At 41.8% G+C, this 125,334-nt stretch overlaps 3 protein-coding genes, 1 long non-coding RNA gene and 2 pseudogenes across 17 annotated transcripts; 2 read left to right on the top strand and 4 right to left on the bottom strand.

Annotated features, from left to right (window-relative positions):
- Positions 1-5,476: 5,476 nt before the first annotated feature.
- ZNF140 (zinc finger protein 140) lies at positions 5,477-27,884 on the bottom strand. Of its 3 annotated transcripts, none has more exons than XM_054444916.2 (5): positions 27,330-27,884; positions 27,073-27,129; positions 25,183-25,309; positions 24,863-24,958; positions 5,477-7,398 (listed from the first exon to the last, which is right to left on the bottom strand). In XM_054444916.2, the coding sequence occupies exons 2-5, from the start codon at positions 27,079-27,081 to the stop codon at positions 6,257-6,259; spliced, it is 1,374 nt and encodes a 457-aa protein (XP_054300891.1). In that variant the 5' UTR covers positions 27,082-27,129; positions 27,330-27,884; the 3' UTR covers positions 5,477-6,256. The 3 variants fall into 3 exon arrangements, with proteins under 3 accessions (XP_054300891.1, XP_054300890.1, XP_054300892.1); XM_054444915.2 differs by having other exon boundaries at positions 24,863-24,961; positions 27,330-27,507; XM_054444917.2 differs by lacking the exon at positions 27,073-27,129 and having other exon boundaries at positions 24,863-24,961; positions 27,330-27,463.
- Positions 27,885-49,392: 21,508 nt separating this feature from the next.
- Positions 49,393-51,606, top strand: LOC134737631 (uncharacterized). Its single transcript, XR_010122721.1, has 2 exons — positions 49,393-49,609; positions 49,811-51,606. It is a non-coding gene; the product is annotated as an uncharacterized LOC134737631 (long non-coding RNA).
- Positions 51,607-53,651: 2,045 nt separating this feature from the next.
- Positions 53,652-75,011, bottom strand: ZNF84 (zinc finger protein 84). 3 transcript variants are annotated; one of them, XM_054444910.2, is made up of 5 exons: positions 74,745-75,011; positions 70,831-71,035; positions 64,339-64,465; positions 63,541-63,636; positions 53,652-56,295 (listed from the first exon to the last, which is right to left on the bottom strand). In XM_054444910.2, the coding sequence occupies exons 2-5, from the start codon at positions 70,843-70,845 to the stop codon at positions 54,317-54,319; spliced, it is 2,217 nt and encodes a 738-aa protein (XP_054300885.1). In that variant the 5' UTR covers positions 70,846-71,035; positions 74,745-75,011; the 3' UTR covers positions 53,652-54,316. The 3 variants fall into 3 exon arrangements, with proteins under 3 accessions (XP_054300885.1, XP_054300887.1, XP_054300886.1); XM_054444912.2 differs by having other exon boundaries at positions 70,831-71,211; positions 74,349-74,760; XM_054444911.2 differs by having other exon boundaries at positions 74,349-74,760.
- A 3,326-nt stretch (positions 75,012-78,337) lies between these two features.
- Positions 78,338-78,845, bottom strand: LOC129010785 (protein tyrosine phosphatase type IVA 2-like; annotated as a pseudogene).
- A 19,676-nt stretch (positions 78,846-98,521) lies between these two features.
- Positions 98,522-124,604, bottom strand: ZNF26 (zinc finger protein 26). 10 transcript variants are annotated; one of them, XM_063646885.1, is made up of 9 exons: positions 124,087-124,103; positions 123,192-123,295; positions 116,044-116,162; positions 109,907-110,088; positions 109,446-109,544; positions 103,928-104,054; positions 103,564-103,659; positions 99,589-100,953; positions 98,522-98,884 (listed from the first exon to the last, which is right to left on the bottom strand). In XM_063646885.1, the coding sequence occupies exons 4-8, from the start codon at positions 109,955-109,957 to the stop codon at positions 99,608-99,610; spliced, it is 1,719 nt and encodes a 572-aa protein (XP_063502955.1). In that variant the 5' UTR covers positions 109,958-110,088; positions 116,044-116,162; positions 123,192-123,295; positions 124,087-124,103; the 3' UTR covers positions 98,522-98,884; positions 99,589-99,607. The 10 variants fall into 10 exon arrangements, with proteins under 10 accessions (XP_063502955.1, XP_063502956.1, XP_063502957.1 ...); XM_063646886.1 differs by lacking the exons at positions 109,446-109,544; positions 109,907-110,088 and having other exon boundaries at positions 98,522-100,953; positions 103,928-107,701; positions 124,087-124,102; XM_063646887.1 differs by lacking the exons at positions 109,446-109,544; positions 109,907-110,088 and having other exon boundaries at positions 98,522-100,953; positions 103,928-104,980; positions 124,087-124,102.
- Positions 115,654-115,766, top strand: LOC129011082 (U4atac minor spliceosomal RNA; annotated as a pseudogene).
- Positions 124,605-125,334: the final 730 nt, after the last annotated feature.

Below are 125,334 nucleotides of genomic sequence, written 5' to 3'. Positions count from 1 at the left end.
AGGCAAACTTTTTGAAAGTGTTCATAAAGGGTGTGGATATTTTTTAGACTTCCTCTTACTCTAGGCAAAATTCAAAATATGACGAATACAAATAAGTTTCTCTGATAAGAACAGGGAATTGTGTTAGAAAAAGCAGTCAGGGCTAGGCGCGGTGGTGCATGCCTGTAATCCCAGCGTTTTGGGAGGCAAAGGTGGGTGGATTGCCTGAGCTCAAGAGTTCAAGACCAGCCTGGGCAACATGGTGAAACCCCATGTCTACTAAAAATACAAAAAATAGCTGGGCGTAGTGGCGCACGCCTGTAGTCCCAGCTACTGGGAGGCTGAGGCAGAAGAATCACTTGAACTCAGGAGGCGGAGGTTGCAGTGAGCCAAGATAGTGCCACTGCACTCCAGCCTGGGTGACAAAGCAACACTGTGTCTCAAAAAAAAGAAAAAAAGAAAAAAAAAGCAGTCAGGAAAGGTCTCCATGAGAAAATATCATTTAACTTGAAATACGAAGGTAAAGAAGGAGTAGGGAGCTCCTTCTTCTGGCTCCATGGGCAGAGGTGGAGGGACAGAGGAAGAGCTTTCTAAATAGAATAGCAAGAGCAAAAGGACTCATCAGGATTTGACATATTTGTGGAACAGAAAGTAAGTCCAGTAAATGGAAAACTGTTAGGCAAAGGGGTAAGGAGAAGAGTATATGAAACCAGATTGAAAGGAGGCAGGGGCCAGATAAAGACCTTGCTAGCTATGACATGAGTTTATACTTTATTTGAAGAGTTATGAGGAACTATTTAAGTTTTTCAGAGATTGAAATTATTTGTTTTAAAAAGGTCACACTTTTGTATAAAAAAATCTTGAGAGACTAGGAAGCTATTTGCAATAGTTCATGTGTGAAATTTGAATGCCAAAAACTAATTTCCTTAGCATTCACTTTTTTATTTATTTTTTATTTTTCTTTATTTTTTAATTTTCTGTAAGTTACTGGGTTTCCTTTTTAGTTTTTCCATAAGTTGCATTCACTTTTTAAAAGACAATGAGATTTGTTTTAGCATAAACAGGAAATTCATGGCTAATACATGTCATGACTTAAATTCACCTCTAACTTAAGAAATGCATGTCAAATACATAAAATTATATTTTCTACCTATGACCACAGTTTCATGGGAGTTTTGATTTTTCTAAAATATTTTTTAATGCAATACCCATTTTTTTCCATGCAATTTTGTCCTTTGTGATATTGAGGGTATTCATGATGCAGAATTTATTTTTAAAAATTATTTCTGTAATATTTATTTTTCCCTTTTTTTGAGACAGTGTCTCTTGCCCAGACTGGAGTGTAGTGGCACAATCTCAGCTCACTGCCACCTCAACCTTCTGGGCTCATGTGATCCTCCTACCTCAGGCTCCTCAGTTGTGGGGACCACAGGCATGTGCTATCACACCTGGATAATTTTTTTATTTGCATTTTTTGCAGAGATGGGGTCTCACTGCATTGTCCAGGCTGGTATCAAACTCCTGGGCTCAAGCAATCTTTCTGCCTTGGCCTCCCAAAGTGCTGGGTTACATAATTTTGTTTTGTTTTGTTTTCTTAAAAGAATTGTTAACATACCAGATAATTTTTTACACTTTTTGCCACTTTTTCTATGTCCTGCCTTTTAAAGGCAGACTTTTTGAACGAGTTGCTAAGGACTCAGACTCTTTCTTCCAAATCACTCATACCCAATATGCAGGTTTTGCTACCTCTCTTTGCTCTGAAATTTCTTGGATCTCTTCAGAGGGATTTAACAAATTTCCTGTCCTTTTTCTCTTTTCTTTTTCTTTTATTGGTTTTGTTTTGTTTTGTTTTGTTGAGATGGAATCTTGCTTTGTCGCCCAGGCTGGAGTACAGTAGTATGATCTCGGCTCACTGCAACCTCCACCTCCTGGGTTCAAGCAATTCTCCATGCCTCAGCCTCCACGAGTAGCTTGGATTACAGGCATGCACTGCCACACCCAATTAATTTTTTGTATTTTTAGTAGCGATGGGGTTTCACCATGTTGGCCAGGCTGATTTTTAAACTCTTGACCTCAAGTGATCTGCCTGCCTCAGCCTCCCAAAGTGCTGGGATTACAGGCATGAGTCACTTAGCCCCCTGCCTTACATACATTGATGTATGATAGAAAATTCTTTTGGGCACTCACAGCAACAAAAGTTAACCCAGCTTTACCTATTTGTGAGTATCTTAAGTCTCCCAAAGCGTTTGATTGTTGCTTTCCAAGAAAATACAGAATTGTGGTCATCCTCCCATGACTATTCTTTACTAATATTGATTGCATCTGTTGCTCTATCCCCTTTCTGCATTCATAGTAACTTCTTTTTCCAATGCTGAAGATTAGTTTTAATAACCTTCTGGGAGACTTCTTTTAAAAAACTTTTTTTTCCTGAAGCATAATACGTAAAGGTGTGCAGCTTTATGAATTTCCCCAAATAGAACACACTTAACCAGTCCCCAGATAATGAGAGCCAAATTAATACTTTTACTACTTTCACAATATTCCTAGACTCATCTTTTAACCGTCTCCCTCCTTTCTTGTGCTATTGTCATGCTATTTACTTTGGTGTATTTTATAATCCACCAGATATTGTTATGAAAGTCAATATTTATATCAGAGTTGACAGACTTTGTCTGAAGGTCCTGAGAATAAATAAATATTCTAGGCTTTTTTTTTTTTTTTTGAGACGGAGTCTCGCTGTGTCACCCAGGCTGGAGTACAGTGGCGCAATCTTGGCTCACTGCAAGCTCCGCCTCCCAGGTTCATGCCATTCTCTTGCTTCAGCCTCCCAAGTAGCTGGGACTACAGGCGTCCGCCACCAAGCCCGGCTAATTTTTTGTATTTTTAGTAGAGACAGGGTTTCACCATGTTAGCCAGGATGGTCTTGATCTCCTGACCTCGTGATCCATCCGTCTCAGCCTCCCAAAGTGCTGGGATTACAGGCGTGAGCCTCCACGCCCTGCCAATATTCTAGGTTTTGCAGGCCATATATGGTCACTGTTGCATATTCTTATTTTTCTAAGCAGCTTTTTAAAGATGTTAAAATCATTCTTAGCTCAAAGGCCTTAATTTGGTCCATAAACCATAATTTCCCAACACCTGACTTGTATTTATCCACATATTTACCCCTCCAGTGTTACTTATTTCTGCATTTCCAAGTTTCTAAGATCATTTCATACTGCCTGAAAAACTAATATTTCTTTTAGCATAAGAATGCTACCCTAAGTTTCCTCTATTTTTATTCTGAAACATCTTTATTTCTGAAGGATATTTTAGCTCAGTATGAAAACAGGTTAGCAGTTTTTCACAGTGTACATATGAGCCCCCTGTCCCCCACTGCAATAGTTTTTCTTAAAGGGACCTGCCTTTCCCTTAGTTGAGAATATTTAAGTGAACTGGGTTCAACCATATGTCAAGTAGTACGTTTGTGGGCTATCCATTTATTTCTAGGAACCCTATGATCATTTAGCCATTGCCACCTACATGGTTAAAATTCTCATTACCAGTGCATCCCTTGGACTCTTGTGCAGATTTTACCCAACCCCTCCCATGCCAAGATCCCATGATCTCTACTGAAATTGGGATCTTACTTTCATTATAGAAGTTCTGCATCATCTACAGCCTAGAGAGGGTGGGTACCACAGAGTTGTCCAAGGATGGTGGTACACTCCTCACCAATGTATTTCTTAATACCCTGATGGGAGTGTCTTTTGGCCTTTCTCTGGCTAAGGGAAAAAAATGAACATAATAATTCATTCTGATAGTTACATCTCCCTCTAAAGCAGAGGTGTCCAATCTTTTGGCTTCCCTGGGCTACACCAGAAGAAGAATTTTCTTGAGCCACAATAACTGATAGCTATCATTAGTATTCATGTATTTTATATGTGGCCCAAGACAATTCTTCCAATGTGGCCCAGGGATGCCAAAAGATTGGACACTGTATTCCATCCAGTATGACTTTTCAGATATCTAAGAAGATTTTACTACACTCATTACAATGGTAGTTTTCCCACAGTGTAATTCTCTGATATAGGTTTGAAATATTGCAGAAATTCACTCTACATTCATTTATACAGTTGCTTTTTCTCCTACAAGAGCATTAAAATTTAAGTATTGCATTGTAAATGAAGGCGTTCCTAAATCACTGTGTTTGTATCACTTTGGTTAATTGGAGATTGCTCCAAAGTAAACGTTCTCAGTGTTGGCTGCACTCAACAAAAACTAGAGGGCAAAGATTTGATGTAGTCAGGGGTTGGCCAAGTTTTTCTGTAAAGGGCTGGATAGTAAATGTTTAACCTTTATGGCTGTATATTAAACTCTTCAGTTGTAGACGTAAGTAGCCATAGACTATGTAAATGAATACCTGGCCCATGGGCTGTAGCTTGATAACCTCTGATATAGTTCATGAGGGTGCATCCCCACAGAGTAAACAGTAGGAAGGAAAGTGGATGTGGAGCAGATAATGGGAGAAAATCAGTATACCCTTAAATAAATAAATAATGAGTTTTTCATATCCTAATATTGCTGACAGGGTAACTTGATTTTTACCCTGATACAAGTTTCCATTGCTGCCTGAGAAAACCAAATCAGATGCTAGATACCCATACGTAATAAGGCATACTGCTTGAGGAAACCAAATCAGATATTAAATACCCATATGTAATAAGGCATGCTGCTTGAGAAAATCAAATCAGATATTAGACACCTCTGTGTAACAAGGCATGCTGCTTGTATTCGAGTCAGACTGTACACTATTGTAAGATAAATCAGCCCCTCCGAAACAACTCTTATGGAAACTTGAGAAGCTTCTAAATGTATGTACCAATATGGCATGCCAATGGCAGGTATGAGGGAATACACTTCTGATAATGTATTTAGAACTCTAGTACATGTAAATAAGGTGTTTTTGGGCTAAAACTTTTATAAATTTCACCTCTTACAAAATTACTTATATTTATCTAATAACATCTCCTACAAATGTGCCCTCGATGCAGCCATTACATTAATGCTCACTAATTTGTTCCTATTCATATTCTCTACCTCCCTTTCTACAAAATAAAATTGCTTACCTTCCTGATTAAGGCAAACTCACCCTGATGGTGTGAGCTTTGTTAGCTGGGCAGGTGGTAATGCCAGAACAGTTTTAAATACATGCTTACAAAAGAACGGTTTTCACTGTACATGGAACAAAACAGGAGGAGTACCCTGGTAATTTTCTGTGATGTATCTTATACTTATTTCACACTGAATAACAGATGTCTATAGTCAGATTCAAGGATAACTGTCAGCATTACCTTAAATCCAAACTCTGTCTGAAAGTTAAAACCATAAAACACCTAAAAACACTTCGTTAGGTTTGTATGTTTCAACAAAAAAAACTACTCTTTATTTTTTATGTCAATATTGTAGTTACATTTTCAGAATCACATGCTGTGGGAAAAAATCAGCAAGTAGAAGGTTTATAATAAACCAAAAAATTTATTTATAACATTTTCTGAATTCACTTAAAAAACAAAAAGGAATCCCCCTTCCCTCAAAATAGAACCCTTTCCTACAGAGTCCATCCAGTATGACTTTTCAGATATCTAAGGAGATTTTGCTACACTCTTTACAATGGTAGTTTTCCCACAGTGTAATTCTCTGATATAGGTTTGAAATATTGCAGAAAGTCACTCTACATTCATTTATACAGTTGCTTTTTCTCCCACAAGAGTATTAAAATTTAAGTATTGCATTATAAATGAAGGCATTCCCAAATCACTGTGTTTGTATCACTTTGCTTAAACATGAATTTTCTGATCTCCAAAGTGCATCTTTGTAAAGCTCATCCCTTGCCCATGCATTCTGTCCTGGTTGACAGATGCGGAATGAGAGCTAATCTCTGGCTTTCTCCAATCTATTGGATATGTATTCTTTCTTGGTAGGAATTTACACACATAAAGTAAGGGAATCCTACCAAATGAAGTCTTCTCAACATTACCAGATGGAAGAATCTTCTCAACAATATTGATTTCACCTTGTTATTGAAAAAAAAAAAAAAAGAGTGGTTATTAACAGCTTTTCCACATATTCCTGGGTTTTTTTTTCTCCAAGGTGCTGAATAAAGTGTGGGCCATATTACTTCACAGTCATCACTTTCACATAAGGCTTCTTTCCAAGAGTTCTCTGAAGTAAAAGTAAGGCATTATACTTCTTTTAAAAAAATTCCATACATTCAGCTTTTCTTTGCAGTGTAAATTCACTGGTGTTCAGTAAGGAATGAGTGGTAATTAAATGAATTTTCATATTCATAGGGGTTGTCAAGAGTGTGTGTCCGCTGATGTTTAGCAAGGTTTGAGCTCCAGCTGAAGGATTTGTTGCATACCTTACATACATATGGTTTCTCTCCAGTATGAGTTCTCTGATGTAGAATGAGGGAAAAGCTCCGGCTGAAGGCTTTATCACATTCAGCACATGCATAGGGTTTCTCTCCAGTATGAGTCTTCGTATGTTGAATAAGGGATGCATGCCAAGTGAAAACTTTACCACATTCATCACATTCATAGAGCTTTTCTCCAGCATGAATTCTCTGATGTTTAATAAGGAATGAGTGACAACGGAAAGCTTTCCTACATTCATTACATTCATAGGGGGTTTTGGTTGTATGGATGCTCTGATGTCGAGTAAGGTGTGAGAAACGGCGAAATGCCTTCCCACATTCAATACATTCATAAGGTTTCTCTCCAGTATGTGTAATCTGGTGGCGAATGAGTTCTGAGCCACTGCTAAATGCTTTCCCACATTTCCTGCATATATATTGTTTCTTTCCTATGTGAATTCTCTGATGTCGAGTGAGGTTGGAGGCACGGCTAAAGGCCTTTCCACACTCAGTACATTCATAAGGTTTCTCCCCAGTGTGCGTTCTCTGGTGTTCAATAAGAAATGAAAGGTAACTGAATGTTTTATTACAGTCCTTACACTCATGGGGTTTCTTTCCAGTATGTATCATTTGATGTTTCACAAGGTTTGAAATCTGGCTAAAGGTTTTGCCACATTCCTTACATGCATATGGTTTCTCTCCAGTATGAGTCCTCTGGTGTAACACCAGGGAAAAGCGTCGACCAAAAGTTTTTCCACATTCATGGCATCCATAGGGCCTCTCCACAGTACTGATATGCATATGTTGAGCCAGGGCTTCTTGATGAGAGACTGTTATTTTCCTAATACATCCCTGATTTTCTTGCAGCATCTCAGTATGATCTTTGCATTTCCAGCCTCCTTTAAAACTGGAATACACAGGGCCTTGACTTAGAATTCTTTCCATGATCAAATACTGGGATGAGTCATCATAAATGACATTTTTTGCTGAAAAGTCTTTGATCTCACCACTTGACTCTGAAACTGAAAGATACCAAAAAAAAAGTGAATGTTTCTTTTTCCTGTATTGAATAAAATAAGGCCATTTCTCCCTTCTTTAGCAACAGAATGAAGTTTTAAAAAATCTTATCAATAGCAGCTTTCACAGCTGTCTGTGACTGAAATCCGAGTAGTATGCCCAGAACTTCAGAAAAGATCAAATAGAGATAGACATATAGGTAAATAAGGAGAAAGAGTAAATATAAGTAATTGAAAGAGCAGGGAAAACAGAGCTGTCAGGAAGTATTTGTGAAGAATAGGTTGCTAGTCTCCTTCACCACCATTTAAACGATATTTACTGCCAGAATTATCTAAAAATGGCAATTTCATAATGCTGCTACTAAACGCTGTAAGTGTTCGTCAGATTGCACAAAGACATTAGATTCTGTTCATTTAGTGCCTTTGGAACATCTTATAATAACTTACTCTAAATGAAAAAAAAAGCGGTTTCTCTGAAAACTTGCCTATGATCCTCCAACTCTACCTTCTGAACTATTATGAAGCTCATATTTGGTACAATTATGTCTTTTCTGAGACCTATTTCAGGATGTAATGTGGGAGGAGGGTAAGGATTAAAAACCTGACTTGGGCATTATGCTGATTATCTGGGTGACAAAATTATCTGTACACCAAACCCCCATGACACACAATTTACTCATGTAACATGAGTAACCTTTAACCTAAAATGAAAGTTGGACAGAAAAATAAAGTGTCTTAATAGCAAATGTGTTTGACAAACATAAGCCCTAATTTTCTCCATGCTGAATTTTAACGATGGACTTCATCATTTTTAAATTGGAACAGAATTTTGAAATAATATGAAGTGTCTCCTTAAAAATACATTCATACTCTTGGCCGGGTGCAGTGGCTCACGCCTGTAATCTCAGCACTTTGGGAGGCCAAGGCGGGCGGATCATGAAGTCAGGAGATGAAGACCAGCCTGGCTAACACGGTGAAACTCTGTCTCTACTAAGAATACAAAAAATTAGCCAGGTGTGGTGGCATGCACCTGTAGTCCCAGGTACTCAGGAGGCTGAGGCAGGAGAATCGCTTGAACCTGGGAGGCAGAGGTTGCAGTGAACTGAGATTGCGCCAGTGCACTCCAACCTGGGTGACAGAGCGAGACTCTGTTTCAAAAAAAAAAAAAATTCATTATCTTCAGGAAATTCTTATTAGGAAATCTACACTTAAGTGTATAGAGGTAAAAGGCCATAATATATAGAACTTATTCTCAAATGTTTCAGAAGAAAAATCATATGCCAAATGATAAGGCAAATGTGTATAAGCAAAGGTGAATGTGGACATTCTTTGTACTATTCTTATAACTTTCACATAAGCTTAAAATTCCCAATAACATCTAAAAATGCATTTTTCATTTCAGTCAAACGTACGTTGGCACTTTGGGAAAAATGTTATCTGTTATTGCTCTCACTGTAAGCTTTTAAGGAAAGGTAAACAGACTGTTTCTTTGATGAAATATTTAATTCATATCTCAATAATGGATCAAGATCTGTACACCTATATAGTAGGTATACAGAATACATGAAAGATCAAGATGGGGAGGCAGTGAAACAGCTGTTAAAATAATTGTGTCAATGCAGATAAAACTTTAAATTTCTTTCTTGCCTCTTCTTTAAACCAATTCTGTATCTACTGAGTATCTCAATAAGAGCTCTGTAGATGTAAACTGAGTAATTCTTTTCAGGAACTGAGAATATACACAGGGAAAGAGAACACAGAAGAAAATATTGATGTAAGACACAAGAGCAAGTTCATTATACTTAGGGTAAAAATTGTATAAAAGACCAGAGATAAGATTTAAAAATCCACTGCAATAAATAAAGGCTTCATCTAGAAATGCTTCAAGGAAACTTGTTGGGAACTGAAATATACCAAGTGAACCTGGACATTAAAAAAAAAATAGAAAGCTGTTGGGGCCAGGTGTGGTGGCTCATGCCTGTAATCCAAACACTTTGGGAGGCTGAGGCTGGAGGATCACTTGAGTCCTAGAGTTTGAGACCAGCCTAAACAACATAGTGACAAAGTGAGACCCCTTTTTTCTTTACCAAAAAAAAAAAAAAAAAAAAAAATTAAAACTTAGGCATGGTACTGTGCATCTGTACTTCTAGCTACTTGACAGAGTGACCTGGAAGGACTACTTGAACCCAGGAATTCAGGCAACAGAATGTCACCCTGTCTTAAAAAAAAGGGGGGGGGTGTTGGACAGGTACGATGTTATTGTTAGATATGAAGAATAAGCTCAGGTGTTCTCTTGCATGGTAGGGTGATTATAGCTAATAACAATGTATCTTTCAAAATAGAAGTTTTGAATGCTCTTGTCACATAGAAATGATACACATTTGAGATAATGGATTTGCTAATTAACTTTATATGATCATTATACAATGTATACATGTATTGAAACATCACATTGTACTTCATAAACATGCACAGTCATTGTGTCAATTAAAAAGAAAAAAAAATGGGGTTAATTGCACAGATTTAGTGTATTCTTTGCCATATTTCTCACAACAGTGAGTAAAAAACACAATCAAGAAAACAATGTTCAAGATATAAAAATAGAATGCTAATTACATATCCCTTCACACACTTCCCTTCCTCAATCACCTCACCTCTTCCCATCTCCTACTATACCTCCATGCTCTTTTTAGTAGATGCCAAATGGATTTGAGGAAACTCAGTACTTATTAAAAGCCTATAGATAGAAGGTCTCTTTTCTTTTTTTTTTTTTTCTGTAAGAAACGGAGTCTCGCTCTCTCACCCAGGCTGGGGTCCAGTGGCATGATCTTGGCTCACTGCAACCGCCGCCTCCCAGGTTCGAGCAATTCTCCTGCCTCAGCCTCCCGAGTAGCTGGGACTACAGGCACACGCTGACACGCCTGGCTAATGGTTTATTTATTTATTTATTTATGTATCTTAGTAGATATGGGGTTTCACCGTGTTCCCCAGGCTGGTCTCAAAGTCCTGAGCTCAGGCAATCTGCCCACCTCGGCCTCCCAAAATGCTAGGATTACAGGCATGAGCCACCAAGGTTTCATTCTTGATGTAATAAAGGATTCCTTTGATAAACCAGCAACTAATATACTCCAAGGAAATTTTTTAGATGTATTCACTCTTTTCTTGGGAAAACAGCCTAATATCTTCTATCGCCAATGTTATTTAAGATCAATACAGGAAGAAGGAAATTACGGAAAATTATGACAGGGAGACTTGCAGTTTCCAGTCTGACTTACAAGGATCTTAGAAGTCACTACTCTGTCCTAACAACAAGTAAAAAGTTGAACAAACTAAACTCTTGTAAGATCCCTCAGAGAAGTGCAGTTAACAGGGCAAACAACTGCCCCCAAAATGAGACAGGAAGATACGGTGACAACTCACCAGAAAAGAAACCCGCAAGCAGAAACCTCTGCAGGAACCAGTAACTGATGAATAGCTGGAAGCTCAATGTGGACAAGTCTGGTTCAAAACTCTAGTCATGGGTGTCCCTAGGGTTCTGTGTTTTACCTCCAGGAGCTCTGTCCGGTGTTCAGAGTGAATATTGGAGAAAAATTCCCTTGTGTTTTTGGAAGGGCTAAGATAAAAATAGCCATTTTTTAAAAGAGACCAGAGTATTCCATTCTTAACAAGGCCTGCCCTCCAAGAAAATATTTTACCAGAGCCTAACCTGCCCTGGGAAAGGAAATACCAAACTCTAGCCAGCTCTAGCCTTCCACCAAGGGAAAGGGAAATATCCTATACTCCAGCCCCTTCTAGCCATCCTATCCCACATAAGGTGGAAAAAAAATTAAGAACTAATTAAGTTCTTAGTCCAGAAGCACAGGCTTACCATAATTTTAAGATTACAAAATGCTTCTCTTCCCCCAACACCTTACCACTACATTACGAAAGGCAGTTCCTTTTACTCAGTACATCATGTCCATCCTTCAACATAAAATTATGAGGTATACTAAATGGCAAAAAAAAAAAAGTTTGAACAGACTGAACAAGCATCAGAATCTGAGACAGATATGGTAGGAATGTTGGAATTATCAGTCCAGGAATTTAAGAAGCTATGATTAATATGCTAACAGTTTTGCTGGGAAAAAGTATACAAGATGCAAGATGAGATGGATAATATAAGGAGAGATGAAAATTTTAAGAAAGAATCAAAAGGAAATACTAGAAATAAAAATTCCTGTAATGGGCTGGGCGCAGTGGCTCACGTCTGTAATCCCAGCACTTTAGGAGGTGGAGGCTGGCAGATCACAAGGTCAGGGGATCAAGACCGTCCTGGCTAACACAGTGAAACCCCATCTCTACTAAAAATACAAAAAACTAGCCGGGTGTGGTGGTGGGCGCCTGTAGTCCCAGCTACTCGGGAGGCTGAGGCAGGAGAATGGCATGAACCCAGGAGGTGGAGCTTGCAGTAAGCTGAGATTGCGCCACTGCACTCCAGCCTGGGTGACAGAGCAAGACTCCATCTCAAAAAAAAAGAATTCCTGTAATGAAAATAAAGAATGCCTTCAATGGGCTCATGAGTATTCTGTGTAGGTATCTCAATAGAAACGTCCAAAACTGAAAAACAGATAAAATATTGAGGGGAAAAAAAAGGAACAGATTATCCAAGAACTGTGGGACAACTACAAATGAGGTAATATAAGCATAACAGAAATACTAATAAAAGAGAAGGAAGAACAGAAGCAGTCTTTGAGGAAATAATGACGGAGAATTTCCCCAAATTAATGTCATAAACCAAAACAAGATCCAGGAAACACAGAGAACACCAAGCAAGGTAAGTGCCCTCTCGCCCCCTACAAAAACCCCTACAATTAGGTATATCATATTCCAATTTCAGAAAATCAAATACAAAAAAAAAAAAGAAGTCAAAGGAAAAAACCTTACCTATAAAGGAACAAGGCTGGGAATTACAGTAGTCCTCTCATCTGTAGTTTTTCACCATTTCAGTTACCTTTGTTCAATATTTAAAAGTATTAAATAGAAAATTCCAGAAATAATTCATGTTTAAACTGTACACCGTTCTGAGTAGTGTGACGTCTCGCACCATCCTGCTCCATCCCACCCTGAATGTGAATCATCCTGGCATATCTATGCTGCGAATGCTACCCACCTGTTAGTCACTTAGGAGCTGTCAAATCACCTGTCAGATACCTGAGCAGTATCATAGTGCTTGTGTTCAACTGACCCTTATTTTACTTAATCATGGCCCCAAAGCACAAGAGTAGTGATGCTGGCAATTCAGATATGCCAAACAAGCTACAAAGTGCTTCCTTAACGGGAAAATGTGAAATTTCTTCTCCACTCAATAAGGAAAAACTCTCATATGCTGAGGTTGCTAAGATTACAGCAGAATGAGTCTTCTATTCATATGAAGAAGAAAAAAAGCAACTCAGCTAGTTTTGCTGTTGCACCTCAAACTGCAAAAGTTATAACCACAAGTGCATAAGTGCTTAGTTAAGGTGTAAAAGGGCCAGGCAAGGTGGCTCATGCCTGTCATCCCAGAATTTTGGGAGGCCAAGACAAGGGGATTGCCTAAGTGCTTGAGGCCAGAAGTTTGCAACCAGCTGGGCAAGATATGGAGCACCCGTCTCTAAAAAAATTTTTTTAAATTAGCCAAGTGTGGTGGCATGCACCTGTGGTCCCAACTACTCAGGAGGTTGAGGTGAAAGGATCGCTTGAGCCCAGGAGCTCGAGGCTGCAGTGAGCTATGATAACACCACTGCACTCCAGCCTGGGTGACAAAATGAGACCCTGCCAACAAAAAACAAAAAATGGAAAAGGCATTAAATTTTTGGATGGAAGACATGAACAGAAACATATTCTAACCAATGGCAATGAGGTTCAATACTATCTGCATTTTCAGGCATCCATCGGAGGTTTTGGAAAATATCCCCTGAAGATAGGGGAGGATTACCATACATCAGATCTTCTCAGAAACCATGAAAAAAAACAAGGAGAGTGGAGTGAAATATTTAAAGTGCTGACAGAAAAGAAAAAAAAAAACTCTCAAGCCCACAATTCTGTAGCCTGTGAGATTATCCTTTAAAAGTGAAGGAGAAATTACTCTCTTAGAAAAATAAAAGTTTTTTTAAGGAATTTGTTGCCAGTACACCTGCCCTGCAAGAAATGTTGAAAGAAGTTCTTCAGAGAGGTGGAAAATGATACAGGTCAGAAACTCAGACCTACGTGAAGAAAGGAATAGCATTTAAGAAGAAATAACTAAAAGTAAAATAAATATTTTATTTTTTAAAAAGACAGGGTCTTGCTTTATTGCCCAGGCTACAGAACAGTGTTGGGATTATATCTCACTAGAGCCTCAAATTCCTGGGCTCAAGCACCTCCCACCTAAGCCTCCCAAAGTACTGAGATTCCAAGTGTGAGCCACTGCACCCAGCCTTAGTTTTCTTATTCTTAATTAACCTCACAGATAATAGCTTGTTCAAAATAACAATGTATTGGCCGGGCACAGTGGCTCACGCCTGTAATCCCAGCACTTTGGGAGGCTAAGGCCGGCAGATCACCTGAGGTCAGGAGTTTGAGACCAGCCTGGCCAACACGGTGAAACCCCGTCTCTACTAAAAATACAAAAATTAGCCAGGCATGGTGGTGTGCACCTGTAATCCCAGTTACCCAGGAAGGAAGCTGAGGAAGGAGAATCTCTGGAACCCAGGAGGCAGAGGCTGCAGTGAGCCAAGATCATGCCATGGCACTCCAGCCTGGGTGACAGAGCAAGACTCCATCTCAAAAAATAAAATACAAGGCCAGGCACGTTGGCTCACACCTGTAATCCCAGCACTTTGGGAGGCCGAGGCGGGCAGATCACGAGGTCTAGGAGTTCGAGACGAGCCTGGCCAATATGGTGACACCCCGTCTCTACTAAAAATACAAAAGTTAGCTGAGCGTGGTGGCTCACGCCTGTAGTCCCAGCTACTCAGGAGGCTGAGGCAGAAGAATCGCTTAAACCCAGGAGGCGGATGAGCTGAGATAGTGCCACTGCACTCCAGCCTGGGTGACAGAGCAAGACTCCATCTCAAAAATAAATAAATAAAATACAAAAAATTAGCCAGGCATGGTGGCACACACCTATAGTCCCAGCTACTCAGGAGGCTGAGATAGGAGAATTGCTTGGACCCGGGAGGCAGAGGTTGCAGTGAGCCAAGATCGTGCCACTGCACTCCAGCCTGGGCAACAGAGCAAGACTCTGTCTCAAAAAAATAATAACAATGTATTTTATGATTATAGCTTACATATAAGTGAAATTAATGACAACAGTGATACTAAGGACTGGAGGAAATAATGAGAAATATTTTATTATAAGGTACTTGCACTACACATGAAGTGGCACAGTATTATTTGAAAGTAGGGTTAGATTATTTATAAATGTAGGCTGGGCATGGTGGCTCATGCCTGTAATCCCAGCACTTTGGGAGGCCAAGGCAGGTGGATTACTTGAGGTCAGGAGTTCGAGACCAGCCTGGCCAACATGGCAAAACCCTATCTCTACTAAAAATGCAGACCATTAGCCAGGCATGGTAGCACGCGTGGCTGTAATCCCAGCTACTATGGAGGTTGAGGCAGGAGGATCCGTTGAACTCGGGAGGTGGAGGCTGCAGTGAGGAGAGATCATGCCACTGCATTCCAGCCTGGGTGACAGAACAAGACTCCATCTCAAAAAAAAAAAAAAAAAAAAGTATATTGCAAACTTTAGGACAACCATGAGAAAAAGAAATATAATCAATATGCTAAGAAAGAAGAGAAAATGAAATCATATAAAATACTCAATAAAAAACACAAAAGGGGGCCGGGTGCATAGGCTCACGCCTGTAATCCCAGCACTTTGGGAGGCCGAGGTGGGCAGATCACCTGAGGTCAGGAGTTAGAGACCAGCCTGGCCAACATGGTGAAATCCCGTCTCTACTAAAAATACAAAAATTAGCCAGGTGTGGTGGCGGGGACCTGTAATCTCAGCTACACAGGAGGCTGAGGCAGAAGAATTGCTTGAACCCAAGAGTGGGAGGTTGCAGTGAGCCAAGATTGTGCCACTGCACTCCAGTCTGGGCTACAGAGTGACATTTCATCTCAAAAAAAAACACACACACACACACACGAGGTTAGATGTGGTGCCTCATGCGTATAATCCCAGCACATTGGGAGACTGAGGCAAAAGGATCTCCTGAGCCCAAGAATTTGAGACAGCAGTGAGCTCTGATTGTATCATTGCACTCTATCCTGGGAAACGGGGAGACCCTGTCTCTAAAGAAATAAATAATTTTTTTTTTTTGGAGACAGAGTCTCACGCTATTGCCCAGGCTGGAGTGCAGTGGTGTGATCTCGGCTCACTGCAACCTCTGCCTCCTGGGTTCACGCCATTCTCATGTCTCAGCCTCCCGAGTAGCTGGGACTATAGGTGCCCACCACCACACCTAGCTAATATTTTGTACTTTTAGTAGAGACGAGGTTTCATCATGTTAGCCAGGATGGTCTCAATCTCCTGACCTTGTGATCCACCCACCTTGGCCTCCCATAGTGCCAGGATTACAGGCGTGAGCCACCGCGCCCAGCCAAAAAATAAATAAATTTTAAAAGTAAAGGTCAACTGTCTAAATACACTAACTTAAGACATTGTCAGAGTGCATCACAAAACAAGACCCAACTATATGTTGTGTACAAGAAACCTAGTTTAAATATGAAGATGCATATAGATTTAGAATAAGTGAGTACAGAAAGGTATACCATACTAACACTTATCAAAAGAAAGAGGAGTAGCTAAATTAATTTCAGACACAGCAGACTTCAGAGCAAAGTTAAAGAAGAGCACTGCATAATGATAAAGGAGTCAATACTCCAAGAAAGAAATCATAAAAATCCTTAGTGTGCAAGTGCCTAACAACAAAGCATCAAAATACATTAGGCAAAGCCTGATAAAACAGCAAGGAGAAACAGATGAATGCACTATTACAGTTGGGGACTTCAACACCCCTCTTTCAGAACTGGACAGATCCAGCAGGCAGAAAATCGGTAAGAACATAGCTGAACTTAACAGCACCATCAATCAACTGATATCAGTAGACTACTTCATGCAACAGATTACACAGTCATCTCCAATTCCCAAGACATTCACCAAAATAGACCCTATTCTTAGTCATAACACACATCTTAACAAATTTCAAAGAATAGAAATCATATAATATGTGCTGTCAGACCACAATGGAATGAAACCAAAAATCAGTAACAGAAAGATTAAAAGGAAAATCTCAAAACACATAGATATTGAACAACACACTTCTAAGTAACACAAACCAGAAATCTAAAAAGAAATTCAAAAATATTTTGAACTAAATGAAAAGGAAAATACAACTTATTTCAGTGGGATAATTAGTGGGATGCAGTGAAAGCAGTGCTTAAAGGAAAATTTATAGCATTGAATTAATATATTGAAAAAATGTAAATTGTAGGGAAAAGAAAGAGAGATCAGACTGTCACTGTGTCTACGTAGAAAGGGAAGACATAAGAGACTCCATTTTGAAAAAGACCTGTACTTTAAACAATTGCTTCACTGAGATGTTGTTAATTTGTAGCTTTGCCCCAGCCACTCTGACCCAACCTGGAGCTCACAAAAACATGTGTTGTATAAAATCAAGGTTTAAGGGATCTAGGGCTGTGCAGGACATGCCTTGTTAACAAAATGTTTACAAGCAGTATACTTGGTAAAAGTCATCGCCATTCTCTAGTCTCAATAAACCAGGGGCACAATGCACTGCAGAAAGCCGCAGGGACCTCTGCCCTTGAAAGTTGGGTATTGTCCAAGGTTTCTCCCCATGTGATAGTCTGAAATATGGCCTCGTGGAATGAGAAAGACCTGACTGTCCCCCAGCCCGACACCCATAAAGGGTCTGTGCTGAGGTGGATTAGTAAAAGGGGAAAGCCTCTTGCAGTTGGGATAGAGGAAGGCCACTGTCTCCTGCCTGCCCCTGGGAACTGAATGTCTTGGTATAAAACCCGATTGCACATTTGTTCAATTCTGAGATAGTAGAAAAACCGCCCTATGGTGGGAGGCGAGATATGTTTGCAGTAATGCTGCCTTGTTATTCTTTACTCCACTGAGATGTTTGGGTGGAGAGAAACATAAATCTGGCTTATGTGCTCATCTAGGCATAGTACCTTCCCTTAAACCTAATTATGATATAGATTCTTTTGCTCACATGTTTTTTGCTGACCTCCTTATTATCACCCTGCTCTCCTACTACATTCCTTTTTGCTGAAATAATGAAAATAATAATCAATAAAAACTGAGGGAACTCAGAGGCCGGTGCCGGTGCAGGTCCTTGGTATGCTGTGCGCCGGTCCCCTGGGCCCACTGTTGTTTCTCTATACTTTGTGTCTTATTTCTTTTCTCAGTCTCTCGTCCCACCCGACTAGAAATACCCACAGGTGTGGAGGGGCAGGCCACCCCTTCATAAATCAATCATCTACCTTCTATGTTAGGAAATTTTAAAAAGAGCAAATTAAATTCAAAGGAAGAAGAAATAAAAATTAGAGCAAAGGGCGCAGGTGCAGCGGCTCACACCTGTAATCCCAGCACTTTGGGAGCCAAGGTGGGAAGATCATTTGAGGACAGGAGTTCAAGACCAGACTGGACAACATAGCAAGACTCTGTCTTTACAAATAAAAAATAAAATATTTAATCAGGAGTGTTAGCATGTGTCTGTACTCATAGCTACTTGGAAGCTAAGGCAGGAGGAAGGCTTGAGCCCAGGAAATTTAGGTTACAGTGAGCTACGATTGTGGCACTGCATTCCAGCCTAGGTGACAGAGCAAGATCCTGTCTCAAAAAAAATAGGCTGGGTGTGGTGGCTCACATCTATAATCCCAGCACTTTGGGAGGCTGAAGTGGGTGGATTACTGGAGGTCAGGCGTTCAAGACCAGCCTGGCCAACATGATGAGACCCCGTCTCTACTAAAAATACAAAATTAGCTGGGCATGGTGGCGTGCACCTGTAATCCCAGCTACTCAGGAGGCTGAGGCAGGAGAATCGCTTGAACCCGGGAGGCAGAGGCTGCAGTAAGTGAGATAGTGCCATTGCACTCCAGCCTGGGCAAAAGGATAGAAACTCTGTCTCAAAAAAAAAAAAAAGCACAAATATTGATGAAATTAAAAATAGGATATTAATAGAGAAAAGCAACCAAATCAACCTAGTTCTCTGAAAAGATAATTAAAATCAATAAGCCTCTAGCCAGGCTAATTAAGAAAAAAAGATGTCATACATTATTAATATCAGCAATGAAAGGGGGCCTCAGTATAAATTTCATGGGCATAAAAAGGATAATAAAGGAACACCATGAACAACTCTGCCCACAAATTTGATAACATAGATAAAATGGACCAATTCCTTGAAAGACATACATTGCCAAAGCTCACACAATAAGGAGGAAACTATCTGAATAGGCCTTTATCTAGCAAAGAAATCAAATGAGGCTGCGTGCGGTGGCTCACACTTACAATCCCAGCACTATGGGAGGCCAAGGTGGGCAGATTGCTTGAACCTAGGAATTCAAGACTAGCCTGGGCAACATGGTAAAACCCCGTCTCTGCAAAAAAATACAAAAATGAGCTGGGCATGGTGGAGTACACCTGTAGTCCCAGCTACTTGGGAGGCTGAGATGGGAGGATCACCTGGGCCAGGGGAAGTTGAGTCTGCAGTGAGCCATGATTGCACCACTGCACTCCAGCCTTGACAACAGAGTGAGACCCTGCCTCAAAAAAAAAAAAAAATCAAATGAATAATTAATAACTTTCAAAAATGAAAGCATCAGGATTCACTGGTAAATTCTACCCAACATTTAAGGAAGAAATTATACCAACCCCCTCAATCTCTTCCAGACGACAGAAGTGGAGGGAAAACTTCCCCACTCATTCGATGAGGCCAGCATTGACTTAGTATCAAAACCAAAGGAATTATAAGAAAAGAAAATGACAGGCCAGTATCTCTCATGAACATAAATGTAAAAATTCTCAACAAAATACTAGTAAATTTAATCCAACAATGTATAAAGGGAATTATACTCCATGCCCAAGTGGAATTTATCCCAGGTATACAGGGCTGGTTCAACATTTGAAAATCAATTAATGTAAAATATAATCACATCAACAGGCTAAAGAAGTAAAATCACATAATATCAATAGAAGCAATAAAAGCATTAGCAAAATCCAACAACCAATCGTGATAAAAAAATAAAATCACATGATAATATCAATCATTCATTGCTGATGGGAATGCAAAACGGTACAATCACTTTGGAAGACATTTTGGCAGTTACTTACAAAACTAAATATATTCTTACCATATGACCTAGCAGTCACACTCCTTGGTATTTACCCAAATGAAATGAAAACTTATGCCCATACAAAAACCTGCACACAGATGTGCTTTATTCAAAATTGTCAAAACTTTGGAAGCAACCACAATGTCCTTAAGTAGGTGAACAGATAAGTAAACTGCAGTACATGCAGACAATGGAATATTATTCAGTGCTAAAAAGAAAGAGCTATCAAGCCATGAAAAGACATGTAACTAAAATGCATATTACTATGTATTATTATGTGAAATAAGCCATTTTGAAAAGGTTAATTCCAACTCTCTGACATTCTGGAACAGGCAAAACTATGGAGACAGTAACAAAAATCAGTGGATGCCAAGGGTTAGGAATGGATGATTAGGCAGAACAGAGAGAATTTTCAGTGCAGTGAAACTATTCTATATACAACAATGGTATTTGCAGGAAAAAATCTAGAAAGATTTAGAGCCTTCCTTCCTTCCTCCCTTCCCTTCTTTCTTCCTTCCTTTTTTTTTTAGACAGAGTCTTGCTGTCGCCCAGGCTGGAGTGCAATGGCATGATCTCGACTTACTGCAACCTCCGCCTCCTGGGTTCCAGTGATTCTTCCACCTCAGCCTCCCGAGTAGCTGGGATTACAGGCACACACCACCACACCCGGCTAATTTTTGTATTTTTAGTAGAGATGGGTTTCACCATGTTGGCCAAGCTGGTCTTGAACTCCTGACCTCAGGTGATCTGCCCACCTTGGCCTCCCAAAGTGCTGGGATTACAGGCGTGAGCCAGCACACCCAGCCGTATTTTTATTTGTATAATAAAGATAAAGAGATATAAATATACAACTTGACTAGCATTCCTATAGAGAAGCAATATAGAAAAGAAACGGGGGAAAGTTGCTTAAGAAGAAACAACAGGTATGCAACAGTTTTACAAAGAAAATTCAAAATTTTAAGAAGCTGTACAGGTAACTCCTAAATGTCTACTTTAGTTCAGCATCAGCATCATCTGGTCATTTGTTAGAAAAGCAAATTCTGGCTGGTCTGAATGCAGTGGAGTTTATAAGTCATTGATAACAACTAGTTACAGATTTCTTTGTTTCTCCTCCACTCACACTGCTTTTTTTTTTTTTTTTTTTTTTGACTAGCCAAAAAAAAGAAAGAAATGCAAATTATTTGGTTCCACCCCAAACCTACCAATTTAGAGTTTCCAGGGTGGGGCCTAGGAATATGCATTTGAAACCTCTTGGCTATGATACTCAATTGCCTACTGGATTTATATATTCGTATCCCACAGAGACCCAAACTCAACAAGTCTCAATACAATCTTCCCTCCCCTACAAACTTGCTGATCCTTTTTTTTTTTACTAAGGAAACAATCATACCACCAAAAAGACTAATGTCAACCACAACTTCTCAGTCTTCTTCATGTCTGTCATCTAGCCAATCGCCAGGTCCTTTTGAGTCTACTTCTTCACTTTATTTCCAATCTGTCTACCTCCCTCAGCTCCCTGGATGCCTACATAGTTCAGGTAATGATTAGATCTACACTAGATTGCAGCAACAACTCTTAAATGGTAGCCCTGTTTACTTAAAATAATTCAGAGAAAAAAAGGGGCAGGAGTAAGACAAATACAATAAAATGTTAATCATTAAATCTGTAACTAAGGCTATATAGATTTGAGCAAAGAGAAAAATGAAAGAGAATTGAGAACCTAGAAACATACAAACACAAAAATTGACATTTAACTAATTTCAAAACAGTGAGGAAAATGGTTGATGTATCACAATAAATGATACTATGATAACTGGATCTCCATACAGAAGATAGCAAAGTTGACTACTAACTCACATGACAAAATAAAGTGAACGATGGATCGAAATGTGAATGGCAAAATAAGTAGGTTTTTTAAAAAGAAAATATAGGAAGATGTCTTCATCATAATCCCTTAGGAGGGAAAGATTCTTAAACAGGCTAAAAAAAATTAAACATAAAAGAAAAGATTGATAAATCTGACCACACTAAAATTGAGAATTTCTGTTCATCAAAAGAAGCTATAAAGGGTAAAAAAAAAAAAAAAAAAAAAAAGCCACATGTGAAAGATTTTGCAGTACATACAATTAGCAAAGGATTTCTATCTAAAATATATAACTTCTACAAATCAATAAAAGAATCCAATAGACACAAGAGCAAAAATCTTCCAGATTCACTTCACAGATGGGGATACCTACATGTTCAATAAACATACGAACATGTTCGTATGCAAGTTTAAACCACAAGCTACCACTGCACACCCTTCTGATAGGTGAAAATTACGATGCCCAACAGGCATTCACTTATTGGGTTTGTGGGAGTATAAGTCAGTCAAGGGTCTTTGGAAAACATTTTGGCATTATCTAATAACATAAAGAGATGCATTATCCTCCAACTTGGCAATTCTAGTCCTAGATATAAACCACAGAGAAACTTGTGCCAATATGTATCAGGATACAGGCACAGTAACAGCATTGCTTGCAGTATCTCTAAATGTGCAAAAAACTTAAGAAGCCCTCAATAGTAGAACGAATAAATTGTGGTATACTTACTTGTACAATGAAAAAAACTATTAGAGCAATTACGTTAAAAATTTTTTTAACTTTAAAAAAAATAGGATCTTGCTCTATTGCCCAGGCTGGAGTGCAGTGGCACAATCATAGTTCACTGCAGCCTGAAACTCCTCAGCTCAAGTGATTCTCTTACCTCAAACTCTCAAGTAGCTAGGACTATGGGCACATGCCACCATGCCTAGCTTTTAAAATTTTTTTGTGGAGACAGGGTCTCTCTATGTTGCCCAGGCTTGTCTTAAACTCCTGGCCTCAAGTGATTCTCCCAACTCAGCCTCCCAAAGTATTGGAATTATAGGCATGAGCCACTGTGCACAGCCAAAAACATTTTAAAAATAATTTTGAGAAGCAAATCAATAAATACATTATAAATCTTTCTATATAAAGTTCACAAACACACAAACCTATAGTGAACACAAATGCAAACAGCTGATGAAACGATAAAGAAAACCAAGGAAGCTACTTTACCATAAAAGCAAAGAGATGATTAGCTTTATTGGAGGGTTAGGATGAGCACACAGAAGGCTCTCAAGGAACCTAGCAGTGTTCTGTTTACTGACCTTGGTCACATGGGTGTTTGCCTTATAATAATTTATTAAGCTGTACATGTATGTTCATGCATTACTTCTGTCTGTGATATTTCACAATGAAAAAAATTTTCAAAACAAGATACTGGAAAGAACACATAAAAACTTCAAGAACTGTGTTAAAGTAGTAGAATTAGGCCAGGCACAGTGGCTCACGCCTGTAATCCCAGCACTTTGGGAGGCCTAGGCAGGCGGATGACTAGGTTAGGAGTTTGAGACCAGCCTGGCCAACATGGTGAAACCCCATCTCTACTAAAAATACAAAACTTAGCCAGGCATGGTGGCAGGTGCCTGTAGTCCCAGTTACTCAGGGGGCTGAGGCAGCAGAATCACTTGAACCCAGACAACGGAGGTTGCAGTAAGCTGAGATCGCACCATCGCACTCCAGCCTGGGGGGCAACAGCGAGACTTCGTCTCAAAAAAAAAATAGTAGAAGAATTAGAGGCAACTTCCATGTTTTCCTTTTTCCTCACTTCTTTTGTACATGCTTTTATCAGTTTTGTTATTTTTTAATTCAAAAAGGACATTTTTCCTCATTTGCTCCCACTAAACAAAGTTCCCCTGCACCTGTTCCATCTCACTGCTTCAGCCCACATTAGTACCTCCTTTGCAAATCCTTCTGGACATTCTCCTAAGGGACTCCACAGCATTTCATATTAACAACCACTACTCTTCCTTAAAGCTACAGCTCAGCTTTCATGGCATCTGTTTCATCAGTCCTAAGCTGCTGCCTCCTAAAAAGTACGCATTCCTCCTTTTCTTTCTAAAAATCAGTGTACCTCCATTAAACATGTGCTATAGAATCAACTATAGAATTTACAGAACTTACAAAATTCAGAACTTACAGAATTCATCACCTTTTCTCCAAAACTGACCCTTTTTCTGTCTTTTGTTTCTCTACTACTATCTGTATCCAAATTACCCAAGCCTAAAACACCAACTGGAAATTCCTTTTTTCACTGCTGTACTGCTAATTTGAGGATATCTAATGCAAGTTATTTAGACACATCACTAGGTCATGAATTCCTTGATAGTTATTACACTTTTGCACACCCTCTAGTCTCTGTAGCACTTAATAGAAAGTCTTGAGAAAGATTTGACAAGATTAAAATTTCTGTAAATATTAAGAGTGTATGTGAAGGAATAAATAAATATCAGTTAATCAAAGAGTAATGAGTTAATCTTTTCAAGGTGATTAAATAGAACAGCAAAATATGTACTTTTAATTTTTTTTTCTTTCTCAGGTTGAATTTAGGCAATAGAAATATATGTCCATTTGAAGAAAGAAAGGAAAGAAAAAACAAAAAGAAATGAAATTCAGAGACCAGACAGAACAAACAATGGGAACAAAAAAGACACCTGTGAGAAAGTAGAGAAAGTATAAGGTGAGAACTGGTCAAGTATGTCAGCTGTTAGGTAATATAGAAAAAACAGAATTGGGTATGAAGTAGTCTTTTATGGAGTTGTAAGTGAAACTTCAGTCTTTATACCTCTGGTATCTTTTTTTTTTTTTGAGATGGAGTCTTGCTCTGTCGCCCAGGCTGCAGTGCAGTGGCGCGATCTCGACTCACTGCAAGCTCTGCCTCCCGGGTTCATGCCATTCTCCTGCCTCAGCCTCCCAAGTAGCTGGGACTACAGGCACCCGCCACCATGGCCGGCAAATTTTTTTGTATTTTTAGTAGAGATGGGGTGTCACCGTGTTAGCCAGGACGGTCTTGATCTCCTGATGTCGTGATCCACCCACCTCGGCCTCCCAAAGTGCTGGGATTACAGGCGTGAGCCACCACGCCCGGCGTATCTCTGGTATCTTTAAGGGAAAATTTTCCAATCAACATATTAAAAAGTATTCCTTTCTCATTGACTAATTGAGTGGTTTTAAAAAATTTCCCCATCAGCTTCCAACTCACTCACCTGAAAACAGATCTCTTTTCACTTCCCTTTTCCCCAGCCAGGGTTCTTTCCCTTGCTCCAGTAAGGAAACCACATCTGGCTTAGAAATGGAAAGACCTGCTTGCAGAAAATGAAATAAATTCAAGATCAGTCATTGAATCCTAAAAGAAATGTCAGATGTAAGTTTTTAAAATGTCTAAAAATAAGGTGCAGTTACATCCCCATCTTAAAACTAATTTTAAGAAACCCCATACTTCTCTTGGGAATATTCAGCCAGATAATTATAACAGCCACTGTAACGGTCAAATTTTGACTTGAGGGAGATGAAGAAGAATACTTACCCAGTGAGACCAGATGGCCATAGTTCTCCAACATTACACATCTGTACAAATCTCTTTGAGCAGGCTGAAGCCATTTCCACTCCTCCTGGGAGAAGTCTATGGCCACATCTCTGAATGTCACTAACCCCTGAAATGACAGACAGATATTTGCATGACCAGCACACATGCCCACAAACTCCCTCATCAAGGAATAAAATGAGTCTCACTGTGGAGGTTAGGCAATGTGTCTAAGTAGTAACAGTGGGAGTTTTCAGAATTCTGAGTAATTATATAATGAAGAGCCTAGCTCTTGTGTTTTGTTGTATAACTGGAGAAAAGGAGAAAAAACATAAATTATCTGTCCTGAGATAATTTACAATTTTATTCAAAATAAAGGATTGTACACATGAACAATATGGATTTTTGGCATTGGTTGTAAAAATTCTTAAGATTTTACAGTATTCCTTTATGTTAATAAACAACGTATATTTTCCTTAATACCATCCTATTTTAATATAATTCAGCCAGAATTTCTTCAGGGTAATAATTGGCTACAGCAGATAACAGCACCACCCTTCAAATGGAGCATACAGTCTCAAGTTTGTCACAGTCATCCCTAATCCTAAAGAAATACCTGTGAAACTTAGTGGTAATTTTAGCAATGTCACAGAACAAGGAGGATAAGCAATAAAGAATCTTGATTCCGCAAGAAGAGAATGTAATACCTCCCAGGACAGAACCTAAAGCACTTTCCCTCTGAGTTAGGGGGAATAATATATAAGCCCTTGCTTTGCAGCCTGGTTTTGCACCACTTGAGTGATCCACATTGATCTATAAGGCATGAATAGGAATTTAAAAGGTCTCAAACTAGTAGCAGCCCCAGATGGATGGCAGTTATAATTTACAGTTTTGAAGTTTAATAAAAAAGTGATTAAAGACTGTTGACTAATAAAGCAGCTGTTTCCTACACAGCAAGATCTGCAGCAGAGGTGGAAATTGGATTCCCCAGCAAAACTCAGAGAGCCTCTAAATTTGGAGATAAGTATGACAAAAAGTAGGGTAAAGAAGTGGAACTGAAATGAGGGACTCATTTTGAATAGTTGACCCTGTTATCCCCACTGCTGTGAAGCACAATTACCAGCCAAGCCCTTAGCCAAAATCAAAATAAAAATGTGTTCCTTCTGTCATGTCTGAAAAATGAGCTCTGTGGATTCAGAGATTTTGTTTTGGTCACTTCTGCATCCTCAAGACATAGAATGAGTTGCGCATTAGGATCACTTGGACGGACCCTTAAACTGCTGGGCCAAATTCCCAGTTCCTGATTCAGAAGGCTGGGGTAGGACTCAAGAATATTCATTTCTAATAAGTTCTCAGATGATGCTGATACTGCTGGTCCAAGGATCACACTGTGGGAAGCACTGAAAGTAGAGGTTCAGTAAAAACATATTGAATAAACGAATGAACGGGCACTGGAGTAACGTAAAGCACTCCTCATTCTAATACTGTGGGAAAGAGGAGGCAATGTAACAGCTGGCACCCTAACCCTCTCACCCTAAAACACGCCAGCCAGGTCAGAAACCCCGCCCACATCTGGATAGCTTCCTGTCACTCTCTTCATGTATACTTAAGTATAAGCACCTGAAAAGGAGGAACAAGGGACAGGGTCCTGGGGTTCTGCCAGGCAGGTGGTTGTAGGAGAAAGAAAGCCACGTCCCAAGTCCTGAAAAACACGGCTGCACTTCACAAAGAAAAGTGGAAACAGGCTAAGTGGGTTGGCTCACTTTAGGCCAAGAGTTTGAGGTTACAGGATGCTATGATCGCTCCACTGCCTGGGCGACAGGAGGAGACCCTGTCTCTCTCTCTCTCTCTCAAAAAACAATATATATATATATATATATATCATTAGCTTACCTGAGACATAGCTCACAGAAGGGACGGAGGAGATCAGAAAAGTGTAAAATGGCAGACCTGGCAGACAGAAAAAGGAGCCCTGAGCGAACGGGCCAGCTAGGCCGCGCCCAAGTCACTAGATTCCCGCACTGGGGATTCCCGTGGCCCCCGCTCCGCGCCTCCCACGTAGAGAGCGGGGCGCCCTGAGAGATCGCGCTTGGACCACTGGCGCCGGCTTTCTCTTCCTGTCACGGCGCGCCTCCCCAGAACCCCCTCACCTAACAGTGGCCACAGGACGGCGCGTTTCCGTGGTGCTTTTCGCCAGGTGGGCGTAGCGTTCCGGGGCTCCGGACCGAGTCACCGCCAGGGGCCATCTGGCGCAGACCGGGCGGGCTCCTTTCCTTGCCTACAGCCAACACAGGCCAGACGCTCAGCGCCGCCCCCCAGGGCCCCACTGCGGGCGCCGCAGGAATTGCGTCTTCAGAAGCCTCGCGGACGTCACCCCAACCAGGCCGCGGGCCTCAAGAAACTACAATTCCCAGAAACCAATGCGGCCCTTCGCGCAAGGGCTTTTTGTTCCTATTGGAACTCCCAGAGCGCCTCGCTGCCGTGCCCAGAACGCCAGGAGACAAAGAACGAGGACCTGGGACAACTACAATTCCCAGACGCCATCGCGGCCCGGTGCGCCAGAGCATAGGGCTATATCCTCCCACGCCCAGAGCCGAGAAACAGAGAACTCGGGTCCTAGGCAACTACATTTCCCAGAAACAACCGCGACCACCCCCCCCCCCCCCTCCCCGCGGAAGAGTACACAGGGCTTTGCGTTCCTACAACTGCCAGAGTGCCTCGCGGCCACGCGCACAACCACCCGAGAAAGGAAGAACGCGGGACTCAGGTAACCACACTTCCCAGAAACAACCGCGACCCCGCGAGAGAGCATATGGCTTTCCCCGCCTCACTACAACTCCCAGGGTGCTTTGAAGCCACGCGCACATCATCGAAAGACAAAGAACACGAGCTTCAGGCAACTACACTTCCCAGAACCTCTAGCGACCCTGTGCAAAAAAGCGGAGGACTTTCTTCCCCTACTACGACTCCCAGAGTGCATCGTGGCCGCCCCCAAAGCCAGAAGACCAGGCAGGGCTCTAGCGACTACATTCCCTCAAACTCGTGCGCCGCACGCGAGAGGGTATAGGGTTTTCCTCCCCTACTATGACTCCCACAGTGCCTCGCTGGCGTGCACACACCGCCCAGAGACAAGGAACTGGGGACTCAGGTGACTACACTTCCCAGAACACACCGCGGCCCAGCAAGAGCCCAAGACCGCCTCTGTTAAACAGCTAGGATTCTTAACGACTGTTGAGTCAGTACTTCAGTTTAAGACCTTTTGCTACTGGAAAGGAGTCCGGATCTCAGACTCTAAGAGAGGGTTCTTGGATCTTGCACAAGAAAGAATTTGAGGTGAATCCATAAAATGAAAGTTTCACTTTATGGTGGGCAGTGAGGACAATCAGAGGTCCCTCTCATTGCTATCTCGGTTTTGATGGGTTTTAGTTGGCTTCTTTACTGCAACCTGTTTTATCAGCAAGGTCTTTATGACCTGCATCTTGTGCCAACCTCATGTCTCATCCTGTGACTAAGAATGCCTTAACCTCCTGGGAATGCCGCCCAGCAGATCTCAGCCTTATTTTAACCAGCCCCTACTCAAGATAGAGTTGCCCTGGTTCAACCGCCTCTGACAGTGGAAGATGTAGCAGTGAGGACAGCCAGAAGTCACTCTCATTGCCATCTTGGTTTTGGTGGGTTTTAGCCGGCTTTTTTACTGTAAACTTTTATCAGCAAGGTCTTTATGACCTGTGTCTCATGCTGACCTGCTGTCTCATACTGTGAGTTAGAATGCCTAACGGTCTTGGAACGCAGCCCAGTATGCCTCAGCCTTATTTTACCCAGTTCTTATTTAAGATGGAGTTGCCAGGCGCAGTGGCTCACGCCTGTAATCCCAGCACTTTGGGAGGCTAAGGCGGGCAGATCACCTGAGGTCAGGAGTTTGCGATCAGCCTGGCCAACATGGTGAAACCTCCTCTCTACTAAAAATACAAAAATTACCTGGGCATGGTGGTGGGCGCCTGTAATCCCAGCTACTTGGGAAGCTGTGGCAGGAGAATCACTTGAACCTGGGAGGTGGAGCTTGCAGTGAGCCGAGTTGGCGCCACTGCACTCCAGCCTGGGCGACAGAGCAAGACTCCGTCTCAAAAAAAAAATTAAAAAAAAATACAAGGCCGGGCGTGGTGGCTCATGCCTGTAATCCCAGCACTTTGGGAGGCTGTGGCCAGCGAATCACAAGGTCAGAAGTTTGAGACCAGCCTGACAAACATGGTGAAACCCCATCTCTACTAAAAATACAAAAATTAGCTGGGCCTGGTGGTGCATGCCTGTAATCCCAGCTACTCCGGAGGCTGAGACAGGAGAATTGCTTGAACCTGGGAGACGAAGGTTGTAGTGAGCTGCGATCGCGCCATTGCACTCCAGCCTGGGCGAAAGAGCGAGACTGTGTCAAAAAAAAAAAAAAGCCCAAAACAACAACAACAAATAATAATAATAAACAAGATGGAGTTGCTCTGGTTCAAGGACCTCTGACGCTTTGGCTTCATATAACTGTAATAACCAGAATCCTTGCAATGCTCCCAGGTCGCCTTGAAACAGTGGTCTCAGAGGATGTGACTCCGGGTCCCTCGTGGCCTTATGGAGCGACCCAGTCTCTACCTGGTACCGGCACAGCCACAGCTTCTCCCTTTGGGATCCCCCCGCCCCTCGAGCATTCTCATGTTACCTGAGAAGGAACGCTGCAGCGGCCCTGGTTTTTCATGTGCTCCAGCTCGAGCCCTCCCCCAGAAGCCTTCTGGAAAGAGGCACTGGATTGCATCTACAGGGGCTGGACACCCAGTGACCTGGGGGCGCCTGTACTCCCAGCGTTGTGTGGGGCACTGTCCTGGGCACATAGGAGAGGTTTTGGGGAAGCAAGCCAGTCACATTCCTGTCCTTGAAGAGCACCAACTTTATGCTGAAATATGAGGTTACAGAAGAGTCAACCCACTGAATCAAAGAAGTATTGTTCCGGGTCGAGAGAACAGTTAATGAAAAAGAGAGACAAAAAAGAAAAACAGCCCATTATACAAAATGGAAGAGGGCAAAAAAAGAGGAAATTCACTGGCCTGGTGAAAAGACATGAGACTGAAAAAAAAGTCCTTGTGAAGCAGCTTGGATGTCGCTCATTAAGCTGGGAAGACACATTAAAATTCGAAGGAGGATGTGCGTAATCATATTTGCATTCTACAGCCTGTGTTCATGGTGAACTGAAGGGAAGAAGGCCACTAGGGGCAATAGTTAAATGTTCTGGAAACTAATCTGAACTGTTGCAGAGAATGGATTGAAGGGATTGAGTTAAGAAACAATTTAAGGCCAGGTGTGGTGGCTCACGCTTGTGATCCCAGCACTTTGGGAGGCTGAGGTGGGTGGATCACAAGATCAGGAGTTGGAGACCAGCTTGGCCAACACAGTGAAACCCAATCTCTACTAAAAATACAAAAATTAGCTGGGCATAGTGGTGCGTGCCTGTAATCCCAGCTACTCAGGAGGCTGAGGCAGGAGAATTGCTTTAACTGAGGAGGCAGAGGTTGCAGTGAGCCGAGATCGTGCCATTGCACTACAGCCTGGGTGACAGAGCTAGACTCCGTCTCAAAAAAAAAAAAAAAAATTTAAACGGAGAATCTAAAGGACTGGGTGAGGAATTGGATATCATCCAATTAGATGGAAGGGAAGGAAGAGCTAAGTTTCTTGTTTGGGTGATATGTTCACAGAATTTCCTTCTTTAAAGACATACCACAGCCTGTCCATTCCTATGGTTTCAGCTTCCAGTTAGGCTACAGATGACTCACCCAGATCTGATAGCTATTTTGTTTCACTGAGATGATGAACCCAGGAAAAGAAACAAGTTCAGAAGAGAAGAAAATTAATTTGGGGACATGTAGAGAATGATGTGTGTATGTTTAAAACTGTATTAATATTGTCCAAATTATCCTTTCTAACCTGGAATCTTGCCAAAGATTTCACTTCATTTCCCCACATCTTTTCTTCACACCAAAGTCAGCCTGATTTTTATAAAGCAATTCTGCTCATATTCTTCTGCTTAACATAACTTGATGACTTTTCATTGTTCTTAAGTAAAGGCAAAAGTCCTTAACATGGTCCACTGGCTGCAGGATCTTACTCCCATCTTTTCAAGCTTTTCTTACATGACTTTCCTCCTCTCTAACTGCACTTTCTTTCCTCAAATGTCACGTGCCTAAGGATCTTTGAGCACGTTAATTCCATCTGAAAAAAAGGTGACTATCCCTTCACACCATAACCTCATTAGTTCATTTCAGGTCCTCTTTTAGATTTCAGCCCAAGCAAGTCTTGCTCAAAGAAATGTTCTTTGATCCCATTGTAATCAGTAAGGTCCCAGTGATTACACCCTAGACTTACTCTCGTTAGCATTTACTTAATTTGCAATTATGTTTATAATTATGTACTTACATTAGTGTGATTATTATGTTAGTGATTACATCACTAGACTGTAAGCACTATGAGTCTAGACACCATTTTGTTCATCACTGTACCCATAATGACTACTGTGCTACTTGGTGCTCAGTGAATATTTATTGACTGAAGGAATGACACATATTATCAAATTGTAAATTTTATCATATTGTAAGGTAAAGTGAAATCATGTTTTAATTTACTTTTTATGATAATATGAAACTGATTATTGACTAGTGTCTATCTTCTGTGAAATAATGGTTCATAGCCTTTGCTATGAACCATTATTTTGCTATGAATCACTTTTCTGTTAGGAGTCCTATGTTTTTATTATTAATTTGTAGAAGCTCTTTGCATAGTGGGATTTTATGCCTTTTGTATATATGTTGCAAATACAGTATATTCTCACAAGTCATTACTTATATTTTCCCTTGTATGTAGTGAGGTTCTGTGCTATAAGCTTTTTTTAAAAATTTTGTTTCTCTAGACAGAGTCTCATTCCATCACTCAGGCTGGAGCGCAGTGGTGCGATCTCAGTTCACTGCAACTTCCACCTTCCTAGGTTCAAGTGATTCACATGCCTCAGACTCCCAAGTAGCTGAGACTACCGGCACATGCCACTGCACCTGACTAATTTTTTTTTCTTTTTTTAGACCTAGTTTCGCTCTTGTTGCCCAGGCTAGAGTGCAATGATGCACCTCGGCTCACTGCAACCTCCTCCTCCTGGGTTTCAGTGATTCTCCTGCCTCAGCCTCCCAAGTAGCTAAGATTACAGGCACCTGCCACCACACCCAGCTAATTTTTTGCATTTACAGTAGCGAAGGGGTTTCACCATGTTGGCCAGGCTGGTCTTGAACTCCTGACCTAAGCTGATCTGCCCACCTTGACCTCTCAAAGTACTGGGATTACAGGTGTGAGCCACCGTGCCCAGCCTGTGCTATAAGTTTTTACGTAGTCAAATCTAAAAGTATTTTCCTTTCTGGCTTTTGAATTTCTCTGGTTTAAAAAGGATATTCATATACCAATTTTTTAAATATTTCCTACACTCTTAATTTTCTTTATATTTGGGTCTCTTTCTGGATCTTCTGTTTTGTTACATGGATCTCATTGCCTATTTCTGTGCCAATATTATATGGTCTTAATTACGGTAGCTTTCTGGTAAGGCACATTGTTGCGGGAGTCAAGGACCCCAAACGGAGGGACCGGCTGAAGCCATGGCAGAAGAACGTGGATTGTGAAGATTTCATGGACACTTATCACTTCCCCAGTCAATACCCTTGTGATTTCCTATGCCTGTCTTTACTTTAATCTTTTAATCCTGTCAGCCGAGAAGGATGTATATCGTCTCAGGACCCTGTAATAATTGTGTTAAGTACACAAATTGTACAGCATGTGTGTTTGAGCAATATGAAATGTGGGCATCCTGAAAAAAGAACAGGATAACAGCAGTTGTTCAGGGAATAAGAGAGATAATCTTAAACTCTGACGGCCGGTGAGCCGGGCAGAACAGAGCCATATTTCTCTTCTTTCAAAAGCAAATGGGAGAAATATCGCTGAATTCTTTTTCTCAGCATGGAACGTCCCTGAGAAAGAGAATGCGCACCTAGGGGTAGGTCTCTGAACTGGCCCCCCCGGGGCGTACCTGTCTCTTATGGTTGAGACTGCAGAGGTGAGATAAACTCCAGTCTCCCATAGCGCTCCCAGGCTTATTAGGAAGAGGAAATTCCCACCTAATAAATTTTGGTCAGACCGGTTGATCTCAAAACCCTGTCTCCTGATAAGATGTTATCAATGACAATGGTGCCCGAAACTTCATTAGCAATTTTAATTTCACCCCGGTCCTGTGGTCCTGTGATCTTGCCTGCCTCCACTTGCCTTGTGATATTCTGTTACCCTGTTAAGTACTTGATGTCTGTCACCCACACCTATTCGCACACTCCCTCTGCTTTTGAAAATCCCTAATAAAAACTTGCTGGTTTTTGTGGCTTGTGGGGCATCACGGATCGTACCAATGTGTGATGTCTCCCCCAGATGCCCAGCTTTAAAATTTCTCTCTTTTGTACTCTGTCCTTTTATTTCTCAAGCCAGCTCATGCTTAGGAAGATAGAAAAGAACCTACATGATTATCGGGGCAGGTCCCCCGATAGCACATCCTCTCTTACTCTTTCTTTTCTAATTTTCTAGACTATCTTATGTGTTTTCCCCTGTAGATAAATTTTATTTTTTATTATTTATTTATTGAGACAGAGTCTCACTCTGTCGCCAGGCTGGAGTGCAGTGGCACGATCTTGGCTCACTGCAATCTCTGCCTCCTGGGTTCAAGCGATTCTCCTGCCTCAGCCTCCTGAGCAGCTGGGACTACAAGCGCCCACCACCACACCCAGCTAATGTTTGTATTTTCAGTAGAGACAGGGTTTCACCATGTTGGCCAGGATGGTCTCAATCTCCTGAAATTTTTATTTATTTATTTATTTATTTTGAGACCAGGCCTCACTCCATCACCTAGGCTGGAGTATAGTGGTGCAATCATGGCTCACTGCAACCTCTACCTCCTGGGCTCAAGCAATCCTCCAGCCTCGGCTTCCCAAAGTGCTGGGATTACTGGCATGAGCTATCACACCTGGCTGTAGATAAATTTTTAAATAATCTTGCCAAACTCCTTTTGCAAAATTTATTAGAAATTCCATTGTGATTATACTCAGTGTTAAGAGAGAAACAATACATTCCCTATGGGGTAACAACAATTTGAATGACAGTAGCTTTGTCATCGGAAACCATGGAGGCCAGAGGGAGGTGGCACATTTTCCAAGTGCTTGAAAGATTTGTCAACCTCTAATTCTATATCTACCAAAAATACCTTTCAGGAATTAAGAAGAAATAAAAGCATTTCAGATGAAGGAAAATAATAATTGGTTGACTGCCCTTCAAGACTGACTCACAGAGCATCTCTGACTGGAAAGGTAACAGGCTGGAACTTCGAAAAGACAGAAAAAACTGTGCAGTGGGTTAAAATTGGGGTAAATGTAACAGACTACCTTTCTCGTGAGTTTTTAAAATCATGCTCAATGGTTGAAGCAAAAATTGTAACATCATCTGATGTGAGACTTCAATGTATATAGAGGAAAGGCTTAAGACAATTATAGTAGAGAGTGAAAGGGCCAGGTGCAGTGGCTCACACCTGCAATCCCAGCACTTTGGGAGGCTGAGGTGGGGAGGATTGCTTGGGGCCAGGAGTTTGAGACCAGCCTGGGCAATATAGTGAGACCCTGTCTCTAACAGCAAGAAGAAGAGTAAAGGGACCTAAATGGAAGAGAGGTTTTTACACTTTAGTCAAAGTAGTAACATATCAATACCTGTAGATTGTGAGGCATATATGTCATACTACCTATTGAAACCACAAAGCTATATTCAAAAATACTTTCAATAGCTAAAAACTGAAATTCTAAAATAAGTTCAAGTAGCCCACAGGAAAGCAAGAAAATGGAAAAAGAGTAATAAGAAGCAGAAGGAAGAAACAGAAAATAAAAAATAGAAGTCCCACATAATGCTTATGTATAAAAAATAAAAGTTCCACATAATGCTTATGTATAAAAATAGGAAACACACAGACACACAAGTGTATATCACTGTGAGTATACTGTAAATTCTTGTTTTTTCTTCTTTCTGTTTCTTAAATATACTAAGATAATTCTCACAAGTTACTCCTCTCTGCTAGAACACCGTAGGATTTCCACTCAAATTCACCTTCTCAAAAAGGCCTATTAAACTACCAGTTATATGTTCACTATTTCGGTAATGGCTATGCTAGAAGCCCAATCTCCACCAGAATGCAATATACCCAGGTAACAAACATGCACCAAGTACTCCCTGAATCTAAAATAAAATTAAATTTAAAATTTAAAAATTAAGGCCGGGCACGGTGGCTCACGCCTGTAATCCCAGCACTTTGGGAGGCTGAGACGGGCGGATCACTTGAACTCAGGAGTTGGAGAGCAGTCTGGCCAATGTGATGAAACCCCGTCTCTACTAAAAATACAAAAATTAGCCGGGTGTGGTGGTGCACACATGTAGTCCCAGCTACTCGGGAGGCTGAGGTGGGAGAACTGCTTGAACCTGGGAGGCGGAGATTGCTGTGAGCTAAGATCATGCCATTGCACTCCAGCCTGGGTGACAGAGCAAGACTTTGTCTCAAAAAAAAAATAAAAATTAAATAAGCTTGAATAAGATTTTTAAAAAACTACCAATTGCAGTTTTCCTCACATTTAAATCAATCTGTATCATATTACCCTGTTTTGTTTTTATCATAGCATTTAATCAAATATTAAAATGTGTATGTGTATATAATTAAAAAGTGTATGTATGTATATACATACATTTTTATATACATATACGTACATATATACATATATATATGTCTCTTCTTGTTAAAATATAAACTCTGTGAGAGAAGAAATCTTTTCTTACTCAGACTTTTACCCTATTGCCTAGAACATTATAGGTAGTACATGGTAGGTAAAGGTTCATAAAATATGTTTTGAATTAGTATATTCAATTTTTTTTGTAAACGTCTGTGCACAGTTTCATTGTATACATTTTTCATAAAGTAGCCAATAAAGACTTACAGGAGACAGTTTTACTTTCTATAACCTTAAGTTTTATGCAAGTGAAATCTATGTTTTATAGTTATTCTCTTTAGTGTATGTTTTAACATTTTTTTCACCCACATTATAGATATTAATATAATTATATATAATGTTTCTACTTTTTTTGAGACAGGGTCTCACTCTGTCACCTAGGTTGGAGTGCAGTGGTGCAATCATGGCTAGCTGCTGCCTCAACCTCCCAGACTCAAGTAATCCTCCTACCTCAGCCTCCCAAGTAGCTGGGACTACAGGCCTATGCCACCTTGCCCAGCTAATTTTTATTTTTTGTAGGGACAGGGACTCCCTATGTTGCCCAGGCTGCTATCAGTTCCTGGGCTCAAGCAATCCTCCCACCTTAGCGTCCTCAAGTGCTGGGACTCAGGTGTGAGCCACTGTGCTGTTTCTTATGTGCCAATTGTAGAATTATCCTTTCTGGCATTTGTCTTTTTTAGTGTGATACAGGGATGCAACATTATTATTTTGTACAAACTGCTTGATTGTAGGTCCAAACAACATGTATTGGATAAAACATGCTTTGGGCTGGACATAGTGTCTCATTCCTGTAATCCCAGCAGTTTGAGAGGCCAAGGCAGGAGAATCACTTGAGGCCAGGAGTTCAAGACCAACCTGGGCAACATAGTGAGATCCCCATCTCTACAAAAAATAATTAGCCAGACATGGTAGTGTGCACCTGTAGTTCTAACTACTTGGGAGGCTGAGCCAGCAGGATCACTTCAACACAGGCGTTGAAGGCTGCAGTGAGCTATGATCGTGCCACTGCATTCCAGCCTGGGTGACAGAGTGAGACCCTATCTCTAATAATTAAATTGGCTGGGTGCGGTGGCTCACGCCTGTAATCCCAGCACTTTGGGAGTTCAGGTGGGCGGATCACCAGAGGTTGGGAGTTTGAGACCAGCCTGGCTAACATGAAGAAACCCTGTCTCTACTAAAAATACAAAATTAGCCGGACGTGGTAGTGCATGCCTGTAATCCCAGCTACTCAGGAGGCTGAGGCAGGAGAATCACTTGAAACCAGGAGGTGGAGGTTGTGGTGAGCCGAGATCGTGCCACTGCACTCCAGTCTGGGCGACAAAAGTGAAACTCCATGCCCCCCCCAAAAAAATTAAATTAAACTAAATTTTAAAATCAAATTGTTTTCAGTAGCCTAGAGAACACATACAGGATGCTTCTCTTCAATAGGGCTCTGCCACATGAAGTCATCTCTGGATGTATTTTTAAGAATAAGGATATATATATATGATCTCTCTATATTATATATATAAGATCTGTATATAGAGAGATATAGATATAAGAATAAGTATATATATATCCCCCTCAGGGTTCTTTTAATGACTCATTTTTTCCTTTTCTCTGATCCTCAGTTTATAGCTTCAGCAGCAGAGATCAGAAGAGATCAGCCTAAACATTTCTTAAAATGATATTGTGAACACTAGTGTATAAGTCTTTGGAGACATATGTTTTCATTTTCCTTGGTAAATACAGAACAGTAGGATTGCTGAATCATATGGCCAGCATATATTTAACTTTTAAGAAACTGCCAAACTGTTTTCCAAAGTGGTTTTATTTTTTTAATTCCCACTAGCAACATCTGAGAGTTCTGGTTCCTCCACATTATTGCCAGCACTTCGTATTGGCAGTGTTTTGTTTAGCCATTATGATGGGTGTAATGTGGTATCTCAGCTTTATTCTTCATAGCCAAAAATCTGAAACAACCCAAATGTCCACCAACAGGTGCATAGACAGACAACTGGATATATTCATACAAAAGAATAATCAGCAATAAAAAGAAACAAACCACTGATGCCCACACAACATGCACAAATCCCAAAAACATCAGAGTGGAAGTAGCCACACAAAAACAAATACATTTTGCATAATTTCCATTTATATAAAATTATAGAAAAGATAAAAATAATCTGTAGTGTTAGAAGGGAGATTCATGGTTACCTGGGGTCAGTGATGGGAGTGAGATTTGACCGGGAAGAGAAACAAGGGAATATTTTGGAGTAATGGAAATGTTCTACATCTTGACAGGAGCTGTGGTTGCCCAGCCACAGACATTTTTCAAAGCTCATAGAACTTGAATTATACATTAGAAATATGTACACTTAGCCAGATGTGGTGATGTGCACCTTAGTTCCAACTACTAGGCAGGCTGAGGCAGGACAATCACTTCAGCATAGGAGTTCAAGTCCAACCTAGGAAACATAGCGAGACCCAATCTCTAAAGAAAAAAAAGAAAAGTAAGTATACTTATTTGTATGCAATTTTTTTTGAGACAGAGTCTCGCTCTGTCACCCAGGCTGGAGTGCAGTCGCACAATCTCGGCTCACTGCAACCTCCACTTCCTGGGTTCAAGTGATTCTCCTGCCTCAGCCTCCTGAGTAGCTGGAATTACAGGCACCTGCCACATGCCCAGCTAATTTTTTGTATTTATAGTAGAGACATGGTTTCACCATGTTGGCCAGGCTGGTCTTGAATTCCTGGCCTCAAGTGATCCATCTGCCTCAGCCTTGCAAAGTGCTGGGATTACAGGCATGAGCCACCATGCCTGGCTCTATGCAAATTATATCAATAAAAATTCTAAATGTTTTGAAGAAATAATAAGAATTGATAGCAGTGGCTCAAGCCTGTAATCCCAGCACTTTGGGAAGCCAAGGCAGGCAGATTGCTTGCACCCAAGACTTAGAGACCAGCCTGGGAAACATGGTGAAACTCATCTACTAAAAGTTATTCGGGCATGGTGGTGAGCACCTGTAACCCAGCTATTTGGGAGGCTGAGGTGGGAGGATCACCTGAGCCCAGGAGGTCGAGGCTGCAGTGAACCAGAGCTCCACTGCACTCCAGCCTGGATGACAGAGTGAGACCCTATTTGAGAAGAAAAAAAAAAGCAAAGCAAATAAACAGACTAAAATTTGTTAAAGAAATATTTAAAACATAGCGTGTCTGACCCCACAGAAAGCAACAGTTGAACCAGAGATGGTGCCTGGGCCCTGTGGAGAACAGATCTGTAATTTTTTTTTTTTTTTTTGAGGCAGAGTCTCGCTGTCGCCCAGGCTGGAGTGCAGTGGCATGATCTCAGCTCACTGCAAGCTCTGCCTCCCAGGTTCACGCCATTCTCCTGCCTCAGCCTCCCAAGTAGCTGGGACTACAGGCACCCGCCACCATGCCCGGCTAATTTTTTGTATTTTTTTTTTAGTAGAGATGGGATTTCACCGTGTTAGCCAGGATGGTCTCAATCTCCTGACCTCATGATCCACCACCTCAGCCTCCAAAAGTACTGGGATTACAGGCATGAGCCACCGCGCCCGGCCCAGATCTGTAATTTTTATGTAAGAAGTAGCAAGTACTGAAAGTGGCCTAATAATACATATATGTGCTCGAAGATTTAAGGGCCCGACATTTATGAAGTTTTTAGTTCAGTGAATGGAGGAATGCTAAGACATCCCTTTAAGGCAAAAGGCAAGTTATTGCTATTTGTACCCCACATATGCAGAGGTAAAATGCTTGGTAGACCTCGTTGGATTTGGAAAGCAGCATAGAACACACTTGGAAATTCTATTCTAACAAATAGGCCTCTTGATGGATCCCAAGTTGCACAGCGTGTGCTTGTGATGCAACTGCAAGGTCCATTTTCAAAGATACCTCGTTTCTTCTATATTTTGGGTTCTCAAAATAAGGTAAGACCTTCACAAGTTGTTCATCTATTTTGGCCTTTAAGATCCCTGATCAGTTAACCACTTCCAAAGGTTTACGTACGTTTAACAATTCTCATCACCATTATGACCATGAACCTCCTGCACTAACCATGCCTGTCTTGCTCCTTGTGAGTAAATTCTGCTGAGAACTGTTCCCTTCCAGAACGTACCATCCCCTTTGACATCAGGAATCTCATTTTAATGACAGTATCTATAACACACAACTATACCCACATTTTTACATGAGGCTGGTTCTCCCTTCACCAAGTAATTTCTCATGGTGAAAGAGCTGTCCTCTGGCCCCTGTTGGGGGTCAAAATCGGAGGAATGAGTAAGTGGATTACTTATGACAAATCTATATTAACAATATTTCCTTAAATCCTTAGATTTATGCCAAGAAATTTTTGACATCGCTACTTTACCTTAATATTGGCCTCTGTCAAGTCCAGCTTTCAGCTAATCAGCTAAGTAGAAACAAAGATACAAATAGATCAATAAAACCAAAGTCTTGTTTATTGTAAAAGCTAATAAATAAATAAATTTTGCCAAGATATAACAAGAATAAAAGTAAAAAGTAAATATTATTAATGAAAAAAGCAATATAACTACAAATACAGAAGAGATTCCAAATTTGGGGGTTTTTTTGAGATGGGGTCTCACTCTGTCACCCAACTAAGGTTCAGTGGTGTGTTCATGGCTCACTGCAACCTCAAACTCTCAGGCTGAAGCAATCCTCCCACCTCAGCCTCCCAAGTAGCTGGGACTACAGGCAAGCACAACCACGCCCGGCTAATTTTTTAAATTTTTTGTAGAGATGGAGTCTCACTTGTTTTTTTGCCCAGGCTGGTCTCAAACTCCTGGACTCAAGCGATCCACCCACCTTGGCCTCCCAAAGTGCTAGAATTACAGGCATAAGCCAGCACGCCCAGCTGAGATTTTAAAATCAGTAGGAACATATCTGTAATTTCATGTCAATAAATATATATAATTAGTAGGAAAAAATCTACAAAAACTTCCTCAAGAATTGATAAAGCAGTGTGGAAAAACTGTGACTTATATGCTATCTTTTGTGGTAACTTGCTGGATTTTTATACGGTTTGTCTCCAGTCCTCTAGAATGCATGTGGTGTCTCCAACCTACTGGCCACTTCCTACCTATCCTGCCTGACTGACATGACTTTGCTGCCATATGTATTACTGTGATGTTCTGTAAAACATTCAGTCTATTCAGATTATATTATGATGGCTGGCAGCCCTGGGTAAACCTGTGAATGCACAGTATTGTCTGTCCCATGTTAACGCTACATTTTCTGATTCTTTTTCCTGAATTTAATAAAAAGAATTGGTTTTCCAAATCAAAGGCCACTGCCACATACCCAAGGCCACGTAAATCTGCTTTAGAAACAATGTCATGTCTGCAAGTGGGACATGGACTTGGCTGAGCTCACCTGTAGTCATTTCCTAGGATTTGTCAAGCCACTATGAGGTCTGTGTTATCGAGTTAAATAATGGTATCCCAGGAGCACTACTACCACATTCTTTAGGTCTTTACGAGTCACACTCATCTCTGCCACCCCCTCCAACTCTTCTCCCCAAAATGCAATATTGTTTTTAATTTATGATCTTACCTTTGGGGTGGGATTCAGAGGTTTTCATCTCACCTTCCCCACTATGGTTGCTTTTAACCAAAGACCAATAGTCCAATGTAGAAAGTACTCCAACTGCCAAGAATATCAATCCCAATTATACATTCAAAGACCAAGCAAATGAGTAATGCATGGGTCAGAGTCACTGGGACCATTGGCCCCACAGTGAATGGGTCAGGGTCACTGGGACCATTGACCCCACAGTAAGCCTAAATGTATGACCAGAGCTAAATACGCTGTCAGGCTAACGGAGGCATGATAATGCTATGAAAGTCTGGTATCAGTATCAACTCAGACTTTGTGTATAATAGTCTTTAAAATCTCTGGATATTACCCTTTACCCAGTGTATAGTCAACCAAATAAGTGCCCATCAGTCTTTGATGAAGGACTGGAGGTGTCATCACAGTATATATTTGCCGTGGTGTCATAGGGTCTTTCCCCTTGGGGACCCACCTACCTCTTTATTGTCTTTCTGATCTGAATATTAGCTCAAGTTCAAGGATCATGGCATTTTACTGAGGCAACTGCCCTTAGCCTCTTACTCACCCATTCTCATCTTCTTGGATTATGTTTACTAACAAATTTCCTGGTTGCCTGTCTATCTAGTTTATCCTTAGGGAAGTTAAGTTTTACTAACCATCTTCACAAGTTCCTGTGAATCAAAGCCTCTTGGCTGTCACACTGACCTTACTATTTATTATAATAAATGTGAATCCCTGGCTTCTGCCAATTAAGACTCACCACCCGGCCTTTCTTCCTTCAATTGTGGGATCCTTACAGGTGCAATACTCCAAATACTTTTCAAGAAAATACTTCCCATTCTCCTGGAGGGATTCAATGCTTTTGGGAGTTACCACAGTATTTGAGACTGTGACCTTTTCAGGCAGCTCCCAGCCAGTGCGTGAGCAGCATGGGGGATAGGATGGCCTGGCATCATTTCTGCTCAATGTGGAACTCCTCTGTGGTAAATATTTGTGCTTGCATTTTACTTTGAGCTGACAAGAACTATCCCATTCCAGAGAGACTCTGGCAAAGATGGCAGCCCAGCTGCTACATATTTCACTGGCAGTTACCTGGGAAAATGTCCAAATGGAGAAAAACACCCTGGTTGGTGTGATGACGCAGGCACTTAAAAGGTACGGAAGGGGGCAGGTGCGGTGGCTCACGCCTGTAATCCCAGCACTTTGGGAGGCTGAGGTGGACGGATCACAAGGTCAGGAGATTGAGACCAACCTGGCTAACACGGTGAAACACCGTCTCTACTAAAAATACAAAAAAAATTAGCTGGGCGTGGTGGCAGGCGCCTGTAATCCCAGCTACTCGGTAGGCTGAGGCAAGAGAATCACTTGAACCCGAGAGGCAGAAGTTTCAGTGAGCCGAGATCACGCCACTGCACTCCAGCCTGGGTGACAGAGCGAGACTCCATCTCAAAAATAAATTAATAAATAAGTAAATAAATAAATAGTATGGAAGGAAGGGGTTAGTAATATAGAGAAAGATGATGACATTGGTCAGTTATTGCTAAGTTGCGTTAATGTCACAATTTTAATTTCTTTTCCTTTGATTTTCCAAATTTAAATGACTTTTCTGGGTGTCAAACTAACTCTTTCAGGGTTTTAATAATGGATGTGACAAGCCTGATTTTTCTAGTGGCCCAAGTCGCATGAAGTATCTTTCAAAACTCCAACTTTTACTGCTTGAAGTTGAGAAGCAGTTGTTTCTTCCAAACAACAATCCTCTGAATTATGGGATCTTACTATTTCCTTTCTTTTGGGCTGGCAAATGGTTAAATTCTAGCCTGAGGTAATTTCTTCCTAAAACCTTGCTAAACACAGTCAGTATCAATCAATACATGCTACTAACATTCTAACACTAGTTATTACTCAGAACAGCATGTCCTGTGTGCTTGGCAGTCTAAGTATTCACTGCTTTCATCCTGACAACAATCTTAATAGGTAGATACTGTTATCATTCAGTTTTCACATGAGCAAACACAGTCGTAACTTTCCCAATTTTTTGAAGGTAGTAAAAGGCAGTACCAAGATTCAAACCCAGGTAGTCTTGCCCCAGAATATGTGGTCTTAATTATTACACTCAAATGCTTCTGTTACAGATTATCATAGTACACTAGAGATGAGGAATAATAGTAGTGGAAGTGGGATGGTCTTGATCTCCTGACCTCGTCATCTGCCTGCTTCGGCCTCCCAAAGTGCTGGGATTACAGGCATGAGCCACCAAGCCCGGCCTATTTATTTTTAAAAAATTTTATTGTAAGATATCATCAGAAAGGTAAATCTCCAATTATAACTGTTTCCCTCTCTGCACCAGATGGAAAGGGGATGATTCTAAATCACTAGAGATTTAATCAATGGGGGAGAGCATCCACTTAGGTCTGCATACCAATCCTGACCGTTGTTTCATGGTTATCAGGGCCCTGACCCACAGCCTTCTTTATTTGTTTCAGAGAAGTATAGTGGTTAAGCCTGAAGTCTAAGACAACTCTTTGAGATCTACTCTAGAGATCTACTCATTTCTCTGTATTATTGCTCATGTATACAGGAGGTATATATGTTATTAAACTTCTGTTTTTCTCTTGTTTGACTTTTGTTACAGAGAGCCCCAGCTAAGAATTATGGAGGATAGAGAGAAAATTGTTTTCTTTTCCTACAATAACTTCTTAATATGCTGTGTGCCATTTTCTTTTTCTCCTTTTTTTTTTTTGTTGAAATTTATGCTCTTAGTATCCTGGAGCTATAATTAGACTGCTCCTCTAAGGATTATCAAAATCCAAGTGAATGCATGCTTTTCCTAACCTTGTGAGAAAATTAGCTGTACAGAAGCTGCATAATTAGGTGATCTTAAATTTGAATTTTTGGTGCTCCTGGATCATAATGTGTTAGAGATTAAGAGATTTCTGAGAAAGTGTGGGTGAGCATACAACTGGAAAAAGTTGGCCACAGACAACGTAAAAGATTGTTCCCGATGAAGGTGTCACCAGGGCGGCTCCACTTTTCAGTTTCTCTTTAGTCTCTTTATCTATAGACACAGCTGCTTGAGGAAACCAGATGGTCTGGATGTCACAGGTAACCTCCTGACCCCTGTTGGAAATCAGGAGTCCAGATCCACGCAAAACTGGTGCAGACCAGAAAAGGTGACCGTTCCTTTTAAGTCATTAACGTATCGTTATAGTACTAAAAACCCCCTGTAAGAGAAGTTTGCTGCCACTTTATGTACATGTGATGCGTGAAGAAGCATGTTCATGAACTATGCCTGCACATCACAACTGCTGCTCGTACATACCTAAATACCTCTCCTGCCCTGCACCTAACTCTCAGTGGCCAGGTACAGTGGCTCACACCTGTCATCCCAGCAGCTTGGGAGGCCAAGGTGGGAGGATCACTTGAGCCCAGGAATTTGAGACCAGCCTGGGCAACATGGTGAAACCCCATCTCTGCAAAACATACAAAAATTAGCTGGGCATAGTAGCACATGCCTGTGGTCCCAGCTACTCAGCTCTCATGCCTGAGCCTGAGGGATCAAGGCTGCAGTGAGCCAAGATCATGCCACTGAACTACAATCTGGGTGACAGAGTAAGACCCTGTTTCAAAGAGAAAAAACAACTCCCACACCTCCCATTGCCCAGGGAGAAGGTGCCTTTAGACTGTGAGCTCCCATTCTCCATTCTTTGGCCACTGAATAAAACTTGATTGTCGGCCAGGCACGGTAGCTCACGCCTATAATCCCAGCACTTTGGGAGGCCGCGGCGGGCAGATCACGAGGTCAGGAGATGGAGACCGTCTCCACTAAAAATACAAAAAATTAGCCATGCATGGTGGCGGGCACCTGTAGTCCCAGCTACTCGGGAGGCTGAGGCAGGAGAATGGCGTGAACCCGGGAGACGGAGCTTGCAGTGAGCCGAGATCATGCCACTGCACTCCAGCATGGGCGACAGAGCAAGACTCCATCTCAAAAATAAATAAATAAATAAATAACTTGATTGCCTCTCCAATTGGGTGTTCTTTCTTTGTAGCCAATGTAATGTAGGGAAAGAACACAGTTTAATGTGACAAAAGGACTCACTAAATGAATAAGCTCATTAAGCTTCATATCAGTGCATTAGTTTATCAGTGTTATGACAAGTTACAACACATAGCTGAAAACCACACAAATCTGTTATCTTACAGTTCCGAAGGTTGGAATTTTGACATCAGTTTCATTAGGCCAAAACCAGGGTGTAAGCACGGGTGCATTCCTTCTGTAGGCATCCGTAGGAGACAATCTGTTTCCTTGCCTTTTCCAGCTTCTACAGGCCACCTTGATTGGTTGGCTTGTGGTTTCTCCCTCCAGCTTCAAAACCAGCAATGATTGGCCAAGTCTTTCTCATACTGAGTCACTCTGACACCTCTGTAGCCAAATATTCCTTTGCCTTCCTCTTACAAAGACACTGGTGATTACATCTAGTCCACCCAGATTATCTAGAATAATCTCTCAATTTAATAATTATTAACTTAATCACATCTGCAAAGTCCCTTTTACTATGTAAGGTAACATATTTATAGGTTCCAGGAATTCATATGCCAACATCCTGAGGGAGCCATTCAGCCTACTAGTTAGTATAGAGATTTAGAAAAACCCAAACAGCAGTACTGAATGTTCAGCTACTTGTGTATTAGGACAGTGTCCCTGGTAACTCTCAAGCCAAAGGATATAAACTGGGCTATAAAAATGGATATCGCAGCTTACATGTTTCTCCTCACATTGAGAAGCCTTATAAACCATCTCAGACACCAAATGCAGCCATCCTGGTTTGTGAAGTTCAGGTGATCCCGAAGTTTTATACATCATCATTTGAAATATCCTCCTGCATGCAAGTCACATCAGTAACTTCAGAGAATGCCTTTATATATTTTTTAAAATATACAATTTTATGCCATGTAATTTTGCCCTTATTCCCATAATGTGGCCACTCCTTTCACACAGACCTATCCTACTCTGGACAGTTATTGTAGGAGTCCTTGGTTCAGTGATCTTTTCATCTGAATTTCCTCTAGAGAGAATTTAGAGGTTAGCCTTTATTTTTAAAACTGTTGACTTAGTCAATGAAATAAGATTTTCCAGTGTAAGGGAAGGTTTTATTTGACAGCATCAAATTTGGGGCTGTGTGCCTTAGCAGGCATGGGGATGTGCTGTTTCAATCTCCCTTCAAGGAAAAGCTTGTAGTACAAGTGTGGGGAGTTCAGTTAGCAGACAGCCCTCACCTGTCAAGCCCTTCATGGTCAGCCTTTGCAGCAGAAGAGCTTCATCCAAAGTCACCTCCCTTCCCAGGTCAGGCTGTATTCAGTGACTGAAAGAGGTGTGAACATAGACTAGACCATGCTTGCCTGACACATGAGCCCTGTCAGGCAACACTCACTACAGAGATCCATTCTGAGTTGGGAGCAGTTTTGTAGGATCTGCATTGCAATTTAACCTTTTCTTTTGCTTAATCCTACTTCCTTCTCTTTCCTTTCACAGATACTGATCTACAGTGAATACCTCCAAAATATATCTCAGAGTCGACTTTCAGAAAACCCAACAGATTGCAGCTTGTACTATTATTGAGGTGCTCCAAAATAGCAAAGGATGGGCCAAAGTTTTGGAACTGGATTACTCATTATCCAGCTGACATACAAACCCCACCACTGTGGCAGGTGGAGCACAAAGAGGCCCCGGCATAAGGAGGTGGTTCAACCATTAAATAGTTCACCAATAGTAAATTAAGAGGCAGCACCTGTGTTATGTAACAGATGTTTGAACTTAGGAGCTAGATTATTATGAAATAACAGGTTTCTGTGGCTGATATGTTTTGGCTGTGTCCCCACCCAAACCTCATCTTGAGTTGTAGCTCCCATCATCCCCCCATGTCGTGGGAAGGACCCGGGGGAAGGTAATTGTATCATGGAGGTGGGTTTTTCCCATGCTGTTCTTGTGGTAGCGAATAAATCTCATGAGGTCTGATGGTTTTATAAAGGGCAGTTCTTCTGTAAACGCTGTCCTGCCTGTCACCATGTAAGACGTGTCTTTGCTCCTCCTTCATTGTGAGGACTTCCTAGCCATGTGAAACTGTGAGTTCATTAAACCTCTTTTTCTTTATAAATTACCCAGTCTGTGGTATTTTTTTTATACCAGTATGAGAATGGACTACTACAGTGGCTACTGCTAAAAGCCACTGATACTCTACAGAAAGATAACAAGCAATTGAGGACAAGTAATAGACAATTGATTACAGCTGTGAAAGTTAGCGGGCCTTTGGCTGCACAAAAAGCAGCTCACATCCACTGTATCACAAGTGGTATTAGGTCCTTGGCTTGCAGGAAAAAAAACTATTGCGTGAGGAAAGGCCACGTGGAAGCCTCAAACTACAATCCACCCAAGATAGTAAATAAGAACAATCTCTGGGGGGATAGTAGAGATTAGAGTCACCCTTCAGGATATAAAAGATTTAGGAGTGATGGTTCCCATCGTATCTCTAGTAAAAACTACTCATAACTGCAGTTCAACTTCAAGTTCAACTAAGTATTAGTCCTGATCACAGCCATTAGGCCAGATGTGATATTTTCACTAGAAGAGATTAATACAGCCTCAGATACATGGTATATGACCACTGATCCAGTAAATGCATTTTAATATCCCGATTCAGAAAAAAGCATAAATGTTTGCATTCATATCAAGTGAAATGATGTGGGCAATGAAGTGAACAACATACACGGCTGGGCGCAGTGGCTCATTCCTGTAATCCCAGCACTTTGGGAGGCCGAGGCAGGCGGATCACGAGGTCAGGAGATCGAGACCATCCTGGCTAACGTGGTAAAACCCCATCTCTACTAAAAATACAAAAAATTAGCTGGGGATGGTGGCGGGTGCCTGTAGTCCCAGCTAATCAGGAGGCTGAGGCAGGAGAATGGCGTGAACCTGGGAAGCAGAGCTTGCAGTGAGCCGAGATCGTGCCACTGCACTCCAGCCTGGGCAACAGAGTGAGACTCTGCCTCAAAAAAAAAAAAAAAAAAAAAATGTACACGAAATGGACAATGATATAACTACAGTTTTGCTCCCAGGGCAATATTAACTCTCTCAACCTCAGAGCTGTGGTTACGGGAAGCACAAGGTCCCCCCAGAGGATCATCTGTGATCTTCCTGCTTCCACACTGTGGTACCAAAACCCATGTGTTCTCTTTGAAAACACAGCACCGTATAAAAGTCAAACATCAAGGATTAGCCCCCAAGGGGGCACTTTCCACCAGAGGACAGTGTTCTAAACTACAGATACAGCATAGAACTTTGTACCCTTGTGTCCAAGGACCAGCATGCCAGAAAAGCCACTCTTTTCTGGGGCATTGACACTGATCATCAGCAGGTATGGCTGCTGTTACACAACAGGGCAGGAGAAAAAAGGAGTGAAACTCAGGTGGCCCACCTAGGTGCCTCTTTGAACTTCCTTGCCCCATTGTGATGTAAGTGGACAAATACAGCAACTTGGATCTGAAAAGGACAGGTGCCCAGGGCTCTGACCCCCTCAGGAATAAGGGTCTGGGACAAGCTACCACATAAGCCACTTATGTCCACAGAGGTGCTAACGGAATGTGATGAGAATCTACAGTGAACAATACAGAAAGCAACTGCAACATTAGGGGCTGTGGTTTGTCCTACGAATCTTCCTTTTCTTAGTCTCTCTTCAGAGAGAGCCCCACCAGAATCCTAGAGCAGCAGCTTCCCAAATGTAACATAGACAAGGGGATCTAAGTGGTGGGAAGGACAGACTGTGTGATCACAAACATGCATTATGACTCAGATCTCTCCTCAAGGAGGGACTTGCCCAGGGCAGGGAGAGTCATCAGCAGAGAACCTCCACTTGTGAAGCTGGCCTCAGCTGAAATGAGCTGCTTCACCTAAGAAATCAGCAGCATCACTGAAGAAAAGAGCTGCTTCACCTAAGGTTGCTTCCTTCCCAGGGCAGCCTGAGTCTGGGTGATGGGGTGAGCAATGCAGGGTTGTAAGGGCCTGGCCGTCTTGGTTCAACACGAGGCACTCCAATGGGCAGTACATGTTCCAGAGTTCCTTGCTGGCTCCAATGCAATGCAAATTGACTTCTTCCTCAGCTCAATGTTTTCTTACTTCTTCTTCGATCATTTCACAGCTGTTGATCCTCAATAGTCATCTTGCACCCAAACTTCTCAGTAACCACTTCCAGAGAACAAGTTATGACATAGCCTGATTTCCTCTTTTAGAAATATTTGGGTTGTAACAAACACAACTTGAGCCAGATGAAGCAAACATGAGAATTTATTAGGATATTTGGAGTATCTCACAGAAGAATTCAACAATCAAGACATGAAAAGGGCAGAGGTGGACCTGGACATGAAGACCAGAAGAACCAGGTACTGGAACACAATCAGGACTCTTTCTTGATTTTGCTTTCATGATGGCTTCATTCTTCTCTCTCACTTTAGACCATGTTTCTCCATGTGGCAGAAAACAGCCACTCACTGCACCCACATTAAAATATAGCTTGTGATGCAAAAATTACATAGACAAAAAAGATAGTCCTAGCTTTCTAGAAGCTTTCTAGTGGGAAAGATAAAACATGCAATGATTATATTATCACAGAGAGAAACACACATACAGGTTCATATAGATTCACTAGGCATTAACAAGGAACAAGGATATTTCAATTGCAGATTTGCAAAAACGTAAGTGATAATAGAAATCTCAAGGAACTACAAGTTGTTCACAGAGGCCAGAAAATATTGCATAGGAGGAAAAAGTTTTCAGAAATGACAGATAGATAGGCATTGGTTTGTACAGAAGTCCTTGCATACCATAAGGAGAATGTTACACTTTAAGTCCACAATAAGCCACACGATATTTCAACATGAGGCATGTGAAATCAGGGTTGCATTTAAAAATAATCACTATGTATACATGTGAAAAATGGACTGAAAAATGATAGCAAGGTGCAGAAAACATGCATGTGTCTGCAAGGGTTATGGTTGGTTAAGTTTATCAGCAGTCAGGCCAGGGTAGGTGTTGAACATGTGAAAGCTCATTGGTACCTGTATAGACTAATAAGACCTCTGAAATTGACAACCTGGACATAGATTGCTGGAATGACCAAATGACTGCGAAGGTCTCAAATGTAGATTCCAAATGCCTACTGCTGTAGATTTTGCTAGAAAGTTACTTTTGATAAATATGGCATTCTGTGGGTGCATTTTATGTCAACACTCTAAAAGTGATGTTCCTGAAACCAAAGTATCACAAATATATGGACCCATAGATAATGATGTCAGATCCTGCAAGAAAAAGTCACACAGAACGCAATCCTGGTACAGGTCTCAAAATTCAGTCTGGACCTTAAGGAAAACCCACTACTTAGTAAGAGGAAAACAATGTAAACTGTCCTTTGTAGAACTGTGCACAATTCCAAGTCAGTGGGAAAATCCAGGCGGTAAGAGAACAAGAAAAGGTGATGCTTCCTGTATTTGGCCTCCTTTAGTATGCTATCTCAATGTACCTTATTGTGCTCCATAAAATCAAAAATAAATCCACTCTAACTTTAAAACTTTCTTCTTGATGTAGAATTTGTGGTAGGAACCAATAAGGGGCAATGCAGAGACACAGATTTGTGGTTTACGAGGTAATTTCAAAAACACACTAAAAAATCTCTAATTGCAGAATCAGAGCTCTCATGACACTTTAGAAGGTGAATTCTAGTGATTACTGCACAATGTATGTGAACCTCTGCATCAGTTGTTAACTGGACCTCTGCTGTCAGCATCAATCCTCCCCATAACACCGGACGTTTAGAAAAAAATGTTTGTTCTTGGGCAATCAATAGGCTAATGTTGAAGTTCCATTATCTAGTGTAGGAAGTGTCAGGTTTAACTGCTTAATAGTTAATGGAATAATCTAGAATTTCCAAGACCTAATGAATCAATCTCTGGGATTGGAAAGAGACTGATGACAGATGGAAAGAAAAAACAGCGCAAAAATCACAAAGTACAACATCACCCTGTAACTGTTCATTTGCATTAGTTGGTCTCCCACATCTAGTAAAATGAATTTGAGATAATAAAAAGTAGGAAGTTCTTTTTTTTTTCTTTTTTTGAGACAGAGGCTCACTCTGTTGCCCAGGCTGGAGTGCAATGCCACGATCTTGGCTCACTGCAACCTCTGCCTCTCAGGTTCAAGTGATTCTCCTGCCTCAGCCTCCTAACTGGGATTACACACACGCGCCACCATGCCCAGCTAATGTTCTTTATTTTAAGACAGGGTTTCACCATGTTGGCCATGAACATGTTGGTCTTGAACTCCTGACCTCAAGTGATCCACCCTCCTTAGCCTCCCAAAGTGCTGGGATTACAGGCATGAGCCACTGTGCCCAGCCAGGAAGTTCATACACTTGAGTATGAACAAAAAGTTGGAAAATTAGATGCTTTAAAATTACAGCATGGAAAGACAGAATTATTTGGCTGTTGAACTGGTATTCTGGTTTAGAAAATTATTCTCATTTATTTAAAATTCCAACTTTCCCAAAATGCTGCAAAATCAATAATTAAAGGAGAAAATACTGCTTAAGGTAAAGGTGCAAAATACCATACTGATACAACAATTTGAACATAAAAGGAGAAGTCTTGAGTTTTTCTAAGTTTGCAACCAAGCTCAATATTGGACTTTTCTAAATTTCATCAGCATATAAAAAATATTAAACTTTGCCAAGCAACATTATTGAGAGAAAATTACAAAATCCTTACTTAGCTAAGGGATGGTTCATGCATTTTTATGGGAATATACTTATATAATGGTAAGTTCTCAATGTGAAGTTTTCCATGGGGATAATGCAACTAGTGAAACAAAGTCAAATACATTTCAAATGATAAAATGGAAATCTTGTTTCCTTATACAGATAGTTCCTGACTTGAGGATGTGACTTACAGTTTCTCAACATTACAATGATATCCATACAACTACTACTTTTCACTTTCAGTATTCAATAATTACATCAGATATTCAACACCTTTTTATAAAATAGATGATGCATTAGAATGTGTTCTGAGAATGTTTAAGGTAGGCTAGGCTAAGCTATGATGTTTGGTAAGTTGGGTGTATTAAATGCATTTTTGACTTACAATGTTTTCAACTTACAATGGGTTTATTGGGATGTAACCCCACTGTAAGTCCAGGATCGTCTGTACTTTTCCAGGGACCACAGAAATTTGCTAGAAGATAAAATAGGCGTTCTTGAATGTCAAAAATGTTTTTCCAGCACAAAATTCCCTAATACTTTACATCTTCAGAAATGTGATTTTTTAATAATTCATTTATCCATCTAATTTTTAGAAGATATTTTATGCAACACAAAAAGCATAACAGCAGCACAAAATATCCATGATACTTTATCACAGTAAATTAAAATAGTGGCATTTGGGTTACATTATCACTTAAGATACATATATATATACTATATGGAGGCACCTCACTAAATGAGAAAAAGATTTGATACAGCACTACTTTATTTCATTTAGTTTGGGTGTTGTAATGTAGTTCACACATCTTTATTTTGCTCATTCAGTTATATAGTACTATGGTTATTCTGTGGTTCCTGCCTTTGCATATTTATTTTATATAAACTGTTACTCAGACTCTGAGGACGCAGAAGACTTACATAATGTTGGCTTCAGTTACTGAATAGAAAGGTCCATAAAAACAAAAGACCCCTTATGTATGTCTATAAGTTAAAAGAAATGGGTTATCACTTAAGGTACTTAATTCACGTAGCCATGTTACATGAGTTTCCATTTTTTATATTATTGTTAAAAAATAAAACCAGTGGTGTGTAGTGTTGTCTTCACAGACATCAGAGGCACTAAAAGGCATATGCATTTCATACTCCCAATTACATTAAATTATATGTAAGTCCAAAACACAAAACATATGTGACACTAGAAGATAAGCCACAAATACCACTAAGAAATGTCTTAGATGTTTCAATGACCAATTTATTCACATATTTTTAAAACTTCACACTTCAAAGTGAACATCTGTCACCCACTTAGAATTGGGTATTTTTGGTACCCATGTCTACAAAAAGTGTATGGCTTCCCTTGACATTACTATACTGAGGGGCAAGTGTTCCCAGTGTCTTTAAATTGTTAGGTTCTCCATAATATGAATTCTCCAAAATACAAAATAAGTCTGTGTTACTTGTTGCACTGTCCCATATTTAGTACTTTCATAGAACTTCATTCCTAAGGGCATTTTCTTATGTACAATGACCTGTCATTTCTTAAAAATATTGCCTCATTTCCTGCATTCATGGGGTTTTCCCTCATCCCCAGTGGGAATATTTCTAATAGCTTAAGAGACTTGACTTCTGGAAGGCTTTTGGATATTCACAGGATTCTTCTTTGCTGTGAATGTTCTACTCTATAAGGCTTTACTATGGTTTTAAAAGTTTTTGAGATCCACTGCAGTCACAGGTTCTTTATGAATTATGATCAGCTTTCCACACACCACCTCATTTAGAGTTCTCATCCTCATGGAGTACAGACACCTAACATGATGTGACTGTCTAAAAACGTTATCATAATTGCAATTCCTGAAGTCCAAGATGATCTGTCAAAGACTACTATTAACTGTATTCCTAGGATTTTTTTACTTTATGAGTTCTCTGATGATTGATGAGCTGTGACTTCTGTGAGAAAGCTTTCCCACATTCAATACATTGATAAGGCTTCTCTCCTGTATGAATTCTCTGATGATTAACCAGCTGTGACTTCTGAGAGAAGGCCTTCCTACATTCACTGCATCCATAGGGTTTCTCACCCGTATGTGTCCTCTGATGTGGTATAAGGTGCGACTTCCGAGAGAAAGCTTTGCCACACTCACTGCATTCAAAAGGCTTCTCTCCTGTATGTATTCTCTGATGATTGATGAGACTTGACTTCTCCCTGAAGGCTTTTCTACATTCATTGCATTCATAAGGTTTTTCTCCTGTATGAGTTCTCAGATGTCTAATTAGCTCCGACTTCTCAAAAAAAGCTTTCCTACAAAGACTGCATTCATAGGGTTTCTCTCCAGTGTGAATTCTCTGATGGGTATTTAGCTGTGATTTCTGGGAGAAAGCTTTTTCACAGTCCCTGCATTCATATGGTTTTTCTCCAGTATGAGTTCTCTGATGAGTTGCAAGACTTGACTTCTCACCAAAGGCCTTCCCACATTCACTGCATTCATAGGGTTTCTCCCCTGTATGTGTCCTCTGATGTGATATGAGATGTGACTTCTGACAAAAGGCTTTCCCACATTCACTGCATACATATGGTTTTTCTCCTGTATGAATTCTTTGATGATTAGTGAGACTTAATTTTTCACTGAAAGCTTTCCCACACTCACTGCATTCATATGGTTTTTCTCCCGTATGAGTTCTCTGATGTCTGACGAGCTGTGATTTCCTGCTGAAGGCTTTCCCACATTTACTGCATATAAAGGGTTTTTCTCCCGTGTGTGTCATCTGATGTGATATGAGATGTGACTTCTGGGAGAAGGCCTTCCCACACTGAATGCATCCATGAGGTTTCTCTCCTGTATGTGTTCTCTGATGATTAATGAGACTCGACCTCTCTCTAAATGCTTTCCTACACTCACTGCATTCATAGGGTTTCTCTCCAGTATGAATTGTCTGATGTCTAATAAGCTCTGACTTCTCAAAGAAGGCTTTTCTACAATCACTACATCCAAAGGGTTTTGTTCCTGTGTGAGTTCTGTGATGTGTAACAAGTTGTGACTTCCTGCTGAAGGCTTTCCCACATTCCCTGCATTCAAAAGGCTTCTCGCCAGTATGAATTCTCTGATGGTTAATGAGATTGGACTTTTCACTAAAGGCCCTCCCACATTCATTGCATCCATAGGGTTTCTCTCCTGTGTGTGTTCTCCAATGCGATATGAGATGTGACTTCCGGGAGAAGGCTTTCCCACATTCGCCACACTCATATGGTTTCTCTCCTGTATGTGTCCGCTGATGGGATGTGAGCTGTGACTTTTGGGAAAAGGCTTTCCCACACTGGCTACAATTATAAGGTTTTTCTCCTGTATGAGTTCTGTGATGTGTAATAAACTGAGACTTCTGGGGAAAGGTTTTGCCACAATTACCACAGCCAAAGGCTATGTCTCTTATATGTCTGCTCTGATGTTTAATGAGACTTGGTTTCTTACTGAAGCGCTTCCTACATTCACTGCATTCATAGAGTTTCTCCCCTAAACGATTTCTATGATATATGATAATCTGTGACTTTTTATAGCTCTCTTTATATTTATCACAGTCATAGTATTTTAACCAGGTATCAGTATCCTCAGGCTTGGAATGGAGAAAAAAATTATCAAACACATTAAAGTCATCTGATTCTGCTTTTCCATAATCTCCTTTTGGAATAAGCAAATCTAAATGATGTTTTAAAATCAATCCATCTAAGTCACCTTCATTGTTTGATTTCCTTAAAGGAACAAAGTTCATGTTCAGATTGAAATTTTTTCCAAATGCATCACATTCATGACCTCTTTTTATAATTTTAAGCTTGTCTTGGTTATCCTGGTGCCACATCATGTTACCATCTACTTTCCAGACTTCTATAAAGGAAACAAAAAAAATCTGTTTGGTTGTGCTTTCTAAAAAAACAAAACAAAACAAAACAAAACAGGAAATGCTATGCTGAGGGGTTGGCTGCTTTTAAAGCTTAGTTTCCGAGTCTGAAATAAGTCCCAAGTATAATAACTATCTTCTAGGTATTGCAAGGAAATGCTAAAAACTGAAACAGGAAACTGACTGGAGATTAAGTCACCTTTGGTTGTTGACAAATATGTTTATTAAATGGGGAATGTGAAAAACACATGAAAAGCAATGAGAAGCAAAGAAAAAAGGTTAGAAGAAGCTTTGACCCAATGTTTTGAGTAATTAATTCACTCAATACTTTCTGAGTATATACTATGCCCAGGTAGTGTGTGAGGTACTAGAGACACAAGAGAAAAAATAAGTTCCTGTAGGCCGGGAGTGGTGGCTCACACCTGTAATCCCAGCACTTTGGGAGGCTGAGGCGGGCGGATCATGAGGTCGGGAGATCGAGACCATCCTGGCTAACATGGTGAAACCCCGTCTCTACTAAAAATACAAAAAATTAGCCGGGCGTGGTGGTTGGCACCTGTAGTCCCAGCTACTCAGGAGGCTGAGGCAGGAGAATGGCGTGAACCCAGGAGGCGGAGGTTGCAGTGAGCCGAGATCATGCCACTGCACTCCAGCCTGGGTGACAGAGCAAGACTCTGTCTCAAAAACATAAAAATAAAAAATAAAAAAATAAGTTCCTGTCATTATAAAATTTACATTGTAATGGAAAAGATAAATAATATTTTTAAAACAACAAACTATACACCGTAGTAAATACTAAGAAGAAAATGAAAATATTTGAAAGAATAGTCATTTCAAGTTTAAACAATGAGAAATATTTTGTGTATTGTTTCTCATTCTAAAGTTTTATTTAAACTTGCCATATGCATCTTCACATTACTATTAAGAAAGCCATTTAATGCAACACATTTTCAAAACCATATCATCTTTCATCTAAACTATTCAGGCACAGAACTTTAAAATCCATGTGTACTTTCACTAAAACTATCCCAAGACCCAAGTTCCCATTCTAAAAATAATCTGACAGTTTGACAGTCATTTGTTACATAGCTCTATTTCCATTATCCTCATGATATAACCATTTATACTATTATAAGTGAACTTCAAAATATGTATTTTTTGAGACAGGGTCTTGCTCTGTTGCCCATATTGAAGTGAAGTGTTGTGATGCAGCCTCAACCTCCCAGGCTCCCAGGCTCAAGAGATCTTCCTACATAAGCCTCCCAAGCAGCCAGAATACACAGGTGTGCAACCACATGGCTGGCTAATTTTGTTGTTGTTCTTGTACAGATGGGGTCTCCCTATGTTGTCCACGCTGCTCTTGAACTCCCGGGCTCAAGCAATTCTCCCACTTTAGCCTCCCATACCAGTAAGAGACTTCGTCTCTCCCAGAGTGTTGGGGTTTCAGGCATGAGCCAACATGCTGGGCCCATTTTTCAATAAAAATCTACATTTCAAAATTTTTGTGAGGTTGTACCTAGAGGTAAGAAAGATAATCAGTAATGTGAAAACATTCTACAAATTTAAATGTCAGCTGAAGGTAATACATGTGTAGGATTATATGGTGGAGGTAGAATCAACAAGATTTGCTGATGTATTTGGTATGGAGAAAATAAAGGGAAAAAGAGAATCAAGAATTACCCTTAGGTTTGGAGTTTGAACAATTTGGTAGATTATGGTGTTTATGAATTGAGGAAGACTGAGGGAGAAATATGAGGGTTAAAATCAAGACTCCATTATAAACATATTAATTTTGTTTTTTGAGACAGGGTCTTGCCCTGTCACTCAGGCTGGGTTTTAGTGGTGCAATTATAGCTCACTGCAGCCTTGAACTCCTGGGCTCAAGTGATCCTCCCAACTCAGCCTCCTGAGTAGCTGGGACTACAGGTGCATGCCACCATGCTCAAGATAATTTTTAGAATTTTTTTGTAGAGATGGGGTCTCACCATGTTGCTCAGGCTGGTTTCAAACTCCTAGGCTCAAGTAGTCCTTCCACTTCAGCTTCCCAAATTGCTGGGATTACAGGTGCAAGCCCCCACAACTGACACTGTTAGGCCTAATATATTAATTTTGAGATGTATGTGAAGTTTCAATAAAACGGTATCAGAAAATATGGGTGCAGAAAATGAAACATCTATAAATTAAACTTACATTCATGTTATTTTAAATGTTATCAAATTATTGAACTGTTAATACTTAAGTATGTGTTTTAAATTTACATCTGCCTTCCCCCATCTTTATTTTTTTTCCTATTAGAAAAATGGAATTGCCTTATATTTGGTCATTTGTGGTGTATCCCAAATAGTCCCACTCTCTCCATCACTTTCTCTGCTGTATTCTAAACTATCACATTACCTCAATGAAATACCCTTCTAACTGGTTTCCCTGCTTCCAATTACATTTTCTATTTGGCAGTCAGATTAAACTTTCATAATTCTAAATCAGATTTTACTTTTCAAAATTTCTTGACTCAATTATAAGTCCTTTGTATTGCCTATAAGTTGAGTATGATCTAGTTCCCATGGTCTCTCCAACTTATCTGTGTCTCTCAGGCATACTGACCTCAGCCACATGGGCTTCCATTCCGTTTCTAAAAGTAACTAAACCATTTTCTGACTTAACATATTCTTATTTATCATTCCTTTTGGAGACACTTTTCCCCATGCTCACTTCACATCTTTCATGTCTACAATTAGTTTTCCCATGTCATTCTCTGTTATGGACTAAATGTGTCTCCTCAAAACTTGTATATTGAAGCTTAACTCTCAGAATGGCTGTATTTGGAGATAGGACCTCTAAGGAAGTAAGGTTAAATGAGGTCATAAGGGTAGGACCCTGATCAAATAGGGTTATCATCTTTACAAAAATAGATATGAGGCCAGGCACACTGGCCCACGTCTGTAATCTCAGCACTTTGGGAGGCTGAGGCAGGCAGATTACTTGAACCCTGGGGTTTCAGAGCAGGCTTGGCCACACAGTGAAACTGTGTCTGTACAAAAAGAACCTGTTTTTAATTAGCGAGGCGTGGTGGTGCACACCTGTGGTCCCAGCTGCTTGGGAGGATCACTTGAGCCCAGGAGGTCAAGGCTGCAGTGACCCATGATTGTGCCATTGCACTCCAGGCTGGGTGAGTGTGACCCTGTCTCGAAAAAAGAAAAAGAAAAAAGAAACCCCACAAGAGATATCTCTCTCTCTCTCTCTCTTTCCATGAACACACCAAAGAAAGGCCATGTGAAGACACAGTGAGAGGGTGGCTGTCCACAAGGCAGGAAGAGAGCCCTCCCCAGAGAGATTTCTCTCTCTCTCCATGTACACACTGGGAAAAGGCCATGTGAACATATAGTGAGAGGGTGGCTGTCCACAAGGCGGGAAGAGAGCCCTCCCCAGAGAGATTACTCTCTCTCTCTCTCCATGTACACACTGGGAAAAGGCCATGTGAACATATAGTGAGAGAGTGGCTGTCCACAAGGCAGGAAGAGAGCCCTCCCCAGAGAGATTTCTCTCTCTCTCCATGTGCACACTGGGAAAAGGCCATGTGAACACATAGTGAGAGGGTGACTGTCCACAAGGCGGGAAGACAGCCCTCCCCAGAAAAAGATCATGGTGGTACCCTGATCTTGGGACTTTCCATCTCCAAAACTGAGAAATAGATTTCTGTTGTTTAAGCTCCCCAGAATATGGTATTTTGTTATGGCAGACTGAGCAGACTAACCCATTCTCTCATCTAATTTATTTCTGTAATAACACTTAGCAGGATCTGAATTTTTTCCTGCTTACTTACTACCCTGTTCTTTTTTTGTCCTCTAGCAAGTAAACACTATGTTGGCAGGAAATATATATCTCTAATGCTCTAATATACCCATAGTACCTAGCACAGTAACTTAAAAATAAAAGAAGTCAATAAATATTCTATTTTATCTGAAGTAGTCTGGATAGAAAAGAGCACCAGGACCAAAACTACCATCCATAGAAAGCCCTGCTTGCAAGACTGGCCCTTGGCTGGCATCTGAGAACATGGGTTTCAGGAATGTCCCTACTATTTCCTAAATGATAATTACTATGCCGAGACTGTATACAAACAATATGATCAGCACATGTTAGGCAGATAATACCTACATGACCAGCTCCCAGTAAAGACCTTGGGCACTTATCTCTAATGGTCTTTCCTGGGCAGAAACATCAAACACATGCATTACTATATTTTTGCTGCAGAGGGATAGTAAACTTTGACCCTTACAGGAGGGAGGAGCTTAGGAAGCCTGCACACAGGTTCTTCGAGACTCTGCCTGTGCCTTTTTCATTTGTGATCCAGATGTGTCCTTACAGTGTCACTGTAATAAATCTCAGTCATAAGTACAAATATGCTGAGTCCCGTGAGTCCTTCTAGTGACTCTGAACAGCCCTCCTCTGAACCCCTAAGGAGGGCTATCTTCCTGCCTTGTGGACAGCCATCCTCTCACTATATGTTCACATGGCCTTTTCCCAGTGTGCACATGGAGAGAGAGAGAGAGAAATCTCTCTGGGGAGGGCTCTCTTCCTGCCTTGTGGACAGCCACCCTCTCACTGTGTCTTCACATGGCCTTTCCTCGGTGTGTTCATGGAAAGAGAGAGAGAGAGAGAGAGAGAGAGAGAGAGAGAGAGAGAGAGAGAGAGATGTATCTCTTGTGGGGTTTCTTTTTTCTTTTTCTTTTTTCAAGACAGGGTCACACTCACCCAGGGATCTTGGGGACTGTGACACACAGCCTCCATTTGTGTAATCTTGATAATTAGCTCTCCACTGCCTTGCAATAAAACAAATGCTCAGTGTTTTAAGTGCTCAATTTTTTAAAAATATCTCATCTTCTTAACTAAGTGTTATGCTTCTACAACTTATTTTCTGGTCTTACTTTGTAATCCTTTTCAGTAAAGGATTAAACCCACTAGGTGAGTGGATCTCAACTAAAAAGGGCACATAAAAACAACAAGAAGTTTCTCAAATTACAAATCCATCTTACCACATAAAACAAAAAAAAACAAAAAACAAAACAAAACAAACAAAACACAGGCATGATGGCACACACCTGTAGTCCCATCTACTCAGGAGGCTGAAGCAAGAGGATCACTTCAGCCCAGGAATTTGAGGCTGCAGTGACCTATGATCACGCCAATGCAAAGCAACCTGGGCAACAGACCAAGACCCTGTCTATAAAAACAAAGACAAGGCTTTTGGAAAGAAATTTATCGAATATTACATGTTCTATAACTAAAGTGAAGACATTTAATTATAAGCCCCTGCATCTATGTGTGCAAACAAAGTTCAGGGACCAACCTTCTAAAAAATATTATATATACTATGATCAGGTCACAGATGGGACTTCAGAAAAAGCTGAGAAAAATTTAGGCTGGTGTAGTAAAGGAACATTTCATAAATATGAATGCAGTGAAAATCAAGTTCCTATGGAAAGGATTAAGAATTTCTAGGTAACTAGTATAATACCATCAAAAGTTCAAGATGTTACATATCTGAAAACACTTGAGAAATGTTTAAATGGAACTGACCATGAATGGGAGGAAGGAAGAAATAACTGAACAGGCAGCAATAGTGTCATACTATGGAGGTCCCTGAAAGCAGAGATTACAAGTCCGTAGCAGATGCTGCCACTGCCTCGCCCATACTCTGACATGATTCCTACCCGAGGCACTCACAACTCTCTACCCAAGAACTTTCTTGAGCTGAAAGCACAAGATTGGTTTGTATGCAGGGACCCTGGACATTCTGGATACTTACTACGGCAGAGCAAACCTCCAGACTGAGAGATGAGAGTTACTACATAAATACCTGGGCTTCCTGGTAGCTCAGAGTGTCAAGACTGAGGAATATTCTCACAGTGCCTCAAAGGCACTCAGGAGAACTGAGCATCCACCACCCACAGCAGTAATCGGAGCGTCAGCCCATCCTTCACTGGCATTAATGCCCCCAGCACTTCCATGGTCTGACTTGCCCATTCACTCACTACATTTGTGGGGACCATGTCCCCAAAAAGTTCTTACACTCACATAAGTATCTGAGGGTCTGCTTTTGAGGGAACCTGAAGTAAGTCAATGTCACAAAGCAGATAATGAGTAAAGAGGTTCAACTGATCAGAGTAGTGTGGGATGCTTTAGGAGATAAAATATGGTGGCATCATTAAGATAGCCTGTAAAATATTAGAATCTGGATCTATTCAGCAATTTGACAACTTCAGAAATGAGACACCATGAACTTGGTTTTAAGTGGAAGTTGAGGGAGGAAGGCTTTAAAAAGATACTTTCCCAATAGAAAAAAAAAATTTTTAAACAACATGAAAGGACGGTAGAAAGGGGTTATTCGGCCATGTGCAGTGGTTCACACCTGTAATCCCAGCACTTTGGGAGGCCAAAGTGGAAATCATGAGGTCCGGAGTTTGAGACCAGCCTGGCCAACATGGTGAAACCCTGTCTCCACTAAAAATACAAAAAAAATTAGCCAGGCATGGTGGCATGTGCCTGTAGTCCCAGCTGCTCAGAAAGCTGAGGCAGGAGAATCGCTTCAACCCAGGACGTGGAGTAGTGAGCCAAGATCGCACCACTGCACTCCAGTCTGGGTGACAGAACAAGACTCCATCTCAAAAAAAAAACACAAAAAAAGGGATTATTCATATACTTCATGGTGTCTAATCTATAGAAAAAAACACAAAAGAACTTAATTTAAAAGGGAGGATAAGGATAAATTGGGAGAAATGACGGCTCCATTTTCTAATATAATAAGACTGAACAGATTGGGGCTTTTGGGCATCAGAGAACCCAAACTGAAAACAAAATCAAGATGCTTCAATGTACAAACGGAGGTGTCTTTGATCACAGGGGAAGGAGGGACTGAATGGGATCAAACATGTGAGAGGACAGAATACCAAACAAGAAGTCAAGGTCCTAGATGTTACAGAGAATAATGTCACGGCCAAGATAAGCAGGACACATTTCATTTTAAGCTACAAAGAAGCTACGTCTAAATGTGACTTACTTGAGTAGCTAATGTCAATTGTTCTGAGGAACCACCAAAGGTTTAGAGATTTTGAAAAGAGATCCTTAAAGCACATTTCAGAGATGCCAACCCATCACTGACCAGCCCACCCGTCACTGACCAGATGACACAGGGCTTCTGCTCTCTCCCATCTGCCTGGTTCTCATACACTCACCTGGAGAATCTGAACTTGGAATTTCTCCATCTCCTACCCAAGGCTCTTCTCCTTGCTCCAATTTGAAGATGACATCTGGTTTCATAACTTCATACCCTGTTAAGGGAAAAATCACAAAGGCCTTGGGCCCAACTGCTTGGGGTTTAGGGCCTCTGAAGACGAGCAAGGTTTCACATCAAAGTTGGCCTAATGAAGCTGTACCTCAACAGAGTAAGCAATTCTGAAAGTTACAGTAACGGTCTCCCTTGGTGGCTAATAAGGTCTAGTACAAAGCCACCGAACACTTCAGAGGCTCTGGAGCCAGTAAGCCTGGGTTTACAACCAGGCTCTTTAATTTACTAGCTGTTAGTTAATTTACTAGCTGTTAGTTCTTGGGAAAGTTACTTAACCTCTCTTGGCCTCGATCTTCTCATCAGGAAAAATGGATAATAACTGTACTTGCCACATAGGATTGCTCTGATGACTAAATGAGTTGATATACCTAAAGCACTTGGTATAAGATGTGGCATATAGTAAGTTATATGCATTAGGTACTACCATTACTGCTCAAACTATTACTCAAACTATTACTACTTAAGTTTCAGAGGCTGCATAACAAACTTACGACTTCATTATTGAAAGGTGAGACCCAAATACTTTCTTGGTGTCATAGTCCAAGCAACTGTGATCTAAGTTTCAGGTCTAAAATCATTAAAAATTTCAGACGCCTAGGTATAGGCTTCTGAAACTTCCCAGCAATTAAAAATAAAAGGCAATGCATTAGGCATAGTCCAAGGTCCTCGAGAAAGCTTTTATTACCCAGTGACACTAGGCTGCTATAGTTCTCCAACATCACATCCTTGTATAAATTCTTCTGAGAGGGATCCAGTAGCTGCCACTCCTTTTGGGTGAAGTCCACAGATAAATCGTCAAATGAGAATGACTCCTGTAAGAGCACAATCCTGGTAAATCTCAAGCAGTTAACACTGTATGATGTGAGAAAAAAATATTGGAGCTTGAGCACTTCATTCTCATAACAAGTTATACAAAATGCCTACTATGTCCCTACCTTTGCATATTTTGTGTGATAAAATGTCATTGTGCATTCTTCCATCCTTCCATTTATACAACTGCTAACCTAAAGATTAAAGAGAGCCTCTCCAGAAGAAAATGATGTTTGTTTGGGAACAGAGTACTGTCATGAGAAGACACATGCCACAGTAAACTACATGTGTATCCAGGGAGGTAAAGAAAGACGAAGGTGTCTACAGCCATTACAGTCATACCACCCTCAACACGCCTGGTCTCGTCTGGTCTCGGAAGCTAAGCAGGGTCGGGCCTGGTTAGTACTTGGATGGGAAGAAACACAAAAGTTTTTAAAGGAAAAAAACGAGGGGCATCACATAATTGTTTTGAAACAGTTATCCTTGGCTACAAAGATCAATAACAAGGGTGACACCAGTCCAAAGCTGGACAGGCAGCTGCTGGGCAGATGTCCCAATAAAAGTATTTTTTGTGTAAGGCTTCAATGGCCTTTGTACAAGGCTGTGGCTTTTGCAGTCTTTTGTGATAATTTTTATCAGGCATGCAAGTGTGAGAACACTTTTTTCACAGGCTTCTCAAGCTCTACCTGTAGAGGTTAAAAAAATTAACACTAGTGACTCCATTTTGATTCTGACAACTTTCACAGAAGACATGCAAACTGGAATAGGTGACTTTAAACCCCCTGAACCACCAATAAAATCTTTACTGAACCTCAAATTTGGCACTGGAAGAGGCAGTAGCAAAAGAAAGAAAATAGGATAGGCAAGGTGGCTCACACCTATAATCCCAGCACTTTGGAGGCCAACGCGGGAAGATCACTTGCGCCCAAAAGTTTGAGACCAAACTAAGTAATACAGTGAGACCTTGCCTCTACAAAAAAATATATAAATATTAGTTGGGTATGGTGACACATGCCAGTAGTCCCAGCTACTTCGGAGGCTGAGATGGGAAGACTGCTTGACCCTGGGAGGTCGAGGCATCAGTGAGCTGTGATTGCACCACCGCACTGCAGCTTGGGTGACAGAGTGAGACCCCATCTCAAAAACAAACCAATACGCTAAAATACCAAGAAGGAAAATAATAAAATAATACTCTCAAAAGTCACATTGTCTTACAGAGGGCTGCAAATATGCACTTACAAATAAAATAAACTTATAATAACTAAGAAATAAAGGAGAGCACAGTGTTGATAAAAAGCAGGCAGCACTTCACTCTATTTGAGTGTAGAGTTAGGCTCTATGGAAAAGGTAAAATTGAAATGGGTTTTAGAAAATTAGTTGTTTTCCACAAAAAAAAAGAGGATGCAAAGACATGCTGGGAGGCAGCAGCTCTGATTTAAAAAAACAAAAACAAAAACAAAAACTGTGAGGACTGAGGAGACACAAAAGCATCTGACAGGATAATAGGGAATGGGACAGTGACGAGATTAAAGGCCACAGTGGGGGCTGGGGCAGAATGTGGTTAGCTTAGCTAGGACACTTTCTTCTTGCCAAGTTAGCCATCAAAGACCTTACAAGAAAAGGAATGACAGAACCAAACAGATTTTAGAAAGGTGACTAGATTTTGGATCAAGATGGATTTCTGTCTCAAAGTCTCCTAAGATAAAAAGAAAACACAAGCACACATCTTTTAAAAATCTAGAATGCCACCGGAAAATCAAAAAATAAATTTGACCCTCACAGCACACAATACCCTTTAAGAGGAGTCAGAGAATTTGAAGACAGATCAACAGAAACTGTCAGTTTTGAAAAAACAGAAAATGACTTAAAAATGAACAGAGCTCACGACACTATCAAATAATACCAAAGACTCTAACACGAGTGTCATAGGAGTCCCAGAAAGAGAAAAGAAAGAGCATGGTGAAAACAAAGTCTCAAGAAATGATAGCTGAATATTCTGTAAAACTGGCAAAAGATATAAACCAAAAAATTCAAGAAGTTGAGTGAATGCCAAACAATAAACATAAGGAAATCCATACCCAGACACATCATAAATGGCCAGAAAGAAAAAAAATCACATCATTTAAAGGGAACAGCAATTCAGATAACTGCAAATTTCTTTCTTTCTTTTTTGAGACAGAGTTTTGCTCTGTCACCCAGGCTGGAGTGCAGTGGCACAATTATAGCTCGCTGTAACCTCTGCCTCCTGGGCTCAGGTGATCCTCCCACCTCAGCTTTCTGAGAAACGGGGACTATAGCTGCATGCCACCACACCCAGTTAATTTCTATTCGTTTGTTTTTGAGACACAGTCTTGTTCTGTCACCCAGGCTGGAGTGCAGTGGCCCAATCTCAGCTCACTGCAACCTCCGCCTCTGAGGTTCAAGCAATTCTCCTGCCTTAGCCTCCTGAGTAGCTGGGATTACAGGCACCTGCCACTACGCCCAGCTAATTTTTGTATTTTTAGTAGAGATGGGGTTTCACCATGTTGGCCAGGCTGCTCTGGGACTCCTGACGTCAGGTGATCCACCCACCTTGGCCTCCCAAAGTGCTGGGATTACAGGTGTGAGCCACCGTGCCCGGCTGAGAGTAGGCAAATTAATGATTGTCTTAGGCTGGGGTGGGAAGAGGAATTGACCAAAAATGTCACAAAGATTGTTTTGGGGTGAGGAAAATCTTCTAAAACTAGATTGTGATGATGGTTATACAGCATAAGTTTACTTAAAAATCACTGAATTATACATTAAAATGGTGGATCTTATGGAGGTCATACTTCAATAAAGCTGTTAAGATATTACAAACTTGTGCCAACATACTTGACAACTTAGACAAAATAGCTATATTCTTTTTTTTTTTTTTTTCTTTGAGATGGAGTCTTGCTCTGTTGCCCAGGCTGGAGTGCAGTGGCGCAATCTTGGCTCACTGCAACCTCCGCCTCCCAGGTTCAAGCGATTCTCCTGCCTCAGCCTCCCAAGTAGCTAGGATAACAGGCGCCTGCCACCACGCCCAGCTAATTTTTTGTATTATTAGTAGAGATGGGCTTTCACCATGTTGGCCAGGATGGTCTCAATCTCTTGACCTCGTGATCCACCCTACTCGGCCTCCCAAAGTGCTGGGATTACAGGTGTGAGCCACCGCACCCGGCCAAATAGCTATATTCTTTGAAAAACAATGGACCCAAAGTAACAAGAAGAAACAAAATCTGAATTAATCCTGTAACTGCTAAAGAAACTGATGCCACAATTTAAAACGTTCCCTCAAAAAAAATGCAAGATCTATGTAGTTTTAGTGGTGATTCTTCCAAACATTTACTTAAAATGATCTGGCCAGGTGTGCTGGCTCATGCCTATAATTTCAACTATTTGATAGGGTGAGGCAGGAGAATTGTTTGAGGAGTTTGAGAATTGTTGAGGAGTTCCAGACCAGCCTGGGCAATATAGTGAGAACCTCTCACTACCAAAAAAAAAAAGAAAAAAAAATTTAAACTAGCTGTACTTAGTAGTATGTGCCTGTAGTCCCATCTACTTGGGAGGCTGAGGGGGGAGGCATGTTTGATTCCAGGAGTTCAAGGCTGCAGTGAGCTATCATTGTGCCACTGCACTCTAGCCTGGGTGACAGAGTGAGACCATGTCTCTTAAAACAAAAAGAAAAAAAAGTTATTGCTGATGTTTTCGTTAATATGAAAAATCTAATCAAATCTAAAGAAAAATCATTAGAACTAATAAGTGAGCTTAAGAAGTTCCTGGCCAGGCGTGGTGGCTCACACCTTTAATTGGGAGGCCGAGGCGGGTGGATCACGAGGTCAGGAGTTTGAGACCAGCCTGACCAATATGGTGAAACCCCATCTCTACTAAAAAAAAAAAAAAAAAAAAAAAAAAAAAAAAAATACAAGAATTAGCTGGGTGTGGTGGCGCACCTGTAGTCCCAGCTACTTAGGAGGCTGAGGCAGGAGAATTGCTTGAACCCAGGAGGTAGAGGTTGCAGTGAGCCAACATTGTGCCACTGCACTCCAGCCTGGGCAACAGAGTGAGACTCTACCTCAAAAAAAATAAAAAGATAAAAAAAAAAAAGTTCCTGTATACAAAGTCAATATGCCAAAATATAGCGTATTTCCATGTTTTGGCAAGAAAATTCTTTCAAATAACAAAATTTCAGATACCATTTACTGTAGAAATGGCTAATGGCAGGTCTAGGACAAAAAGATTAAACCTGTGCCTTGATAGATTCTGTCATGCTGGAAAGCAGTGTTCTAGCTGATCAAGAAGAAATGATCAAAGTAACATGTCACCATTTTGCAACTCCCAGTGAAATAATCCATCTATGCAATGATCATTTAAAAAATGTTGGCCGGGTGTAGTGGCTCACACCTGTAATCCCAACACTTTGGGAGGCTAAGGCAGGCAGACTGCCTGAGCTCAGGAGTTCGCAACCAGCCTGGGCAACACAGTGAAACCCCGTCTCTGCTAAAATAGAAAAAATTAGCCAGGTGTGGGAGCATGCGCCTATAGTCCCAGCTACTCAGGAGAATCGCTTGAACCCGAGAGGCAGAGGTTGCAGTGAGCTGAGATTGTGCCATTGCACTCCAGCCAGGGTGACAGAGTGAGACTCCATCTCAAAAAAAATAAAAAATAAAGAAGCCACCTCAATTGGGGGAAGGACTGCAGTTGCAATTGCAGTGAATGCCACAAAATGTGAAGTGAAAGAAGACAGAAATGAGCATACACTACAGCAGACAAAACAAATAAAATGAGCATACACTACAGCAGACAAAATCAAATATAGTGTTTAAGGACACACAGATAGGAGCAGAACTATAAAGTCAGGAAATAGTGACCAGAAAAGGATCCTGGTTACCTGTGTCAGGAGGAACAGGTTGTGACGACAGGGAGAGGGCACATGAAGGGACTCATCTGGGCTAAGAATATTCTATTTCCTAACCTGAGTGGTGGTTTCATGCATATTCCACTGGTAACAATTCATCAAACTGTATTTTTTAAAACGTACTTTTCTGCATGTAAATTAGGCCTTACAGTTTAAAAAGGTAAAAAGTAAATAATTATGGTCATGAAGTCCTGCTCTGGCATTCTACCCTTGGGACATACTCTGAAGAATGCTATGAAAAATGCCGTAAGGTTCATGCGTTTATTAGCATTTCTCTTGAGAACATTACCTACCACAGTAGTCCCCACCTATCCACAAAGAAGATGTTCCAAGACTCCGGTGGACGCCTGAAACCAGACAGAACCAAACCCTATAAAGCCTACGCTTTTTTCCTACACATACATACCTATGGTGAAGTTCAGTTTATGAATTAGGTACAGTAAAAAATGAACAACAACAATAATAAAATAGAACAATTATGACAACATAGTGTAATAAAAGTTACCACACACTGAGACTATAACTTCTGCAGTTTGAGGTGTGACAGCAGAATTAGCATGTATTTATTTTTCCTTCTTCACAATTTCATGAACAGATTTGTTCTTACTGTAGATCTTAGCAACCTCAGCCTATATTTTTCGTTATGTTGAGAACTTTCACCTTTTCACTTAAAGCTTCTCTTTGGTATATCCGAATTACTAGCATCACTACTTTTATGTCTGGGAGCCATTATTAAGTAAAATAAGGGTTACTAAAATACAAGCACTGCAATACCATGAGCTGATCTGACAGCTCAGATGGCTACTAAGTGACTGACAGGTAAGCAGCATATACCGCATGGATCTGCTGGACCAAGGGATGAGGCAGGTCCTGGGTGGGATGGTGCAAGAGTTCATCATGCTACTCAGAACAGGAAGCAATTGAAAACTTACCAATTGCTTATTTCTGAAATTTTCTATTTAATATTTTCAAACCATGGGAAATTGGAAAATTGAAACTGCAAAAGGCAAAACTGCAGATAAGGAGGAACTACTGCATATCTCTCATTTATAAGACTTCATCAAGGAAAAAGAAATGGACACCTGATAACCAAGAAATATTTACTCTCTATGGGCAATCAGTTTGCTTTTACCTTTAAACTATGCAAAGCATATAAAAGCTCACATTTCTCTATTACGACTCCCAAAAATTTGAAAACAAAGTTTGCAGTTCAAATGCAGTAATTATGTAAGATGTTATGGCTTTAAATATGCTATAAATACTCCAACCTAAGAACCTGTCATGGTCCCGTAGTTAATATATCACTGTGCCAATTTTGTTCCAATCCTAATCATCTGAGGCTATTTTCCTCTGATTTCTTAACTATTTAAACTTTTTCTTTTTCAGCAGAAGGCTTATACATCTCTTCTAATTCCCTGGGAAAAAATAAGAACTTGACAATCAACTCACCTGTAACATGGTCATTTTCTGCTGCTGTACGAGATGATCAGCAAGGCTGAGATCGGTTCTACTGTGCGTCTCTTCTGCTTCTGCCCCAAAACTGTGGAGTGAGGTCTCAGCTAGGTCTTCTACACTGAGAATGAATTCCTGGTTCCAGGAACTCCTTTCTTATCTCACATGAGCAGGCTTATTTGTAGGGACCAGGATCTGTGGACTTCGGGAGAAATGTACTTCAACTGGTATATTCACACTGCACATGAAATCTCTCTCTCTTGCTAGGAACTTGGAATTCAAGATCATCTAAGGCCAGAGGTACGCTTGCTATATAACTGAAACAGCGCTCTCAGGGAAACAGAATATAGTAAAATGGAACAGTGGAAGCCCAGGTCTCTGCAAACCGATAAGGAAATATCAGAAACAAAGTAATTGTGAGATTCACTCAATATTCACTGTGAACGCTGAAATGCAAATCAGTTTAACAAGTGCTGTTAGGAAAAACACAGTTTATATGATTTGTATTAAAACAGATTTGAGTATCAATCAACTTTTTTCCTTTACCAGCTAGATGACTTTTGGCAAAAACAAATTTCACCATTCTGAGCCTAGTTTCCTATTAAAATCTTCTATTAATATATCCTTAACTTTTGTCTGCCAATTCTATCCATTTCAGAAGGAAATGGGTTAAAATCTCACAATATGACTAGAGATTGGTCAGTTTTTCCTTATAATTCTGCTGATGTTTGGATTATATGCTTATGGCTATGTTATTTGATGCGTCAAGGTTAAATAGGGGTTTTAAAAAATCATTGTGTAACAACGCTTCATACCCCAAATAATGCTTTTCGCCTTAAAATCTATTTTATTTTAGATGAAGTCTGCAACACCAGCATTTTTTTTTTTTCCTTTGGTAGGGTCTTGCTCCCTAACCCAGGCTGGCATGCAGTGGCACAATCACAGCTCATGCAACTTTGAACTCCAGGCTCAAGGGATCCTCCTGCCTTAGCCTCCCAAGTAGCTGGAACTACAGGTTTGTGTGCCTCCACGCCCAGCTAACTGTTTTTGTACTTTTTTTCTTTGTAGAAACAGTATCTCGCTATGCTGCCCAGGATACTCAAACTCCTGGGCTCAAGCAATCCTCCTACCTCAGCCTCCCAAAGTGCTAGGATTATAGGCATACAACACCACACCTGGCTTCAGCATTCTTTTGGTGTTTACCTGGTATGTTATCATCTGTTCAACTACACTAAAAATCTCAGCATCATTATCTTTGTCCCTTATAAGCAGCTCAGAGCTCAAATTTATTGGTGTTAAAAAAAAAAAAAAATCCAATTGGCCAGGAGCGGTGGCTTACACCTGTAATCCCAGCACTTTGGGAGGCCAAGGCAGATGGAGCACCTGAGGTCAGGAGTTCAAAACCAGCCTGACCAACATGATGAAACCTCATCTCTAATAAAAATACAAAAATAAACCAGGCGTGGTGGCATGCGCCTGTAAGCTCCGCTACTTGGGAGGCTGAGGCAGGAGAGTTGCTTGAACCTGGGAGGTGGATGTTGCAGTGAGCCGTGCCATTGTACTCCAGCCTGGTCCAACAAAAGGGAAACTCCATCTCAAAAAAAAAAAAAAAAAAACCACACCAACAGTGTGTCTTTTAACTGACAAACTGAATACATTTAATGTTTATTGTGGTTACTGTTTTTTCCCCTCCTTTCTTGCCTTCAAAGCCTCAATTTCTGTATTTGCTAAAATGGTGAAGATAAAGTGGACCTCAAAATGGGAGTCTAACAAATGAGTCAAACAAATGAGGTGTTAAAAGGAAAGTGACTGGGGCCTTGTAGTAACAGTTACAGCTAATGTTCCAGTGCTTTCTGTACGTGAGACAATATACTAAGCATTTTAAATTTAACTCTTATGCACAACCCTATAAGGCGTTTAACATAATCTCCATTTTACAGAGAGAAAACTGGGACAATGAGTGACTGTAAAATGTGCCTGTGATTGCACATTTAGTAAGTAGCAAAATTCAAATGTTAATTCTCTACCCTGCTACGTTCAAAGCATGAATACTAAAGTCATATTGTCATCTGTGCATACCTACATGCACAAACACACAAAACATAAATCCTGGAGTCAGCTCCTACTCCCACGCACACATTGAGTCACTAATTCCCACAAAAATACAAATGAAGGACGCCCTGCCTCAACCCTGTATCACACTAACATGCAGCACTTTAACTTCTTTTTCATGCCTTTTTGTGGTTCAAACTTCAGTGCCAACTCAGAAACACACAGAAGTTTCTCCCAGTTATACAAGAAATGACTCCTTTATACCTTAAATTGTGATAATACATAAATCTTAGAACAAAAGCTGGCACACAGTCATACGAAACATATACTAGCTATAATTATTATTATAAAAGTAAAATATGATGGCAAAATATAAAAAACATACACAAGCTAAATAAGAACTATTAGCTATGATCTCACCACAGGTAACCATTCTTGAGATGATGGAAACTATTGTGATATTTTTCATACAATGGAAGCATATGGTCATATTTAAAAACTGTTTTTGTTTTTTTCCCATTATGTGAAGAACATCTTTCCAGGTCAATAACCTTATTTCTGTAAGATATCAACAACTTACATAAAATAACGAAAAAATAAAATCCTACTCATAAATGAAAAAATACATAAAATATGTGGGAATATCAAGACCCATATGAAGCATACTAAAAACACCAGTGAGAACTATAAAAATAGAATTAAAGAAATTTATAATTCGATTTTATTCTGGGATAGGAAGACTTCATATTGCGAAGATAATTTGACCTCAAATGATTTATATAACTAATTCAACTCCAATCAGAATCTCAAAATTCTAAAGTTTATGTGTAAGAAAAAAGGTTCAAGAACAATTCGGACACTTTTTTTTTGACAGGGTCTTACTGTGTTGTCCAGGCTGAAGTGCAATGGCATAACCGTAGCTTACTGCAGCCCTGAACTCCTGGGCTCAAGTGATCCTCACACCTCAACCTACAGAGTAGCTGGGGCTACAGGCATGCCCTACCACACCGGGCCTGGATGCTTTTGGAAATACAAAATAATGAGTGTGAACAGGCCCACTGTAATACATATAAATTATAATCATTATAACATTTGACACTGGCTCCAGAGAGGTTATACAGATGAAAAAAAGCAGAACTGTCTAAATTATGCAAGAGTCAGCATGTAATAAATGTAGCATTTCAAAGCCATCAGTAAAACTAAATTATTTAATGAATACGAGAATATTTGAAAGAAAATAAAGGTAGCTATTTCATACAACTACTTCCAGTGGGTTAAATTTTAAAACAATGGAAACTCTAAAGAATGTCTAAAAAAAAAAAAAAAACACAGGTGAATGAATATATGTATAACTTGAGGGGAGATTTCGCTACACCATACCAAAACCAAAAGTCATTTAAAAAATTTAAAAGTCAATAAATGTAACCATTAAAAAATACAGGGCCAGGAATGGTGGCTCACACCTGTAACCCCAGCGCTTTAAAAGCCTCCTTCGATAGCGGCAGAGCCAGGCTGCTGGTGGATGCGGTCCAGCAGGGCAGCCGCTCCTTAGTTAGGGCCACGGCTCGGCAACGGGGCTGGCCCGCGGTCGAGGATAAACGCGCACGAGGCCGGCGCCTCCACGCCCGCCTGAAAGGACGCCCAGGAGCGGCGCCTCCGGAAAGGCCGTGCCCGCCCCACAGCTCAGAATCCGCGCGGCTCCGCGGCCCACGGCATCTTCACGACCCGGCCCAGCCCCGCATCCGCGCGCGGACGTCCAGGGCCTTGAAGCCGAAGCTCCCCGCGGCCACTCCCGCGCGACTCCCCCGCCATCCCCGGAGCCCCCAGCGCCCGGCCCGCAATAAACGCACTGAACTCACAAAAGACGCCGCCGCCGAGTCGCTCCCGCGCCCGCGCGCCCGCGGCCCCGCGATCACGTGACACCACCCGTCCCCGTGTCCCGCGCACGCGCCCAAGCCTTCGGCCTTTGTGCGCTCCCGGGCGGCTCCGAACGGGCCGGGACGAGTCGGGGACTGCACACGCGCACACTTGCACGCGCGCACACGCGTACACTCCGCTCTCATGTGGCAGCGAAGGACAAAGAGGAAGAAAGGGCCACCTGCAAGCTTTGTCACGAGTACATGTGCGCATGCGCGAAGGACGGAGCGCGCGCCCCCCCCCCCCCCCGCGAACTCAACTTCCCACGGTGCCCCGCGTCCGGAAGTGCCTGTCGCCTGGAGACGCAGTGACGCCAAACGGGCTCACAGGGTTTTCTGAGAAACGTAAAGGGAAACCGAATCCACCAATATTTTTTTTTTTTGAGACGGAGTCTCGCTCTGTCGCCCAGCCTGGAGTGCAGTGGCGTGATCTCGGCACACTGCAAGCTCCACCTCCCGGGTTGACGCCATTCTCCTGCCCCAGCCTCCCGAGTAGCTGGGACTGTAGGCGCCCGCCGCCACGCCCGGCTAATTTTTTGTATTTTAGTAGAGACGGGGAGTCACCGTGTTGCCCAGGCTGGTCTCGAACTCCTGAGCTCAGGCAATCCGCCCGCCTCGGCCTCCCAAAGCGCAAGGATTACAGGCGTGAGCCACCGCGCCCGGCCCACCAATACTCAATTGGTTTGACTTCAGTTGAGGAAACCAGAAAAAACTTAAATATATTTATGGAAAGAAGGTAAGAATTAACAGAAAAAAGTAAAGTTGATCCATAACTCGAGTCGTAGGGAGAATTATAGGTAAGTCACGGTGCTTATGACAGCGAGATGGGGCCGGGGAGATGGAGGAGAGAGAGGAGAGAGATGAAAAAAGAGAAATAACCACAGACACATAGGAAATTGAATGAAAATCCGCTCTATACTAATAAATTTGATTATTTGTGACACAAATGATTCTCCAGGACAAGATGGGTCAAATTTGACCCAATTTTATCCACAATTTGAAGACAAATTCAGAGATCCTTTGCCAGAAAGCATCATAATGAGTTGCTTTAGTGAATTGCTTCAAACATCCAGTGATTAGAGAATTCTTATATTTATTCCCAGAGGTAGAACTCACCAGTGAAATACTAGCATAAAAACAGACACATGGACCAATATGGAACAGCGTAGAAAGACCAAAAATAACCCCATGCATATACAGTCAACTAATCTTCGGCAAGTCAACTAATCTTGTGTCAAGAATACACGATGGGGAAAGGACAGTCGCTTCAATAAATAGTGTGAGGAAACCGGATATCAAAATACTGTTACGCAAAAGCGCTCATTGCCCGATGTGCACAGAAGCCAATACTATGGCACCAGGCGTTTGAGAAAAGAAAAGCTTAATTGCGAGTTGACCAACAAAGTGACAGGAGTTTAGTTCAAATCTATCTCTCTGTGCTGCCCTTAAGGCAGCACTTTTGTGAAAAAAGGTTTAAAGGGTGGATTCTGGGATTCACAGGTGAATGGTGAAGGAAAAAGGAGGTCTGGAAAGTCCCCGACCATGTGCAGTTGTCTCTTCAAGCCTCTTCTTGGGTCCCATGTGCAAATTAAGGTAGAGTTAGTGTGAAAAGTGCAGTGGAAATTCAGGCTGCGACATCAGCAAGCTCATTCAGCATGGACCCCAGTTGGTTATATTGGTTTCAACTGATTTCAGCCAGTTGTATTATCTTACAAACGGAGTTTCAGCAGACTGTTTCTTATCTGCCATCCTGTAAGCTCAAGAATTTCTGTTAGCCGGACGCGGTGGCTCACGCCTGTAATCCCAGCACTTTGGGAGGCCGAGGCGGGCGGATCACCTGAGGTCAGGAGTTCGAGACCAGCCTGGCCAACATGGCGAAACCCTGTCTCTACTAAAAATACAAAAATTAGCCGGGCGTGGTGGTGCGCACCTGTAATCCCAGCTACTTGGGAGGCTAAGGCAGGAGAATCGCTTGAACCTGGGAGGTGGAGGTTGCAGCGAGCCGAGATCGTGCCACTGCACTCCAGCCTGGGCGACAAGAGCGAGACTCCATCTCACAAAAAAAAAAAAATTCGTTAATCACTGGTTTCTTTAACTCTTTGGGGGCATGGTTTCACAATTTCTTCTTCTTCTTCTGTTTTTGAGACAATCCCTCACCAGAATCTAGGCTTTTTCTAACCTGCTCCTCCAAACTCTTCCAAACTCTGCCCATACCCAGTTCCAAAGCCACTTCCACATTTTCAGGATTTATTATTAGCAACAGCCCCACTCCTTAGTACCAATTTTCTGTCTTAGTTTATTTTCTGTTGCTGTAACTGAATACCTGACACTGAATAATTTATAAAGAAAATGAATTTATTTCTTACAGTTCTGGAGACTAGGAAGTCCAAGGTTGAGGGACACTTCTGGTAAGGACTTCCTTGCTAGCAGGACTCTCTGCAGAGCCCCAAGTCAGCCCAGGGTGCACACTGTGAAGGGGGATCAAGCAGCCGAGCCCATTTCTCTCTTTCTGTTCCTATAAAGCCGCTAATGCCCACCCTCATGAGCTCATCTAATCCTAGTTACCTCCCAAAGGTCCCACCTCTCAGTTGCCATAGGCAGCTTTCCCACTCTCCTAACACTGTTACAATGGGGGTTAGTTGCAACGTAAGTTTCAGAGGGCATAGATATTCAAATCATAGCAGTATATATCCAAAATAAATGAAATAAAAAGATATCTCAGCGATATCTGCACTCCCCTGTTCATTGCAGCATTATTCACAATAGTGAAGATGTAGAAACAACCTAAGCATCTATCAAAAGATAAATAAAGAAAATGTGGTAGACGTACACAATAGAATATTACTTGGCCTCAAAAAAGAAGAAAATTCTGTGATTTACTACAACGTGGATGAGCCTGGAGGACATTATGCAAAGTGAAATACAAATAGAAATACACGGATACAGAAAGAAGATACCACACGATCTCACGTAGATGTGGAATCTTAAAAAGTCGAACTCATAGAAACAGTGGAAGAGTGGTTACCAGAGGTCAGGTGGCAAGGGTGGGAAATGAGGAGATGTTGGTCAGATGTTTTAAAAAGAGAACAAACTTGCAGTTATAACATGAATAATTTCTGAAGACCTAATGGACAGCATGGTGACGACAGTTAATAATGTGTTGTACGCTTGAAATTCACCTAAGAGTAAGCCTGAAATACCCTCATCACACATACCCAAAGGGTAACTATGTGGGGTGATGGATACATTCACTAGCTTTATTGTATCAGTCACTTCACAATTATATATATATATATTATATATATCAAAAGATCCCGTTGTCACCTTGAATAGATACAATTTTATCTACTTTTTTTCTTTTCTTAAACATTTTATTGATTTTATAGAGGGATTTCTTTTTTTGTTTGCATTTTTCCAGCCATTGGGAGAGTGGCTGAGTACTGAGTCTATCACTACTTGGATGATACAGGTAAGACTCCAGATTCACATTTCCAAGTACTAAGAGTTCCTCTAAAATGCCACAATCCAGCCAGTCTTCATTTACATTTCTGCTGAACACAGCAATGCCCACTGGTATCTCTGAAGTGTAATTGCATCTTAGGTCGGCATTTCTCCAAGTAAAGCAGCTGTTTGGAATTGAATGCTCCCCTTCTTTTTTGTCTTATAAACTGAACTGCATCTTCATACTTAATTCCATATTCGAAGCAAGCGCTGCCAGCACAGGTGCCCTTCCCAATCCCACAGCACAATGCACTGCAACACAGCAACCTGGCTTTTCACGCCCTTTGGTGTTTAACAGGTTTAGCCAATTATCTGCTGTCTGATTAGGTGGTGGAGCTTCGTCGTCAAAAGACCAATCTAAAATGTGGATTCCTTGTTTTTCAACTGGAACTTTACCAAATGTAGCATCACAAACTCAAACCAAAGGTGTCACTCCACATGTCTCACATTCCTCTGTGAACTTGTTGCAGTGGCACTGGTAGACTTGTGGGTTATGAGAAAATGCATGTTCCTGTAAATCTCCACAGGGGCTGAACAGTCCATTATGGCAAAGAAAAAGTGTGAGTATGTGTGTGAGTGTAATGGGGAAAGTGAAAAAAAATCAATAAATCTTGAAATGTTTCACAGCAGAAAACTTTTTAATGTTTTATTTTTTGATCACTAAACTGCCTACTGATCACTGTTTTTTCTATTTAACTTGTCTATTCCTTATGAAGCGTCTGTCTTCAAGATAAGCAGAATTGTTCAGAGTCCACTGGAATCCAAATTCAACTTGGGCCTCAATTTCTGCAGATGGACACCTCTGGACTCCAAAAAATCCAAGGACATACAAAACTTAAGCAGCCTTTATTACATTTAGTTCAACAAGTTAAAAGTGTAGGTCACTTTCCACTTTTGTTTACTTGATGCTTAATTTTACTGGAATCGTTAAAAGAAATATACTTGCAATTTTTTTAAAAAGGTATCTATTTCTGAGGCCAGTCTTGGTGTCTAGAGTTTTCAAGGCAGTGTTAATGACAGCACGTAGAACCTCAAAGCTCATTTGTTGGTGAAAATGCTGTGCTAAGCCTGGCAGAAGTCTGCTTTCACACTCAGAATCACCATAAATGTGCAACATCACCAAAAAGTGCTAGTGTGCTGGGGACTGGGCATTGGAGTTGGGGATGGCTGCCCCAGCCTCTGTAAACGACACCTGGCCTGGTGGATCCAGAGTTAGTCTTGCTGCCCAGCTGCCACTCTAGCCACTCCCTAGACACAATTTTAAATTGTCAGATATACCTTTAGTAAAGCTGAAAAAACAATTCCAGAGGAATTAAAAGAAGGAAAATTTTCTATTTATTAAATAGCATAAAGATACCAAAATTGATGAATGTATGATTTGAAAAGAAACCTCAGACAAAACTTAAGATTATGCAAGCATAAATATTGAGAAGTTATTAACAGAGTGAAGCTAGCAGTGCATTGCTAAAATATACTATAAGCAAACGGATTCTATTCTAGACACACACAGTTGATCAGAAAACCTAATATTACCATCGCAGTAAGTTAAGGGGAAAATAAAATCACTTCAATTACATGAAAAAATTAACTTTAAAATATATTTTAGATTTTATAAAAATAGCAAATTTGTTTGCTACCTTAACATGATTTAAAAAAACACATAGGATTTTAACCGTAAAGCCAGTGTGTTTCTTAATGGTAGAACATTAGGAGGAGTTAGGAACAAGATATGGATATTGACTTAGATGAGGATTTTTAAAAATTGGACTAATATTAGAAATGCAGAAACTGCAGATAGTGGGTTTCAGTGGTTACTGCCGACATACACACATTTCTATACCACTGGGGGTTGTTTCTTGTCCATTTTTTTAGGCATGGGAGGCGTATGGAAAGACAGAGGTTTGCTGACTTCTGGGAAAAAGGAAATTAAGAAACCAGCTTATTACCTGTGGCTAAGTGCAGTGGCTCACACCTGTAATCCCAGCACTTTGAGAGGCTGAGGCAGGAACACTGCTTGAGGCTGGGAGTTCAAGACCAGCCCGGGCAACATGGCGAGACTCCCCATCTCTACAAAAAAAAATTTGAATTCCAAAACAAGAAATCAACTTAGCCTGGGATAAGGTCTTGCCTATCGCCCTGCTTAGAATAAGAGTCACCCTAGAAGCAAGCTCCAATTAGGCCCCTATAAAATGCTTTATGAGCAACCCTTCCTTAAAACTAAATTTTGTTAAAATTCCTAAAACAGTCATATTGTAAAAGAACTAGATACCAAAAAATATGTACAGTCTGGCCAGGCACAGTGGCTCAGGCCTGTAATCCCAGCACTTGGGGAGGCCAAGGTGGGTAGGTCATGAGGTTAGGAGTTCAAGACCAGTCTGGCCAACATAGTGAAACCCTGTCTCTACTAAAAATACAAAAAATTAGCCAGGTGTGGTGGTATGCACCTGTAATCCCAGCTACTCGGGAGGCTGAGGCAGAAAAATCCTGTGAACCCGGGAGGTGGAGGTTGCAGTGAACAGAGATCACGCCATTGCACTCCAACCCAGCTGACAATGTGAGACTCCATCTAAAATATATATATTATATATATAAAAATATCTAAAATATATATAAATATTATTTATACATATTTATATATATTTAAAATGATCCTATCCATCTGTTATTTTATCCATCCAAAATAAATAAATATATATATATATACACACACACACACACACACACACACACACACAGTCTCTGGGTGCAACTTTGTTCCTATAGATGTTCTTTGTTCCTATAGGTATTCTTTGTTCCTATAGATATTCTTTTACAATGCCTTAGCCCAGGAGACCAAGTACCCCTTCAAATCTGGAAAAATCACAACCCTGAGCACCAAATATAGCCCAAATGGAATGGACCCTTATAAAGTTCTCCTGGTAACTCATTCATTCATAAAGTTAAAACGAGTCAAGCCCTGGGTTCATGAATCACCAGTAAAGATTGTACCTGTCCACTGCACTCCAGCCTGGGTGACAGAGCAAGACCCCATCTCCAATAAAAAAGTAGTATGTGATCATATTTAAAACTCTCTGCAACCCGTCATTACACAGCTTACACTTACCACAGACAACAGGAAGCAGTAGGGCCAAGTCATCCAAACCCCAAATGGCTGTAGAAGCCCACAACTAACTTCTCCACCCAGGAATACACTTGTGAGCCCCTAACTGATCACCCAGGAATACACTTTATGAGCCCCTAACTGATCACCCAGGAATACACTTGTGAGTCCCTAACTGATCACCCAGGAATACACTTGTGAGCCCCTAACTGATCACCCAGGAATACATTTGTGAGCCCCTAACTGATCTTCAGTTACTTGTCAGAAAAAAAAAGACTGAAAGGGCTCTTGGATCTCCAGATAAATGAAAAGCCATTTATCCATATTTTCATTCCTTTTAGAGTCTAAAACCAGCCTCTGCCTGATCAAACTAGAAGGCCAGAAGCAGATGGCAGCTGAAGGAAACAGCTCACTCAAGATGCCAACCAGGCCTCTGTTCATGCCATCATGGATAAGATCTATTTTTGAGGGTCTAATTAAGTTAGGAACTATAATTGTATGTATGTTGGGATTCCTTTTCCTTCTTGTCAAGGTACAGATGGAGCAGAGCTATCTTGTATGTCAGTAGCCCCACTCATGCATTCTTTGTACTCAGACTTGCGTGCCTTGAAAGCATGAAGTAGCTAGAATAGTCGCCACACCCTGCATATAGTATGTTTTCTTATTGGAAGCTAGTGGAATCACGGACTGAATGTGCCCCTTAAGTCATATATTGAAGCCCTAACCCCCAGTGTTGCTGTACTGGGAAGTGGGATGTCTAAGAAAATAATTAAGGCTAAATAAGGTCATGAGAAGCCAGGAGTGGTGGCTCACGCCTGTAATCCCAGCACTTTGGGAGGCAGAGGCAGGCGGATCACCACGAGGTCAGGGGATTGAGACTAGCCTGGCCAACATGGTGAAACCCGTCTATACTAAAAATACAAAAATTAGCCGGGCGTGGTGGTGGACGCCTGTAATCCCAGCTACTCGGGAGGCTGTGGCAGAAGAATTGCTTGAACCTGGGAGGCAGAGGTTGCAGTGAGCCATTGCACTCCAGCCTGGGCGACAAGAGCGAAACTCTTTAAAAAAAAAAAATGTTACAGGATCTTTGAGGTGTCACTTTTCTTGACAGGAACCTCTGTGGCCGGTGGCACCTTTGCTCAAGTTTTGCTCAGGCCCGCTGGGCTCATTCTGCCCCCTTGGCCTAGCATGCTGTGCTCAGCTCACACTCCCAGCCCAGATCCCACACCTCTAAGGGAGACTGAGAGTCAGGTGTGGAGCAGCAAGTGGTGTGTGAGCAAGCATGGGATTCAGCCACTGCACAGACACGCTGGCTGCTGCTGTGGGGCAGGCAGCTCCAGGTGCCGGCAGGGGTGCCAGCTCTCTGTGAGGCTGCAGCTGGACTAGGCACACCACAGGCAGCTTCCATGGCTGGCACTGGAGAATGCGGTGTTGCCCAAAGGCTTGGAGACCCCAAAAACCACAGGGCCCCAAAGAGGGAGTCACAGCCCTGGCTCAAAGATCTCCCAGGTCTGGGCTCCTCGAAGGGCTGAAGCTCTTCTCTTTTTCTCTTCACCCACAATGTGGCAAGCAAGGGGCATGTTTCAGCTGTGTTACAGCTCTTTCAGCCTTGCCATTCAGTGGGTCCTGAGTTCTTGTCCTGCGACCAGAAAGAAGGAGGTAGGCAGACAATTGAGGGTGAGCAAGATGAAGGGGAGCTTTATTGAGTGATAGAATAGCTCAGAGGAGACCGCAGGGGGCAGCTCCTATCTGCAGCTAGCGTGTCCCCCAGTGTTTCGCTCCTAGCACAGAGGGTACCTCCTCTCTGCAGCTGGTTGTCCTGACGAGGGCTCAGCTCTCAGCGGAGAGGAGGCCCTAGAGTGACTGGCTCCTCTCTGCAGGCAGATGGTCCCCCGTCTGATCACCTCTGGCTGAGCCTGGGGTTTGTACAGGTCTGAGAGAGGAGGAAGTTCTTGCCAATTGGTTCACAGGTGGCCATGGACGGCCAGGAAAAGGAACCATAAGTTCCCACTCTGGGTAGGAAGCTGGTAGAGTGGCTCAGTCCAAGTACCAAGGCCTCAAAACCAGGGAAGCCTGTGGCATAACTCTCAGTTGGAGGCTGAAGGCCCAGGGACCTTGGGTTCTGCTGTTGAAGGGCAGAAGATGATGTCTCAGCTCCAGGAGAGTGAATTCACCTCTCGTCAGCCTTTTTCTTCTGTCTGGGCCCTCAACAGATTGGACAGTGCCCACTCACATTGGGTGAGGGTGGATCTTCCTTACTCTACTGATTCAAATGCCAGTCTCCTGTGGAAAAACCCCCACAGGCATACCCAGAAATAATACTTTGCCAGCTATCTGGGTATCCTTTAATCCAGTCAAGCTGACACCTAACATTAATCATCACAAGATCTTGCTTGCAAATAACCACAAATATTCCTCTTTCTTTCAAGCCCATATACCTCTTAATCTTCATTCCTTGTCTCACCACATTGGTTAGGACTCCAGCTCAATGCTGGGGAGAAATAATGAGAGCGCAGTGATCTCAGCGGTTCCTCATTTTAATTATACTGTTTGTAAGGTTCTGCTTGAAGTATGTTTGCTGAGGGGTTTATCATCGTAAAAAGGTGTTGCATTTTATTCTGAGTTTCTTAAGAATTTTATAACAAAGAATTGTTCCAATTTATTGAATATTTTTCTTAATCTATATAGGTATTTATGTTTCATATCACTCTATTTCTACATTATCTGGTTAAAATGATAAATATATAAACTTTAATATTGAATTATCTTTGACATATTTATTTATAAAGTTGAACTAGGCCAGATGCAGTGGCTCACACCTGTAATCCCAGCACTTTGGGAGGCCAAGGCGGGCGGATCACTTGAGGTCAGGAGTTCGAGACCAGCCTGGTCAACATGGTGAAACCCCGTCTCTACTAAAAATACAAACATTAGCCAGGCATGGTGGCAGGTGCCTGTAATCTCAGCTACTTGGGAGGTTGAGGCATGATAATCACTTGAACCTTGGAGGCGGAGGTTGCCATGAGCTGAAATTATGCCACTGCACTCCAGCCTGGGTGACAAAACGAGACTCTGTATCAAAAAAAAAAAAAAAAAAGTTGAACTATATGAAGTTGTCCTTTTTGTGGGTTGGTCCAGTCACTCTTCTACATAACAGAACACCTCAAAATTTAGTGACTTACTATTTTAACTTGATTACCTAAAAAAAGAGACTTAATGGCCGGGTGCAGTGGCTCACACCTGTAACCCAGCACTTTGGGAGGCCGAGGCAGGTGGATCATGAGGTCAGCAGTTCAAGACCAGCCTGCCCAAGATGGTGAAACCCCATCTCTACTAAAAACACAAAAATTAGCGAAGTATGGTGGCGGGCACCTGTAATCCCAGCTACTTGGGAGGCTGAGGCAGAGAATTGCTTGAACCTGGTAGGAGGAGGCTGCAGTGAGCCAGGATCGTGCCACTGCACTCCAGCCTGGGAAAGAGTGAGACTGCATCTCAAAAAAAAAAAAAAGTGACTTATTATATCTAATAGTTTCCTGGGTCAGAAATTCAAGACAGGCTCAGCTAGGCAGCTTTTTCTAAGGCTAGATCTAGAACAGAAGGGGCTGGAATGCCTGGGGGTGCTTTAGGCATCTCTCACTCTTGATGTAGTCTGTGTGTGAGCTAGTTTGGGCTTTCTTACTGCAGGGCAGCTCAGGGCCATTGGACTGCTTATATGGCTGCTGAACGGTGCAAGAGTGTGAATTCCAGTGACAAGATGGAAGCTGCATCACCTTTTATGACCTAGCTTTGGAAGTTACACAGCTTCATCTCTGCTGCATTCTTTTTTTTCTTTTTTAAATAGAAACAGGGTCTCACTGTGTTTCCCAGGCTGGTCTCAAACTCCTGGGCTCAAGCAATTTTCCTGCCTTGGCCTCCTGAAGCTCTGGGATTACAGGTGTGAGCCACTGCACCTGGCCTATTTCTGCTGCATTCTGTTGGCTACAGGCAAATTACAAGTCCACCCAGGTTCAAGGAGCTGGGGTCGACCTCAACTCTCATGGGAGAAATAGCAGGCACACTGTGGAAGAGAATGTGTGATAGGAGATGCTGTTTTTTGCCACGTTTGGAATTACCACGGTCTGCCCTCTGGCTGTAACAATTCACACCCCTCCGCCATGCAAAGTATAGCCATCTCCTCCCCCAAGATCCCAATGTCTCATTCCGTTATAATATCAGATTGAAGACCAGGATCTCATCGTCAAACTGCTACAGGTGCAGATGGGACTCTTGAGGATGCAGTTCCTGAGGTGCTATTTCTCCCGATCTGAATGCCTGTGAAATATGAGACAAGTTATTTTCATCTTACACACCCAGAACGTAACAGTGGGGCAGACACAGAAAAACTGCTACCAATACTCCTATTCAAAAGTGGGGACAAGAGGAGGCACACAGTAGTCACTGTTTCATAGAAATCCTTAAATCCTACTGGGTACCCATTACCAGTTCGGTGATTAGGGTTTGGTTCTGCTTTCTTGGACTTCTCCTCCATGGCTGTTTGCTCTACCCTCTGGATCTTAGTTCTGCTCTCTGAATCATCCATGGTTTTTCATAAAATGTGACCATGTTTGCAATTCAGTTTCCTTCTCAACCTCCTTCCTGAGCAAAAAGATTGAGAGTTCAAATACCTTCTTTTGTACAGTTTGTCCTTATCTGTAAAGTTAGCATCACTGTTTTTAAGAACGTGTGGGATTTTTAGCTATCTGTGTATAACCCATTCCATTAGACAAAAGCCACACCCCAAAAATCTCTTAGTAAGACTTTCTCTACCATTGGCTCTCTGTGGGCCTTTTGTGGGACCTCACCCTTAAAATTCTTAGCAGTTCTGTTGCTTATAAGAGAGGGCTCACAGAAGCATTCTCTCAAGTCCTTAGAAGTCCTTTTTGTTTATTCATTGAAGGGGGTCAGGAGGCACCGCTTCAGATCTTTCTGGAATCTTACATAAGGGTACTATAGCCAGCCTTGGATTATGTCTTTTCCCTGAGGAGCTTTCTTACTTTGAGAATGCTTTACAAGCTGAAAAGACTGTTTACCATTTCCTCCATTCAATGGTTCATTTTTTAGTTCTCTTTCCTCTCATTTTATTATAAGCAATGAGAAGCCAGGTAGCATCCTGAACACTGGGTCTAGAAAACACTTAGCTCTATCACTGAGGTCATGAGGCACATCTTCTATTTTCCATTTACATTAGATGACAGTGTTGATAAACCTGTCACTACATAAAAAAGTCTCATTTTCTCCATGTTGCAATAATGCTTTCCTTGTGTTCCTTCAAGCTCTCACCAGCAACCTCCTTGATGACTTTTAAGACTCTGCTAATACCATCCCCAAAGCCCATTGGGTTTTACTGATATTTTACTCAAGGGCCTTTCAGATTGTGCTCATCATCCAGTGCCAAGGCTAGTGATGCATGTAAGTAGCACCCCACTTCCAACACTAAATTTCTATTCCAATCACTACTGTAGTCTAACGTATCACCTCAAAACATTATAGCACAAATAGCAATAAAGATGTTATTATCTCTGATGGTTCCTGTTTGTTAGGGATTCAGGAGAGGTTTGACTGAGCCGTTCTGGGTCAGGATTTCTCATGGAGCCGGAAAGGCATGGAACGGGAGCATATGGGGCTGAACAAGCATCTCTTTATGTCATCTCAGAGCCTCTCTATGTGGTTTCTCTATATGGACTATTTGAGATTTCCTCCTAGTACTACAGCTTCAAGGACTGCTTACGTGGCAAACGAAGGATCTCTGCAATCAAGGCAATAGCCGCATGGCTTTTTATATCCTGCAAAGTCTTACATGATCACTTCCTCCACATTTCTTTTGGCTACAAGTGAGTCACAAGCCAACAAAACTCAAAGGATGGGACAAGACTATCAGTGGGAGGAGTGGCAAGATCACACTGTAGAAGAGGAGATGAGATGGAAGCTACTGTCATAGCCCGCTTCAGAAAATAAAATCTGCCACATATGTAAAACATGGTTGATTGTTGTAATTTCCTATGGTTCAACTTTATATACAAACGTATGGCGAAAGAGACCTGGGTTTCATTTACTCAGAAAATTTTCATATATTAGACTGATCCGTATTTATTTTTTCTTCTGCTGTCTCTATCCTGATTTGGTGTAAAGGTTATAAAAGAATTTCTAGGTGAATTTGGAAGTAATCTATATTTAAAAAATTTTCTAACACTGCTTACATAATGATAATCAAGTCCTTAATGTTTGCTAAAATTTTACTGGACATCCATCTGGGCTTTGCTGTATTTCACTGAGGGAAGCTTTTGATACTCCAATTCAATTTTATTTATTGTTGATTTTATTCAGTCTTACTTTTTCTGCTTGGTCAGTTTTGATAATGTGCAATATTCTAGAAAACTGAAAAATGTGTTATCTATTTTTATTTGACTGGCATATGGTTATCCTTAGTATTCTCCCATAATTTTTTAAAATCTAAACTGTTGTATAGCCCCTGTTCATCAAATATTAGTTACAAGTACATTCTCATGAATGCTCTTGAATCTCTCACCCAAACAGAAAATTAAAAATAACTTGAAGCCTCTACTTAGTGTTCCCTTTTTCCAACTCACGGCTTCCTCCACAGGAGTAGACACTATCCTAAAGATTTTGATTATCATTTTCTAGCTTTTTTTCCCCGTTGTTTTGTCACATAAACACATATGCCTAAACAATATGTAACTCCATTTTGCTCTATCTTGGCCTTTAACAAAGATGTTATACTACATACAGTATTTGGGGAATAACATTTATCACTATTAAATGTCTAGGACTTGAACATATTGATGATTCAATTGTAGTTTATTTCATAGTTGCATATTTTATCAACTGGATAATAGTTTCTTCATTCTTTTACATCTTTATCAGATTTGTTTTAATTAAATTTGTATTGAGATAGTTTCACCTAGAGTATACAAAATAATGCAGAGATCCCTTATACACTTTTCCCAGTTTCCCCGAATGCTAACATTTTGCAACACTATAGTATATCGCAGCCAGAATACTGACACACAATACTTAAGATTTCCCCGGTTTTACTTATACTTTGTATGTATGTGTGTATATTAAGTTCTGTTCAATGTTATCACCAGTGTAGGTTCATGTAGCAACAACCACCTTTGTTCAATGTTATCACCAGTGTAGGTTCATGTATCAACAACCACCTTCAAGATGCTGAACAGTTCCAACACCGTAAGATTTGTATCTATTTTGTATTTTTATGCCATTGAAAATTGATTCAATTTGTTAAATCCCGTCTTATATTATTTTTCTGATATATAGAAATAAAATTGATTTGAATATACTGACATCCAATAATTTTGCAAAATTCACGTTTTCTTTTTAATGAGTTTAATTTTTTGTGTGTGACAGGGTCTCACTCTGTCACCCAGGCTGGAGTGCAGTGATGTGATCCCGGCTCACTGCAACCTCTACCTTTCGAGTTCAAGCAATAATCCCTTCTCAGCCTCCCAAGTAGCTGGGATTACAGGTGCACATCACCACCCTGGCTAATTTTTGTATTTTTGGTAAAGATGGGGTATCACCATGTTGGCTAGACTGGTCTCAAACTCCTGACCTCAAGTGATCCGCCCACCTTGGCCTTCCAAAGTGCTGGGATTACAGGCGTGAGTCACCACACCTGGCCTCTTTTTAATGATTTGATTTAGAAATGACTCCACACAACATGAAAGTTTAAAAAGTAATATAGAATTTACACAATGATAATAAATTTGTAAATATTCTTTACCAATATTCCTCAAATTTTTACCATGTTAGCTTTCTCTACAAACAAACGTTTTTCTTTCTTTCTTTTTTTTTTAGACAGAGTTTCACTCTGTCACCCAGGCTGGAGTGCAGTGGTGTCATCCCAGCTCACTGCAACCTTTGCCTCCCGCGTTCAAGCAATTCTCCTGCCTCAGCCTCCCAAGTATCTGGGATTACAGGTGCCCGCCACCACGCCCAGGTAATTTTTGTATTTTTAGTAGAGACGGGGGTTTCACCATGTTGGCCAGGTTGGTCTCAAACTCCCAACCTCAGGTGATCCGCCCACCTCGGCCTCCCAAAATGCTGGGAGTACAGAAGTGAGCCACTATGCCCAGCCTAATAAATGTTTTTCTTGAAATGTATGAGCATTGACAGGGCACGGTGGCTCACGCCTGTAATCCCAGCACTTTGGGAGGCCGAGGTGGGTGGATCACCTGACGTCAGGAGATCAAGACCAGCCCGGCCAACATGGTGAAAACCCATCTCTACTAAAAATATAAAAACTAGCCAGGCATGGTGGTGGGCACCTGTAATCCCAGCTACTCAGGAGGCTGAGGCTGGAGAATCACTTGAACCCGGGAGGCAGAGGTTGCAGTGAGCTGACACAGTGCCACTGCACTTCAACCTTGGTGACAGAGTGAGATTCCGTCTCAAAAAAAAAAAAGAAAAAGAAAAAAAGAAATGTATGAGCATAGGTTGGAGGCATAATTTCTCGACATCCCTAAACACTTCAGTGTTGAGTAGTGTCCCCCCAACTCAAAGAGATATGTTAGGGTCCTAATTTCCATACCTCAGAGTGAGGCCTTATTTGGAGAGAGGGTCTTAACAGAGGTAACAATGTTAAAATGAGGACTTAGGAGTCAATATGACTGACGTCCCTATAAAAAGAGGAAGTTTGCACAGAGATATGTGCATATAGACGGGAGATTATGTGATGAGGCATAGCGAGAAGACAGCCATCTGCAAGCCAAGGAGAGAGGCCTGGAACAGATCCTTCCCTCAGAGCCCTCAGAAGGAACCAAAACCTGTCAATGCCTTGATTTCAAACATGGAGCCTCCAGAACAGTAAGACAATATATCTGTGTTGTTTAAGCCATCCAGTTTGTGGTTCTTTGTTACGACAGTCCTAGACAACTTATACAATTGTTCTAATATTGAAAGTGGGATATTAAGTCTCCAACTAGTATTGTTGAGTTGTCTCTCTTCATTTCTGTCAGATTTTGCTTCATGTATTTTGGTGCTGTTATTAGGTACATATATGTTTATAATTGTTGTATCTTCTTTGTTGCCTTTTTTATTGAGGCAAAATATAAATATGTAAATAAAATGTAGATATATAACATATAAATATTATCATCATTACCATTTTTAAGTGTACAGTTCAGCAATGATAAATGCATTCATATTTTTCCCCTTCATCTTTCCCCCTCTTCCCAGCTTCTGGTAACCACCAATCAACTCTATCTTCACGAGGTCTACTTTTTTAGCTTTCGAATATGAGTGAGAACATGCAATCTTTGTCTTTCTGTGCTTGGCTTATTTCACTTAATATAATGATTTTCAGTTACATCCCAGTTGCTGCAAATGACAGGATTTTATTCTTTTTTATGACTGAATAGACATATTGACTGTATTTATATATATCACATTTTCTTTATCCATCTGTTGATGGGCTCTGATTTTTTTTTTTTTTTTTTTTTTTTTTGAGATGGAGCTTTACTCCGTCGCCCAGGCTGGAGGGCAGCAGTTCAATCTCAACTCACTGCAACCTCCGCCTCCCGGGTTCAAGTGATTCTCCTGCCTCAGCCTCCCAAGTAGCTGGGACTACAGGTGTCTGCCACCACACCCCGCTAACTTTTGTATTTTTAGTAGAGACGGGGTTTCACCAGGCTGGCCAAGCTGGTCTTGAACTCCTGACCTCAAGTGATCCACCCACCTCGGCCTCCCAAAGTGCTGGGATTACAGGCGTGAGCCACCGTGCCTGGCCTGATTTCACTTTTTGGCTTTTGTGGATAGTGCTGCAGGAAACATGGGCGTGCAGGTGTCTCTTTGATGTACTGATTTCCTTTCTTTTGGATATTCACCCAGTAGTGGGGTTGCTGGATCATATGATAGTTCTATTTTCAGTTTCTCTGAAGAGCCTCCATACTGTTCTCCATAGTGGCTGTACTAATTTCCACTCCCACCAACAGTGTACGAGGGCTGTCCTTCCTCCATATCCTCACCAGCATCTGTTCTTTCCTGTCTTTCTGATACAAGCCATTTTAACTGAAGAGGGATGATATCTGATTGTGGTTTTAATTTGCATTTCTCTGATAATTAGTGACATTGAGCATTTTTTCATATACCTGTTAGACATTTGCATGTCTTCTCTGAGAAACGTTTGGATCTTTTGCCTACTTTATAATTGGAGTATTTGGAGTTTGGGTTTTTTTTGTTGTTGTTATTTTTCTTTGTTTTTGCTACAGAGTTGTTTGAGCTCCCTGTATATTCTGGTAATTAACCCCTTATCAAATGGATAGTTTGCAAATATTTTCTCCCAACCTGTGGGTTGTCTCTTCATTTTGTTGTTTCCTCGGCAGTATGGAAGCTTCCTAGCTTGATGTAATCCCAATTGTCTATTTATAATTGTTACATCTTCTTGATGACTTATCTTTGCAAAATACTTTTATCTCTAGTAAAACTTTTGTTTTAAACTCTATTGTGTCTGATATTAGAAAGCCACTGGAGATTTATTATGGTTGCTGTTTACATTTTATATCTTTTTCCATCCTTTACTTCTAATCCAATTGTATCTTTGAGTATGTATGTATGTCTCCTATACATGGTTGGATTTTTTTTTTATCATCACTTTGACAATCTGTCTTTTGATAGTTTAATCTATTCACATTTAATGTTATTACTGGCCAGGTGCACTGGCTCATGCCTATAATCTTGATGCTTCGAGAGGCCAGAATGGGAGGATTGCTTGAGTCCTGGAGTTTGATACCTCCATCTCTATAAATAATAAAATAGCCAGGCATGGTAGTGTGCACCTGTAGTCCCACCTACTATGGAGGCTGAGGTGGGAGAATTGCTTGAAGCCAAGAGTTCAAGGCTGCAGTGAGCTATGATCATGCAACTGCACTCCAGCCTGGGCAATAGAGCAAGACCCTCTTAAAAAAAAGTTATTATTGATATAGTTAGATTTACATATGCTGCTTTCCCTTTTGTATTTTATGTCTCATGTATCTTTTGTTCATCTATTTCTCCTTTTGTCTTAACTGCATATTTTGTAATGTAATATTTTTTCTTTAATGATTCCTTATAATATTTTTGCAGTTATTTCTTTAGTGTTTGTTCTAGGAAGTGTTAAATACACATTAACTTATCAGAGTCTACTTCAGATTTATACTACCTTAATTCCAATAAGATTTTTATAAACTGATTATTCCTATACAGTTCTAGCCCCCACCCCCACTTTTGTGCTGGTATTGTTATATATATCTATGTTACAAATGCAACAACACATTGCTATAAATATTGCTTTATATATTTTATCATTTAAAGAAGCTGAGAGAAGAATGAAGAGAAAGTATATATTAACAGCTTTTGTTACAGTAGCCTATTTATTTCCTATTTCTGGTTCTCTCAGCTTATTCTTGAGGCTTTAAGTTGCCATCTAGAGCCACTTCCTTATCCCAACACGACTTTTCTCCCACCCTCCTCCTTTGTGGTGTTATTGGTAGACATATTATACTTCTGTATGTTATAGTCCAAACAGTATTGCATATTGTTTTATATAATTGCTTTTTTTGTTGCTGTTGTTGAGACGGAGTCTCGCTCTGTCGCCCAGGCTAGAGTGCAGTGGCGCAATCTGGGCTCACTGCAACCTCCACCTCCTGGGTTCAAGCCATTCTCCTGCCTCAGCCTCCCGAGTAGCTGGGACTACAGGCGCCCGCCACCATGCCTCACTAATTTTTTGTATTTTTAATAGAGACGGGGTTTCACTATGTTAGTGAGGATGGTCTTGATCTCCAGACCTTGTGATCCGCCCACCTCGGCCTCCCAAAGTGCTGGGATTACAGGCGTGAGCCACCACGCCTGGCCTATAATTATTAATCAGTTATTAATCAAATAAGAAATCTGCACTTGCACTATCTTTTATTATTACATAATTACCCTTTACTGGTGCTCTTTGTTTTTTCTGTGGAAACAAATTACTGCCTGGGGTCATTCCTCAGACTGTTGCTCTTCAGTCTCCAAACTGATCACTGGAAATGACGTTAAGTGGGGCCGATCCGACTCCCACTCCTTGGCTCTTGGACCTGTGTATACTCCCTGTTGAGGAATCACTACCAGATAAAAGTCTGTGATTCCAGGACTGCATACTGGAGGACGGTGCCCTGTGCTTGTCAAGCAGTGCCACTAAGCTGGTACTTCAAACCACCTTCAGCAGGTATCCAATGCTCTGTCACACCAGCCGCTTCTAGGTGGTGGGGTAAGCATAACAATAGATCAGTCATGGGACCACCACTGCACTTTATCTGTGGTAAAGTGGGTCTCCTTGTCTAAAGCCCTGTCATGTGGGATAATCAGAATCTCTACTCTCCTAAAAATTATTAAATAGACTTCTTCCAATGTTACATACTATTATTTTCTGGGGCTTATTTCCATATTTTTGTACCATCAAATTACATCTTATAATTTTTACGTCTGTTTAGATTTGGCCAAGCATGACTTTTTATTTTTTTATGTTTCCAACTTTCTTAGTATTAAATATTTTGTTTAAAATGACATTATTTCACCCTGGCTTGTGAATAACCCTTCTATTCTAGGTAGATATTTTCTTTCAGCACATTGAAGACATTCTTTTACTGTCTTCTGATTTTTACTGTTGCTATTGAGAAGTCAACCTAAGCATGTAAAATTGGAAAAGGGCAACTCAGTGATAAAATATCAGACTTTCAACTAATATTCCCATCCTTACAACCTCCAATGATGATATCTCATAACATATTACAAATACCAAGAGAGTAGAATTTTTCTTTTTTTTTTTTTTTTAGACAAGGTCTTGCTCTGTCACCCAGGCTGGAGTACAGTGGTACAAATATGGCTTACTGCAGCCTCAACCTCCTGGGCTCAAGCAATCCTCCTGCCTCAGCCTCCAGAGTAGCTGGGACCACAGCCCTAAGCCACCATCCCGGGGTATTTTTTTTTTTTTTAGAGATGGGGTTTTGCTTTGTTGTCCAGACTGGTCTCAAATTCCTGAGCTCAAGTGATGATCCTCCTGCCTCCCAAAGTGTTGGGATTATAGGCATAAGCCACTGCACCTAGCCAGAGTAGGGCTGATTTTAAATTTTAGATTTTGGCCTCAAAGTGAGCTGTTATTTTCCTTTTACTGTGATGCTCTTAAAATAGTAAAAAAAAAAAAAAAAAAAAAAAAAGTAGCTAAATTGTTTTTAAAAATTAAGGTTGCTCTGGCCGAGTATGATGGCTCATGCCTGTAATCCCAGCACTTTGGGAGGCCGAGGCGGGTGGTCAGGAGTTTGAGACCAGCCTGGCCAAAATGGTGAAACCCCATCTCTACTAAAAATACAAAAATTAGCCAGGCGTGGTGGCAGGTGCCTGTAACCCCAGCTACTCAGGAGGCTGAGGCAGGAGAATCACCTGAACCCCAGAGGCGGAGGTTGCAGTGAGCCGAGATCACGCCACTGCATTCCAGCATGGGTGACACAGTCAGACTCTGTCTCAAAAAAAAAAAAAATAAATAAAAAATAAAAAATAAAATTACCCCTACACTTTTTCACAACAAACCTTAAATCTTCAAGACACTCACAAAACCAAAAGCCACTTCCTTCTCTCAACACTTACCCCCAAGACATATGAAGATATATGGAAACATATGGCATACCTAGTTCAGACTTCTATTAAAGAGTCACACAAACATTCCATCAATAAACATCCAGCATGAATTTCTACATAAACGTCTGCTTGAAGCACTTTTATTTGCCAGTAGAAGTAATATTTCCAACTGCCTCAGGTCAAGAGTTCCTTTTGGCCTCCAACCTGATCTGACTGAACTTTCCTCTTTGGGAACTCCTATGCCCTCTACTCAGAAGACTGTCCTCTTGGCTTCTTTTGGTTTTTCAGCAACATTGACATTTGTCTTCTATATTATTATTATATAGTTTATGTATTTATTTTTACTTTTTACAGATATGAGGTCTTGCCCTCTCATCCAGGCTGGAATACAATCATGGCTCACTGCATCCTCAACCTCCTGGGCTGAAGCGACCCTCCTGCCTCAGCCTCCCAAGTAGCTGGGACTATAGGCAAGCATCTTATTTTTTTTTTTATTTTTTAATTCTCTTTCTCATTCTTTTGCCACAAGTTGATAATTGAGGCCGATGCAACTGAAGATATAGATACATGCCACAGTTAGGATTGTGTCATATACACAGAACATGTGTTTGTCATTTTCTTTTCTTTTTTTTTTTTTTTTTGAGACAGAGTCTCACTCTGTAGCCCAGGCTGGAGTACAGTGGTGCAATCTCTGCTCACTGCCACCTCCACCTTTCTGTTTCACGCCATTCTCCTGCCTCAGCCTCCCGAGTAGCTGGGATTACAGGCGCCCACCACCATGCCTGACTAATTTTTGTATTTTTAGTTGAGATGGGATTTCACCATATTGGCCAGGCTGGTCTCGAACTCCCGACCTTGTGATCCACCCACCTTGGCCTCCCAAAGTGCTGGGATTACAGGCGTGAGCCACCACGCCTGGCCAGCAGCTACTACTTTCAATAACACATTTTTATTGGCTCTTGGTGGAGGGAAAGGGCTTAGGGTCTTAGGAACACATAATGGATCCAATCCAGCATGTCACAAAGCATTATCATTCTTTCTTCTAGATTATGGCAAAGTTCCTGACTTTTCTTCCCCTTGCCATAAGCCAGTGTTGGATCTGGTCTTGCCTTAGCTGCTGCAGCTAACTTTTAAAACCATCATCATGGTCGGGAGTGGTGGCTCACGCCTGTAATCCCAGCACTTTGGGAGGTCGAGGCAGGTGGATTACCTGAGGTCAGGAATTCAAGACCAGCCTGGCCAACATGGTGAAACCCCGTCTCTACTAAAAATACAAAAATTAGCCAGGCGTAGTGGCACACACCTGTAATCCCAGCTACTAGGGAGGCTGAGGCAGGAGAATCGCTTGAGCCCAGGAGGCAGAGGTTGCAGTGAGCCAAGATCGTGCCATTCACTCCAGCCTGGGTGACAGAACAAGACTCCATCTCAAAAAAAAAAAAAAAAAAGCAAAACCATCATCACTGCTGGGTGTCAGTGCACCAAGTATATGCTGTAAGTAACTGCCCTTCACTGAACACCCTCAAAGGATTTCACAAGTATTTACCCCCTCCCCCAGCTTTTTTTTTGGGACAGGGTCTCACTGTTGCCCAGGCTGGAGTACAGTGCAGCTCACTGCATCCTTGACCTCCTGGGCTCAAGCGATCCTCCTGCCTCAACCAACTGAGTAGCTGGGATTGCAGGTGTGCACCACTGTACCCAGCTTTTAAAAAATTTGTGTAGACAGGGTTTTGTCACGTTGCCCTGGGTTTTGTCATGCTGAGAAGTTTTGATATATTACTCATTCCTGCAATGCTCTATGAATTCTACATATTTTCCTAAATGAGCAGTCCCATCCCAGGGCATGTTTAGTGTAGATTATTGTTACCAAACTGGTAAAAATAAGCCATGGGGAACTGGCAGAATAAGCTTCCTCCTGCAAGGCAAATTCCACATTTTCCCAGAAAAGGGAAGGGGTTCTATCTTTATCAGGAGGTGGCAGGTTTTTTATACCTCAACTACTCAACTGTGTAATGGCTGTGCAAAAGCAGTCAAATAATACACAAATATATTTAGCCATGTTCCAACAACAGTTATTTATGGACACTCAAGTTTGAATTTTATATATTGCCAACATCTACTCTATAGCCTTAAATGAAGCACCTGCAGTGCAAAGCCTATCAGAAGAGTTTGCTAGGCTGAGTCCTCAGGTTCTTCCCAGATAATCCTATTCAAAGTCTATCAGAAGAGTTTGCTAGGCTGAGTCCTCAGGTTCTTACCAGATATTCCTATTCAAAGTCTATCAGAAGACTTTGCTAGGCTGAGTCCTCAGGTTCTTCCCAGATACTCCTATTCAATGTCTATCAGAAGAGTTTGCTAGGCTGAGTCCTCAGGTTCTTCCCAGATACTCCTATTCAAAGTCTATCACAAGAGTTTGCTGGGCTGAGTCCTCAGGTTCTTCCCAGATACTCCTATTCAAAGTCTATCAGAAGAGTTTGCTAGGCTGAGGCCTCAGGTTCTTCCCAGATACTGCTATTCAAATTATCAAGGGATAACTTTTTTTTGGGGGGAAGGGTGAGGATAACTTTTTCAATGCATGTTTACATTAAGGGATTTAGTAAACATTTGAGGTGAACTGACTTTAATTCACCAAGCCAAATATACTGATTCCCACCACCTCACTCCTACAGCTGTAAGAAACTTTTTCAGCAATGTCAAAGTTGCCAAGTCCAACACTCGACCCTGAGGTGAGATTTCAGGGCTTCAGGCCTGTCATTCTCATGGTCTAAGATCTAGCAAGATCAAAATCAGCCATCTCTGCCCCTGTCTCAGATTTTCTCATAAATTTAAAATTCTTATAAGGCTATAGTTCTTCAGTGTTTCCAAAATCTCAGCATCAGGCACTACAACGTTCCAGGTGTACAGAAACAATAACACTATTTCACACGATGGCTAAAAGTTGCTATTTTCAAATATAAACAAGAATGCAATTTTCTTGTCTCAGGAAAAACAAACCTAAATCATATACCCCACTTTGTTAACTACATGCTACCAAGGCAACAACTTATCAGTTAAGGCCCTTAGGTTATAAGACATAGAAAGCTGGCCAGGCTCGGTGGCTCATACCTGTAATCCCATGACTTTGGGAGGCTGAAGTGGGCAGATCACCTGAGGTCAGGAGTTCAAGACCAGCCTGGCCAACATGGTGAAACTCCGTCTATACTAAAAATACAAAAATTAGCCAGGCATGGTGGTGGGCGGCTGTAATCCTAGCCACTTGGGAGGCTGAGGCAAGGAAATTGCTTGAACCCAGGAGGCGGAAGTTGCACTGAGCTGAGATCACGCCATTGCATTCTAGCCTGGAGGACAAGAGCGAAACTTAGTCTCAAAAAAAAAAAAAAAAAAAAAAAAAAAGAAATAGACAGTCATTCTTCTTAAATTAAGCAAAAAAAAAAAAAAAAAAAAAAAACCCCAAACAACAAAAAGCAAAAGACATTTTTATTGAGAAGTGAGGAAACACACAGATCAGAGAAGCAGGTTCTAAAGGGATAGGATCCACAGTTATTCTTGTAATCATTTAGCCAGAATGAATGGATGTTCTCAACAGAATTCTGGGACAAGAATGAATGAGTTCCCACATTTTCTGGTTCATGTGCAAATGAATTACAGTCTCAAAATTCTGAAAAAGAGATTACCATTATCCAACAATGGGTAAAATGCTCACCTGTAGCTAGTGGAACGGATACCTGAAAGACACTACCACAGGAAGCACCCCAGAGAGGGGAGGTATTTCTCCAGAGAAAACAAGGGTGCTCATGTCAATCAATGGACAACAGGCATGGAACTGCAAAATATAATAAACGTTCATTACAATGAGTTCTCTTAAGTGGCAGTCCTGTAATAAATGCCAGATCTGCTTATGAAAAAGAAATCAAAAGACAATTAGCATTTAATATGGAAAATACTGGGGGATATTATTCCACAAACTATCAAATATATATATAGATAGATAGAACAAGTTACATTAAAAAATAAAGTACGAAAAATTTTAGAAATACTATTCAGTGTTAACTCAGGGAAGTCACATTAAATATCCCTTAACTTTAAGAATCTGTTCCCTGCGTTTTTCCTGAACATTATTTACATATTTTTTAAAAAACAACTTTATACTCCACCATGAAGTCAACTGTTCATAACAAGATTTTATTTTACAAAAACACAGCTTCAAATCTGGAATGTGACTTTCCATGGAACACATTTTCAATGGGAAAATGCTTCCTTAATTTATTCAACTTATAAGGTGTTCCTAGTGTAAATTCTCTGAATCTTCATGATGATACTACAACATTTGATACATTTATTGCTCCTCATTCCTTCCATTATTTTCATCTACAAATATCTGTAACTTATTTCTGAAAGCTTTTACACTCATCCCAAATATGGTTGGTCTCTCTCCTCTCTGATTTTTGACATGAGTGTAGTTTTAGGGCCTCCTGCTTGTAAATCCTGTCTATATTATCCGAAGTCTCCTGAACATCAGTTTCTCACATTGCATCACTCTGATTTCTCATTTATGAGTCTTCCGATGTATACGAAGCCCTGAATTCCAACAGAAGGATTTCCCACATTCAGAGCATTTCCATGGTTTCTCTCCGGTGTGAACTCTCTGATGTTCACTGAGAGATGACTTCTGAGTGAAGGCTTTTCCACATTCACTGCATTTAAAAGGTTTCTCTCCCGAATGAGTTTTCTGGTGTATCTGAAGTGATGCCTTCCTAGGGTAGGCTTTTTCACATTCATTGCATTCATAGGGCTTCTCAGCTGAATGAGTTCTCTGATGTATGATCAGCTGTGATTTTCCACAAAAGGCTCTCTCACACAAACTACATTCATAGGGTCTCTCTCCGGTATGTGTTCTCCTATGTATAACAAGGTATGACTTGCTGCTGAAAGCCTTCCCACATTCACTGCATCCATAGGGCTTCTCTCCTGCATGAGCTCTCAGATGTGCAGTGAGCTGTTCCTTCCTACCAAAGGCTTTCCCACATTCACCACACTGATAAGGGTTATTTCCTGTGTGAACTCCCTGATGTACAATGAGTTGTGTCTTCATATTGAAGGCTTTCCCACAGTCACTGCATTGATAGGGTTTTTCTCCTGTATGCATTCGGATGTGAACAAGGAGATAGGACTTACTCCTAAAGGCTTTCCCACATTCACTGCATTTATGGGGTTTCACTCCTGTATGAGTTCTCTGGTGTACAATGAATGGAGACTTCAAACTAAAGGCTTTCCCACATTCGCTGCATTCATACGGTTTCACTCCTGTGTGACTTCTCTGGTGTAAAAGAAGCTGTGATTTCCAGCTGTAGGCTTTCCCACATTCACTGCAGCCATAGGGTTTCCCTCCTGTGTGAATTTCCTGATGGACAATGAGCTGTGACCTGAAAGAGAAGACCTTCTCGCACTCACTACATGAGTAGGGTTTTTCTCCTGTATGAACTCTCTGATGAGCATTAAGGTTTGACTTGGCACTGAAGGCTCTTTCACATTTACTGCATTCATAAGGTCTCTCTCCTGTATGAATTCTGAGATGTACAATGAGCTGTGACTTACAACGAAAAGCTTTCCCACATTCACTACACACACAGTTTTTTTCTATGCTATGAGCTCTTTGATGCTTAAGAAAATATGGTTCTTCATAACCATGAAACTTATCAGGATTCTTTCTTAAATAACTTCTGCTTGGAGCTGAGTTTTGTGTCAAACTTTTTCCATGTGTGTTATAGAGTCTCTGTCTTGACGAATCATGGGTTTTGCTCAGATTAAGTCTTCCCAACACACTACAAGCATAGCTTCTTTCAATACTCTCAAGCTCATCTTGATTGTTCTGGTACCATTCTTCCCAGCCATCTACAAAAAAACAAACAAAAGATAACTTTTTGAATCATAACATAAATCTGATATGGAAATAAACAGTATTAGGACTGCGATGTAATCAACCTTTCTCTTTTGGTAACAAGCCTACGACACTGGTTCAAAAGATTCCATATTGGCCAAGCATGGGGGCAAGGGAACTGAATCAAAACAAACCAAAACAGGTCACCTCGTGAAAACTGGTAGCAAATTACCAGTAATCAAAAATAGTTTTTAAAATAGAGGTTTAAAATTGGCACTTGGATTAGCCAGACATGGTGGCAGGCACCTGTAATCCCAGCTACTAGGGAGGCTGAGGCAGGAGAATCACTTGAACCTGGGAGGTGGAGGATGCAGTGAGCCAAGATCACGCCACTGCACCAAGTACAAAGTTCCTGAGGAGGAAGCCTGACTGACAGGGTTTAAGAAATAGAAAAAGGCCAGGAAAGCTAAAACCCACTGAGTGAATAGAATGAAAGCAGAACCAAATTATTCAAAACCATGGCAAAAAGTTGTTTATATTTTTAAGATTTTTTTTTTTTTTTTTTTTTTTTGAGACAGGGTCTTGCTCTGTCACCCAGGCTGGAGTGCAGCGGCACAATCTTGGCTCACTGCAGCCTCCATCTCCTGGGTTCAAGTAATCCTCCCATGTCAGATTCCTGAGTAGCTGGGACTACAGGCACATGCCACCATGCCCAGTTAATTTTTGTATTTTTAGTAGAGATGGGGTTTCACTTGTTGGCCAGGCTAGTCTCAAACTCTTGAGCTCAAGCGATCCGCCCGCCTTGGCCTCCCACAGTACTGAGATAACAGGTGTGAGCCACTGTGTCCAGCCTAAAGGTTTTTAATTACAGAGAATCTCAGTCTTCTGCATTTAAAAGATCAGTTTGACTGTTCTGTAAAAAGTAAGAAAAGGACAGAGAAATACTTTAGGAAGCTACTGTAGCAGTCCAGAATGAGATAATAATCTGAACTATAGTTCTTGATATACTTTGGATATCTGTCCCCGCCCAAGTCTCATGTTGAATTAGAATATCCAGTGCTGGAGGTGGGGCCTGGTGGGAGGTGTCTGCATCTGGATTATGGGGGCAGATCCCTCATGGCTTGGTGCAGTCTTCATGATAGTGAGTTCTTGTGAGATCTGGTCATTTGATAGTATGTGGCACATTCCCCGCCCCCTCTTGCTCCTGCTTTCACCATGTGACATGCCTGCTCCCCCTATGCCTTCCACTATGACCGGAGCTACCTGAGACCTCCCCAGAAGCAAATGCTGCCATGGTTCCCACACAGCCTGCAGAACTCTGAGTCAATTAAACCTCTTTTCTTATAAATTACCTAGTCTCAGGTGTTTCTTCTCTTTTTTTTTTTTTTTTTTCTGAGATGGAGTCTCGCTCTGTTGCCCAGGCTGGAGTGCAGTGGCGTGATCTCGGCTCACTGCAAGCTCTGCCTCCTGGGTTCAAGCCATTCTCCTGCCTCAGCCTCCCGAGTAGCTGGGACTACAGGCGCCACCACGCCCCGCTAATTTTTTGTATTTTTAGTAGAGACGGGGTTTCACCATGTTAGCCAGGATGGTCTCGATCTCCTGGCTTTGTGATCCACCCGTCTCGGCCTCCCAAAGTGTTGGGATTACAGGCGTGAGCCACTGCGCCCGGCCAGTCTCAGGTATTTCTTTATAGCAATGAAAGAATGGCCTAACACATGTCTGGAGTTGAGGAAATTTGGAACATACGGGAGAGAGAACTAAGATGGTTTGCTAAGGGCCTGGATGTGGGAGCAGAGAAGGGGAGGAGTCAACAGCTTGAACGGCAAGATGGCACTGCTCCTTAGAGATGGAAACACTAAGAAAGAAACTTGTGGAAGAAAATGAAGGACTGGCCATTTCTTTTGAGGAAGAACGGTAATTTTAGTAGGAAATTCCCATTTCTGATACTGAGAGTAAAGTCTGGGAAAGCATGGGGTAGCGCTTCCACAGGCAGGTAAAACCCAGGACTCAAGTGCCAAAAAGACGTCAATTTTGACGTTACAACACGGGGGGAAGCGTAAACCTTCGGAACGGAAGAGCCTTTCGACAGTTACAACATTCGGAGAGGAGAGCCAAATTGGGAAAAAATACCCCTCTGGACAATGCAAAAGGGAAGTATAAGGTGTGTAAAGTCACTCAAAGATATAGGAGACACCAGGGCTAAGACTGTGAGTCAAGTCTAGGGGATTTAATTGTGGAAGGCAAAGGAGGAAATAAAAGAAATGGAAATAGACAGCAACGAGCCACATCAAGTGAGGGGAAAAAGAAATCCCCTAAAGGTCTTGATGCCCAATAAAACCCATGACCCTGGGGAGGAGGGAAACTTACCCAAAAGCAAACCTGAAGCAGAGTTCAGGGAAGAGGGGCATGCCTGCCTCTCAACAGTAAGGGGGAAGAAAAACCCAAATATATGAAGAGTGACAGCGATGTCCTTATCTGAGGAGCTCCTGGCTTCATCCTGAGTCAGCTCCAGTAGCTCAAGGACTTCCAGAAGCATTTCTGAAGACAACACTGTGAGTGCCCACTCCTCAGGTACTCATCAGCTCACTCCCATGCCTCCACCTTCCTCATTCTCACTCACCCACCTGGACAGCTCTGCCTGGAAATTTTGGCATTTATTATCCATGGATCTTCTCCTTGTTCCAACTTGAAGATTAAGTCAGGCTTGGTACCATGATACCCTGTTGATAGGAAATCACAAAGGGTAGGGACCAGGCTGTTAGGGACAGGACCGAGGAATCAAGAGCTACAGAGCAAAACTGCTCATCTCACTTGGGGAAAGATTACAATTAGGAAGTGTGGGACAAATAGGGACTAAGGAAATTTGACCCCTAAAGTTCAAGTTCATAATCATTAAGCACTTCAGAGATCCCAGAGTAGATCAACAACAAAAAAAGGGATGGCAATTTAATACTCACTATCTGAGTGACATTGAGATGCAGTACTTACCCACTGATATCAGGTTATGATAGTTTTCCAATATCACATCTCTGTAGAGGTACTTCTGTGTAGAATCCAGTAGCTGCCATTCATCCCAGGTGAACTCCATAGATATATCCTTGAACGACAATAATCCCTGAAATAACACACACCCTGTTCAATTGGATGCAATTACATTAGGTGACATGGAAAAGATGCAGAGGAACTGGGAAGGGATAAATGTTCCTCTACCAACTATTTCCTGTGGCTGATTCAGCATTTACTTTGTGAGAGAATTAAAAATCAATCAAGGAGTGCCAGGCATGGTGGCTCACGCCTGTAATCCCAGCACTTTCGGAGGCCAAGGTGGGTGGATCACAAGGTCAGGAGTTCAAGACCAGCCTGACCAAGATGGTGAAACCCTGTCTCTACTAAAAATACAAAAATTAGCCGGGCGCAGTGGCAGGCACCTGTAATCCTAGCTACTCAGGTGGCTGAGGCAGGAGAATCACTTGAACCCAGGCGGCAGAGGTTGCAGTGAGCCGAGATCGCGCCACTGCACTCCAGCCTGGGCGACAGAGTGAGACTCCATCTCAAAAAAAAAAAAAAAAAGAAAAAAAAAAATCAATCAAGGAGCTTCTATTTGCCGATACTCTCTTGGGTCCTGAAGATTTCAGGATGAATAAAATCCAGTTCTGTCTTCAAGAAGCTTTCTATCTTGTAGATGGGAATTAACATTTATACATGCAAACAAAATAAGGTGTTCTGAGTCCTTGGTAAAAACATCCAGGGTACATTTTGTACAAAAATGAAGAGAGCCACTCAAGTAGTCTTAGAAGATTCATGATGTGTTCAAGAAGTTGGGGTGGAAAGAGCAATTCAGGAGGTGTTTGGACAAGGTTCAACTGAGAACAGGGGGATAAACAAGAGAGTTTATCCTTCTACTTGCAGGAGTCTGAAGGCAATTGGTCTGGGGCTTCCATCTCTTGCTCCACCTTACATGGCTTCCACTTCCAGGGCAACCCAGTCTAAGATGGCTCTAGTCATCACATCTGCATTCTAAGCAACAGCAAAGAGTGGGGGCTGGGAGGGAACAGCAGGGAAATTCAGAAACGGAGTTTCTGTATATGACCAACTGAAAAACTGGCAAATCTATTATGAAAGAAAGAAAAAAAAAGATTGGAACATAATTTGCAGTCCCTGTACCAGGAGCAAGCATCACACAGAACACATGGTAGAGCCTGGTCAATTCAAGGAACCGCAAATATTTCAGACACAGAAAAGACTGCTGTCTTTGTTTTCTATTTTTATAACAGAATACCAGAAACTGGATAATTTATAAAGAAAAATGTTCATTTAGCTCAAGGTTCTGGAGGCCAGGAAGTCCATGAGCATGGTGCTGGCATCTGGTGAGGGCCTTCTTGCTATGTCATAACTTGGTGGAAGGCATTACATGATGAGAGACAGAGAGCATGCCAGCTCAGGTCTCTCTTCCTATCCTTATAAAGCTACTAATCCCATCATAGGGGCCCTGCCCTGATGACCTTATCAAATCCTAAATACCTCCCAAAGGCCCCACCTCCAAATACCATCAACAAATAAACTTAGGAATTACATTTCCAACACATGAAATTTGGAAGATACACTCAAACCACAGCGATGGCTACAACGGGTGAACTGGTAAGAGCTAGACTACAAAATAAACCTGGAGGCCAGGTGCGGTAGCTCATGCCTGTAATCCCAGCACTCTGGGAGGCTGAGGGAAGTGGATCACAAGGTCAGGAGTTCAAGACCAGCCTGACCAACAGCGAAACCCCGTCTCTACTAAAAATACAAAAATTAGCCAGGCGGGGGGGCAGGCACCTGCAATCCTAGCTACTCAGGAGGATGAGGCAAGGAGAATCGCTGGAACCAGAGAGGCAGAAGTTGCAGTGAGCCAAGATCGCATCATTGCACTCCAGCCTGAGCGACAGAGCAAGACTCCATCTCAAAAAAATAAATAAATAAATAAACCTGGAATGATTTTCCTGGTTGATAGAAGAATTGCCAATGTAGGTTTATATAAATAAGAGAAATAATAGGGCAATGTTCAAAGAAATGCGGCCTGAAAATTCTCTTGGAGTGAAGACAAATACAGGAGTTCACATAAGAAAAACCTACCAATTGAAATACAAGACAAGTTAACAAACAAAAAAAAAAGTTCCAAATTTAAGCAGATAGTAATGAAACATCTGAAAATAAAGTATAACGAGAACACCTGATAACCAACTAAAAGGAAAGAACAATGCTTCTTGAAAGTGGGAGAGAAATAAAGTACTGAGAAAAAATAATGCTGATTCTGAAATCTTATACCAGCCAAACTAAAAAGCAAAAATAAGGGAAAATAAAAGACATTTTCAAATATACAAGCACCTGGAAAATTTATATCCATCAAATGGTATATAGGTAGCTCATGCCTATAATCCTAGCATTTGGGAGGCTGAGGCGGGAGGATCACTTGAGTCCAAGAGTTTGAGACTATCCTGGGTCACATAGTTAGACCCCATCTCTACAAATAACAAAAAATGTGTGGGCATAGTGGTGCACGCCTGTAGTCCCAGCTACTCAGGAGGCTGACGTGGAAGGATAGTTTGAGCACAGGAGTTTGAGGCTGTAGTTGGCCATGACTGTGCCACTGCACTTTACACTGGGAAACAGAACCAGACTCTGTCTCTAAAAAAAAAAAAATTAACAATTTTTTAAAATTAAAAAAAAATTACACCCTATAGAGACAACATTAAGACACAGAAAGAATTGGTGGGAAGCTGGATACAACGGTAAGCACTGAAATCAGCAGAACACAAATCTATTGATTCAAACACATCTGAACTAAAATTATAATCAGCTACGATTTAAGCATGTGTGTGATGCAAATAGATGAGAATCATAGAAAATGAAGGTATAAAGAAACATCTTTCACTTGGGAAAAGAGAAAATGCAACTGTTTAGACTTTGGTTTAAAGGGAAACGTTCAGTGTGCCTGTGAACAACTTAAAGGCAATCAAGCACTAAAAATGTAGGGAGGGAGCAGGGAAGAAGACAAGTACAGCTTCCAAAACAGTAGAGAAAAAAAACTGACTGAGAAAGAACACATTCATGTTAGAAGAAATATACTGAAAACAAAACTAAGACAGTTTGAAACTTATGAGATACACCAAAGAAAAAAATACAAATTAGAAAATAAAGAAATAAAAAAAGATATCAGGTAAATGCTAAATCAATGAAAGCTGATACTCACAGAATTAGCATAAATAATTGCATTTTTACATCAGTTTAACTCAAAGGACTTAAACTAAAGGCATTTCTTATGCATCCCAAGTAGCATGACGGTCTCACTGCAGCCAACAGACTCCTCTTGCCCAGGCACCTCCACGTGGTTCACCATCCCTCCTGGCTCATCAATACTCGGCCATTATTCTTCTATGCTAGATGGCTTTTCTATAATATATAACTTCACAAATCAAAACACCTACAAAGTTGTAAGATTTATGCCCATTAGGGAGGTTGAGATGGAGACTAAATGTGATTTGAAAGTAGGAACAGAGAGAATGGAGAGAAGATTCAAACATGATTATCAGTATCCTCCTCTGAGACCCATTTAAATTACATACAGGAATACAGCATGCACAAACACACCTCTAAAAGAAAAGGGAGGCCAGGCACGGTGGCTCATACCTGTAATCCCAGCACTTTGGGAGGCCGAGGCGGCGGATCACAAGGTCACGAGATCAAGACCATCCTGGCTAACACGGTGAAACCCCATCTCTACTAAAAATGCAAAAAATTAGCCAGGCGTGGTGGCAGGTGCCTGTACTCCCAGCTACTCGGGAGGCTGAGGCAGGAGAATGGCGTTAATGCAGGAGGCAGAGCTTGCAGTGTGCTGAGATTGCGCCACTGCACTCCAGCCTGGGCAACAGAGCAAGACTCCGTCTCAAAAATAAAAAAAAAAAGAAAAGGGAACTATGTAAACAGAAGCCAATATGATATTTTGATAAATTTTTAATAAACAGTAAGCCAAAAATCTGGTAACTAACTTCCGTGAGCAGATGCTCTCCCAGAGGTAAGCTGATGCACAGCAAACCATCTCTCCCACAGAAGCCCCAAAAGTTTTGGGAACAGTCATCCTGCATGACGAGAATGAGATGTGAACTGAAAACAGCTAAAAGCAGTATATGAATTAGGCTCCCAGGTCCCATCCACCTAGGGTCTCCGGGGTGGGTGTTACTCAGCCAACACATGACCACTACCTAACATGCCAGTGGTGGTAGGTACTCTTAACAAAATCCAGGCTGGGCGTGGTGGTTCACACTTGTAATCCCAGCACTTTGGGAGGCCAAGGCAGGTGGATCACCTGAGGTCAGGAGTTCGAGACCAGCCTGGCCAATATGGTGAAACTCCGTCTCTACTAAAAACACAAAAATTAGCCAGGCGTGCTGGTGCACACCTGCAACCCCAGCTACTCGGGAGGCTGAGACAGGAGAATCACTTGAACCCATGAGGCGGAGGTTACAGTGAGTAAAGATCGCACCACTGCACTCCAGCCTGGGTGACACAGAAGACTCCATCTCAAAACAAAAAAACAAAAAACAAACAAAAAATCCAAGCAGGTAACGCACACAGTCATGAGAGAGAGGGAGGCACAGGTGCTGTTTCAGACACAGTGATCAGCAGCTCTATGATGAGGTGATACCTAGGCAGAAATGCAAGTGCTGTGAGAAGCCACTGAAAGGCTTCTCGCTCTGACTCGTATTTTGAGATCATCCTGACTGCTGTGGAAGAGGGAGGCGGTTGTGTAAGAGGAGATACCGGGGAGACCAGTTAGAAGGCAACTGTGTTAGTCCAGTGGAAGAAGGCAGCGTAGGCCAAAGTGACAGCGATGGGGATGATAAGCAGTGGCTGGATTCTGGGCATCCTGTGGGGACAGAGCCAGAACACAACCTGACAGAGACAGCATGGCACGCTGATGGACAGAAGGGGGGCCAGGAGGACACCAAGGAGCCTGGCCAAGCAAACTACAGAACTTTCCCTTTAAGGAAGTGGAGAAGCCTGGGGATAACAAATGGAGAAGGAAGATAGTGAATAACTGGTCCATGAACAACTGAAGATGGGGGAGATCGAACCGGAGAACAGTCCACAGAAGTGAGTCACTGAAGGAGAAAAGTGACCTTGCTAAGAACACGTGAGAAGAAAGGGAAGCGGGTATCCATCCTCTCAAACAGGAGGGGCTCCAAGAAAAGGAGACTGTGCAAGCGCCCCACACACAACCTGGACATCTGCAACAGCCGACCAGGCTAAACCTGGGTAATCTTCAGAAGGAACTGACATGTGCTTAAGAATTTAAGTAAACAAGGATCCAATAACTGCTTTCCTCTGAAAAATTCTGAAGGCAGAGACTGCCGCGGGACTCTTAAAAGGCAGCTGGGGAGTGAGGGCTCAGCAGCTCACCTCAGGCAGGGCCCCGTCCCCCTGGGGCTCACCTCAGGCAGGGCCCCGTCCCCCTGCGGCTCACCTCAGGCAGGGCACTGTTTCCCTGGGCCCAAGGAACACCCAGAAGATTCCCGAACTTGACACTTGAGCTCACTAGCAGGCTCCTCCTCAGCAGCACTACCTGCAGGGAGGGAGACCCCAGGGGAAGAAGCAGTGAGTGGACTTCTGGGTGAGACTGCAAGCAGTGAGAGAAAGAATCACATACACCATGGAACTGCAGGGCGGAGCCCTGTCAGAGGCTCCAACCAAGCCCCACTGATGCCTGTCATAACTCTGGGTACTGACCACCGCACAACAGGAGCCTCTGTGTCTTTTCCTCTAACCACTGATTTTCCCATCCCAACCCAGAAGGAGCACCCATCGGAGGGCAACAAGTAAATGAAGTGGGAATACAGACAAGCCTCCTCCATCTCCCCTCTGCAGGCCAAAATGAGGGGAGGTACAAGAGCCTGGAGTGAGAGTGTGGACTGAACTTTCCCATACCTGAAAGTAACTGAGAGTCAGTAACAAACAAGGCTGTGAACTGAGCATCATCAGCTCTCCTCATGATGACCACTAGGGAAGAAAGGGCTGACAGAGGAAGCCTGAGGCTGTGATGAGAGAAATGAAGCCACTACTGTGCCCTTATTATGTTCAGGCCGCTTGTCAAGCTGGTTACTTTAAATCTGAGGGAGAAGAAACATGAAACAAGTCACTTCGATGTGACCATATTAGAAGCTGAAGGTCGATAGCAGAAGACGAAACGGAGCCCAAAGCGGCTGCTTCTGGGGACACAGGATGGAAGAGGGAAGGTGCAGAGCAGACAGTGGGTAGACCAGGAGCAGCGGGTAGACCGGGAGGCTTGTTGTCTATTTTATTTAAAGCCTTTTACTATTTCTTTAAGCTTGATACGAATAAAAACAGGCCGGGCATGGTGGCTCATGCCTGTAATCCCAGCACTTTGGGAGGCAGAGGTGGGTGGATCACCTGCAGTCAGGAGTTCAAGACCAACCTGGCCAACATAGTGAAACCCTGTCCTACTAAAAATACAAAAATTAGGCCGGGCACAGTAGCTCATACCTGTAATCCTAGCACTTTGGGACGCCAAGGCGGGCGGATCACGAGGTCAGGAGATAGAGACCATCCTGGCTAACATGGTGAAACCCTGTCTCTACTAAAAATACAAAAAATTAGCTGGGTGTGGTGGCGGGCGCCTGTAGTCCCAGCTACTCGGGAGGCTGCGGCAGGAGAATGGCGTGAACTCTGGAGGCGGAGCTCGCAGTGAGCCAAGATCGTGCCACTGCACTCCAGCCTGGGCAACAGAGCGAGATTCCATCTCAAAAAAAACAAAACAAAACAAAACAAAATTAGCCAGGTATGGCAGCGCACGCCTGTAGTCCCCTCTACTTGGGAGGCTGAGGCAGGAGAATCGCTTGAACCCAGGAGGTGGAGGCTGCAGTGAGCAAGATTGTGCCACTACACTCCAGCCTGGGCGACAGAGAAAGACTCTAACTCAAAATAAATAAATAAATAAAAGAATAAAAATAAAATACAAAATAACTTAAAATTTTGAATTGACCTAGCATGATCAAAAGAAAATTTAAAAAGAAAATTTTATGACCAAGAAGCAGTCCAAAACTGTAAGAGATTTAAAATTTCACAAGAGATTATGATAAACAGTTCTACTGTAATGGGACATATATGCTGCAAAAAATCACACCATGCAAAGCTGCATAAAAAGCCATAGGATTTATGGGAAAAATGGGGTAAAGGCATAATACTGGTAACACACAAAAAGAGAACCTAGGAGGTTAGGCGCAGTGGCTCACACCTGTAATCCCAGCACTTTCAGAGGCTGAGGTGGGCAGATCATTTGAGGTCAGGAGTTCGAGACCAGCCTGACCAACATGGTGAAACCGTCTCTACTAAATACAAAAAAATTAACCGGGCATGGTGACAGGAGGCTGAGGCAGGAGAATCACTTGAACCCAGGAGGTGGAGGTTGTAGTGAGCTGAGATCACGCAAGTGCACTCCAGCCTGGGCAACAAGGGCGAGACTCCCCCTCAAAAAAAAAAAAATTTCAACACTTTCAAAACTCAGAATTTAAAGCAAAGTACAAGGAATTTCCTTGACACAATAAAGTGTTTCTTCCCTAAATCTATAGAAAATAACATACTTTATGTAAACCACTAAAATCATTTTCTTTAAAAACACATGACGGCCGGGCGCGGTGGCTCACGCCTGTAATCCCAGCACTTTGGGAGGCTGAGGCGGGCAAATAATGAAGTCAAGAGATCGAGATCATCCTGACTAACATGGTGAAACCCCATCTCTACTAAAAACACAAAAAAAATCAGCCAGGTGTGGTGGTGGGCACCTATATCCCAGCTACTCAGGAGGCAGAGGCAGGACAATCACTTGAACCCGGGAGGCGGAGGTTGGCAGTGAGCTAAGATCGTGCCACTGCACTCCAGCCTGGGCAACAAAGAGCGAAACTCCATCTCAAACAAACAAACAAACAAAAAAACTAAGAGAATCAGCTGAGATAAAATGAGAACTGGTGGAGATCCACCATCTTGTCTTGCAGCTGCCTGAGACACAGACATGGCTTCTGTTCCACTGACTCTGGAACTGTGTAAACAGCTGTTGGATTCAACAGTCCCTGATAAACAGCTCTCACCTGACTGACAAAGAGCTGCTTGATTTGTGGATGGCAGTTCCAAGGTGAACAAATGACATCCTGTTTGGAAGACTGCTGCTCTGATTAAAGAAGAGTCAAGAATCTTTCTGAGTTATTTATAGCTTAGAGCAACTGGGTAAAGTATGTTTTTGTGAGCAAAATTTACCTTTCTCTCTACCTGATTTCTCCAAAATTTGGAAACTATTCAAGAGTATTCTGATTTTATGGCAACAGAGTTATTTGCATAAGTTCAGCAAGAATCTGTTTTCTTTTGTAAAAACGACACAATTGGAGAGACTGGTTATTTTATCAAGACCTCAAATGGAATGGCATATTTTCAGATATAACCAGGCTGCTTTGAGAAATTTAGGTTGGATTTATAGAGCTGATAAAAAGCCCCTTGGAAAGACTGGCCTGGTACCTTGTCCACCTTAAAGATTCCTGATCTGTGGCAAGTAAAGAATGTCACTTTCTTACAGGCTCAGGAACCTCATAGTATTTTGGGATCTCGAGAAGACAGGAATTCATACAGGTGTTACAAGCACAGTCAAGCAGCAAATCCTTGGCTTGGCTTCTGGCCTTCTAAGCTTTTAAAAAGTCGAATCCAAAATTCCTTTAAAAAGTTCCAGCAAGGCCGAGAGTGGTGGCTTATGCCTGTAATCCCAGCACTTTGGGAGGCTGAAGCGGGCAGATCATGAGGTCAGGAGTTTGAGACCAGCCTGACCAACATGGTGAAACCCTATGTCTACTAAAAATACAAAAATTAGCCAGGCCTGCTGGCACACACCTGTAATCCCAGCTACTCAGGAGGTTGAGGCAGGATAATCGCTTGAACCTGGGAGGCGAAGGTTGCAGTGAGCCAAGATCACACCACTGCACTCCAGCCTGGGTGACAGAGCAAGACTCCATCTCAAAAAGAAAAAAGAAAAAAAAAAAAAAAAAAGCTCCAGCAAAGTCAACTTAAAAGAAGCCTACATGACTGGTCACTATTCTTGCTATTCTTTGTGCAAATAACCAGGCCAAGTATAATGAGATCAAAATTATTTGCAAATAAATTGGTCCTGCTATGATTTATTCTTAGTAGAAGTAGGGAAACCGGAGAGAGAAAATTTTAGATTCTGATCGCTGTTCTGAGTTTTTATTATTTGCCTATAATTTGGGCTAACTCTGAATTATTTCCTAGCTAAAAGAAGTCCCTAAAAAGGAACCAGGTTTTCGTTTTCTTCATGATACTTTTAGTCGGCCCATTAACGGAACAGGTTATTTGCTGCTGTTGTTCCGGCACAATCAAAAGTTCTCTTTCGTTTGTAATCCTTGCATGCATTCTATTTCTATTATTCAAATTATTGTTATGTATCTCTCATTGTTTTACTTCATCTGAGACAACCAAAGTCATAGTATTCTGGAGACTAGAAATGATTCAACAACCCTGTGAATCTCCTTAATTTGGAACCCTCCTTGGCCTAATCTGTTTTCCACTGCACTGCTGCTAAAGCTATGCAGTATCAAGCACCCTACCTAATGTTCAGAGGAGGGCGCATAAGATAGAAAAGCTGGACTGGGAGGTGAAGTGTGAAGGCCAAAGCAACTCCATTTTGGAAGCTCATCGACCATGTGGGCTTCTGATTAACCCTTGCTCTGGACTCCATCTTGGAAGCTCATCTACCGTGTGGGCTTCTGATTAGCCCCTGTTCTGGGAAGGCCTCTAAGATTTCCAGTTCATCTATTGTTCCTTGTGTCAGACCAGGTACTTACCATAAATCCTACCCTTAGGTCAAACAACCTTGATGTAACCATACTTCAACTGTCCTACACATCCCCTCTGAACCACCCCTCCCTATGGTCTAGAAGCCCTGGGTCTGGGGGTAATGGTGCAGGGATCCACCATCTTGTCTTGCCACTGCGTGAGACACAGACATGGCTTCTGTTCGTAAGTCCCTATTAAATGTTTCTTTCTAAGGAAAAAAAACAAAAACAAAAACAAAACAAAACAAAAAACCATGAGAACCAGTAAGAAAAGTCAACAGGGTAGCAGTTTTAAACAAATCAATAAGGAATAGGTTTTTGGTACATTAGCAGTCACCAACCAGAAAATATAGTAAGAAAATGCCTATATGATCATAGTAACAAATCTAGAAAGTACTTAGGAATAAAAAGCTTTAAAACACAGGAAAACCTAACAAAAAATACACATGATAAAATATGTAAGTACAGAAGAGATTGAAGCAATATGCCATGTTTATGATGAGTAGACTTACATGGCAAAGATATTAATTTTCCACAAATTAATTTACAAATTTGATAAATTCTCAATGAAAATACCAAGAAAGTTTTTCATTTTATTTCATCTAATAATTCTAACTCTCATTAATGTAAAATAAAATCATATGCTTGGACTACTCCTGCTACAACTAGAAAATTTTAAATACTCTTATCTTTTTAAAACACCAGAGACCTGTAGAAGCAAGGAGGACTAAACAAACTAAAATTGCAGAGAGAAAAGAGCTCCTCTTGGGTGAGCTAAAATTGCTGGCTGTTACCTCGCTGGGCCATTTGCTCAGCTTGAGAACAGTGAAGGAAGGGCTCGGCCCAGACAGAGGACTATTCTAGGGGAAAGAGAAACCAGTGAAGGTTTTGATGTGCCCTAGTGGACAGTGAGTTTTCCCCATGGGACATCTGTTGAGTGCTGGTCAGTGCAAGAAGCTGCAGGCTGGGCTGGAATGGCAGACTGAGTCTCCACAGCCTCAAGATGCTCCAGAGTAGACAGGAGCCTGCAATAAATACACCATCCAGAAACCCGAAGCCACAGATAACAGAGTACAGCCCCTAAACAGCTCAATTCCTGTTTTGATTGAGGTGATCAGCCATTCCCCTACTGCATGACAGAGAAAAGGGGAAATATCCTCTGATACAAAACAACAGTAAGGCCAGGCATGGTGGCTCACCCCTGTAATCCCAGCACTTTGGGAGGCCAAGGTGGGTGGATCACCTGAGGTCAGGAGTTTGAGACCAGCCTGACCAACATGGTGAAATCCGGTCTCTACTAAATATACAAAAATTATCCAGACATGGTGGTGGGCACCTGTAATCCCAGCTACTGGGGAGGCTGAGGGAAGAATTACTTGAATCCAGGAGGCGGAGGTTGCAGTGAGCCAAGATCGCGCCACTGCACTCCAGCCTGGGTGACAGAGCAAGACTCTGTCTCAAAAAAAATCACAACAGTAAACTTCAGTCTCTGTGGTTATTCCTTTTAAAACAATGTCAGCAAAAAATTAAAAACTTTGAGACATGAGGCAGGAAAATATGACTGACAAAAGGAATAGGCAGATAATTGATAAGGACGCACAGATGATCCAGATGATGTTAGCAAACAAGTAATATTACAAATAACTATCATAATATATAACTATACAAATATTTAAAATACAGAGAAGTTGTATACAGTGAATAAACGGAGAACTGGAATTAAAAAAAAAAAAACAAGGAGACATTTAGAAACAAACAATTGATCCCTGAAATGAGCATCAACGGGACAATGGCCAGTACAAGTCTGTTAAGGATGTGGAGCAAACCATCCTTCTCGTGGGGTTGTGCTACTGTCCAGTGAGCACATGGTGAAGGCAATACAGCTAACACCTACACAACACACCCACATCAATTACGGTGGTGCAATTTTTTGAAAAGTGGAAAACCTCTTTTCCATGAAAATAAAACGGGATATAGAGCAAATGCAGCTCTCAATTCCTGGTACTGGGAATGTGAAGTCATTTCGCCACTTTGGAAAACTGAGAGTATGTACTAAATTTAAATATATGTGTACAATGACTCAACAGTATCATTCGTAAGTATGTGCCCAGTGGTTCTCAATGGGTAGGAGGGAGATTTTGCCCCCCGGGGGCATTTGACAATGTCTGGAGCCATTTACGGTTGTCATAGTGGGGCATTGCTACTGGTACCTACATAGGTCGAGGCCAGGAATGCTGCTCAGCAACCCACGATGCACAGGACGTTCCTCCACAACAAAGAATTATTCCGTCAAAATGTCAATAGTGCTGAGGTTGAAAAATCCTGGTATGTGCCTAAAGAAATGATAGTTGATGTCTACCAAAAGAAATGTACAAAAATCTTCACAGTCGTGTTATCTAAAATAGCCAGTAACTGAAAACAACCTAAACACGGTTGTTGACGATAACAGATGATTACAAGAGACAAATTATGAAATGTTCATACAACAGAATATCATATAACTTCACAAAAATAAGCCAACACAAACATTTTAAGGATATAAACATATGTATTAAAAATGTATGGGGAAAGACCTAGAAGAATATCTATCAAACTGATTACCTCCGAGGAGAGAGAGGAGATTGGGATGGGTGGGTGGTTATAAGAGACTGAATTGTGTTCTAAGAGAATCAACTGTATCATCAAAAATTAACAGTTCCAGTTCTGCATGTAAAGAGTTTGGAAGTAGCCACTCTGTCCTAACAAGTAAAAAGTTTAACAAACTGAAAAATCAACAACTCTTCTTAGATCCGAAAGAGAAGTGAAGATACAAGGCAAACCACTGTCCCCAAAATTAGAGACAGGCAGAAACACAGTAGTTACCAGAGCACAAATCTCTGTGAGAAACAGTGTCAGGACAGAAATACCTGAACTGCAACTGGCAAATTGCTAGAGGCTAGGTGTGTGCATGTCTGAAGTTAAAAAGTCCAGGCGGACCCAGTCATGATGGGAGTGGAGGGAGACAAGGTCCCAAGCTTTTCTGAGTTTTACTTTCAGGAGCTCAACCAGGTTCCCAGAGCCTAATATACTGGGGTTTTGTCAGAGCTTAACTAACCTGAGGGAAGAGAGATATACCAAATTCCATCCTGTCCCATCTAAGGGATGGGGTGGGGGTGGCCTGGGAAATACTTGTGAGGTTCGGAATCCAGGAGAACAGGCTCACAAAGAGACAGACCTAATCAGGGGCCTACAGAATGCTCACCCTTTCCTGACATCTCACCACCACATTAGTAAAGTACTATTAACAGTAATTCTTTCTACTCAGTACATCATGTCTAGCTATGAATGTAAAGGGACAAGGCAATACTAAAAGGCAGAAAAACATAGACAGGGCAACCACGCGCGGTGGCTCACACCTGTAATCCCAGCACTTTGGGAGGCCGAGGTGGGTGGATCACCTGAGGTCAGGAGTTCGAGATCAGCCTGGCCAGTATGGTGAAACCCCGTCTCTACTAAAAATACAAAAATCAGCCAGGCGTGGTGGTGTGCACCTGTAGTCCCAGCTACTCAGGAGGCTGAGGCAGAAGAATCACTTGAACCCAAGAGGTAGAGTTTGCAGTGAGCCAAGACCACACCACTGCACTCCAGCCTGGACTCCGTCTCAAAAAAAAAAAAAGCACAGACAAGGCAAGCTTCAGAACCAGACACGATAGGGATGTTGAAGGTATCGGACAAAACTTAAAACAACCATGAATAATATGTTATGGGCTCTAGTGAATAAAGTAGACAGCATGCAAGAACAGATGGGCAGGCCAGGCGTAGTGGCTCACATCTATAATCCCAGCAATTTGAGAGGCTGAGGTGGGTAGATCACTTGAGGTCAGGAGTTTGAAACCAGCCTAGCCAACATAGTGAAACTCTGTCTCTACTAAAAATACAAAAATTAGCCAGGCACGGTGGTGCACACCTGTAGTCCCAGCTACTCAGGAGGCTGAGGCACAAGAATGGCTTGAACCCAGGAGGCAGAGGCTGCAGTGAGCCCAGATCGCACCACTGCACTCCAGCCTGGGCTAGAAAGTGAGACTCCGTCTCAAAAAAAAAAAAAAAAAAAGAAATACTAGTGATCAAAAACACTGTACAGAAGTGAAGAATGCCTTTGATGGGCTTATGTATTATGTAGACTGCAAGAGATTGAGGAAAAAAATCTTTGAACTTAAGGATGGATCAACAGAAACCTCCAAGCAAAGAGAACACTGGGCAAAAAAAAAAAGAACAGAATATCCAAGAACTGTGGACAGCCATAAAAGGTGCAGATATGCACAATGGAAATACCCGAAGGAAAGGAAAAGAACAGAAGAAAGACAGCTGGTGCCTGACGCACAGTGGTTTGACTTAGTATTTTTCAGTTTTACAACGGCGCAGAAGCAATACATATTCAGTACGTTCCCCAACTTATGATGAGGCTCCATCTGGATAAACCTATTATAAGTTGAACATATTGTAAGTCGAAAATGCACTTCTGACAAAGAGATTTTCAATTTATGATGAGTTTATCAGGATGCAACCACATCATTAAGTCAAGGAGCATCTGGGGCATCTATATATGAAACAATAATTACTGAAAATTTTGCTGAAATATGTCAGACACCAAATCACAGATGGAGGAAAATCCGAGAATACCAAGAACATAAGTGCCAAAAAACCTGCACGTAGGCATATCGTTTTTAAAACACAAAAAATCAAAGATAAGCCAGAGGGAAAAAAAAAATACCTTACCTACAGAAACCACACAAGCAAGAAAATGGAGTGAAACAGTTAAGGTGTTTAGAGAAAAAAAATCATCAAAACAGAATTCTGTACCCTGCAAAATTATACTTCAAAAGTAAAGAAAGTCTTTCTCAAACAAAAACTAAGATAATTTATTGCTATTACAAGTAAACTTGCCTTAACTAGGCAGAAAAGGAAAATACAGGTCAGAAACACAGATACACTTTTTTTTTTTGAGACAAGGTCTTACTCTGTTGCCCAGGCTGGAGTGCAGTGGCATGATCTTGGCTCACTGCAACCCCTGCCTCCTGGGTTCAAGCGATTCTCATACCTCAGCCTCCCGAGTAGCCAGGACTACAGGCACGCACCACCATGCCCGGCTAATTTTTGTATTTGTAGTAGAGACAGGGTTTCACCATGTTGGTCAGGCTGGTCTCGAACTTCTGACCTCAAATGACCCACCCGCCTCGGCCTCCCAGAGTGCTGGGATTACAGGGATGAGCCGCCAGGCCCGGCCACAGATACATATTTTAAAAAGTGAGAACATCAAAGAAAGAATAAGTGAAAGTAAAATTAAAATTTTTTTCTTATCATTTTTTTGAGACGGTCTCACTCTGTTGCCTAAGCTGGAGTACAGTGGCACGGCAGCCTCGAACTCCCGGGCCCACCTCACCATCTCACCTCCCAAGTAGCTGGGGCTACAGGTGCACACTAGCACACCTGTTTTTTTTTTAGGTTTTTGTTGTTGTTGTTGTTGTTGTTTTGTATAGGCAAGGTCTCTGCATTGCCCAGGCTGGTCTCGAACTCCTGGCTTCAAGCGAGCCTCCTGCCCTCAGTCTCTGAAAGTGCTGGGATTACAGGCGTCAGCCACCATGCCTAGCTATTTTTCTTTTTTTGCTGTTGTTGAGTCTCGCTCTGTCGCCCGGGCTGGAGTGCAGTGGCACGATCTTGGCTTACTGCAACCTCTGCTTCCTGAGTTCAAGCGATTCTCCTGCCTCAGCCTCTTGAGCAGCTGGGATTACAGGTGTGTGCCACCATGCCCGGCGCTAACTTTTGTATTTTTAGTAGCAACAGGGTTTCACCATGTTGGTCAGGCTGGTCTTGAACATCTGACCTCGTGATTCACCCGCCTCGGCCTCCCAAAGTGCTGGGATTACAGGCCTGAGCCACCACGCCCGGCCATGCCTAGCTATTTTTCTTATTCTTAGTTGACCTAGTCTGTTCAAAATAGTAATAGAGGCTGGGCACAGTGGCTCACGCCTGTAATCCCAGCACTTTGGGAGGCTGAGGGGGGGTGGATCACTTGAGGTCAGGAGTTCAAGACCAGCCTGGCCAACATAGTGAAACCCTGTCTCTACTAAAAATACAAAAATTAGCCGGGAATGGTGGCACGCACCTGTACTTCCAGCTACTCGGGAGGCTGAGGCAGGAGAATCGCTTGAACCCAGGAGGCGGAGGTTGCAGTGAGCCGTGATCACGCCACTGCACTCCAGCCTGGGTGACAGAGCAAGACTCTATTAAAAAAAAAAAAGAAAAAAGGACAATAAAGGCACATCATACTATGAACAATTCTACGTCCACACATTTCATGACCTAGATGAAACAGATCAAATCCCTGAAAGACACAATCTGCCAAAACTGAACAAAAAGAAACAGACACTCTAATAAGCCTAAATTGAATCAAAAATCAAGAATCATTCAAACCAGAATGCGCCAGGCCAAGATGGGTTCACTCACTGGTGAAGTCTACCAAACATTTAAGGAAAAATCACACCAATCATTTTTTCCCTCTACAATATTTTTCAGAATATAAAGGCAGAGGGAATCCTAACTCAGTATATAAAGACAACATCGCTCTAATACCAAAACCAGACAGAAACCCTAGAAAACTATAGACAAATTATCTCATAAATATAGATACAAAAATCCTCAACAAAATACTAGAAAATAAAATACCTCAATGTATAAAAACAAGTGTACACCACAGCCAAGTGGGATTTATTCCTGGTATGTAAGGCTGGTTCAATACTTGAATCAGTTCCATCGTATCAAATGACTAAAGAAGAAAAAGCATAAATAGATGCAGAAAAAACTTTTTTTCTTTTTTGAGACAGGGTCTCGCTCTGTCACCCAGGCTGGAGTGCAGTGGTGCAAACATGGCCCACGGCAGCCTCGACCTCTCAGGCTCAAGCAATCCTTCCACTTCAGCCTCCTCAGTAGCTGAGACTACAGGCATATGTCACCATGCCCAGCTATTTTGTTTTTTAATTTTTTGTAGAGATGGGGTCTCACTATGTTGCCCAGGCTGGTCCTGAACTCCTGGGCTAAAGCTATCCTCCTGCCTCAGCCTCCCAAAGTGATTACAGGTGTGAGCCACATCTGGCCCAGAAAAAAAATCTGACAAAATCCAACCCCATTCACAATTAACAACAACAAAAACCCTCACTAAACTAGGAATAAAGATCTTTCTCAACTTGATAGAGAATATCTACCAAGAAAAACGCTACAACTAACATCATACTTAACTGTGAGAAACTTGAAGCTTTCCCACTAAGATCAATAAGGCAAAATGTATCTTTAATCCCCTCTCACCACTCTTTTTCAACATTGTACTGGAAGTCCTATCTGAGGCAAAAAAACAAGAACAGAAAATACAGGATGAGAATCCCTGTTCCAAAAACCTGAAATCTAAATGCTCCGAAATTCAAAAATGACATGTGGAAAATCCCACACATTAACTTAATACAACCTTTGTTTCACACACAAAATTATTTAAAATACTGTATAAAATTACCTTCAGGCTATATGTATAAGGTATATATGAAACATAAACAAATTCTGTGTTTAGACTTGGGTCCCATCCCCAAGATAGCTTATGTATATGTAAACAGTCCAAGATCTGAAAAAATCCAAAATCCAAAACAATCCTGGTCTTAAGCATTTTGAATAAGAGATACTTAACCTGTAAAATGTATAATGACTGTGAAGGAAGGAATAAAACTTTGTTCACAGATGACATAATTGTGCAAAGTCCAAAAGAATTCACCAGGCCAGGCACGGTGGCTCACGGCTGTAATCCCAGCACTTTAGGAGGCCGAGGTGGGCAGATCACGAGGTCAGGAGATTGAGACCATCCTGGCTAACACAGTGAAACTCCGTTTCTACTAAAAATACAAAAAAATTAGATGGGCGTGGTGGCACGTGCCTGTAGTACCAGCTACTCGGGAGGCTCAGGCAGGAGAATCCCTTGAACTCAGGAGGTGGAGGTTGCAGTGAGCCGAGATCGTGCCACTGCACTCCAGCCTGGCCAACAGCGAGACTCTGTCTCAAAAAAAAAAAAAAAAAAATTCACCAAAAAACTCCTGGAACTAAGTGACTATACCAAGGTTGCAGGATACAAAGTTAATATACAAAAGTCAACCCCTTTCCTGTACACAGATGTAAGCTGAATTTGAAATAAAAAACACAATACCATTTACAGTAGCACCCACAAAAATTAAATACTTAGGTGTAAGTCTAACAAAATATATAATGATACTATATAAAATCTATATGAGAAAAACTACCAAACACTGCTGAATGAAAACTAAAAACTAGATAGAGAGATATAACATGTTCATGGATAGGAAGACTCAATATCCAAGACTTCAGCTCTTCCCAACTTGATCTACAGATTGAATGCACTGTCAGTTAAAATCCATCCCAGCAAGTTATTTTGCAGATGTTGACGAACTGATGATAAAGTTCAGACAGACAAAAGACTTAGATTAGCTAACAGGATACTGAAGCAAAAGGATAAAGTTGGGAGAATGAACCTGACTTCAAGACTTATAGGCTGGGCATGGTGGCTCACACCTGTTATCCCACCAATGCTTTGGGAGGCTAAGGAGGAAGAAGTGCTTGAAGCCAAGAGTTGCAGGCCAGCCAGGGCAACACAGTGAGACCCTATCTGTACAAAAAAAAAAAAAAAAAAAAATTTAGTTAGCCTGATGTGGTGGCATGTGCCTGTAATCCCAGCTACTCAGGAGGCTGAGGCGGGAGGATCCCTTGAGCCCAGGAGTTCGAGGCTGCAGTGAGCTGTGGCTGTTCCACTGCACTCCAACCTGGGCAACAGAGTGAGATCCTGCCTTGAAAAAAAAACAAAAGATTTACTATAAAGACCAACCTGGGCAACACGGCAAAACCCCATCGCTACAAAATATACAAAAATTACCCGGGCTGGGTGGCACGTGCCTGTAATCCCAGCTACTCGGGAGGCTGAGGCTCAAGAATCGCTCGAACCCGGGAGGCAGAGGTTGCAGTGAGCCGAGATCGCGCCACTGCACTCTAGCCTGGGTGACAGAGCGAGACTCCGTCTCAAAAAAATAAAAAAAGACTTATTATAAAGCTACAAAAATCAAGACAGTGTGGCAGTGTGGTATTAGTGAAACAACAAATAGATCAATAGAACTCAAAAAAGAGCCCAGAAATAGACCCATATAAATACAGTCAATTGATCTCTGACAAAGGAACAAACTCACACGGGGAAAAATCCACTCCTAACTTTCTCTCGTTTCTTTAGCACAACAGCCTTTCTTCACCGTGTGTCCTTTCCTTTCATTAACCTGAGTCCTCACCTCGGTCCTCTTGAGGGTTCCAGTTGGTCACACTCTGAGCTTCCACGAATATAATAAGGTGTCTTTATATATTTCCAGTTTAGACCTCCCATGTGAGTTACAGGCTGAAATACAGGCATTGGATATTCAACACCTGCGAAAGTCATTCCCAGGGTCCCTCTTTCAATAGCATTCCTAGTCTCCGGCTGTATAGCTCAGTGGTAGAGCACCACATCCGGCAACGTCGTCACCACCACTCACCGAGGGCAAAGGATTTGGCAATCAAATCACTTGTAAAGTCTCCCCTCTGGTTCACTCCATCAATAATTCATAAAGTCCCAATGATCCACTGGCCCGCCCCTTACCTCTTGGGACTCTCGAACTCCGCATCTAGCCTTTTCTCCCTATTCATTCACCTGTAATTGTGTCCATAGTTCACTAGACTACCCTCCCCACCAAACCAAAGCTCCTCTAAAAATTAGGAACATACATAATTTCTCTGCATTGCCAGCACCAGCCTTAGAGTCCAGCAGACAAAAAGACACTCCATAAACAAGCATTTGGCCAAACGAAAAAGGAGGAACTGATCATTTCTCCAACGAAGTTCTAAGGGTCTGCATAAGACAACTTTGTGTAGAAAACATGAAATGATGGAGGATCCTCAGATTTCAGGGCCCGCAGCTGGCCACCAAGTGCAGTATAACTGCCCGTCACAGAATACCACAGGCACGTTTCTGCAGGACCAGAGCTTAGGTGAGCTTCAGAGGAGCTTTGGTTTGGTGGGGAGGGTAGTCTAGTGAACTACGGACACAATTACAGGTGAACGTGAGTTCAGTTCCCGGAGTAACCCCGAAGAGATTAACGTGGCCACCCTCAGTATCCAGTCGACTTTTAAACAAAGAAAGTCTCTACATACCCAGCACGAAGCTGTCCGGAAACTGGTGGCCATCCCCACGCCCACGTTCGCGCGCTGCCTGCGGGGGCGGGACCCGCGGGCTGCGGAGAGACCGTGAGGGATGCGTCCGCCCGAAGACAGGTGCGGGACCAGGACCCCAGGCTCCTGACCGTCCCGGGGCTGAGTCGTTGGCAGAGACGCCGGCTCCTCAGCTCTCACCCAACACGGACCGCGGGTGACTAGACGACCTCCCGGTCTGGGTACCAGGAGTCGCACGGATGGATTTGTGCCTTTCCGTGGCCCTGACTCGGGAGAGCAGGAGGCTGATCTGGCTCCGTCCACGCCCCGGACCGACGGAAGTGTTTAGCTGGTCAAGTCCTTGGTCTGCCCAGGATAATCCGAGCCGCTTAGCTCCGCGCCTCCGCGGCCACAGAGACTCACACACCCGCTGGCCAGATTTCGGTCCACTGAGTCTAAGCCGGAAACAGCCCTGCACGCGCGCACCCGACTGAGGCCGGGAGTGCGGCGCATGCGGAAGTGCGTCCTGCGTCGATGCGCCAGGACGCGACGGCGCCGGAAAAACTACATCTCCCACAATCCTCGGAGAAGGCTGCCTCGTTACAGACCTGGCTTCCAGCTGCAGCGGATCTAGAGAGGGGCACAGCCTGACGGCAAAGGAAGGCTGGGAGGGGGCTTCGCCAGCGGCACCTGGTTCACCCTCCCTCGGCTGCGCCAGGTTCAGTACCATCCTCGGAGCCTGGACGCCCAGTTTCCCAGGGCCTGTAGAACTGACTCAGAGTCCGACCCCAGCAGAGACGCAGGCGTGCTGAGGTTTTGATATCAAACAAGATAGGGTTCAGACCAGAAGGCACAGCAAAAAAGGACGCTTTGTAAAGCTAAAAGCTGCAATTCATAGGGTTAAATAACAGTTTTGAATATCAGTGCACCAAATAATAGAGTAACCAACTTCATAAAGGAGAAACTATAGTAGATGTTAAAGACAAATAAATAGAACCACACCAATAATGAAACTGCCTTTGCAAAAATTATATCAGTGAGAAAATTATAGCAGTGGGGGAGGTCTAATCTAACCAAACCGCCGACTCTGCATGCCTTTGGCTGTCAAGATGCCTTCATTATTCCTGGGCTTAGGCCAAGCTAACTTTGGAAGACATTTAGGTTATAGTTTAAATGATAGCCCTTTTCCAAAACCCAACTGCCTTTGTAAAACCTATGAGAGACCACCAAGCTAGCGGGAGGAGAGGAGCC

The sequence above is a fragment of the Pongo pygmaeus genome, chromosome 10, assembly GCF_028885625.2.
Source record: "Pongo pygmaeus isolate AG05252 chromosome 10, NHGRI_mPonPyg2-v2.0_pri, whole genome shotgun sequence".
Taxonomy (NCBI): domain Eukaryota; kingdom Metazoa; phylum Chordata; class Mammalia; order Primates; family Hominidae; genus Pongo; species Pongo pygmaeus.
Note: the sequence above shows the minus strand (reverse complement) of the source record. Positions and strands in the feature narration are given on the sequence as shown.

Coding starts and splice junctions, on each gene's coding strand:
- ZNF140 (XM_054444915.2), bottom strand. Junction 24,962..25,182: donor TGGCCATCTGGTCTCACTGG/GTAAGTATTCTT, acceptor ATTTTCTGCAAG/CAGGTCTTTCCATTTCTAAG. Junction 7,399..24,862: donor GAAAAGAGATCTGTTTTCAG/GTGAGTGAGTTG, acceptor GGTATCTTTCAG/TTTCAGAGTCAAGTGGTGAG.
- ZNF84 (XM_054444910.2), bottom strand. Junction 63,637..64,338: donor TAGCAGCCTAGTGTCACTGG/GTAATAAAAGCT, acceptor TTCCCTTAACAG/GGTATGAAGTTATGAAACCA. Junction 56,296..63,540: donor TCCAAGTTCAGATTCTCCAG/GTGAGTGTATGA, acceptor TTTCCTTTATAG/AAGTCTGGAAAGTAGATGGT.
- ZNF26 (XM_063646885.1), bottom strand. CDS start 109,957: ATGATGCTCAGTTCACAGCCTTGTTTGTTACTGACTCTCAGTTACTTT. Junction 109,545..109,906: donor TGACTCTCAGTTACTTTCAG/GTATGGGAAAGT, acceptor CCCTCCCTGCAG/GTAGTGCTGCTGAGGAGGAG. Junction 100,954..103,563: donor TTCCAGGCAGAGCTGTCCAG/GTGGGTGAGTGA, acceptor GTTTTTTTGTAG/ATGGCTGGGAAGAATGGTAC.